The 121,896-nt window shown below is 46.7% G+C and overlaps 3 protein-coding genes across 9 annotated transcripts in view; 2 read left to right on the top strand and 1 right to left on the bottom strand.

The window, feature by feature from the left end:
- LOC123746677 (long-chain-fatty-acid--CoA ligase 1) overlaps window positions 1-58,805 on the bottom strand; it is a 100,203-nt gene extending 41,398 nt beyond the window's left edge. Inside the window, exons 1-3 of one of the 6 annotated variants that reach the window (XM_045728344.2) lie at window positions 58,612-58,794; window positions 43,777-44,145; window positions 34,380-34,519 (exon numbers count right to left, since the gene is read on the bottom strand). In XM_045728344.2, coding sequence (XP_045584300.1) covers window positions 34,380-34,519; window positions 43,777-44,098 — 462 coding nt within the window. In that variant the 5' untranslated portion in view covers window positions 44,099-44,145; window positions 58,612-58,794. Of the gene's footprint in view, window positions 1-22,000; window positions 22,383-34,379; window positions 34,520-43,776; window positions 44,146-51,090; window positions 51,168-58,611 lie in introns of those variants that run through there. The other 5 variants (XM_045728345.2, XM_069316763.1, XM_069316764.1 and 2 more) reach the window with 5 other exon arrangements.
- A 4,516-nt stretch (window positions 58,806-63,321) lies between these two features.
- On the top strand, window positions 63,322-69,820 carry LOC123746678 (uncharacterized). 2 transcript variants are annotated; one of them, XM_045728348.2, is made up of 3 exons: window positions 63,322-63,475; window positions 66,167-66,220; window positions 67,630-69,820. In XM_045728348.2, the coding sequence occupies exons 1-3, from the start codon at window positions 63,449-63,451 to the stop codon at window positions 69,199-69,201; spliced, it is 1,653 nt and encodes a 550-aa protein (XP_045584304.1). In that variant the 5' UTR covers window positions 63,322-63,448; the 3' UTR covers window positions 69,202-69,820. The 2 variants fall into 2 exon arrangements, with proteins under 2 accessions (XP_045584304.1, XP_045584305.1); XM_045728349.2 differs by having other exon boundaries at window positions 63,365-63,475; window positions 66,179-66,220.
- A 7,876-nt stretch (window positions 69,821-77,696) lies between these two features.
- Window positions 77,697-121,196, top strand: LOC123746679 (poly(A)-specific ribonuclease PARN). Its single transcript, XM_045728350.2, has 15 exons — window positions 77,697-77,832; window positions 81,476-81,608; window positions 84,656-84,742; window positions 86,447-86,568; window positions 90,549-90,643; window positions 93,718-93,999; window positions 98,374-98,576; window positions 102,846-103,033; window positions 105,166-105,229; window positions 111,097-111,152; window positions 112,632-112,718; window positions 113,606-113,697; window positions 115,622-115,773; window positions 118,553-118,629; window positions 119,724-121,196. Exons 1-15 carry the CDS (start codon window positions 77,814-77,816, stop codon window positions 119,789-119,791), a joined length of 1,725 nt encoding a protein of 574 aa, XP_045584306.1. The 5' UTR covers window positions 77,697-77,813; the 3' UTR covers window positions 119,792-121,196.
- The last annotated feature ends 700 nt before the right edge of the window (window positions 121,197-121,896 follow it).

The following is a 121,896-nucleotide window of genomic DNA, read 5'->3' on the forward strand; positions in this document are numbered from 1 at the left end:
ATCTGAAGAGACCTCAGGAGACCTGTAGCGACCTGAAGAGACCTCAGGAGACCTGTAGCGACCTGAAGAGACCTCAGGAGACCTGTAGCGACCTGAAGAGACCTCAAAAGACCTGTGGCGATCTGAAGAGACCTCAAAAGACCTGTGGCGATCTGAAGAGACCTCAGGAGACCTGTAGCGATCTGAAGAGACCTCAGGAGACCTGTAGCGATATGAAGAGACCTCAGGAGACCTGTAGCGACCTGAAGAGACCTCAGGAGACCTGTAGCGATCTGAAGAGACCTCAGGAGACCTGTAGTGGCCTAAAGAGACCTCAGGAGACCTGTGGCGATCTGAAGAGACCTCAAAAGACCTGTAGTGGCCTGAAGAGACCTGGAGAGACCTGTAGCGGTCTGAAGAGACCTCAAAAGACCTGTGGCGATCTGAAGAGACCTCAGGAGACCTGTAGCGATCTGAAGAGACCTCAGGAGACCTGTAGCGATCTGAAGAGACCTGGAGAGACCTGTAGTGGCATGAAGAGACCTCAGGAGACCTGTAGCGACCTGAAGAGACTTCAAAAGACCTGTAGCGATATGAAGAGACCTCAGGAGACCTGTAGCGATCTGAAGAGACCTCAGGAGACCTGTAGCGATCTGAAGAGACCTCAAAAGACCTGTGGCGATCTGAAGAGACCTCAGGAGACCTGTAGCGATCTGAAGAGACCTCAGGAGACCTGTAGCGATCTGAAGAGACCTCAAAAGACCTGTGGCGATCTGAAGAGACCTCAAAAGACCTGTAGTGGCATGAAGAGACCTCAGGAGACCTGTAGCGATCTGAAGAGACCTCAGGAGACCTGTAGCGATCTGAAGAGACCTCAGGAGACCTGTAGCGATCTGAAGAGACCTCAGGAGACCTGTAGCGATCTGAAGAGACCTCAGGAGACCTGTAGCGATCTGAAGAGACCTCAGGAGACCTGTAGCGATCTGAAGAGACCTCAGGAGACCTGTAGCGATCTGAAGAGACCTCAGGAGACCTGTAGCGATCTGAAGAGACCTCAGGAGACCTGTAGCGACCTGAAGAGACCTCAAAAGACCTGTGGCGATCTGAAGAGACTTCAAGAGACCTGTAGCGATCTGAAGAGACCTCAGGAGACCTGTAGCGATCTGAAGAGACCTCAGGAGACCTGTAGCGATCTGAAGAGACCTCAAAAGACCTGTGGCGATCTGAAGAGACCTCAAAAGACCTGTAGTGACATGAAGAGACCTGGAGAGACCTGTAGCGACCTGAAGAGACCTCAGGAGACCTGTAGCGACCTGAAGAGACCTCAGGAGACCTGTAGCGATCTGAAGAGACCTCAAGAGACCTGTAGCGATCTGAAGAGACCTCAAAAGACCTGTAGTGGCCTGAAGAGACCTGGAGAGACCTGTAGCGGCCTGAAGAGACCTCAGGAGACCTGTAGCGACCTGAAGAGACCTCAGGAGACCTGTAGCGACCTGAAGAGACCTCAGGAGACCTGTAGCGACCTGAAGAGACCTCAGGAGACCTGTAGCGATCTGAAGAGACCTCAGGAGACCTGTAGCGATATGAAGAGACCTCAGGAGACCTGTAGCGACCTGAAGAGACCTCAGGAGACCTGTAGCGATCTGAAGAGACCTCAAAAGACCTGTGGCGATCTGAAGAGACCTCAAAAGACCTGTAGTGGCATGAAGAGACCTGGAGAGACCTGTAGCGGCCTGAAGAGACCTGGCGAGAGCTATGGGCCAACGGGCAATTCCGTAAGTCGCCAACCTGGGCAAGGTGGCGAGTTGTGTGTTAGTAAATGTCAAAGTGCCAAAGATTGAGAAAAGATATACATGTGCCTAAGGACCTCGTCTATAAACTCACAACTATTTACCAATCAGTATATACCTAATTATATTCAGTCTATGCTTATATATTTAATGTTGTGTTTGTGTTAATATATTAAGCAATCTACTGCATACGTCAGGCATGCCCCCTTTACTCTCAACATTCCTTTAGGATATAAATATATCTTAATCAATTCATAATCATACTGTCTGGGACTAACTTTATCATTCTTCTCTGCACATTTTCTATAAAATTTATGTTAATTCTATATTACGGCGGCCAAAACTGAACTGCATTATCTAACGAGGGCAAGATAAAGGTGCTTAATGGCATTACATGTCTAATTACTCAATCGTCTAAAAGAACCCTGGTATCTCATTTGTCTTATTTCCAACACTTATACTTTGATTTGTAACGTTTATATTCCTTGTGATCATAATGCTGAGATCTCATAGCATAACGGCACTCAGGGGCCTGACAGCTGAGTGGACAGAGGTCGGGATTCCTAGTCCTCAGGTTCCGGGTTCGATTCCCGGTGGAGGCGGAAACAAATGGGCAAGGTTTCTTTCACCCTGATGCACCTGTTCACCCTAGCAGTAAATAGATACCTGGGAGTTAGACGCTGTTCTTCAACCATCCCCCCACCACACCTCCCCCCCATGTCAGGCAACACTCCCCCCTGGGAGGGTGTACACGTGCTGCCTGAGCCAAGCAACACTCCCTGGGAGGGTGTACACGTGCTGCCTGAGCCAGGCAACACCCCCTGGGAGGGTGTACACGTGCTGCCTGAGCCAAGCAACACCCCTGGGAGGGTGTACAGGTGCTGCCTGAGCCACGCAACACCCCCAGGGAGGGTGTACATGTGATGCCTGAGCCAAGCAACACTCCTGGGAGGGTGTACATGTGCTGCCTGAGCCAAGCAACACTCCTGGGAGGGTGTACATGTGATGCCTGAGCCAAGCAACACTCCTGGGAGGGTGTACATGTGCTGCCTGAGCCAAGCAACACTCCTGGGAGGGTGTACACGTGTTGCCTGAGCCAAGCAACACTCCTGGGAGGGTGCACATGTGCTGCCTGAGCCAAGCAACACCCCTGGGAGGGTGTACACGTGCTGCCTGAGCCAGGCAACACCCCTGGGAGGGTGCACATGTGCTGCCTGAGCCAAGCAACACCCCTGGGAGGGTGCACATGTGCTGCCTGAGCCAAGCAACACCCCTGAGAGGGTGTACAGGTGCTGCCTGAGCCACGCAACACGAGCCTCAACACACTGTTGCTCGAGACCTTGAGGGTGACAAAAGGGTGACATCTTAACACCCTTCACAGCTCTTAAGATGATGTCGCAGCCTCCGGCTCTTTGTCTGCTCCCATCTGAATTAGACCGTTTATTTCCGGGAGGGTGCGGACAGGCGCAGGTGTGGGCGTAGGTGTGGGGAAGGGGGGACAGGTGTGGGGCAGGGGGGGGGGGGGAGAAGGTGTGCCTGTGGGGACACGCCTTCACTCACACACACCCTCCCTGTGGCACCCACACCCTCCCTGTGGCACCCACACCCTCCCTGTGGCACCCACACCCTCCCTGTGGCACCCACACCCTCCCTGTGGCACCCACACCCTCCCTGTGGCTCCCACACCCTCCCTGTGGCTCCCACACCCTCCCTGAGCCTCCCACACCCTCCCAGTGGCTCCCACACCCTCCCTGTGGCACCCACACCCTCCCTGTGGCTCCCACACCCTCCCTGTGGCTCCCACACCCTCCCTGTGGCTCCCACACCCTCCCTGTGGCTCCCACACCCTCCCTGAGCCTCCCACACCCTCCCTGTGGCTCCCACACCCTCCCTGAGCCTCCCACACACTCCCTGTGGCTCCCACACCCTCCCTGTGGCTCCCACACCCTCCCTGTGGCACCCACACCCTCCCTGTGGCTCCCACACCCTCCCTGTGGCACCCACACCCTCCCTGTGGCTCCCACACCCTCCCTGTGGCTCCCACACCCACCCTGTGGCACCCACACCCTCCCTGTGGCTCCCACACCCTCCCTGAGCCTCCCACACCCTCCCTGTGGCTCCCACACCCTCCCTGAGCCTCCCACACACTCCCTGTGGCTCCCACACCCTCCCTGTGGCTCCCACACCCTCCCTGTGGCACCCACACCCTCCCTGTGGCTCCCACACCCTCCCTGTGGCTCCCACACCCTCCCTGTGGCACCCACACCCTCCCTGTGGCACCCACACCCTCCCTGTGGCTCCCACACCCTCCCTGTGGCACCCACACCCTCCCTGTGGCACCCACACCCACCCTGTGGCACCCACACCCTCCCTGTGGCACCCACACCCTCCCTGTGGCACCCACACCCACCCTGTGGCACCCACACCCTCCCTGTGGCTCCCACACCCTCCCTGAGCCTCCCACACACTCCCTGTGGCTCCCACACCCTCCCTGTGGCTCCCACACCCTCCCTGTGGCACCCACACCCTCCCTGTGGCTCCCACACCCTCCCTGTGGCACCCACACCCTCCCTGTGGCACCCACACCCTCCCTGTGGCTCCCACACCCTCCCTGTGGCACCCACACCCTCCCTGTGGCACCCACACCCTCCCTGTGGCTCCCACACCCTCCCTGTGGCTCCCACACCCTCCCTGTGGCTCCCACACCCTCCCTGTGGCTCCCACACCCTCCCTGTGGCTCCCACACCCTCCCTGAGCCTCCCACACCCTCCCTGTGGCTCCCACACCCTCCCTGTGGCACCCACACCCTCCCTGTGGCACCCACACCCTCCCTGTGGCACCCACACCCTCCTTATGGCTCCCACACCCTCCCTGTGGCTCCCACACCCTCCCTGAGCCTCCCACACCCTCCCTGTGGCTCCCACACCCTCCCTGTGGCTCCCACACCCTCCCTGAGCCTCCCACACCCTCCCTGAGCCTCCCACACCCTCCCTGAGCCTCCCACACCCTTCCTGTGGCTCCCACACCCTCCCTGAGCCTCCCACACCCTCCCTGAGCCTCCCACACTCTCCCTGAGCCTCCCACTCCCTCCCTGAGCCTCCCACACCCTCCCTGAGCCTCCCACACTCTCCCTGAGCCTCCCACACTCTCCCTGAGCCTCCCACACCCTCCCTGAGCCTCCCACACCCTCCCTGTGGCTCCCACACCCTCCCTGAGCCTCCCACACCCTCCCTGAGCCTCCCACACTCTCCCTGAGCCTCCCACACCCTCCCTGAGCCTCCCACACTCTCCCTGAGCCTCCCACACTCTCCCTGAGCCTCCCACACCCTCCCTGAGCCTCCCACACCCTCCCTGAGCCTCCCACACCCTCCCTGTGGCTCCCACACCCTCCCTGAGCCTCCCACACTCTCCCTGAGCCTCCCACACCCTCCCTGAGCCTCCCACACCCTCCCTGAGCCTCCCACACCCTCCCTGAGCCTCCCACACCCTCCCTGAGCCTCACACACCCTCCCTGAGCCTCCCACACCCTCCCTGAGCCTCCCACAACCTCCCTGTGGCTCCCACACCCTCCCTGAGCCTCCCACACCCTCCCTGAGCCTCCCACACCCTCCCTGAGCCTCCCACACCCTCCCTGAGCCTCCCACACCCTCCCTAGGGAGAGGACAGCAGCGGGTCTACACTCAAAACAGCTTACATAAATCCGGTGGCGGCCGTCAGAGTTGGCGCCAAATTATGAAGTTGATTCTGGCGGCACCTTACTCCCCGCCACAGTACTGAACGACGCCCCCCCCCCCCACGCTCTCTGTATTTATACACCCTTGTTGGCGTCTACTGCACCGCACGCACTCCTGCACGCACTCCTGCACGCACGCCTGCACGCAAGTAAGGTCCTTCCTTCGATAGGATTTCTTTTTCCTCTCTGTCCCTCCTTATCTCCCAGCCCGTCCAACCACTTGGGCTGGACGGTAGAGCGACGGTCTCGCTTCATGCAGGTCGGCGTTCAATCCCCGATCGTCCACAAGTGGTTGGGCACTATTCCTTTCCCCCGTCCCATCCCAAATCCTTATCCTGACCCCTTCCAGGTGCTAAATAGTCGTAATGGCTTGGCGCTTTCCCCTTCCCTTCCCTATCGCCCTCTCCGTCTCTCTCACACACACACACACACACACACACACACACACACACACACACACACACACACACACACACACACACACACAACTACAGGCCAGTGTCCCTAACTTGCATACCACGCGAAGAGATGGAAAAAGATTGTGTGCAAAAAACTAGTGGAACATCTGGAGTGAAGGAACTTTTTAACAGCATCAACATGGGTTCAGGGATGGCAAGTCCTGCCTCACAGGATTAATTGAATTCTACGACCAGGCAAAAAAGAGAGGGGCGTGCAGACTGCATACTTTTGGATTGCCAGAAAGCCTTTGACACAGTGCCACACCAGAGACTAGTGCAAAAGCTGGAGATGCAGGCAGGAATGAAAGGGAAGGTACTTCATTGGATAAGGGAGTACCTAAGTAACAGAAGACAGTGAGTCACTGTGAGGGGTGAGGTCTCTGAGTGGCGAGGCGTCACCAGTGGAGTCCCGCAGGGGTCAGTCCTTTGACCTATACTGCTTCTGATATATGTAAACAATCTTCCAGATGGAATAGACTCGTTCCTCTCAATGTTTAATGATGATGCAAAAATTATGAGGATTAAGCGCGGGGAAGATAGTTTAAAGCTACAAGATGATCTAGATAAACTGAAGGAATGGTCCAACAAATGGCTACTAAAGTTCAACCGAAGTAAATGTAAGGTAATGAAACTAGGCAGAGGAAACAGAAGGCCAGACACAGGATATCGAATGGGAGATGAAGCCCTTCATGAAACGGACAGAGAGAAAGATCTAGGAGTTGATATCACACCAAACCTGTCTCCTGAAGCCTACATCAAAAGAACATTATCAGCGGCGTAAGCAAGGCTAGCTTAGAAGGAAGTTCTGAAGGAGGTTTAGAGGTATACCACTAGACTAGTCCCAGAACTAAGTAGTATGAGTTATGAAGAAAGGAATTGCTTTGCAACTCGCGTCGCTAGAAAACAGAAGAGTTCCGAGAGACATGATCACCACATACAAAATTCTTAGGGGAAACTGACAGGGTAGAAAGGGGCAGATTATTTAGCACGGGTGGTACTCGAACAAGGGGAACACAGGTGGAAAATGAGTACCCAAATGCTCTGATATACGTGCTTCAATCCCTTCCCTTCACTGACCTACGTGCTTCAATCCCTTCCCTTCACTGACCTACGTGTATCAATCCCTTCCCTTCACTGACCTACGTGCTTCAATCCCTTCCCTTCACTGACCTACGTGCTTCAATCCCTTCCCTTCACTGACCTACGTGCATCAATCCCTTCCCTTCACTGACCTACGTGCTTCAATCCCTTCCCTTCACTGACCTACGTGTATCAATCCCTTCCCTTCACTGACCTACGTGCATCAATCCCTTCCCTTCACTGACCTACGTGCATCAATCCCTTCCCTTCACTGACCTACGTGCTTCAATCCCTTCCCTTCACCGACCTACGTGCTTCAATCCCTTCCCTTCACCGACCTACGTGCTTCAATCCCTTCCCTTCACTGACCTACGTGCTTCAATCCCTTCCCTTCACTGACCTACGTGCTTCAATCCCTTCCCTTCACACTTACCTTCCCTTCCCTTCCCTCCCTCCCACCCCATTATGATTCACATTCACGACTATTCCTTATTATTCATTTTTAAACGCCTGAGTCAATTTTGGTCAGGTTATTAATAGCCGTCTCCCCTCGAACCTCTCACACTGATGATGAAAGCTGTAGTGGTTAGCATGGCGTATCCTCCCCCTCTCCCCCCCCCTCTCACCTGGGGAATGCACGGAACGTAGGTGAGGAGATGAGTTGCCAAACTTCCGCATAACCCCCCCCTCCCCCCCCACACACACACACTTCAACTGTCAAGCGGGCAACCCACGCCCACCCCTGCCAAGCGGCCGCCCACGCCCACCCTCGCCCCGTCTCGAGAGGCCAAACGTCAAATCATAAGTTTTGGCGGGTATAAAATTAACCTGGCCGAGGGGGCCGAGCCGGGCACCGCAAAAACACCCACTCCAGGAGACCTTATGGGTATACATACCCACTTTCCCCGTGGGTATACATGCCCACTTCTCCGTGGGTATGTATACCCTCTTCCCCCGTGGGTATACATGCCCACTTCTCCGTGGGTATACATGCCCACTTCTCCGTGGGTATGTATACCCTCTTCCCCCGTGGGTATACATGCCCACTTCTCCGTGGGTATGGATACCCTCTTCCCCCGTGGGTATACATGCCCACTTCTCCGTGGGTATGGATACCCTCTTCCCCCGTGGGTATGGATACCCTCTTCCCCCGTGGGTATACATGCCCACTTCTCCGTGGGTATGTATACCCACTTGTATGTGGGTATGTATACCCACTTGTATGTGGGTATGTATACCCACTTGTATGTGGGTATGTATACCCACTTGTATGTGGGTATGTATACCCACAAGAGAAGCCCTGACCCGTTTAACAGAAGCCCTGACCCGTCCAAACAGAAACCCTTCCCCCGTCGAAACAGAAGCCCTGTCCCGTCCAAACAGAAGCCCTGACCCGTTCAACAGAAGCCCTGACCCGTTCAACAGAAGCCCTGACCCGTTCAACAGAAACCTTGACCCGTCCAACAGAAACCCTGACCCGTCCAAACAGAAGCCCTGACCCGTTTAACAGAAACCTTGACCCGTCCAAACAGAAGCCCTGACCCGTTCAACAGAAGCCCTGACCCGTCCAAACAGAAGCCCTGACCCGTCCAAACAGAAGCCCCGACCCGTCCAACAGAAGCCCCGACCCGTCCAAACAGAAGCCCCGACCCGTCCAACAGAAGCCCCGACCCGTCCAACAGAAACTCTGACCCATCCAACAGAAACTCTGACCCATCCAACAGAAGCCCTGACCCGTTTATCAGAAACCCTTCCCCCGTCCAAACAGAAACCCTTCCCCCGTCCAAACAGAAACCCTTCCCCCGTCCAAACAGAAACCCTTCCCCCGTCCAAACAGAAACCCTTCCCCCGTCCAAACAGAAACCCTTCCCCCGTCCAAACAGAAACCCTTCCCCCGTCCAAACAGAAACCCTTCCCCCGTCCAAACAGAAACCCTTCCCCCGTCCAAACAGAAACCCTTCCCCCGTCCAAACAGAAACCCTTCCCCCGTCCAAACAGAAACCCTTCCCCCGTCCAAACAGAAACCCTTCCCCCGTCCAAACAGAAACCCTTCCCCCGTCCAAACAGAAACCCTTCCCCCGTCCAAACAGAAACCCTTCCCCCGTCCAAACAGAAACCTCAGCTCACCACAAACCAACCATTCTATTTACAAAATATTTACTCATATGTGTAAATGCTTCACGTAAATGTAAATCTCAAATGCCTCAGATATTTACAAAAAGCAAAGCCACAATTTTAGCTTCAAGGTTAATGAGCTGCTTGAGGCGCCGCTGTGGACAGAGACTGCCTGCCTGGAGGCACACCTGGTTATGACAGGTGTGTGGGGGCATACCTGTGGCGTGTGACAGGTGTGGGGGGAGTACCTGTGGCGTGTGATAGATGTGGAGGGCGTACATGTGGTGTATGACAGGTGTGGGGGCGTACCTGTGCCGTATGACAGGTGTGGGGGCGTACCTGTGGCGTATGACAGGTGTGGGGGCGTACCTGTGGCGTATAACAGGTGTGGGGGCGTACCTGTGGCGTATGACCGGTGTGGGGGGCGTACATGTGGTGTATGACAGGTGTGGAGGGCATACCTGTGGCGTATGACCGGTGTGGGGGGCGTACATGTGGTGTATGACAGGTGTGGAGGGCATACCTGTGGCGTGTGACAGGTGTGGGGGGCGTACATGTGGTGTATGACAGGTGTGGAGGGCATACCTGTGGCGTGTGACAGGTGTGGGGGGCGTACCTGTGGTGTATGACAGGTGTGGGGGGCGTACCTGTGGCGTATGACAGGTGTGGGGGCGTACCTGTGCCGTATGACAGGTGTGGGGGGAGTACCTGTGGTGTATGACAGGTGTGGGGGGCGTACCTGTGGCGTATGACAGGTGTGGGGGCGTACCTGTGCCGTATGACAGGTGTGGGGGGCGTACCTGTGGTGTATGACAGGTGTGGGGGGCATACCTGTCGCGTATGACATAAACAGGCGGGTTTGTTATAAAATTTGCAACCCATCCTCCAAACAATGACCATTCCATCCACCCGCCAACCCCCCAAACTGTTTATGACTGAAAAACGGTTTACACACGACTCACCAACCCGTCCTCGACTCAAGTCCATTACATTCAGCGGTCGACCCCACAGACGCATTCATAAATTTTAACATGCTGTTCATTCAAAACGGGAATTTTCTCAAGTATAAATTAATATTATAATATATTAGCATATTGTGCATATATAGGCATAGGTTAGGTTAGGTGTTTAGGTTCTGTTGGCGATTATTTGTATTTGTAGTACATGGGTGAAGCATTTACAACGTTGTGGTTCGAACACCAGTCGTCAGTGAAGCACTTGTTCCGGAAGTGTTCGAACGTCAGCAGTTGTGAGTCGTGTGTAAACCGCTTTTCATTCATACACAGGGGGTTTGGCGGGTGCATGGAATCACTTTTGGATCTTTGTTTGGAGGACGGGCTGACGACTCACAACTGCTGACGTTCGAACACTTCCGGAAGAAGTGCTTCACTGACGACTGGTGTTCGAACCACAACGCTGTAAATGCTTCACCCACGTACTACAAATACTCGCCAACAGAACCTAAACACCTAACCTAACCTAACCTAACTATACATAGAATTGTTATGTATAATAATATTCATTTATATACGAGAACAAACCAATTGTTAATACACAGTATGTTAAAATTGATGAATGCGTCGGGGGAAGACGGCCGCTGCTTTAACGAGCCTAGTATGAGGACGAGTTGAGAGAGGGGCAGAATTTCGGAACGATGCCCAACTACTTGCACCATCTGGAATCGAACGCCGATCAGCAAGCAGCGAGTCTGCCGCTATACCGAGCAGGCCAGATACCCGGACTATCCACCCAAGTGGGCGGCCGAGTATAAATAGGCCTAGCCTCCCCATGGGCCAATAGTGTACAGGTTGACTTTACTGTGGGAGGGATGAGTATGGGGGTCCACCACCGCCCACGGGATGGGTATGGGGGTCCACTACCGCCCACGGGATGGGTATGGGGGTCCACCACCGCCCACGGGATGGGTATGGGGTCCACCACCACCCACGCGATGGGTATGGTGTCCACCACCACCCACGGGATGGGTATGGGGTCCACCACCGCCCACGGGATGGGTATGGGGGTCCACTATCGCCCACGGGATGGGTATGGGGGTCCACCACCGCCCACGGGATGGGTATGGGGTCCACCACCACCCACGCGATGGGTATGGGGTCCACCACCACCCACGGGATGGGTATGGGGTCCACCACCGCCCACGGGATGGGTATGGGGGTCCACTATCGCCCACGGGATGGGTATGGGGGTCCACCACCGCCCACGGGATGGGTATGGGGTCCACCACCACCCACGCGATGGGTATGGTGTCCACCACCACCCACGGGATGGGTATGGGGTCCACCACCGCCCACGGGATGGGTATGGGGGTCCACTATCGCCCACGGGATGGGTATGGGGGTCCACCACCGCCCACGGGATGGGTATGGGGTCCACCACCACCCACGCGATGGGTATGGGGTCCACCACCACCCACGGGATGGGTATGGGGTCCACCACCGCCCACGGGATGGGTATGGGGGTCCACTATCGCCCACGGGATGGGTATGGGGGTCCACCACCGCCCACGGGATGGGTATGGGGTCCACTACCGCCCACGGGATGGGTATGGGGGTCCACTACCGCCCACGGGATGGGTATGGTGTCTTAATACCCCTTAATAAGGTATGGGGAACCTTAATACTTAACCTAACCTATGCCTATATATGCACAATATGCCAATGTTGACATGTGGGAGGGAAATATTACAGCCAAACGGAGCCCATGTTGATGCCATGAGGCGATAAAACGAGTCTATAACCTAGTTTACGGCCTCCAGGAGAGCGGGAGGTGACAAGCCTAGTCTGACTCTTGACAAGAATTCTGGCGTTGGCAGCCAGGAGTGTGGTGGCTGTGTGGGTGTGTCCGGGTGTGTCCGGGTGTGTCCGGGTGTGCCCGGGTGTGCCCGGGTGTGCCCGGGTGTGCCCGGGTGTGCCCGGGTGTGTCCGGGTGTGCCCGGGTGTGCCCGGGTGTGTCCGGGTGTGTCCGGGTGTGTCCGGGTGTGCCCGGGTGTGCCCGGGTGTGTCCGGGTGTGTCCGGGTGTGCCCGGGTGTGCCCGGGTGTGTCCGGGTGTGTCCGCCGCAGCCTTACACCTCCATACCACTAACATTGGTGAAGATGAAGCCACCCAAAAGGTGGCACGGGCATGAATAGCCCGTAAGCGGTGGACCTTTTGAGCCATTACCAGTATCAAGAGATGGTACTGGAGATCTGTGGAGGTGCGACTGCACCCTGCGTGACGGGAGATGTCTCCCGGACCAAGTGGTGACCAAATGATTCCACTATGTTATAGATTAAGCTACTCTGAACAAGTTCCAAGTAGCACAGGCTATGGTGAGCCCATAACTTACCTGGCACAGGAGCGGGGCAAGTAGCACGGGCTATGGTGAGCCCATAACTTACCTGGCACAGGAGCGGGGCAAGTAGCACGGGCTATGGTGAGCCCGTAGTGGACTTACCTGGCACAGGAGCGGGGCAAGTAGCACGGGCTATGGTGAGTCCGTAGTGGACTTACCTGGCACAGGAGCGGGGCAAGTAGCACGGGCTATGGTGAGTCCGTAGTGGACTTACCTGGCACAGGAGCGGGGCAAGTAGCACGGGCTATGGTGAGTCCGTAGTGGACTTACCTGGCACAGGAGCGGGGCAAGTAGCACGGGCTATGGTGAGTCCGTAGTGGACTTACCTGGCACAGGAGCGGGGCAAGTAGCACGGGCTATGGTGAGCCCGTAGTGGACTTACCTGGCACAGGAGCGATGCTGAATCGAGGCATTCCACTAACTCTGGTGTGTGTATATATAGCCTCATGATACACCCATACATGTTACGGGATATTCATGCCCGTGCCATTTCTTGGCTGGCTTAATCTTCACCACTCAACCATACATGACTCGGTGTATGGCAGTGTTATCTTGAGATTATCTTGAGATGATTTCGGGGTTTTAGTGTCCCCGCGGCCCGGTCCTCGACCAGGCCTCCACCCCCAGGAAGCAGCCCGTGACAGCTGACTAACTCCCAGGTACCTATTTACTGCTAGGTAACAGGGGCATTTAGGACTCCAGCATAAGGGACTTGCGTCCCTTATAGTGGAGAGATTTTTAATGACGTGATTCTGGCTCAGCTTCCACCCGTGTCATCTGGTCCTAATGTATCTCATGTTTAACATTGTCTTCGTCCATTCTCTCAATTTTCTTTTGTACATATAAGATGTTATCATATCTTCCCTGGATCAATTTCCCCCATTCATTATATTCCTTTATTAAGTACCCCATACCCATCCTGAGAGCAGTGGTGGACCCCATACCCATCCTGAGGGCGGTGGTGGACCCCATACCCATCCTGAGGGCGGTGGTGGACCCCATACCCATCCTGAGGGCGGTGGTGGACCCCATACCCATCCTGAGGGCGGTGGTGGACGCCATACCCATCCCGTGGGCGGTGGTGGACGCCATACCCATCCCGTGGGTGGTGGTAGACCCCATACCCATCCCGTGGGAGGTGGTGGACCCCATACCCATCCCGTGGGAGGTGGTGGACCCCATACCCATCCCGTGGGAGGTGGTGGACCCCATACCCATCCCGTGGGAGGTGGTGGACCCCATACCCATCCCGTGGGAGGTGGTGGACCCCATACCCATCCCGTGGGCGGTGGTGGACCCCATACCCATCCCGTGGGAGGTGGTGGACCCCATACCCATCCCGTGGGTGGTGGTGGACCCCATACCCATCCCGTGGGAGGTGGTGGACCCCATACCCATCCCGTGGGCGGTAGTGGACCCCATACCCATCCCGTGGGCGGTGGTGGACCCCATACCCATCCCGTGGGTGGTGGTGGACCCCATACCCATCCCGGGGGAGGTGGTGGACCCCATACCCATCCTGTGGGAGGTGGTGGACCCCATACCCATCCCGTGGGTGGTGGTGGACCCTTTACCCATCCCGTGGGCGGTAGTGGACCCCATACCCATCCCGTGGGCGGTGGTGGACCCCATACCCATCCCGTGGGAGGTGGTGGACCCCATACCCATCCCGTGGGTGGTGGTGGACCCCATACCCATCCCGTGGGCGGTGGTGGACCCCATACCCATCCCGTGGGAGGTGGTGGACCCCATACCCATCCCGTGGGTGGTGGTGGACCCCATACCCATCCCGTGGGAGGTGGTGGACCCCATACCCATCCCGTGGGCGGTAGTGGACCCCATACCCATCCCGTGGGCGGTAGTGGACCCCATACCCATTCCGTGGACGGTGGTGGACCCCATACCCATCCCGTGGGCGGTGGTGGACCCCATACCCATCCCGTGGGCGGTAGTGGACCCCATACCCATCCCGTGGGCGGTAGTGGACCCCATACCCATCCCGTGGGTGGTGGTGGACCCCATACCCATCCCGTGGGCGGTAGTGGACCCCATACCCATCCCGTGGGCGGTGGTGGACCCCATACCCACCCCGTGGGCGGTGGTGGACCCCATACCCATCCCGTGGATGGTGGTGGACCCCATACCCATCCCGTGGACGGTGGTGGACCCCATACCCATCCCGTGGGCGGTGGTGGACCCCATACCCACCCCGTGGGCGGTGGTGGACCCCATACCCATCCCGTGGGCGGTGGTGGACGCCATACCCATCCCGTGGGCGGTGGTGGACCCCATACCCATCCCGTGGACGGTGGTGGACCCCATACCCATCCCGTGGATGGTGGTGGACCCCATACCCATCCCGTGGACGGTGGTGGACCCCATACCCATCCCGTGGGCGGTGGTGGACCCCATACCCATCCCGTGGGCGGTGGTGGACCCCATACCCATCCCGTGGGCGGTGGTGGATCCCATACCCATCCCGTGGACGGTGGTGGACCCCATACCCATCCCGTGGGCGGTGGTGGACCCCATACCCATCCCGTGGACGGTGGTGGACCCCATACCCATCCCGTGGGCGGTGGTGGACCCCATACCCATCCCGTGGGCGGTGGTGGACCCCATACCCATCCCGTGGGCGGTGGTGGACCCCATACCCATCCCGTGGACGGTGGTGGACCCCATACCCATCCCGTGGGCGGTGGTGGACCCCATACCCATCCCGTGGACGGTGGTGGACCCCATACCCATCCCGTGGGCGGTGGTGGACCCCATACCCATCCCGTGGACGGTGGTGGACCCCATACCCATCCCGTGGGCGGTGGTGGACCCCATACCCATCCCGTGGGCGGTGGTGGACCCCATACCCACCCCGTGGGCGGTGGTGGACCCCGTACCCATCCCGTGGGCGGTGGTGGACCCCATACCCATCCCGTGGGCGGTGGTGGACCCCGTACCCATCCCGTGGGCGGTGGTGGACCCCATACCCATCCCGTGGGCGGTGGTGGACCAGTTCTTTCACTTTCTGTTTCTTGAAATGAATCTCTTTCAGTCCGTACTGCCCCCCCCCTTCTCGACCCCCCCCCCCCTCACCTAGTCTCCTTACATTGCATTTGTCAGTGTTAAAGTTCAACAACCATCAGTCCGACCACGACTGGAGTGCATCTGTACCTCCAGCTTCCCACAGTCACCTCTGTCTCAAGGTCTGCCGAGTAATGTGGCATCATCAGATAATATGGAAAGATTGCAGATTACCTTTTCCTGTTAAGTCCTCTCTCACACACACACACACACACACACACACACACACACACACACACACACACACACACACACACACAAGGGGCCTCGTAGCCTGGTGGATAGCGCGCAGGACTCGTAATTCTGTGGCGCGGGTTCGATTCCCGCACGAGGCAGAAACAAATGGGCAAAGTTTCTTTCACCCTAAGTGCCCCTGTTACCTAGCAGTAAATAGGTACCTGGGAGTTAGTCAGCTGTCACGGGCTGCTTCCTGGGGTGTGTGTGTGTGGTGTGGAAAAAAAAAAATTAGTAGTTAGTAAACAGTTGATTGACAGTTGAGAGGCGGGCCGAAAGAGCAAAGCTCAACCCCCGTAAAAACACAACTAGTAAACACACACACACACACACACACACACAAAGAACTTTTTTAGTGTCAGAGTGGTTGACAAATGGAATGCATTAGGCAGTGATGTGGTGGAGGCTGACTCCATACACAGTTTTAAGTGTACATATGATAGAGCCCAATAGGCTCAGGAACCTGTACACCAGTTGATTGACGGTTGAGAGGCGGGCCCAAAGAGCCAGAGCTCAACCCCCGCAAACACAAATAGGTGAGCGATGAGTCACAATAACGTGGCTAAAGTATGTTGACCAGACCACACACTAGAAGGTGATGGGACGACGACGTATCGGTCCGTCCTGGACCATTCTCAAGTCGATTGTGACACAAGCGAATTGAGAATGGTCCAGAACGATTGTGACAATAAATAGGTGAGTACACACACACACACACACACACACACACACACACACACACACACACACACACACACACACACACACACACACAGGGCGAGGGTAGCCCCTGGCTCCCAGAGAGCCATAGACCCTCTACCCGATGACACAAAATGCCATCTGCTATTTTGTTTTTATCGGTGAGCTGTCATGGTGTGAGAGGGGGGGGGAGTGTGCCACACTCCAGGTGCGGGAGCGTGTCTTGGCACTCCAGCAGTGGTAAGAATAAGCAAGGGGAGTGCCGGCCACCTTTGAGACATGCATTTCCCATTGAACCAAGTCGATAAACCCCAATGGCATCTTGGCACTATAAAGTGCCAACCCTCACAGGTATTGACTCAAGATTTCATCAAGATATTTGACATGTCGAAGCTTTTATACAAGCTTAAGCGGCAAGGAGGAAATGAAGGTTGGTCTAACCATTTATATCCGTCAAATTTGAAGTGGTTTTGCTAACCAAGACGCGGCCTAACCTTACGCAGTTTTTAATTACGCGAAACCAAATCTGTTATTACTTTGGTGTCAAAGGTGTCAATGTTTTGGTGTAATAATTGAAAGACAGTCAATTACCGCACTTTCTTACAGTCAATATCGACTTATTAAATACGTGCATATGTGACATACTTAACATACTAGTTTACCTTGAAAAGCTTCATAGAAAACACCGACCTTACCTAACCTTCTTAGTATGTTAAGATAAGCATCTTATTGCTTCGTAATTACAATTATTACTTAACCTATACCTATAATAGGTTAAGCAATAATTGTAATTACGAAGCAATAAGATGCTTATCTTAACATACTAAGAAGGTTAGGTAAGGTCGGTGTTTTCTATGAAGCTTTTCAAGGTAAACTAGTATGTTTAGTATGTCACATATGCACGTACTTAATAAGTCAATATTGACTATACGAAAGTGCGAGAACGGTTGAATTATTACACCACAATATATTGTGGTGTAAGATGATCTTGAGATGATTTCGGGGCTTTAGTGTCCCCGCGGCCCGGTCCTCGACCAGGCCTCCACCCCCAGGAAGCAGCCCGTGACAGCTGACTAACACCCAGGTACCTATTTACTGCTAGGTAACAGGGGCATAGGGTGAAAGAAACTCTGCCCATTGTTTCTCGCCGGCGCCCGGGATCGAACCCGGGACCACAGGATCACAGTCCAGCGTGCTGTCCGCTCGGCCGACCAGCTCCCTGGTATTAGTATTTTGTAAATAATGTAATAGTATTTTGTGAATACAGTAGAGTGTTTTGCACAATATAGTATTTTTTGCTATATGGGCTCAATAAATAGCTATAGCTCAATATAGCTATAGCTTTATATAGCTCAATAGTATTTTGTAAATATGTGAAAATGACGGCACACCTGGAGGAGGCGGAGTGTTGAGTCTGACAGGTGTTAGACAGGTGTTGAGTCTGACAGGTGTTAGACAGGTGTTGAGTCTGACAGGTGTTAGACAGGTGTTGAGTCTGACAGGTGTTAGGTGTTGAGTCTGACAGGTGTTAGAAGGTGTTGAGTCTGACAGGTGTTAGAAGGTGTTGAGTCTGACAGGTGTTGAGTCTGACAGGTGTTAGAAGGTGTTGATTCTGACAGGTGTTAGGTGTTGAGTCTGACAGGTGTTAGAAGGTGTTGAGTCTGACAGGTGTTAGAAGGTGTTGAGTCTGACAGGTGTTAGACAGGTGTTGAGTCTGACAGGTGTTAGACAGGTGTTGAGTCTGACAGGTGTTAGACAGGTGTTGAGTCTGACAGGTATTAGACAGGTGTTGAGTCTGACAGGTATTAGACAGGTGTTGAGTCTGACAGGTATTAGACAGGTGTTGAGTCTGACAGGTATTAGACAGGTGTTGAGTCTGACAGGTGTTAGACAGGTGTTGAGTCTGACAGGTATTAGACAGGTGTTGAGTCTGACAGGTGTTAGACAGGTGTTGAGTCTGACAGGTGTTAGACAGGTGTTCATGCCCTTCAAGACAGAAGTATGATCAAATAATTACATGTAGAAGAAATGGATATAGGTGGGGGGGGGGTATACTCCAATACATGTGATTTACTTCTACCTTGTCCCCAACCACTTGGGCAGGACGGTAGAGCTTCATGCAGGTCGGTGTTCAATCCCCGACCGTCCACAAGTGGTTGGGCACCATTCCTTCCCCCCGTCCCATCCCAAATCCTTATCCTGGCCCCTTCCAAGTGCTATATAGTCGTAATGGCTTGGTGCTTTCCCCCTGACAATTCCTTTCCCTTCCTACCTCGTCATGGTTCCGGGAATCAATGTCCCCGCGGCCCGGTCTCTGACCAGGCCTTCTGTTTGGCGACTTGTTCAGCCAGGCTCAAGAACTTGTTCATGGTCAAAGGAAGAATGTTGAACAGTCTCGGGCCTCTGATGTTGATAGTACTCTCTTGAACACTGTGAGGGGTCGGCCAGTTATGTCCCTTATGTGTAGTGGAAGCGTGTTGAACAGTCTCGGGCCTCTGATGTTGATAGTTCTCTCTTGAACACTGTGAGGGGTCGGCCAGTTATGTCCCTTATGTGTAGTGGAAGCGTGTTGAACAGTCTCGGGCCTCTGATGTTGATAGTTCTCTCTTGAACACTGTGAGGGGTCGGCCAGTTATGTCCCTTATGTGTAGTGGAAGCGTGTTGAACAGTCTCGGGCCTCTGATGTTGATAGTTCTCTCTTGAACACTGTGAGGGGTCTGCCAGTTATGTCCCTTATGTGTAGTGGAAGCGTGTTGAACAGTCTCGGGCCTCTGATGTTGATAGTTCTCTCTTGAACACTGTGAGGGGTCTGCCAGTTATGTCCCTTATGTGTAGTGGAAGCGTGTTGAACAGTCTCGGACCTCTGATGTTGATAGTTCTCTCTTGAACACTGTGAGGGGTCGGCCAGTTATGTCCCTTATGTGTAGTGGAAGCGTGTTGAACAGTCTCGGGCCTCTGATGTTGATAGTTCTCTCTTGAACACTGTGAGGGGTCGGCCAGTTATGTCCCTTATGTGTAGTGGAAGCGTGTTGAACAGTCTCGGGCCTCTGATGTTGATAGTTCTCTCTTGAACACTGTGAGGGGTCTGCCAGTTATGTCCCTTATGTGTAGTGGAAGCGTGTTGAACAGTCTCGGGCCTCTGATGTTGATAGTTCTCTCTTGAACACTGTGAGGGGTCTGCCAGTTATGTCCCTTATGTGTAGTGGAAGCGTGTTGAACAGTCTCGGACCTCTGATGTTGATAGTTCTCTCTTGAACACTGTGAGGGGTCGGCCAGTTATGTCCCTTATGTGTAGTGGAAGCGTGTTGAACAGTCTCGGGCCTCTGATGTTGATAGTTCTCTCTCAGAGTACCTGTTGCACCTCTGCTCTTCAACGGGGGTATTCTGCACATCCTGCCATGCCTCCTGGTCTCATGTGATGTTATTTCTGTGTGCAGGTTTGGGACCAGCCCCTCTAATATTTTCCACGTGTAAATTACTGTGCATCTCTCTCGCCTGCGCTTTAGAGAACACAGTTTGAGACTTTTTAAATGTTCCCAATGACTTAGATGGTTTGTTGAACGTATTCCTGCTTGATGGGGTTCTGGGAGTTCTTCTACTCCCCAAGCCCGGCCCGAGGCCAGGCTTGACTTGTGAGAGTTTGGTCCACCAGGCTGTTGCTTGGAGCGGCCCGCAGGCCAGGCTTGACTTGTGAGAGTTTGGTCCACCAGGCTGTTGCTTGGAGCGGCCCGAGGCCAGGCTTGACTTGTGAGAGTTTGGTCCACCAGGCTGTTACTTGGAGCGGCCCGAGGCCAGGCTTGACTTGTGAGAGTTTGGTCCACCAGGCTGTTGCTTGGAGCGGCCCGAGGCCAGGCTTGACTTGTGAGAGTTTGGTCCACCAGGCTGTTGCTTGGAGCGGCCCAAGGCCAGGCTTGACTTGTGAGAGTTTGGTCCACCAGGCTGTTGCTTGGAGCGGCCCGCAGGCCAGGCTTGACTTGTGAGAGTTTGGTCCACCAGGCTGTTGCTTGGAGCGGCCCGAGGCCAGGCTTGACTTGTGAGAGTTTGGTCCACCAGGCTGTTGCTTGGAGCGGCCCGAGGCCAGGCTTGACTTGTGAGAGTTTGGTCCACCAGGCTGTTGCTTGGAGCGGCCCAAGGCCAGGCTTGACTTGTGAGAGTTTGGTACACCAGGCTGTTGCTTGGAGCGGCCCGAGGCCAGGCTTGACTTGTGAGAGTTTGGTCCACCAGGCTGTTGCTTGGAGCGGCCCGAGGCCAGGCTTGACTTGTGAGAGTTTGGTCCACCAGGCTGTTGCTTGGAGCGGCCCGAGGCCAGGCTTGACTTGTGAGAGTTTGGTCCACCAGGCTGTTGCTTGGAGCGGCCCGCAGGCCAGGCTTGACTTGTGAGAGTTTGGTCCACCAGGCTGTTGCTTGGAGCGGCCCAAGGCCAGGCTTGACTTGTGAGAGTTTGGTCCACCAGGCTGTTGCTTGGAGCGGCCCGCAGGCCCACATACCCACCACACCCCGGTTGGTCCGGCACTTCTCTTAGAAAACAGTCCAGTTTCCTCTTGAAGATGTCCACGGTTGTTCCGGCAATATTTCTTATAGTCGCTGGGAGGACGTTGAACAACCGCGGACCTCTGATGTTTATAGTGGTGCTCGAGAGAGCAGAAAGAACACAATCTCGTTCTAATTTGCAACCACTTGGGCTGGATGGTAGAGCGACGGTCTCGCTTCATGCAGGTCGGTGTTCAATCCCCGACCGTCCACAAGTGGTTGGGCACCATTCCTCCCCCCTGTCCCATCCCAAATCCTTATCCTGACCCCTTCCCAGTGCTATATAGTCGTAATGGCTTGGCGCTTTCCACTAATAATTCCCTTCCCTCTCAATTAACGACTGTGTTTGGAGAACATGGCGAGGATCGAACCAGGGAAGAACAGGGTAATATAACCCAGAACATGAATAACCAATTCCTAAGCAATCTTTCACGCCTCGTGAGAGCCTACATTATTCTTAAGAATCCCTAAGACCATCTAAGAAAGGAAAGAGAAGATGGCGATGTATTCGTTTGCCTTGTTCGGGTAGATGGTAGACACAGTAGTCGCTTCTGAATATATTTATTGACTGAGATATCAAGGTATATACCCGACGAACACACACCGAAACTACGACGTTGGTACAACGTTCGAACAAGTTTTAACACCTCCTAACCAGTTATAACAACCAATATATCAAGTTGTAACAACGTTCTAATACGTCATAAACACGTTAAGCCAAGATGTAACAACTTAATTACAAGTTGTAACAAGCGGAAAATAGAGACAGTTTCGGTTTGTGTTTCCAGGGTATCTGCCTAGCCGAGGTCCTTCTACTCTGAGTCTGTGAGGATAACTGAGGCTGCTGGGAGCATGCCTGATGCACCTCTGTCTGGCATGACGTCAGAGGCCTACTCGCCTGTGATTGGTTACATTTCAACTGACAGAATTTGAGTATAACAGATGACTTACTTTGACAATATCAGACTGATTGTCCAATTCTATCACAAGTCGTACAGGATTGTAGCAGATCTTGCTGGGATGGTCAGGGATGACCTCTCCGTTCTTCCGACCCATCCTTGACCTTTGACCTCAACACCACCTGACCCCAGGAAACGCTTGACAGTCAGGCGGAAAGATTCCTCCAGTCAACAGTCACTAAGAGACCTCAAGTCTTCACATGAGTGGTATTACCACCGCCCACAGCAACTTTTGCATATATTGTGTGGGGGGGGTGACTGTGTGGGGGTCAGAGTGTGGGGGGTGGATGGGTGAGGGGAACCCGAGCCAGAACACGACCCTTAGGGCCTCAGAGGCACTCCACTGGCGGCACTGGCACTGGCTAGGACCACACTGAGCCGTGTTGGCACTGAATCTAGTCGCCTCTACTCACTCCACTTTCACACCCCCCTCTCTCTACCCCCACTCTCGCACCCCCCCCCCTCTCTCTAGGTCCACAATAGTCACCCTACGAGGGCCACAATGGTCACCCTAGAAGGGTCACAATGGTCACCCTAGAAGGGTCACAATGGTCACCCTACAAGGGCCACAATGGTCACCCTATAAGGGCCACAATGGTCACCCTACAAGGGTCACAATGGTCACCCTAGAAGGACCACAATGGTCACCCTACAAGGGTCACAATGGTCACCCTAGAAGGACCACAATGGTCACCCTACAAGGGTCACAATGGTCACCCTACAAGGACCACAATGGTCACCCTACAAGGGTCACAATGGTCACCCTGGAAGGACCACAATGGTCACCCTACAAGGGTCACAATGGTCACCCTAGAAGGACCACAATGGTCACCCTACAAGGGCCACAATGGTCACCCTACAAGGGTCACAATGGTCACCCTACAAGGGTCACAATGGTCACCCTACAAGGAACACAATGGTCACCCTACAAGGACCACAATGGTCACCCTACAAGGGCCACAATGGTCACCCTACAAGGGCCACAATAGTCACCCTACGAGGGCCACAATGGTCACCCTACGAGGGCCACAATGGTCACCCTACAAGGGCCACAATAGTCACCCTACGAGGGCCACAATGGTCACCCTACAAGGGCCACAATGGTCACCCTACAAGGACCACAATGGTCACCCTACAAGGACCACAATGGTCACCCTACAAGGGCCACAATGGTCACCCTACAAGGACCACAATGGTCACCCTACAAGGACCACAATGGTCACCCTACAAGGACCACAATGGTCACCCTACAAGGACCACAATGGTCACCCTACGAGGGCCACAATGGTCACCCTACAAGGAACACAATGGTCACCCTACAAGGACCACAATGGTCACCCTACAAGGACCACAATGGTCACCCTACAAGGACCACAATGGTCACCCTACGAGGGCCACAATGGTCACCCTACGAGGGCCACAATGGTCACCCTACAAGGACCACAATGGTCACCCTACAAGGGTCACAATGGTCACCCTACAAGGGCCACAATGGTCACCCTACAAGGGGCCACAATGGTCACCCTACAAGGACCACTTTACACCCACTTTCACATAATAAAAAGTTTCTTTAACTAAGTTGGCATTACTTAAGACGAGTATGGCACCTCTTGCACCATCCCTTCACGAGGGCCAGCCAAGAGGGGCCAGCCAAGAGGGGCCAGCCAAGAGGGCCCAGCCAAGAGGGACCAGCCAAGAGGGCCCAGCCAAGAGGGACCAGCCAAGAGGGGCCAGCCAAGAGGGGCCAGCCAAGAGGGGCCAGCCAAGAGGGGCCAGCCAAGATGGGCCAGCCAAGAGGGGCCAGCCAAGAGGGGCCAGCCAAGAGGGGCCTGCCAAGAGGGGCCAGCCAAGAGGGCCCAGCCAAGAGGGACCAGCCAAGAGGGGCCAGCCAAGAGGGGCCAGCCAAGAGGGCCCAGCCAAGAGGGACCAGCCAAGAGGGGCCAGCCAAGAGGGGCCAGCCAAGAGGGGCCAGCCAAGAGGGGCCAGCCAAGAGGGGCCAGCCAAGAGGGGCCTGCCAAGAGGGGCCAGCCAAGAGGGCCCAGCCAAGAGGGACCAGCCAAGAGGGGCCAGCCAAGAGGGGCCAGCCAAGAGGGGCTAGCCAAGAGGGGCTAGCCAAGAGGGGCCAGCCAAGAGGGGCCAGCCAAGAGGGGATAGCCAAGGGATAGCCAAGAGGGGATAGCCAAGAGGGCCAGCCAAGAGGACCAGCTACGAGGGGCCAGCCAAGAGGGGCCAGCCAAGAGGGGCCAGCCAAGAGGGGCCAGCCAAGAGGGCCCAGCCAAGAGGGCCCAGCCAAGACGGCCAACCGAGTGTCTCACCTTTCCAAGAGTCCCATCAAGCATGTGACAGATCTACACTTCTCAAGATGTCATCCCGTGACACGTGATGCCACCATCTTGAAGTTATCTTGAGATGATTTCGGGGCTTTGCGTCCCCGCGGCCCGGTCCTCGACCAGGCCTCCTTTTTGTTACCCCCCCCCCTCTCCCCAGGAAGCAACCCGTAGCAGCTGTCTATCTCCCAGGTACCTAATTACGCCGACCTGCAAGAAGCGAAGCCGTCGCTCTACCGTCCAGTCCAAGTGGACGAACAGAAAGCTACTGTTAAGTTTTGCCAGAGATTAAATGTCAAGAACGAAGGCCTTGCGCTAGGAAAGTTAACGACTGTAAATCTACTAATCCGTGAAAGTAGATATTTAAGAAGTATTCCAAAGATACTAATAAGAGAAGACATATAAGTAATGCTACAAAAGCTCCAGTATCTTTTTTTCTTATCTTCATATCGGACATAGATAAGGACACAATCAATAGCACTGTATCATCCCAACCCGTTCTCGCACTTTCGTATTGTCAATAAGATGCTTATCTTAACATACTAAGATACTTAACATACTAAGATACTTAACATACTAACAATAACATACTTATTGCTAAGATAAGCAATAAGATGCTTATCTTAACATACTAAGAAGATTAGGTAAGGTCGGTGTTTTCTATGAAGATTTTCAAGGTAAACTAGTATGTTTAGTATGTCACATATGCACGTATTTAATAAGTCAATATTGACTGTAAGAAAGTGCGAGAACGGGTTGATCATCCTTAGCAGATGACACTAGGATTTTAATGAGAGGACATAGAGGACACGGCAAACCTCCAATCAGATATCAATCAGATCTTTCTATGGTCATTTAACATGCAAGAACATTTAAAATACAAAGGACCAATCATTAAGATACGATTCCAATCACTAAAACATAGATGAACTGTTAGACTATTAACAAAATATAATATTAAAAGAAACTAATTCATATAGATACACAAAATAGCATTATATAAGCAATTTATAACTTAAAATAGCAATATACTTTACTATGTTAATATTAGTATTTAAATATAAGTTTTAAACAGGGAATAAAACCCTGAAGTAGATACAAATTAATGTAGATATAGATAAGTGTACCGGGACACTGGAGCGGGGGGCTGTGTCATGGCTCTGTGTCATGGCTCTGTGCCACAGGCAGTAACTGTGTCATAGCTGACAGCATCAGCTCATTTGTACACGACAATAACCAGAGCAGGATAATATTAAGCTGCATCAATTACACACCTTCGGCAGCTTTGCTGGCGAGTGCAAGTATGAGTGGCACTCAGCTTACTCTCTCAAGCTGCCTCACACACAGCTATGTACACAGGTCACTCACACAGGTGAGTACACACAGTGTGAGTGGTACTCTGAGTACCAGTAAGTACTGTGGCCGTACACAGGCCAGAGTACCCTCCAGGGGGCGTCTGACAACGCCCAACCTCTCTCAGTCAAAAAGTGTAGCAGTTTTGCCTAGCTAAAAAGCGCCAGAAACTAGGCAACCAATCAATCCTTCTGCAATACTGAAGCATCAATATTGCCGCCATTTGAATAACTCTAAGCCATCACAATTTCCACGCGGGGGTCGACGGCGTCAAATATGTAGCGTTGAGCGAGATTAGAACCGAAGGCCTCTGGGCGCTGAGAGATACTTGCGGGAGTCGAACTCTGCTCTTTCGGCAGAACTGGAGGCCCAAGTTCCTGCATTGTATACATTGCTGCGCCATCATGATGAGTGCCTCCAGACAGTCCACAAGAGACAGTGATGAGTAGAGCAGCTTCCTGACAGCGGGGGTCAGCTTGACACACAGTCAGGGCAGCTGTGTCAGCACACAACGAAGCTCTTAAGAGAAGAGTGAGGCAAGGGAGACAACAGTATAGCTTCCCTTTGTCTGCTCGCCACATTCATCTGTGCGTCAACCTTTCTTGATTCATAACTAACAATAATAACAGCATTAAGAATTGTGCAGCCGTAAGACAGTAATTACTGAGCCCCCCCCCCACCCCACGCTATCTTGGCTTGTCACAGGCTCTTGGTGAAGCGTAGGCTCTTGGCTAGTCAAAGGCTCTTGGCTAATCAAAGGCTCTTGGCGAGGTGTAGGCTCTTGGCTGGTCACAGGCCCTTGGCGAAGCTTAGGCTCTTAGCGAAGCTTAGGCTCTTGGCTAGTCAAAGGCCCTTCGCGAAGCTTAGGCTTTTGGCGAAGCGTAGGCTCTTGGCTAGTCAAAGGCTCTTGACGAAGCTTAGACTCTTGGCTAGTCACAGGCCCTTGGCGAGGCGTAGGCTCTTGGCGAAGCTTAGGCCCTTGGGTAGTCACAGGCCCTTGGCGAAGCTTAGACTCTTGGCTAGTCAAAGGCTCCTGGCGAGGTGTAGGCTCTTGGCTAGTCACAGGCTCTTGGCGAGGCAGTGGTTTATGTGCGCATGTGAGGTGTCACACGCTGGCTAGTCACTGCTCCGGAGACACGAGGCGGATGTCACCAAACTTTATTATTACAGAAGCGGCCAGAGGGCGCACAGTGCCGCGCGCTGGCAAGTCTTCAACCCGGGGCCCCGGCACACTACACGTGTGTCTTCAGTATACAGAAGTTACTCAGGTGAGATGCCATATGTTCAGACCCTGCAGCATAGCTTCACAAATCACTCGCATGACTTGTGTGAAAGGTTCTTGTTATCCTGTCATTTTTCTTGCAGTTGTGGCAGCTATGTGGCTGAGAAGTATCGGAGCAAGCACAGTACCCTGGGGAAGCACCGAGTTTTTCACTGTGGATAATCTGGATATTTACTTACATGTTACACTCTGGATTATGTCCGTTAACTGAAGAACCATCTCTCTACTTCAGCAATTCCTTTTGTTTGCATTTTGTGTTTAATAACACCATGGTCACAATGGGTTCCGAACCCGTGTTGTCTGGGGTTATGTCGACTCTGATTCCACCTGTTTTGTTATTACAAAGACTTTTATGATGTTTGATGTTGGAGCTATTGGATGTGTTGTTTGTGGAGTGGCTCGAACCCTCGCTGTTTTGTGTATGTTGAGGACAACACCAGTATCTTCACTCTCGTCTCCTGAAGATGTTTAAAGGATGTGATAGTGGCTTGTGCAATTTGTTATCAATATAGAATTCCCGTAGTCTCGTGCAGAGTGCAGAGGCATGCTGTCTATGGCTGCTTTAAGGTGGCTCCATGTTGGTGTGTCCAACCACTTGGGGCCTGGGGCCAGATTCACGAAAGCACTTACGAACGTTTACATCTTTTCCTTATCTTTGGCGGCTTTGTTTACAATTATTAAACAGTTAATGAGCTCCGAAGCACCAGGAGGCTGTTTATAACAATAACAACAGTTGATTGGCAAGTTTTCATGCTTGTAAACTGTTTAATAAATGTAACCAAAGCCGTCAAAGATTGAGGAAAGATGTACACGTTCGTAAGTGCTTTCGTGAATCTAGCCCCTGGACGGTAGAGCGACGATCTCGTTTCATGCAGGTCGGCGTTCAATTCCCCGACCGTCCACAAGTGGTTGGGGCACCATTCCTTCCCCCCGTCCCATCACAAATCCTTATCCTGACCCCCTTCCCAGTGCTATATAGTTGTGATGGCTTGGCGCTTTCCCCCTGATAGTTTCCTTCCATGTTAGTGTCATATTCACGAAGAATTCATTTGGGAGCCGGTCGGCCGAGCGGACAGCACGCTGGACTTGTGATCCTGTGGTCCTGGGTTCGATCGCAGGCGCCGACGAGAAACAATGGGCAGAGTTTCTTTCAATCTATGCCCCTGATACCTAGCAATAAATAGGTACCTGGGTGTTAGTCAGCTGTCACGGGCTGCTTCCTGGGGGTGGAGACCTGGTCGAGGACCGGGCCGCGGGGACACTAAAGCCCCGAAATCATCTCAAGATAACCTCAAGAAGATCATATTTCTAACTAGTTCATCACTGAAAATAAGGTCGAGGAAGGTTCCCTTTCTAGTTGGTTCTACTAGTTATTGCTTTGAGGTAAATCTGTCACGCATCTACAACAGGTCATTTGTGTGTGTATGACTCTTCCCTTAAGGCTGCTTCCAAGGACTCTCTCTTGTATGACTGTGTGTGCGTTGTGTGTGTGTGTTGTGTGTGTGTGTGTGTGTTGTGTGTGTGTGTGTGTGTGTGAGTGTGTGTGAGTGTGTTGTGTGTGTGTGTTGTGTGTGTGTGTGTGTGAGTGTGTTGTGTGAGGAGTGGTGTGTAGATGTGGCAGCGGGCCGCACCGCCGCTAAATTAGACACACACACATGGGGTGTAGTCACAAGGTGTTGGGTGTAGTGAGTCCCGGCACCCGTCCACTGGCGAAGACACATACAGGGCCGCAAGCCAAGTCTTCGGCCTCCACCACCTACCATCACCTACCAACCACCACCTACCATCACCTACCAACCACCACCTGCCACCTACCAACCACCACCTGCCAACCACCACCTGCTGCCACCACCACCTACCACCACCTACCAACCACCACCTGCCACCTACCAACCACCACCTGCTGCCACCACCACCTACCACCACCTACCAACCACCACCTACCACCACCTACCAACCACCACCTGCCACCTACCATCACCTACCAACCACCACCTGCCACCTACCATCACCTGCCAACCACCACCTGCCAACCACCACCTGCCACCACATAATACTAAGGGGAAATACGCACGGTACACATTGATATCCATTTCCAAATGATAGAAAATAGGCTGAAAGAACACGGGAGGAAATTGGAAGTGTATCTGAGAATTGTGCAGTAATGAATACGGTCAACACGTGGGCAGAATGTGAGAGGAAACTGAGGCAGCCACCTCCATGAACAGCGTCAGGCGCAAATGCTATAACGAACTGCACTGTCTAGATATTTACAACCGTACCAGGTACAGACAGCTAGGATACGAGGAGGGGGTATGGGGCTAGACCTTCCCCCCTCCCTCCCTCCTCGTAGGGTCGCTCACAGTTGGGTCTTATGGGTAAACGATTTCTGGCCTCCACTACCACCACCATCTGCCATATCAACCCCTATGGGGTGAGAATAGCTTGAGCTACCTCATCCCTTTGTGTGTATTTTACCTCAATAAACTTATTTCAATACCAACCCCTGCTGCTGCCACCACCACCTGTCCTCCACTCCTGCCTCACAGGGTTACTTGAATTCTACGACTAGGCAACAAGTATAAGGCATGAAAGAGAAGGGTGGGCAGACTGCATATTTTTGGATTGTCAGAAAGCCTTTGGTACAGTGCCACACAAGAGACTAGTGAAAAAGCTGCAGATGCAGGCTGGAGTGAAAGGGAAGGTACTCCATTGGATACAAGAGTACCTAAGCAACAGGAGACAACGAGTCTATGTGAGGGGTGAGGTCTCAGATTGGCGAGACGTCACAAGTGGAGTCCCGCAGGGGTCAGTCCTTGGACCTATACTGTTTCTGATATATGTAAATGATCTCTCAGAGGGTATAGACTCGTTTCTCTCAATGTTTGCTGATGATGCAAAAATTATGAGGATTGAAACAGAGGATGATAGTAAGAGGCTACAAGATGACCTAGACAGACTGAATGAATGGTCCAACAAATAGCTGCTAAAGTTCAACCCGAGTAAATGCAAAGTAATGAAACTAGGCGGTGGAATCAGGAGGCTAGATACAGGATACAGAATAGGAGATGAAGTACTTAATGAAACATACAGAGAGAAAGATCTAGGAGTTGATATCACACCAAACATGTCTCCTGAAGCCCACATAAAGAGAATAACGCCTGCAGCATATGCGAGGCTGGCTAACATCAGAACAGCCTTCAGGAACCTGTGTAAGGAATCATTCAGAATCTTGTATACCACATATGTAAGACCAATCCTGGAGTATGAGGCCCCAGCATGGAGCCCGTATCTTGTCAAGCACAGGACGAAGCTGGAAAAAGTTCAGAGGTATGCCACTAGACTAGTCCCAGAACTAAGAGGCATGAGTTACGAAGAAAGGTTGCGGGAAATGCACCTTACGACCCTGGAAGACAGAAGAGTAAGGGGAGACATGATCACAACCTACAAAATCCTCAGGGGAATCGACAGGGTAGACAAGGATAAACTATTCAACACTGGTAGTACGCGAACAAGGGGACACAGATGGAAACTGAGTACCCACATGAGCCACAGGGACGTTAGAAAGAACTTTTTCAGTGTCAAAAGTAGTTAACAGGTGGAATGCATTGGGCAGTGATGTGGTGGAGGCTGACTCCATACACAGTTTTAAATGTAGATATGATAGAGCCCAGTAGGCTCAGGAATCTGTACACCAGTTGATTGACAGTTGAGAGGCGGGACCAAAGAGCCAGAGCTCAACGTACAAATAGGTGAGTACCCCTATTGCCACCACCACCACCTACCATGCAAGGACTGGGGGGGATACACAGAGATAGGAAGCCATTATCGCCTCGAAGTGGTCTCTATACCCGGGACAAAGCTCACCCATCCAGTTACTGACCCAGGCCAATACCATATAACTATACAAATATCGCAATGCATCACACTGGATCGAAACGACCAATACAACAGATAAGTTGGCCCTTATAAAGTACGTTTTCTGTTAAAGTATGTTTGTAGAAAACTAAACATGCTGGGCTAACTAATATATAATGGTTGCACACTTGATAACGTCTCAGCTATGTATATTACCCTGAGGTTTATGTCATCAGATAATCTTCAGCGAAGACAAGGATGACAAACGCGGTGTGCGCGCTCAATTATTACTCCGGATCAATGGGAGCCGGTCGGCCGAGCGGACAGCACGCTGGACTTGTGATCCTGTGGTCCCGGGTTCGATCCCGGGCGCCGGTGAGAAACAATGGGCAGAGTTTCTTTCACCCTATGCCCCTGTTACCTAGCAGTAAAATAGGTACCTGGGTGTTAGTCAGCTGTCACGGGCTGCTTCCTGGGGGTGGAGGCCTGGTCGAGGACCGGGCCGCGGGGACACTAAAGCCCCGAAATCATCTCAAGATAACCGGAAATCTCATCAATTAATTTGCCCCGGCTTCCTGTTCCCATGGAGGACACTTAGATTTCAGACATGTAAACCTGCTTGATATCTTACGTAGGTAGTAACTAAGTGATTGTAACCTATCCACCGCTGCCCACTGGATGGGGGGCGGTTATCTTGAGATGATTTCGGGGCTTTAGTGTCCCCGCGGCCCGGTCCTCGACCAGGCCTCCACCCCCAGGAAGCAGCCCGTGACAGCTGACTAACTCCCAGGTACCTATTTACTGCTAGGTAACAGGGGCATTCAGGGTGAAAGAAACTTTGCCCATTTGTTTCTGCCTCGTGCGGGAATCGAACCCGCGCCACAGAATTACGAGTCCTGCGCGCTATCCACCAGGCTACGAGGCCCCCTCGTAGCCTGGTATGGAGGCGGTGTGCAGGACAAACATATCAATTGTGACACTATAGCTCTCCACATATGTCAGTTGCTTAATTTAGAAACTGAACTTGTGGTCGATCTCGAACCCATTGTTGATGTGACGACTTATATTGAATTTTGTAACTAGCTCATCAAGATTGTAATTGGCTTAGCTAAATGAATTGTGGGGTTCAGTCCCTGAGCCCATTATGTGCCTCTGTAACCCTTTCCACTACCGCCCACAAGATGGGTATGGGGTGCATGATAAATGAGCTAAACTAACTATCTTACGATAAGCAGGTTACCAAATTGAAATACATGTGAAGTGTATTTACACTTAGTGAAGTGGCTACTGATCTGTAGCACAGGGGCCAGATTCACGAAAGCACCTACGCAGCACTTACGAACCTGGGGCCAGATTCACGAAAGCACCTACGCAAGCACTTACGAACCTGTACACCTTTTCTCAATCTTTGGCGGCTTTGTTTACAATTATTAAACAGTTAATGAGCTCGGAAGCACCAGGAGGCTGTTTATAACAATAACAACAGTTGATTGGCAAGTTTTCATGCTTGTAAACTGTTTAATAAATGTAACCAAAGCCGTCAAAGATTGAGGGAAGATGTACACGTTCGTAAGTACTTTCGTGAATCTGGCCCCAGGTACTAATTTACTGCTGGGTGAACAGAGGCTGCAGTTAAGGATTGGAGCCCCGTCAATCCTCCCTGGTATAGAAACGAACCCAAGTCAAAGCGTTCGTCAAGCGCCGGGCTTTACCACTACGCCATGGGGGACTGCTAGGGGTTTCCTTTCCCCCTGATGTCTCTTCACCTAGCAGTAAACAGGAGCCGGGACGTTAGCCAGCAGTTGTGGGTTGTATCCTAAGGAAGGTAATTACACATAGGTAATTACACCCTAAGTGTAGTTACAGGATGAGAGCTACGCTCGTGGTGTCCCGTCTTCCCAGCACTCTTTGTCATATAACGCTTTGCAATTACTGACGGTCTTGGCCTCCACCACCTTCTCCCCTAACTTGTTCCAACCGTCTACCACTCTGTTTACAAAAGTGAATTTTCGTATATTTCTCCGGCAGCTTTGTTTCGTGAGTTTAAATCTATGACCGCTTGTTCTTGAAGTTCCGGGTCTCAGGAATTCTTCCCTATCAATTTTATCGAATCCCGTTACTATTTTGAACGTAGTGATCATATCGCGTCTTTTTCTTCTATCCTTCTGTCCTCCTCAAGGTGAGGAGGAGAACTTTGTAAGGTCTATATATATCGGGAAGCCGGTCGGCCGAGCGGACAGCACACTGGACTTGTGATCCTGTGGTCCTGGGTTCGATCCCAGGCGCCGGCGAGAAACAATGGGCAGAGTTTCTTTCACCCTATGCCCCTGTTACCTAGCAGTAAAATAGGTACCTGGGTGTTAGTCAGCTGTCACGGGCTGCTTCCTGGGGGTGGAGGCCTGGTCGAGGACCGGGCCGCGGGGACACTAAAGCCCCGAAATCATCTCAAGATAACCTCAAGATAGGTTAAGTCTACGTCAAAATGCGACGTTCTATTAGACGACAGGTTGCAGCGAGCATGACAACTCTGTTGATATTATACATTACAGGTTACAGTGTGGCGGACGACCAAGAAATACAGCCCGTCCTCCAAGCAAAGGCCAAAGTCCATTCCGTTCACCCGCCAACCCCCTTTTTATGACTGAAAAACGGTTTACACACGACTCACAACTGCTGACGTTCGAACACTTCCGGAACAAGTGCTTCACTGACGAGTTGTGTTCGAACCACAATGCTGTAAATGCTTCACCCACGTACTACAAATAATCGCCAACAGAACCTAAACACCTAACCTAACCTATGCCTATATATGCACAATACGCTAAAAAATATTAATATTAATTTATATTTGAGAAAATTCCCTTTTTGAATGAACAGCATACTAAAGTTTATGAATGCGTCTGTGGGGTCGACCGCTGGATGTAATGGACTTGAGGCGAGGACGGGTTGGTGCTGACATATGCTGAAACTCTAGATATTAACTAATGAATATTTTGGATCCTATACCCTTGTTGTGAGCGGCGACGGAGATGGGTCTAAACATTATTAGTTCTCTTATATTAAGAACAAAGATTTTAATAAGCGTCACAGCCTAGATGTCCACTGTGCCGCTCGACAGACTTGTTGGGTCATGAGTCAGCCAATCAGAAGAGTGAATTCATATAATGGGCTGTGAACTAACCAATCAGAGCAGTGCTCAACACTTAGTGGGCCAGCCAGAGACTTAGGGCCCGCGCAGGAATATCCCTTCAAAAAAAAAAAAAAATGTATAGCAGACTCTGCATAGAAATTTTATTAATGTTATTCATTTCCTCCAAGCAACAAGACTTAAAAAAGGGCCTCTTTTAGACAAGTTCTTGCAAGAAGTGCGGGACCAACCAGGCTGTAGTGGATATGTGGGCCAGAGGGCCACTCCAAGCAACAGCCTGTTGGATCAAGTTATCACAAGTAGTAGAACAACTCCCAGAACCCTCTCCAGGTATATGTGTTGCCTGAGGCGCCGCGCAGCACACAAAATATGGAACTGCGACAGTTGAATATGGACGACTTACCTCTTTAATTATATGACACTGTTCGTCCAGGTCGACCAGTGGTTGGACGGAGGGTGGTCGGGTGAGGTAGTAGGTTGCTGCCACCACGGCCGCCGCCGCCACCACCCCGCCCATCAGCGGGGCGTACTCCTCCATCATGCCTGTAGGAGCAGGGAACACATTAGTGTAGGAGCAGGGAACACATTAGTCTCCCATCGCCACCCCACACTCCCTCACAACACCTTAACTCACAATACTCTTGACACAGTTTTGTCAGGGGTTGTACCTACCTGGGTACAAATGGGCAAAGTTTCTTTCACCCTAAGTGCCCCTGTTACCTAGCAGTAAATAGGTACCTGGGTGTTAGTCAGCTGTCACGGGCTGCTTCCTGGGGGTGGAGGCCTGGTCGAGGACCGGGCCGCGGGGACACTAAAGCCCCGAAATCATCTCAAGATAACATCAAGATAACCTGTCAGGTGTGACACGCTTCTGTTTGAAGTCCTCATGTGTCTACCTGTCTGTCTGTATATCTGAGTGACCTGGGTCAGTGTAGATAGCAGCATCTACGACACACTACTTCCCCTAACCTATGGTGCTCGACACTCATTAACTCCAAGATCAACAGCCTTGTTCGTACTTATTCACTGTTTTCACTCGTACAGAGTAATTACTCCATGGGTAACAATGCACACTAGATGAGTTATTATATGGAAGATGAATGTATTTTGGACACGAGTTAGTTTATCTACTGTCTGTTACGATTAGTGTGGGAGTCGAACGGCTCCGCAGGCCGCAACATCACCACCACCACCCGCCACAACACCACCACACCAACACCACCACAACCAACCCGTTCTCGCAAATTCGTATAGTCAATATTGACTTATTAACTACGTGCATAGGTGATATACTAAACATAATAGATACCCTTAAAAAGCTTCATAGAAAACACCGACCTTACCTAACCTTGTGAGTATGTTAAGATAAGCATCTTATTGCTTCGTAATTACAATTATTACTTAACCTATACCTATAATAAGTTAAGTAACAATTTTAATTACGAAGCTATAAGATGCTTATCTTAACATACTAACAAGGTTAGGTAAGGTCGGTGTTTTCTATGAAGCTTTTTAAGGGTATCTATTATGTTTAGTATGTCACCTATGCACTTATTTAATAAGTCAATATTGACTATACGAATTTGCGAGAACGGGTTGCCACAACAACACCACCCGCCACACCAACACCACCACACCAACACCACCCGCCACACCAACACCACCACACCAACACCACCCGCCACACCAACACCACCACACCAACACCACCCGCCACACCAACACCACCACACCAACACCACCCGCCACACCAACACCACCCGCCACACCAACACCACCCACCACCACACCACCACACCAACACCACCACAACAACACCACCCTCACCACCCACCACAACACCACCACAACAACACCACCACCCACCACAACACCACCCACCACCACAACACCACCCACCACAACACCACCCACCACCACAACACCACCCACCACCACACCACCACACCAACACCACCACAACAACACCACCCTCACCACCCACCACAACACCACCACAACAACACCACCACCCGCCACAACACCACCCACCACCACAACACCACCCACCACAACACCACCCACCACCACAACACCACCCACCACCACACCACCACACCAACACCACCACAACAACACCACCCTCACCACCCACCACAACACCACCACAACAACACCACCACCCACCACAACACCACCCACCACCACACCACCACCTGCCACAACACCACAACACCACCACACCAACACCACCACCCACCACCACCACCCTCACCACCCACCACAACACCACCACCACCCGCCACCACACTACCAGCCCACACACACACAATAATCAACAAAATCCTATTGTGAATCAGGCTTATAATCACTCTCGCCCTCCGGCCGGATAGACATCACTTGAACAATCGCTATCCGGCAGTTTCCAGAGGTGACCTTCGCCGCGCCCTGTGGTAATGTAAAATGCAACTGGGCATACCACTGCCCTGTGGTATGCCACTGTGTATGTGTATATACACAGTGGTATGTATATACATATGCACTCTCTCCCAAGACATGGAGAAGCAATTGGGTTATCTTGAGATGATTTCGGGGCTTAGCGTCCTCGCGGCCCGGTCCTCGACCAGGCCTCCTTTCTGTTACACACCCCAGGAAGCAGCCCGTAGCAGCTGTCTAACTCCCAGGTACCTATTTACTGCTAGGTGAGCAGGCGCATCAGGGGTGAAAGAAACTATACCCATTTGTTTCCACCGGGGATCGAACCCGGAGCCTCAGGACTACGATTCCCGAGTGCTGTCTACTCAGCTGTCAGGCCCCTGCTTGAGGGGCCGTCCTCACTTGTGAGGTTCGGCCTCCTACTCCTGGGGTCCGTGGTTCGAGTCTGCTAGAGCCCAGGTGACTGGAGAGTTAGACGACTGTTTGACAGCGCTAAAGCACTACACATCAAACACTCTGATCCACCTTGGAGGTAGGTGGAACTAGCCAAGATGCCCTGAAGCCCCAGTTTCCCCCGACACCGTTCCCCTCTCCCCAGGACCAGTACCCACACCCCTCCCATCCCCCAGTACCTCCCCAGGAACAGTCACTACCCCCCCATCCCCCAGTATCACCTGCAGAAGATGAAGGTCGCAGGTGGGGAAGCCTTACGCCTCCAGGTCAAATCGCCAATACTTACTTACCTTGGCTGCTGCTGCTGTTCCTGCTGCTGCTGCTGTTCCTGCTGCTGCTGTTCCTGCTGCTGCTCCTGCCAGTGTTCCGGTAGGAGCAGCACCTCCTTACACCATCACCTTCCCCCCCCCCACACAAAAGGTAAGCAAAACCTTGGATTGGAGGCAAATTTGCTAATAACTAATGTGAGCAACTCACGCTAACATTAGCACTAATACAGCGTAGTTTAATTCCACTTTTTCAGACGATTGTGAATGTCAGGAATGACTTTGCTGCTTCGTTGTTCAGTAGGCCTACTGCCTTCTTCCTAATGGGTGGCATGTCTACATGATCTTGGGTCGACTCACACTGAATTACCCACACCAGGGGTCAGGGGGCATGACACTGCTGTACCCACACCAGGGGTCAGAGGGGGAGGACACTGCTGTACCCACACCAGGGGTCAGGGGGCAGGACACTGCTGTACCCACACCAGGGGTCAGAGGGGAGGACACTGCTGTACCCACACCAGGGGTCAGAGGGGGAGGACACTGCTGTACCCACACCAGGGGTCAGAGGGGGAGGACACTGATGTACCCACACCAGGAGTCAGGGGGGAGGACACTGCTGTACCCACACCAGGGGGGAGGACACTTCTGTACCCACACCAGGAGTCAGGGGGCTGGACACTGCTGTACCCACACCAGGGGTCAGAGGGGGAGGACACTGCTGTACCCACACCAGGAGTCAGGGGGCTGGACACTGCTGTACCCACACCAGGAGTCAGGGGGGAGGACACTGCTGTACCCACACCAGGAGTCAGGGGGCTGGACACTGCTGTACCCACACCAGGGGTCAGAGGGGGAGGACACTGCTGTACCCACACCAGGGGTCAGAGGGGGAGGACACTGCTGTACCCACACCAGGGGTCAGAGGGGGAGGACACTGCTGTACCCACACCAGGAGTCAGGGGGCAGGACACTGCTGTACCCACACCAGGGGTCAGGGGGCAGGACACTGCTGTACCCACACCAGGAGTCAGGGGGCTGGACACTGCTGTACCCACACCAGGGGTCAGAGGGGGAGGACACTGCTGTACCCACACCAGGAGTCAGGGGGCAGGACACTGCTGTACCCACACCAGGGGTCAGAGGGGGAGGACACTGCTGTACCCACACCAGGGGTCAGAGGGGGAGGACACTGCTGTACCCACACCAGGAGTCAGGGGGCAGGACACTGCTGTACCCACACCAGGGGTCAGAGGGGGAGGACACTGCTGTACCCACACCAGGAGTCAGGGGGCAGGACACTGCTGTACCCACACTAGGGGTCAGAGGGGGAGGACACTGCTGTACCCACACCAGGAGTCAGGGGGCTGGACACTGCTGTACCCACACCAGGAGTCAGGGGGCAGGACACTGCTGTACCCACACCAGGGGTCAGAGGGGGAGGACACTGCTGTACCCACACCAGGAGTCAGGGGGCAGGACACTGCTGTACCCACACCAGGGGTCAGAGGGGGAGGACACTGCTGTACCCACACCAGGAGTCAGGGGGCTGGACACTGCTGTACCCACACCAGGAGTCAGGGGGCAGGACACTGCTGTACCCACACCAGGGGTCAGAGGGGGAGGACACTGCTGTACCCACACCAGGAGTCAGGGGGGAGGACACTGCTGTACCCACACCAGGGGTCAGGGGGCAGGACACTGCTGTACCCACACCAGGGGGTAGGACACTGCTGTACCCACACCAGGGGTCAGGGAGGAGGACACTGCTGTACCCACACCAGGGGGTAGGACACTGCTGTACCCACACCAGGGGTCAGGGAGGAGGACACTGCTGTACCCACACCAGGGGGCTGGACACTGCTGTACCCACACCAGGGGTCAGGGAGGAGGACACTGCTGTACCCACACCAGGGGGCAGGACACTGCTGTACCCACACCAGGAGTCAGGGGGGAAGGACACTGCTGTACCCACACCAGGGGGCAGGGGGCAGGACACTGCTGTACCCACACCAGGAGGCAGGGGGCAGAACACTGCTGTACCCACACCAGGAGTCAGGGGGGAGGACACTGCTGTACCCACACCAGGGGGCAGGGGGCAGGACACTGCTGTACCCACACCAGGGGGCAGGGGGGCCAGGACATGGCTGAGAGCACCAGAAGACAGGAGACAGCCATACCCAGAGAGGATATCAACAATGAATGTGAGTTGACCCTAAATCAGTACAATGATACGTTAATATCCGGATTAGGGGGCCACTCCACAGTCACTACCAAGGGCGAATGGACAGACTGACGCGCCTCCTGTCAGATATCTTGGACAGTCTGGGGTATATCTTAGTTTGGGATATGTTATTCTGTGTTTCAGAGGAAGGAAAAGATAGCGGACAATGGTAAATATTTATTGTAGAGATTTATGATTGGGCGATTGGATATCATCCAATCAAAATGATATGCCTGTGTAATGTTTTGTATCCCTTACCCCATGTGAAGCGGTCGTTGACGGCTGGCCTCTAGTTCTCCAGCATTGTGGATAACCCAGCGGTGTTTCAGTGACCAATGTCAGTGTGTTCAGACCATATCTAGCCACCAGGCGGTGAAGCTTAGTTCCATGGATGTCTTCGCGGATTTTCTTAGCCGTTGATGGCGCACCTTCACGTTGCCAGGTGATTGATTGATGAAGATTAAGCCACCCAAAAGGTGGCACGGGCATGAATAGCCCGTAAGTGGTGGCCCTTTTGAGCCATTACCAGTATCAATAGATGATACTGGAGATCTGTGGAGGTGCGACTGCACCCTGCGTGACGGGAGATGTCTCTCGTGTGTTGCCAGGGATGCTGGGACTGTCGCCGTATCAGATCGTAGCGGAACGTCGCATGAGTGTCCATGGTTATCTTGAGGTTATCTTGAGATGATTTCGAGGCTTTAGTGTCCCCGCGGCCCGGTCCTCGACCAGGCCTCCACCCCCAGGAAGCAGCCCGTGACAGCTGACTAACACCCAGGTACCCATTTTACTGCTAGGTAACAGGGGCATAGGGTGAAAGAAACTCTGCCCATTGTTTCTCGCCGGCGCCTGGGATCGAACCCGGGACCACAGGATCACAAGCCCAGCGTGCTGTCCGCTCGGCCGACCGGCTCCCTTTGTGCGCCCTTTGAATTTCCCGACGATCTGTTGCTGCGTCACTTAGGGAAGTTTGGGCGTGTGTTACACGTTGGCAAGAATGTGATTTCATCTGGCCAGCTGAAGGGCGTACCGAATGAGACGAGGACGTTGACTATGCGACTTACGGATGCCATCATCTTCGGTGATGCTGATGGGATTCGACATCCACGTACCTGGTTTCAGGTGTCGCTTGTCGAAGCACCTGGCTGCAGTGTGCCATGCAGGCCTCGTGGAACGTGTCAGTCTCTTCAAGGAGGAGAATTTCCTCCCTCTGGGGGACCTGGAGGGTCCTGTGCATGCAGCTGTAGGGGGTGGGTGCTCTCCCTGAGGGCTTTGAGGCTGGGGATCCTACTCCGCGCCCTCCTGCGGGTGTTGGGCCGCCGGGTGGTGGTTGCTCCGGTTGCTCTGGATTCCCATGCTCCCGGTGGGGCGAGTGTGGTGGAGGTGGATAGTTCGGATGACCTGCGTCCTAATCGGAAGTGTACGAGGAGGTCTCTCAGTTGGCCTCCCATGGTGGTGTCGCCTGGGCGGACGTGAGAGAATATGGGGCTTCAGTGTCTTGCGAGGAAGATGTTGATGGAGTGCCCGGGGCTCCTGTGGTGGATGTGCCTGTGGCGGTGCGGGATCCTGGTGTGGGGGGCCTCGATGCCTGCTCCTGCCTTCCCCCGCCACCTCTGGGCTCTCCCCCGCCACCCCGGGCTCTCCCCCGCCACCCCGGGCTCTCCCCAGCCACCCCGGGCTCTCCCCCGCCACCCCGGGCTCTCCCCCGCCACCCCGGGCTCTCCCCCGCCACCCCGGGCTCTCCCCCGCCACCCCTGGCTCTCTTTTTCCCCCGCCACCCCGGGCTCTCCCCCGCCACCCCGGGCTCTCCCCCGCCACCCCGGGCTCTCCCCCGCCACCCCGGGCTCTCCCCCGCCACCCCGGGCTCTCCCCCGCCACCCCGGGCTCTCCCCCGCCACCCCTGGCTCTCCCCCAACCACCCCGGGCTCTCCCCCGCCACCCCTGGCTCCCCCGCCACCCCGGGCTCTCTTTTTCCCCCCGCCACCCCGGGCTCTCCCCAGCCACCCCGGGCTCTCCCCAGCCACCCCGGGCTCTCCCCCGCCACCCCTGGCTCTCTTTTTCCCCCGCCACCCCGGGCTCTCCCCCGCCACCCCGGGCTCTCCCCCGCCACCCCGGGCTCTCCCCCGCCACCCCGGGCTCTCCCCCGCCACCCCGGGCTCTCCCCCGCCACCCCTGGCTCTCTCCCGCCACCCCTGGCTCTCCCCCGCCACCCCTGGCTCTCCCCCGCCACCCCTGGCTCTCCCCCAACCACCCCGGGCTCTCCCCCAACCACCCCGGGCTCTCCCCCAGCCACCCCTGGCTCCCCCGCCACCCCGGGCTCTCTTTTTCCCCCCGCCACCCCGGGCTCTCCCCAGCCACCCCTGGCTCTCTTTTTCCCCCGCCACCCCGGGCTCTCCGCCGCCACCCCTGGCTCTTTTTCCCCCGCCACCCCGGGCTCTCCCCCGCCACCCCGGGCTCTCCCCCGCCACCCCTGGCTCTCTTTTTCCCCCGCCACCCCTGGCTCTCCCCCGCCACCCGGGCTCTCCCCCGCCACCCCTGGCTCTCCCCCGCCACCCCGCCACCCCGGGCTCTCCCCCGCCACCCCGGGCTCTCCCCCGCCACCCCGGGCTCTTTTTCCCCCGCCACCCCTGGCTCTTTTTCCCCCGCCACCCCGGGCTCTCCCCCGCCACCCCGGGCTCTCCCCCGCCACCCCGGGCTCTCCCCCGCCACCCCGGGCTCTCCCCCGCCACCCCGGGCTCTCCCCCGCCACCCCTGGCTCTCTTTTTCCCCCGCCACCCCTGGCTCTCCCCCGCCACCCGGGCTCTCCCCCGCCACCCCGCCACCCCTGGCTCTCCCCCGCCACCCCGGGCTCTCCCCCGCCACCCCGGGCTCTCCCCCGCCACCCCTGGCTCTTTTTCCCCCGCCACCCCGGGCTCTCCCCCGCCACCCCGGGCTCTCCCCCGCCACCCCGGGCTACAGACTAGACACAAGGACCATACTGAACACGACGCCCGTGACCCATCAGGTGTACGCTTTTATCTTACGTGAGGCGTGCAGGTTGGTGTTGGCGTGCGTGGGTGCGAGGGCGTGCTTGGATGCTAAGGCGTGCGTGGGTGCGAGGGCGTGCTTGGATGCTAAGGCGTGCGTGGGTGTGAGGGCGTGCGTGGGTGGGTGTGAGGGCGTGCTTGGATGCTAAGGCATGCGTGGCTTAAGGGCATGCATGAATGTGAGGGCGCGCGTGGGTGGGTGTGAGGAAGGGCGTGGGCGGGTGTGAGGAAGGGCGTGGGCGCGCGCGAGGGCGTGAGGGAGCGCGCGCGAGCATGCAAGGGAGCGCGCGAGGGCGCGAGAGCGAGAGGGAGCGCGCGCGAGGGCGAGAGGGAGCGCGCGCGAGGGCGAGAGGGAGCGCGCGCGAGGGCGAGAGGGAGCGCGCGCGAGGGCGAGAGGGAGCGCGCGCGAGGGCGTGAGGGAGCGCGCGAGGGCGTGAGGGAGCGTGCGAGGGCGTGAGGGAGCGCGCGAGGGCGTGAGGGAGCGCGCGAGGGAGCGAGGGAGCGCGCGAGGGCGCGCGTGAGGGAGCGCGCGAGGGCGTGAGGGAGCGCGCGAGGGCGTGAGGGAGCGCGCGAGGGCGTGAGGGAGCGCGCGAGGGCGTGAGGGAGCGCGCGAGGGCGTGAGGGAGCGCGCGAGGGCATGAGGGAGGGCGCGAGGGAGCGCGCGAGGGCATGAGGGAGGGCGGGAGGGTGTGGACAAAGGTATCGGTGTGTACTGTTACGGAGAATCGTCATGAAATCCAAGACCCACATGCTATTTCATGCTCCACGTAAGTAGGAAGGCACCATGCAGGGTTTATCATGCTTCCTAGTCCGACGCACATACACAGATTGACTGTTTAGAGACGGAACCAAAGAGCCGAAGCTCAACCCTCGCAAACACAACTAGGTGAGTATACACACACACACTGGGATTCAACAACTAGTGGACCCACAAGCCCTCACACTCCACGGATGTTATAACATTACACAAACATCGTCCAGCACTAGGCTAGCCCGGACCTTATTAACATTACACAAACATCGTCCAGCACTAGGCTAGCCCGGACCTTATTAACATTACACAAACATCGTCCAGCACTAGGCTAGCCCGGACCTTATTAACACTACACAAACATCGTCCAGCACTAGGCTAGCCCGGACCTTATTAACATTACACAAACATCGTCCAGCACTAGGCTAGCCCGGACCTTATTAACACTACACAAACATCGTCCAGCACTAGGCTAGCCCGGACCTTATTAACACTACACAAACATCGTCCAGCACTAGGCTAGCCCGGACCTAAACTAAGATGGTCCCGTCACTGAAGCAGCAAGGCGCCCAAAGGATCAGGCAAGTAATACCTAGAGCTGCGTAGCAAGGAAGTCCACCACCGTGTATAATAACATTACTTGCTCAACCTCGAGTCTCTCTTACTTTTAGGTTTCACTTGGGCAAGTGGAGGCAGGTGTTTGAGGGCGTAGCCAGCCTGCTGGAGTGTCATCCCCGCCCCCTCTAGTGCATTGCCGGCTATCTCGGCCGCTTCCCTGGCTGGCTTCGATGACGCTGCCTTCCTCGCCACGCCCACTGCATCCCCCGTAGCTGCACGTAATGCACTCTCTGCACTACTAAGCACAGCAGCCGTGAATTGTCCTACGGCGCCTGTTGCTGCTGCTGCTGCACCCAGAGCGTCGTCTACCCCGTGTGGAGCAGCGGCTGCCAGCTTCACCCGGGAGACACTTTCCACAATACAGCTCATGATTAGCACACTTTAACCAGTTCACTAGGCACTTTGTTCTCTCAGCCCTGAAAATTGAAAACATTGTTAAGTGCTTCCGAGGACCATCCGGTCGAGAAGACATCACATTAACACCCTGCAAGTGTTGAAAACGTGCGTACGAGTCCATTAGCGAGTCAACACTCGGTGCTCCTATAAAATGTATACCAAACACAGCGTGTGATACAACACCAGTACACACATCCCTGTATATACAGCACGTATCTGTCCCAGTACATACCTAGGTACCCATTTGTTTCGGCCCACACCTACAGTACCTACGTTGAGCGTTACCTCATAGCTGGCGGAGGAGAGCTCAGACAGGATGGGGGGTGGGGGCAAGTCATGGGAGGAAGCATTGGGGTGTGGTGGAGGAAGAGGGTAGAGGCAGGGGGTGGAGAAGGGCCTCTGGGTGGATAGTGGGTGGATAGACATGATTCCAGGAAGAGTTTGGCATGAAGCTGGTGGCTTAGGAGAGCAGAAGGATGGAGGTGGCAGGGGATGGACGAGGCAGGGGGTGGACGAGGCAGGGGGTGGACGAGGCAGGGGGTGGACGAGGCAGGGGGTGGACGAGGCAGGGGGTGGACGAGGCAGGGTACATTCGACAAAGCTTGTTTTTTCATTGTCAAAACCATACATATGGTTAGGTTAGGGCGTATTAGTGTAGGTTAGACTGCTAATCTCCTTTGGGGGCTGTGACAAATCTGTTGGGTTAGATTTGGTTAGTTCGGGTAAGGTTAGGAAGGTTTTAAAATACCTTAGCGAACCGTCTTGTGTGTGATGTGGGATCCATCCATCCATCTATCTCCTCCTCCGCCCTTTCTCTCAGAAAATATATTAATAAGTACGAGTCTAACAAAAAACAATTATTCACTTATAACAATAAAAATCTCCAAGTTAATCACACGCCATATGTTATATTAGACCCCCATGAAAAAGACCTAGAGGGTGTTCATAATTGCTAATATTTTTTAATAGCATTTAACGTAGGCCTACCTAAACCAGACTAATGCATACCTGCCCCTTACCCCAGACTTCTATAGTATAGATGCGTTTTGGCTGTGAACACGAAGGTTGGGGGGGAGTCGGTGGGGGGTTTGATTGTGGGAGGGAGTATGATTGTGGGTGGGAAGGGTGGGGGTTTGATTGTGGGTGGGGAGTATGATTGTGGGTGGGGAGTATGATTGTGGGTGGGGAGTATGATTGTGGGTGGGAGGGGTGGGGGTATGATTGTGTGTGGGAGGGGTGGGGGTATGATTGTAGGAGTGAGAGGTGGGGGTTGTAATTGAAACAAGTTTATTGGGGTATAAATTTTATTAACATCTTTACTGACAAAGGGACGAGGTAACTCAAGCTATTCTCACCCCGTTGGAGGGGTGGAGTGTCCTGCTGGGTATGGAAGGTATTGTGTGTGTGTGAATGGGTGATGGGGCGTCATGGTGGGGTGTCCAGTGTTGGGGAGAATGGGTGTCCAGGTGGGAAAATGGGCGGAGGGTAGACCTCTGCATGGCGGTGTCGGGTTTTCTTTGGGGGTCACTCAACTTTAAATGGCAAAATTGGTCACGATCTCTATTTCCGCTGCAAGTGTTCTTGCGGCTTCTGTGATGGTTATATGGAATGATGGTAGGGGTGAGGGAGGGGTGTTGGTGGGTGGGGGGGTTGAAGGTGGGGAGGGTGGGTATTCGTTGGAGGTGGTGAATGCGGGGGTGGGGGTGTTGTTATGGGGTTGTGGTGAAGGCAGCAGGGTTGTGGTGAAGGCAGCAGGGGTGTGGTGAAGGCAGCAGGGTTGTGGTGAAGGCAGCAGGGTTGTGGTGAAGGCAGCAGGGGTGTGGTGAAGGCAGCAGGGTTGTGGTGAAGGCAGCAGGGTTGTGGTGAAGGCAGCAGGGTTGTGGTGAAGGCAGCAGGGTTGTGGTGAAGGCAGCAGGGGTGTGGTGAAGGCAGCAGGGTTGTGGTGAGGCAGCAGGGTTGTGGTGAAGGCAGCAGGGTTGTGGTGAAGGCAGCAGGGTTGTGGTGAAGGCAGCAGGGGTGTGGTGAAGGCAGCAGGGTTGTGGTGAGGCAGCAGGGTTGTGGTGAGGCAGCAGGGTTGTGGTGAAGGCAACAGGGTTGTGGTGAGGCAGCAGGGTTGTGGTGAAGGCAGCAGGGGTGTGGTGAAGGCAGCAGGGTTGTGGTGAAGGCAGCAGGGGTGTGGCGATGAGAAGGGAATTGTTTCCTACTTGTCAAAAGCCCCAGTTCAATATCTAATACTTTTTGACAGGCTAGAAAAATGCAATTTTTGACTAGTGTCATATTTTGGTGATCTTGTCACTAAATATTGTCAAGTTTGCCGAGCATGACTTTTCCATATTAAAAGCATGTTATTTATTCCAAATTGTATCCATCCCAGGCACTCCATTCTTCACTTCCAGGAAGTGAATACTTTCAAAGTACTTTATCAGTACTTTGGAAGGAATACACCTTAGTAACACGGTCAATAATATCATACTTCGAAGCCTTGAATAGCCAGATTGCATTTGCCACTATGCAACCCGTTCTCGCACTTGCTTATAGTCAATATTGGCTTATTTAATAAGTGCATATGTGACATACTAATTGATTGTGAATATTTTAGTTTACCTTGAAAAGCTTCATAGAAAATACCGACCTGCTTATCATACTAAGAAGGTTAGGTGAGGTCGGTGTTTTCTATGAAGCTTTACAAGGTAAACTAAAATATTTACAATCAATTAGTATGTCACAAATGCACTTATTAAATAAGCCAATATTGACTAAAGCAAGTGTGAGAACGGGTTGCACTATACACACTTCTCAAAGGTCTCTGGTCAGTCTCTAGTGTTTTATTAAAAATCTGTGTTAGTGGATGACGGCTGAGTGGACAACGCTTGGGATTTGTTGTCCTAAAGTTCCGGGTTCGATCTCCGGGCCCTAGGATTACGAGTACCGGGCGTTGTCTACTCAGCCACCCAGCCCCTTAAAACTTGCTCCCTTGTCGCCTCAGCCTCATTATATCATCTCTTAAAGTTGCTTTCCTCCATATGTGGCTAAGTAACAGCTTTGGGCAGTCATTTATGATTATTTTATCTTTAAATTACAACTCTGCTGCTAACTAATTCTGATGTACTCATTTCAAAGTTCTCTTCTTTTTTCATGCCTTTTTAATCCTGGACGTCTGTTCCCTGCATTATCTAGTGAAACAAGGGGTAGCTTTGAACAAAATATATACTGTATAGCCCACTATATATATATATTATATATATATAAAGTTTCCAACGCTACCTTTCTTACTTACCCACTAAAAACAACTTTTGCCCTGAGTGGGGTCCATTGTTCTCTAACACCTTCACTAGATACATATTTAATCGTAATACTTGTCACTTCCCCGTCTAATTCTTTATACGGCTGTCCTTGTGGCACTCATGCCTGCAGAAATGACTCATGAAAGTTGCTTTATAACTATCTATAGTCGTGAATAGATAATCGTGGAAAAGACCAGTTGGTAACTCACGCATTGATATTCGGACTTTCCCGCCCGAGGAAGGAGGAGCATTCAGATGACCTGGAGACCGGAGTGAGGCAACACGCTGCCCTTTCCTCTCTCTCTCTCCCACCCTCCCCATGTAAACTGTTGTATGTAACAGTATAACCTACGCATGGTCAGTGTGCTGGTGTAAGCACAGTATTTGGCCCGTGTTTGTTTGCTTCAAACTTGCATTGTTGTTTAATTTTCGCTATTTGGAACAGGGGCCAGATTCACGAAAGGACTTACGCAAGCACTTACGAACGTTTACATCTTTCCTCAATCTTTGACGGCTTTGGTTACATTTATTAAACAGTTTACAAGCATGAAAACGTCTCATTTAACTGTTATTGTTATAAACAGCCTCCTGGTGCTTCGGAGCTCATTAACTTTAATAATTGTAAACAAAGCCGCCAAAGATTGAGAAAAGATGTACAGGTTCGTAAGTGCTAGTAGGATCTCGGCAGTACAGTTGGGTTCGGTCTTGATTCACAATCGAGAATTTCGTGATGAAATCACCGGAGGGACAGGAACAGTTTGGCATGTTTCCTTGCACCTAACACCTCTGTTCACCTAGCAGTAAATAGGTACCCGGAAGTTGAGTTATCTGAAGTTGGGTTGCATCCTGGGAAGGGTCAGTAATTCTTGAGGTTATCTTGAGATGATTTCGGGGCTTTAGTGTCTCCGCGGCCCGGTCCTCGACCAGGCCTCCACCCCCAGGAAGCAGCCCGTGACAGCTGACTAACTCCCAGGTACCTATTTACTGCTAGGTAACAGGGGCATTCAGGGTGAAAGAAACTTTTGCCCATTTGTTTCTGCCTCGTGCGGGAATCGAACCCGCGCCACAGAATTACGAGTCCTGCGCGCTATCCACCAGGCTACGAGGCTCCCACTTCGTACCTAGAGATGTGTGATTTCTTGCTTGTGAAGTGTAGACTTAATGTGTTGTGGTAAAATCCATGTGTCACTACAAGGATTTAAATTCCTATCTACAATTTAACAAGGATTAGCCTAACCAGAAACTTGCAAACCTAAGCAACCCACCTAACCTACCGAGTTATAGAAAACACGAAGGAGCCGTTACTCTTCATAGTACTTTGTAATTTATACGTTGGGGACCATTAAAAATGAGATGTACTAGTCGAGAGGACGAGTTAGTGTGTATGTGTTGCACCACACAACCACCCCCCAACCTGCAACATATGCGTTTATGGAAGGTTCGCTTGCACAACCACATTATGGTTGCACAACCATATGCACAACCATTATGCACAGTTGCATTATGCACAACCACATTATATGGCAGATACAATAGTATCTGCCCGAAACGCTTTGCGTAATAGTGGCTTTAGGCATTGTATGTACTAGCTCTATCTATAAAGCCAACAAACTTTGTAAAATCTCTTTATGTATGTACCTTTACCTAAATAAATATTATTATTATTATTTATATAGCTATTCACTCTACTAGTTTAACTGATTTATATATTCATCAAAACGTTCACAAAAGCCTGATGTACCTTAATAAATATCTATGAGTGGCTGACACTGGGCTGACTTTACTAGACTAAACATTTTCACTCAGACCGCATCTGCCTAGCCTTTGTGAATAACCCCTATTATCTATATATAATTTGTTCAACACTGTAAACAGCTATTTGTGCTCCTCGTGTATAACGATAATTGACCTAGTGGTTAACCTACTGAAGATCTTGGCAGTTGGAGATCTTTTATAGGCTAACTTTCTCATTCTTTCAAGTCATCTTTCAGAAAAGACAGAGGAACTACTCTGAGTAGCAAACCTTTGGAATAATTTGCTCCTTTAAGACGTCTATAAACAAGTTTTAAAATACATCTGAAAAGTCCTTCACAAGCCGGCTACGCTAGGCTAGGCGCGTTTTGCTTTGATGTGCAAATGGTTTCGAAAGGATAGATCTATCCTTTCGAAACCATTTGCACATCGAAGGAGGGACGGGGAGGTGAAATTCTGGAAGAGGATGAGGCTAGGCTCGCTACCCCAGCTTGAAATATCACTTTCTCTGTAACTAGCTGACGTTGTAACTATAAGGTGCGAATGATAGATGAAATTGTTTATGTAATAATCTAAGACGAGGTCTGATAAAGACCTTCTGTGCCCTCTGTAATGCTTTTTGCGCTACCGCTCAAAGGATGAGTATGGGGTGCACAATAAACAAAAATTGCTACCCAAGCTTGACCACTAGCCTAGTCAACGTCCGCTCCAGGACAAGCCTTAATTACCATGCTTTCTGGATACGGTGGCCGCCCAGTTGAATGGTTAAATACCACATTCCGGCCCCTGCCACTCCGTGTGGCAAACTTTATCTTAGTAATGTCTCCCGATTGTCCTGCTCTCTCCAGGATTATACTGTTTGGGTCAGCCTGGCGGTTTTCTTAGCCTTTAGATATATTAAAGCTGCAGTATTAATATAACATACATCCTATACACAAAATAGTTTAAATAAAGCTGTGCAATAAAGGAAAAATAAAGGTAGTGAAGCACTATATAAATAAAGACAGCCTCATAAAGAATGGTGGCAATTTTCTCCCATTAAGGGGGCAATAGTTTCTCATTAACAGGGCAAGAATTCCTTTAATATTCGACACCATAACAAAACTAGTTGCCAAACACGCTTCTCCTTGTCAGGCTTCCCCCACAGAAACAAAAGCCATGGCAAAGATGCGAACTTCATTGCCATGGTAAACGTGACAACTAAAAAAAATCCCGTCGTTATTTAAATATTGATAAACCTTTATCTAATATTCCACCAGATATCGTACGGCTGGCAGCGGAGCAGCAGCACACTGGCAGCGCCCCCGTGACTGTCAAACCAAGGAAGCTCTGCTATTCTCAGCACATGCAAACTGCCTTCTACCGTGTTCCTGGCACGCCCTATACCTGTGCTGGCTAGTCCTAGCCACTTTAAATACAAGATATAATCATTTGATAACACTATTCACTTCTAGTTTCATCAAGCAATTGCCAATTGGAGAACGTTTTGCCTGATTAAACCTCAAATTGCATTAATAAGGTGTGGGCGACTTATTGTGATCGCGTTTCAAGTTATTGAGTCAATATAGAAACACGTGCTTGTATCTAGGCTATGAATGTAGATTAACAAGTTTGTTTAGTTTTCTGAAGATCAAGTAATGTCTAGCGACATAATTCGCCGCAAAGGCTGACGAGAAGCGGATATTCACACGTCATCATAGAGTTATCTGGAGGGTTCCTGTCTGTGCTGACGAGGGCAGAGACCTCCATAGTGGCCACACGCACAGCTTTGCCTCTAGCTAGCTCTCTCTCTCATGTATTATCACCAGGACTCAAGCCTCGGTGCCTGACGATACGATATTCACCATTTATCATAGCACAACACTTGCCGAAGAGCAAAACGTAACTCCCACCCCTGAATAAGGCTAGCACTAGACATGTTCATCGTACACACGACCAATATATAGCAGGCGTGTCAAGCACGGGTGGACCGGCCCCGCGGCGAGCTACAGTGATGCAAGAACAGTGACTGCAGCAGCAGCACTCCCACCACCGGTCTTGCCTGCTGCTGCTGCTGCTGCCGACCCGGCAACCGCGTGGTACACATGAAGCAGCAGAAAAGGGAAACCAGAGTTTCAGCAGAAATCAGAAGCAGCAGCTTTTGTCCCCATACTGCACCTCACACTGCTGTAATGACAGCTTAGCTTTTACACAGTGAAGTATGAACATCCCAGCGTTCATACTATTGGGGGTATTGCTCCGATTTGCAATTAGGGCAAGATTAATTTTCTTTTCCCTAATTAGTAACTTACAGGACAATCGTAATGTTGACATAATATTATCGTGCATATCCCGGCTGGGAAGTTTAGGAACGGAAGTCGAAGATTGCCAAGGTCAGGAGACCAGCAGTGGTCTCCTCTTGCCTAGCTCGCTCACTCGCCTAGCGCAGCGCTTCCCTAGCTCGCTCACTCGCCTAGCGCAGCACTTCCCTAGCTCGCTCACTCGCCTAGCGCAGCGCTTCCCTAGCTCGCTCACTCGCCTAGCGCAGCACTTCCCTAGCTCGCTCACTCGCCTAGCGCAGCACTTCCCTAGCTCACTCACTCGCCTAGCGCAGCACTTCCCTAGCTCGCTCACTCGCCTAGCGCAGCACTTCCCTAGCTCGCTCACTCGCCTAGCGCAGCGCTTCCCTAGCTCGCTCACTCGCCTAGCGCAGCGCTTCCCTAGCTCGCTCACTCGCCTAGCGCAGCACTTCCCTAGCTCGCTCACTCGCCTAGCGCAGCACTTCCCTAGCTCGCTCACTCGCCTAGCGCAGCGCTTCCCTAGCTCGCTCACTCGCCTAGCGCAGCGCTTCCCTAGCTCACTTGTCCAGCTCTGGTTGATCAAGTTTTGGCATCACTGGACGTGGAAAGGTTAGAGGGACACCCGATACCCACCCAGCAAGCAGTGTAGAAAGTGTTACCGGAGCACCTCGTGCCCTGTAAAAGTGGAATTTTTACAAAGGCCCCTTATATCAATCCTGTGGGTGGGGGCGGCCGCGTTAAAAAGGCACTTCCTGTAAGTCCTGTGGTTGACAGTGGAAGTGCCACTTCGGAATCTCACAATCCTCCTGTGAACACTAGGCTATTGTAAAATTTATAGAGTATTCTCCATAGCCATCACTTGGGCGGTCGTGCAGTGAATGGCTTGCGACTTCATACCCATACAGCTGGCAACAGCTGTAGGAATACAGGAACACCCCATACAACCCCATTCCTGTAGGCGGAAACATTTGGAGCCCATAGCATAATGGATTAATGGGTTCAAAAAAACTGTACCGTAATACTATCTTTAAGCAAGTTACAGTGGTAATGATTTATTTACATGTAGGGATGGGCTATTTTTTTAAATTATCGTACATACGGTAGCTGTGGAACGAATGTAAACAATATGATTTGTTCTATATTCCCACCCAACACAATCATGTTTTGTATTGATTTCTTGATTGCTATCATTGTGAGGTATATTGTGCGCCGGTCAATGCCCCACAGTGAGGTATATTGTGTCGGTCAATGCCCCACAGTGAGGTATATTGTGTCGGTCAATGCCCCACAGTGAGGTATATTGTGTCGGTCAATGCCCCACAGTGAGGTATATTGTGTCGGTCAATGCCCCACAGTGAGGTATATTGTGGCGGTCAATGCCCCACAGTGAGGTATATTGTGTCGGTCAATGCCCCACAGTGAGGTATATTGTGTCGGTCAATGCCCCCCAGTGAGGTATATTGAGGCGGTCAATGCCCCACAGTGAGGTATATTGTGCGCCGGTCAATGCCCCACAGTGAGGTATATTGTGTCGGTCAATGCCCCACAGTGAGGTATATTGTGCCGGTCAATGCCCCACAGTGAGGTATATTGTGGCGGTCAATGCCCCACAGTGAGGTATATTGCGTCGGTCAATGCCCCACAGTGAGGTATATTGTGCGCCGGTCAATGCCCCCCAGTGAGGTATATTGCGCTGGTCAATGCCCCCCAGTGAGGTATATTGTTCAGGTCAATGCCCCACAGTGAGGTATATTGTGGCGGTCAATGCCCCACAGTGAGGTATATTGTGGCGGTCAATGCCCCCCAGTGAGGTATATTGTGCCGGTCAATGCCCCCGTGAGGTATATTGTGCGCCGGTCAATGCCCCACAGTGAGGTATATTGTGCTTATAACTCCCACAATAAGGTAGTAAATGCCGCGTCTTTAACCGAGTCTTAATATGTAATTCACCTGTTATATTATATTTACTATTATTTCAAGAAATATTTCAAGAAATATTTACATCTGCTCGGTGAACGTAGTTCTATTCTCGGAGCGCCCTATTTACTAGTGAGCTGAAGATACCTTTATTTATGCATTTAGCTACAGCTTTTAAAAGCCATCAACATTCACACTTCATAACATTGACTAGACTGTCAGGGAATGGAATCGGCTTGGGACTATGATCTACGGATTGCTTTGGATGACAGTCGGTACAGCGAGGAGTCTTATTTCTTGCAGGCCGGCGTTCGATCCCCCGATGGTCTAAGTGGTTAGGCAAGAGGCCCGAGACTGTTCAACACGCTTCCACAACACATAAGGGACTGGCCGACCCCTCAACAGTGTTCAAGAGAGAACTTGATAAACACCTCCAAATGCTACCTGATCAACCAGGCTGTGAGCAGTCGCGTCGAACATCCTGGTTGACCAGTCCAGCAACCGGGCCGCGGGGACGTTGAGCCCCGAAATCAACGCAAGATAACCGGTTCCTTCAGTTAACCTTCCTATCCCAGCTCTCATGTCTTCATATACCTCCCAAGTGTTATCTGATTCTTGGCCAAATGTCACTCACTTTAGCTTAAAATTAAAAGAAAGATTGCCGGCTAGTATCCTAGTGAGTGTCGGAGACGGGTTTGAGTACAACCTGTTCTCCCACTGAAAGCAACGCAATTATGAAACACTGGACTGCCTGTGTTGCATGGGAGCTGGTGAAGCACCAGGCTCGTGTTGCATGGGAGCTGGTGAAGCACCAGGCTGGTTGTGGTGCATGGGAGCTGGTGAAGCACCAGGCTGGTTGTGTTGCATGGGAGCTGGTGAAGCACCAGGCTGGTTGTGTTGCATGGGAGCTGGTGAAGCACCAGGCTGGTTGTGTTGCATGGGAGCTGGTGAAGCACCAGGCTGGTTGTGGTGCATGGGAGCTGGTGAAGCACCAGGCTGGTTGTGGTGCATGGGAGAAGGTGAAGCACCAGGCTGGTTGTGGTGCATGGGAGCTGGTGAAGCACCAGGCTGGTTGTGGTGCATGGGAGCTAGTGAAGCACCAGGCTGGTTGTGGTGCATGGGACCTGGTGAAGCACCAGGCTGGTTGTGGTGCATGGGAGCTGGTGAAGCACCAGGCTGGTTGTGGTGCATGGGAGCTGGTGAAGCACCAGGTTGGTTGTGTTGCATGGGACCTGGTGAAGCACCAGGCTGGTTGTGGTGCATGGGAGCTGGTGAAGCACCAGGCTGGTTGTGGTGCATGGGAGCTGGTGAAGCACCAGGCTGGTTGTGGTGCATGGGAGCTGGTGAAGCACCAGGTTGGTTGTGTTGCATGGGAGCTGGTGAAGCACCAGGTTGGTTGTGTTGCATGGGAGCTGGTGAAGCACCAGGCTGGTTGTGGTGCATGGGACCTGGTAAAGCACTAAATAAAGCTGCCACAAAATGCTTTTAGTTACATTAGGTAATGACCTAGTTCAAACAACCCATCTTGTTACGATAGCCGTACCTAGCCTATCCTTGGCCTAATGTACGAAATATTATACTTTAGTACATGTGCTATATTAGGCCTAGGGGAAGGTTAGGGTTGTTTTTTACAATATCAATGATAGACAACGTGACTTTTAATTTCAAAAGCCCGTGTATTGTACATTATCACTTTTGTGGTTTTAAGAGGTATTTAGTTCGGTTTAATTGGCCTATTCATGAACGTACCAACTTATAGGTGACTTAAATTAAATTTGTTTAAATTTTGCCCCGAGGGGCGAGTTTATTGGGCAGCACCACTCATCTTGTGAGTGGACACACCCATAGAAGCATGTACAACACTCCCCAATAGGAAGAAAACCCGCTGGGTTGTTCATCCTGTCACTTGTACCCAGACACAGCTGGGACTTGCTTAACTGTCTCAAGTGTAATCTCTATCAATTTTGAACATGTCTCGATCATTTTTTTTAAGAAAATGTGGCATTGGGGCCACGTACTGCATGACCCTGGCACTGCGCTCAGCCTATACACCCCCACACCCACACACACCCCACCCACACACCCACTAACTCCCCACCCACACACCCACACCATTCGCTAGGATTTAAACAAATAATAATATGCCAACCTACATTTGTCATTTGGCCTTAATAATAATAATGAATAAATGTTGAAACTTTTTACACAACTATCAAAAAAGTTTTCAGTTTTGTACGAATTTTTGTACCTCCAAAAATCTTGTATTTCTGTATTATGAATGATTTAAGGTGCAGGATGTGAGGGGTGGTGTGAGGGAGGGATGAGGGGAGAGTACCTAGCCTAACTAGCCTAACTAGCCTAACCATTCCTCTCTGGTCATTGTACCAGGTTGTGAGAGGACTATCAAACTACCTGTACTGGGTCGATGGTCGCTTCGTGGTGAGAGCGAAACTGTGTGAATACACCTTTTTCCCGCTCTCACACGCCCTGAGAGGCCTTACTGACGTCAATTCATAAACACAAATGCAGGAATATATATATTGTTACCTAATGAATGTTATATATTACATCACCTATGCATGTAATACGAGTTTTAAGCTTTACGTTGATGTAACGTCTGAGTGAAACAAAGTGAGAGAGCGGAGAACGGTTGTGAGAAAAGCCGGCGCGCTGTGATTGGTCGGGCCGTGGGAGGGTAACATCGCCTGATCCGCGAGGACCAATCGCAGCGAGGCTTCCACATCGATCCAGACGACATCCTGCGGTTGCCGAAGAGTGTTCCATATTTCAGTCAAATTTGGATTTGTATTGGTTTCCCTGTCTACATGTAGTGTTAAATAAGTGCACAATTGCTCCGCAAAATGTCAAAACTGTGTTATTAAGCGTTTACGAGACTGAGCAAGCAGCTGGCAAGGATCGCATGCTTGCCAACCGTCTTGGAAGCACAATAACGGGGTCACTATTATTTTCAATGCACTGCAACTTATGGATTTCCAGGTGACAACTTGGGTTCATTCTTGCTATATAAATATGCAAAAAAATAAAAAAATAAATAAAAATCACAGTTTGTGACAAACTTTTTAACAAAAGTGAAATCCATCCACATTAATGCATTGTTTCTACTTTATCTTACATTAGTTCAAAGTAAAATAATCATAATTGTAAATGCAGAGTCCATCTGTACTGGACACAGGTATAAACAAATCCAAGCAGATGTAGCCCACTAGGCTACGCCACCCCCCCCCCCCCCGCCTTTTATCTCAAATGTCCATAAACATCTTTTTGGTCTAGTGTATATTAGTGTTTAGGCCTGGTGAAATGTTTATTATATAAAATTTGGATAGACAAGAAGGCTGATAATAATATTATCTTTGGTATCACAATGGTGTGACCCACACTAATAGTGCTTTAAATGGATGTTGAGGTTGTGGTGGGGGGTATGGGGGTTGTGGGGAATGTGGTGGGGGGGTTGTGGTGAATGTGGTGGGGGGGTTGTGGTGAATGTTGGGGGGGGTATAGGGTTGTGGTGAATGTGGTGGGGTATGGGGGTTGTGGTGAATGTTGGGGGGGGGGGGTATGGGGGTTGTGGTGAATGTTGGGGGTATGGGGTTGTGGTGAATGTGGTGGGGGGTATGGGGGTTGTGGTGAATGTGGGTGGGGGTATGGGGGTTGTGGTGAATGTGGGTGGGGGTATGGGGGTTGTGGTGAATGTTTGGGGTGGTATGGGGGTTGTGGTGAATGTGGTGGGGGGTATGGGGGTTGTGGTGAATGTGGTGGGGGGTATGGGGGTTGTGGTGAATGTTGGGGGGGGGGTTATGGGGGTTGTGGCGAATGTGGTGGGGGTATGGGGGTTGTGGTGAATGTGGTGGGGGTATGGGATTGTGGTGAATGTTGGGGGGGTATGGGGGTTGTGGTGAATGTGGTGGGGGGGTATGGGATTGTGGCGAATGTGGTGGGGGTGGAGGTTGGTGTGCTGCTGCTGGTGTGGAGGAAGGGTGTGTGCTGCTGCTGGTGTGGAGGGTGTGTGGTGCTGCTGGTGTGGAGGAGGGGTGTGTGGTGCTGCTGGTGTGGAGGAGGGGTGTGTGGTGCTGCTGGTGTGGAGGAGGGGTGTGTGGTGCTGCTGGTGTGGAGGAGGGGTGTGTGGTGCTGCTGGTGTGGAGGAGGGGTGTGTGGTGCTGCTGGTGTGGAGGAAGGGTGTATGCTGCTGGTGTGGAGGAAGGGTGTGTGCTGCTGCTGGTGTGGAGGAGGGGTGTGTGGTGCTGCTGGTGTGGAGGAGGGGTGTGTGGTGCTGCTGGTGTGGAGGAGGGTGTGTGGTGCTGCTGGTGTGGAGGAAGGGTGTGTGCTGCTGCTGGTGTGGAGGAAGGGTGTGTGGTGCTGCTGGTGTGGAGGAGGGTGTGTGGTGCTGCTGGTGTGGAGGAGGGTGTGTGGTGCTGCTGGTGTGGAGGAGGGGTGTGTGGTGCTGCTGGTGTGGAGGAGGGTGTGTGGTGCTGCTGGTGTGGAGGAGGGTGGGTGCTGCTGCTGGTGTGGAGGAGGGTGGGTGCTGCTGCTGGTGTGGAGGAGGGTGTGTGGTGCTGCTGGTGTGGAGGAGGGTGTGTGGTGCTGCTGGTGTGGAGGAGGGGTGTGTGGTGCTGCTGGTGTGGAGGAGGGTGTGTGGTGCTGCTGGTGTGGAGGAGGGTGGGTGCTGCTGCTGGTGTGGAGGAGGGTGTGTGCTGCTGCTAGTGTGGAGGAGGGTGTGTGCTGCTGGTGTGGAGGAGGGTGTGTGCTGCTGCTGGTGTGGAGGAGGGTGTGTGCTGCTGCTGGTGTGGAGGAGGGTGTGTGCTGCTGGTGTGGAGGAAGGGTGTGTGCTGCTGGTGTGGAGGAAGGGTGTATGCTGCTGCTGGTATGGAGCAGGGTGTGCTGCTGGTGTGGAGGAGGCTGTGGTGGTGCTGCTGGTGTGGAGGAAGGGTGTATGCTGCTGGTGTGGAGGAAGGGTGTGTGCTGCAGGTGTGGAGGAGCAGGGTGTGCTGCTGGTATGGAGGAAGGGTGTATGCTGCTGGTGTGGAGGAAGGGTGTGTGCTGCTGCTGGTGTGGAGGAGGGGTGTGTGCTGCTGGTATGGAGGAGGGTGTGGTGCAGGTGTGGAAGCAGGTATTGTGCCGAGAGTGTAGAGATGAACATGCACACGACCCATGTGGAGATTCCGAAGAATGACTTACCCTCAAGAAAAGGAAACTATTTCTTTATATTACCCCATATAAACCCCATATGAATACTTACCGGCATCCACCTCACTCATCCTCTTCCCCGTGAGCTGAGAAGGATCTCAAGACACGACTGTTTACACTGCACAAGGATCAAGGAGCCGCGTATTCACCTACAGCCACTGACACGAGTTTACAGCAGGGGAGCGAGGCACGGAACACCTCCACAGCAAGTCACACACCATGTGTTACTGGAGGTAGCATGGAGCAGGAGGAGGCGGCGCTGAACCCCTCCTCACATGCGCAACCTCCGCGCTACCAAACTTTTTTTTAATAACCATATTTTTCCCATTAAATACAAGCCAGTAGAAGGGAATACGCGTTTGATTTTCAGTGTGTGATCATTGTGGTGGTTTATATGTGTCTTCGGTGTTAAGGTTATGTGGGATAGAGGGGGTGAAACATGGGTGGAAAAAATGGGGATGCGTGTTATGGTAACTGAGAAGTGGAGGGAGGGGGGAGGCGGGACAACGTGCTGGGAAGACTGCTCGTGGAGGCAGCTCAGGCGTCATGGGTCACTGTCATGGGTCCCTCTACACTCACATGGGTCCCTCTACAGTCACATGGGTCCCTCTACAGTCACATGGGCCCCTCTACAGTCACATGGGCCCCTCTACAGTCACATGGGTCCCTCTACAGCCACATGGGTTCCTCTACAGTCACATGGGTTCCTCTACAGTCACATGGGTTCCTCTACAGTCACATGGGTTCCTCTACAGTCACATGGGTTCCTCTACAGTCACATGGGCCCCTCTACAGTCACATGGGTCCCTCTACAGTCACATGGGTTCCTCTACAGTCACATGGGTTCCTCTACAGTCACATGGGTTCCTCTACAGTCACATGGGTTCCTCTACAGCCACATGGGTTCCTCTACAGTCACATGGGTTCCTCTACAGTCACATGGGTTCCTCTACAGTCACATGGGTTCCTCTACAGTCACATGGGTTCCTCTACAGTCACATGGGTTCCTCTACAGTCACATGGGTCCCTCTACAGTCACATGGGTCCCTCTACAGTCACATGGGTCCCTCTACAGTCACATGGGTTCCTCTACAGTCACATGGGTCCCTCTACAGTCACATGGGTCCCTCTACAGTCACATGGGTTCCTCTACAGTCACATGGGTCCCTCTACAGTCACATGGGTCCCTCTACAGTCACATGGGTTCCTCTACAGTCACATGGGTTCCTCTACAGTCACATGGGTCCCTCTACAGTCACATGGGTTCCTCTACAGTCACATGGGTCCCTCTACAGTCACATGGGTCCCTCTACAGTCACATGGGTTCCTCTACAGTCACATGGGTCCCTCTACAGTCACATGGGTCCCTCTACAGTCACATGGGTTCCTCTACAGTCACATGGGTTCCTCTACAGTCACATGGGTCCCTCTACACTCACATGGGTCCCTCTACACTCACATGGGTTCCTCTACAGTCACATGGGCCCCTCTACAGCCACATGGGTCCCTCTACAGTCACATGGGTCCCTCTACAGTCACATGGGCCCCTCTACAGTCACATGGGTCCCTCTACAGTCACATGGGCCCCTCTACAGTCACATGGGCCCCTCTACAGTCACATGGGCCCCTCTACAGTCACATGGGCCCCTCTACAGTCACATGGGTCCCTCTACAGTCACATGGGTCCCCCCTCTCTCTCTCTACACTCACATGGGTCCCCCCTCTCTCTCTCTACACTCACATGGGTCCCCCCCCTCTCTCTCTACACTCACATGGGTCCCCCCCTCTCTCTCTACACTCACATGGGTCCCCCCCTCTCTCTCTACACTCACATGGGTCCCCCCTCTCTCTCTACACTCACATGGGTCCCCCCTCTCTCTCTACACTCACATGGGTCCCCCCCCCTCTCTCTCTACACTCACATGGGTCCCCCCTCTCTCTCTACACTCACATGGGTCCCCCCCTCTCTCTCTACACTCACATGGGTCCCCTCCTCTCTCTACACTCACATGGGTCCCCCCTCTCTCTACACTCACATGGGTCCCCCCCTCTCTCTACACTCACATGGGTCCCCCCCTCTCTCTACACTCACATGGGTCCCCCCTCTCTCTCTACACTCACATGGGTCCCCCCTCTCTCTCTACACTCACATGGGTCCCCCCCTCTCTCTCTACACTCACATGGGTCCCCCCTCTCTCTCTACACTCACATGGGTCCCCCCCTCTCTCTCTACACTCACATGGGTCCCCCCCTCTCTCTACACTCACATGGGTCCCCCCCTCTCTCTACACTCACATGGGTCCCCCCTCTCTCTACACTCACATGGGTCCCCCCTCTCTCTACACTCACATGGGTCCCCCCCTCTCTCTCTACACTCACATGGGTCCCCCCCTCTCTCTCTACACTCACATGGGTCCCCCCCTCTCTCTCTCTCTACACTCACATGGGTCCCCCCCCCTCTCTCTCTCTCTACACTCACATGGGTCCCCCCCTCTCTCTCTACACTCACATGGGTCCCCCCCCTCTCTCTCTCTACACTCACATGGGTCCCCCCCTCTCTCTCTACACTCACATGGGTCCCCCCCTCTCTCTCTCTCTACACTCACATGGGTCCCCCCCTCTCTCTCTCTCTACACTCACATGGGTCCCCCCCTCTCTCTCTCTCTACACTCACATGGGTCCCCCCTCTCTCTCTACACTCACATGGGTCCCCCCCCCTCTCTCTCTACACTCACATGGGTCCCCCCCTCTCTCTCTACACTCACATGGGTCCCCCCCTCTCTCTCTACACTCACATGGGTCCCCCCCTCTCTCTCTACACTCACATGGGTCCCCCCCTCTCTCTCTACACTCACATGGGTCCCCCCCTCTCTCTCTACACTCACATGGGTCCCCCCCTCTCTCTCTACACTCACATGGGTCCCCCCCTCTCTCTCTACACTCACATGGGTCCCCCCCTCTCTCTCTACACTCACATGGGTCCCCCCCTCTCTCTCTACACTCACATGGGTCCCCCCCTCTCTCTCTACACTCACATGGGTCCCCCCCTCTCTCTCTACACTCACATGGGTCCCCCTCTACACTCACATGGGTCCCCCTCTACACTCACACCATCAACACTCACATTACACTCGTCTTTAATAAGAGCAACTAGGACAGGAATCGCTCAAGCGCTAGTCATTCAAGGCGCGAAAGAGAAGGAATCTGTTCAGCTGGTGTTTCTGACCCTGTGATATTCTGCTGGGAACATGAAGATACTCTATTATTATAAATAATAATAATATATTCTTTTGCATATATAATGTATATAGCGCCCGGGTCTGTGTCTCAGCCTATCCCTCCCCACCTCATCATATTCTGATCTCCCTTCTATCCCCTACTCTTTGCTTATTTACATCCCTCTATGTTAATCTTCCCCCCATTTCACCCCTGTTATCCACCTTCCCCCGTCTCCCTACCCCCCTCTCCTTTCTCTCCTCCTTTTCACCCCTCTCCTTCCTCTCACATTCTCTGCCTTCCTCTCACATTCTCTGCCTTTCTCTCACATTCTCTGCCTTTCTCTCACATTCTCTGCCTTTCTCTCACATTCTCTGCCTTTCTCTCACATTCTCTGCCTTTCTCTCACATTCTCTGCCTTTCTCTCACATTCTCTGCCTTTCTCTCACATTCTCTGCCTTTCTCTCACATTCTCTGCCTTTCTCTCACATTCTCTGCCTTCCTCTCACATTCTCTGCCTTCCTCTCACATTCTCTGCCTTCCTCTCACATTCTCTGCCTTCCTCTCACATTCTCTGCCTTCCTCTCACATTCTCTGCCTTCCTCTCACATTCTCTGCCTTCCTCTCACATTCTCTGCCTTCCTCTCACATTCTCTGCCTTCCTCTCACATTCTCTCACCCTCCCCCTTCTCACACACAATTCCCACGCCTTGGTAGCCCCTCTTTAGATAATTATCTTACCCATTTTACCCTGCCTAAACACTTGGGGTGGACGGTAGAGCGACGGTCTCGCTTCATGCAGGTCGGCGTTCAATCCCCGACTGTCCAAGTGGCAGCCCGTCCTCCAAACGTAGACAAAAAAGTCATTCCATCCACCCGCCAACCCCCCAGGTGTTTATGAATGAAAAACGGTTTACACACGACTCACAACTGCTGACGTTCGAACACTTCCGGAACAAGTGCTTCACTGACGACTGGTGTTCGAACCACAACGCTGTAAATGCTTCACCCACGTACTACAAATAATCGTCCTAACCCAAACACCTAAGCTAACCAAACAATTGCCTAAATATGTACAATATAGTAATATGCAATAATATTAATTTATAATTGAGAAAATTCCTGTTTGGAATGAACAACATGTTAAAATTTATGAATGCCTCTTTGGGGTCGATCGCTGGATGGGATAGACCTTTTCGTATGGTCTGAGGACCAACATGCCACTGGAACATTATCTAACACAGTGCAGAGTTGCAAACCAAATCAGATTTCAACTAAGATTCAACAGAGAGCAGAAAAAGTTATTAAACACATTGTGGATAATGTTACAGAAGCGAACAGACGAGTCACAAATACTCATACACCGCTTAAGTTACAGTTAAGTCAAGTTACAGAAACGAGTAGCACTTTAGGGCCAGCCAGAGGCTTAAGGGCCCACGCGGGAATATACCTGAGAAAAAAAGTTGTCAATATGTATATATTTTCCTATGTATCAGACCGAGCGCTGATGAATGGTTTGTAACCGCACAACTACCATGTTAACTAGTCTCCAGGCAAGGGGTAAACAGATGACTGGATCAGGCGAGCTGTGACAGCAGTCAACCAGTACCTCACAGACAGGTCGGGAGGAGTCACCACGCTCCAGTTGTCCTGTCTTCGTCAAAGAGAACACAATGGGTACTTTCCTATGCCGAGCTCTGGTAAGACATGCGGTAGATCATATATTTAAGCCTCAAGAATGTAAGACTTATTAATGGCGCGTATTTTAATAATAATATCACTTTGAGAATGTAAAGTTTTTCCTTCGATGTGCGTATGGTCATATGGATGCCAGGTGCTTCATTGCTTTGCGTGTTTAAATGGATGTAAGTTTCTTTAGAGTTGAAAATACATGTGCGTTTCCATGGCTTGTTAGCTATAGTAGTAGAATTGTTATACATTAACGTGAATAACTTGTGGTTTGGATTGCATGACTGGACTCAATTTGTGTGCTAAGCTGTTTGTACTAATGAGTTTGTGTTTGCTTTCGATGAGAATAAGTTGATGGCCCTTCTGTAAAGGCGTAGTGATATTTTAGTTTATAATCTTACCTTAGGGGTCTGAGACTTTCCACCGATGGCGTCCAAGCCATCGGCTTCAAAATTTAATGTGACCCCTGTTACCTAGCAGTAAAATAGGTACCTGGGTGTTAATCAGCTGTCACGGGCTGCTTCCTGGGGGTGGAGGCCTGGTCGAGGACCGGGCCGCGGGGACACTAAAGCCCCGAAATCATCTCAAGATAGGTAGAAATTTGGCTCCTCGGTCTGACTGGGAAAAACTGAATAGTTTTTTTTCCTGCAAAGCTTTATCACCGTAAAATATTGCCCTTAAACAGCCTCTGATAAGCCTAGCATGCACTCTCCCCTGGAATTCACATGAAAATTGGAATTAATTGTAATACCCCAACTGGCCCCGTATATTGACTAATCGTGGTTCAAAAGGTTGTCTCTTAGTATTCTACTTGGTGGGACTGATGCTTCACCCTGCTTTTCAGAGAGCCACTTATGAGTCGAACAGCCAATTAAAAAGCAGTTTTAGTGTTTAAATTGGGGGGGGGGGGGCAGTGTAGAAGACTTGTACGGTTTGATTATACAAAGACGTGCTTAATAGAACTCGTCCTAATAGAACGTCGCATTTTGACGTATATTCACGTTAAAAAAAATTATTGAAAATGGTAGAGGCTAGAGAAATTGACATTCCCGTTTTCTATTTTTTTTTGGGGGGGGGTGCGGGGAGGGGGTGCCTCTGGTCGGTTAGGATACGGGAATTTCGGTAAAATTTCTTAACGTTGGGGAATCTTAGGACGGACTCCATTAAAGCAGGGGGTTTATAACATTAAAATACGGCTCCCTAATGTATTGCTTAATATTTTCCTCTAACCCCTTTTGCCAGATTAGACATTACCACTGTCATTCCTAAATTTTTTTTTTTTTTTTGAGATATATACAAGAGTTGTTACATTCTTGTAGAGCCACTAGTACGCGTAGCGTTTCGGGCAAGTCCTTAATCCTATGGTCCCTGGAATACGATCCCCTGCCGCGAAGAATCGTTTTTTCATCCAAGTACACATTTTACTGTTGCGTTAAACAGAGGCTACAGTTAAGGAATTGCGCCCAGTAAATTCTCCCCGGCCAGGATACGAACTCCTGTGTATAGTTAAATGTGTATAGATAGCTTGGTTTGACACTTCGTATAGATGGGAACAGAATGCATGGAACAAATTACTTGAGGTTTATATCCTATAAAGGAAATCTGCACATTTACAAACTATAGCAATGGAATCAGCTATAATATACCTACTAATTTCTCATTTTTTTTTCTTGCAATGTGTTTTTATTAATTTTGCTAGAATTTACCTACTTAAAATTGTTAGATTAAGGACCTGTCCGAAACGCTGCGCGTACTAGTGGCTTTACAATATTGTAAATATTGTAAATATGTATTCTCACAAACCCAATGTACCTTGTTTATAAATAAATACCTAATGATTTTTGTGGTTTGTGCAAAGGTACCGTTGACCTTGGACAAACTGCATAAGGTACATATGTCCGTATACACATGGACAGTTACCGTGAACAGGCGGTTCTAAGGAATTTTTTTTCAGATAGTACCATACCCCGCCTTTCCCAGGGACAATTACGGGGGGGGGGGAGGAGGAGGTTAGTAGTAAAGGAAATCTTGCTATTTACAAATTTAAGTAGATTAGTCTAGAGCTTATTGCAGGAATTTTAATTTGTTGCAAATGGTGAAAAAAAAATACCTGTAGCACTGCCATAAGCAAAATATGGAAAAAAAAAATTAAATGGGTGTAGCACAAAGCGCAAAAGTAGAACGCCTTATTACACTGTAATATTCAATATTGCTAATTGTTATTAAGACCACTTTTTAAATTGTATTGCAATGCATAGCAATTGCAGTAAAGATAACGTTTTGTTACTAGGTATCGGTTAATAAATTTTGTATGCACCTTAATTACATTTAAAACTAAAGTTAGTCATCGCGGTTATCTTGAGATGATTTCGGGGCTTTAGTGTCCCCGCGGCCCGGTCCTCGACCAGGCCTCCACCCCCAGGAAACAGCCCGTGACAACTGACTAACTCCCAGGTACCTATTTACTGCTAGGTAACAGGGGCATTCAGGGTGAAAGAAACTTTGCCCATTTGTTTCTGCCTCGTGCGGGAATCGAACCCGCGCCACAGAATTAAGAGTCCTGCGCGCTATCCACCAGGCTACGAGGCCCCTAGCCTGATTAATACCTTTTAAGGTAGGAAATGATTAGATTCCCCCCCCCCCTAACAATTTGAGAAGTTCTGTGCCGTAGTGTTCTTGTAATTACTTACTTTCTTCTACAGTTTTTCTTGCAGATTTGGCAGTATGTGGCCGTGCAAGGGATGTTCTTAGACCAGGTGAGATGTTGGTCTGTTTTACTAGAATGTTAAATCATTTTAAACTAGTTTTCCACCTGTCACCCAGGTCTTGTACTTCCAAATGTACCGCAATTGGTTAAAGCAATGGCTAATGCATGTATATACAGGCTGTATACCGTCTATTCAAAAAATAAAAAGCTTCAATAAAGTAATTAAGTTTTCCAGACAAAGCTGCACCATACTAGACTAGCACAATCCACTTTTGGTTAAGAAAATTTATATTTTCATGCAAATTACAACGGAATTTTTAATTTATTATTGTGTAAGTTTCATAGATTTCTTTTAGATCGTGGCGTAAACTTCTCGCAATACAATTTATTTAATACTTTAATTCAAAAGTAGGAGACGTGGATTTTTCTCTATTTGCAAGCAGCTCTTGGGGCATGCTCGTCCATCTAGCTGGAGACCAAAGATGTATTTATAAATTTTAACGTAGAACATCGTGCACTCAAAATCTGTGTTCTCCAAATGTAAGCCATAATATAATTTATCGTATAGTTTTGCTTAGATTAGGCTAGTTAGTTGAACTTTGTTGGCAATTATTTGTTTTCTGTAGATAGGTAGTTTTAAGATTTGCTACTTGGAACAAAAAGTTCAAAGTAGCACGGGCTATGGTGAGCCCGTAGGGGTAGTCTAGGTAGATCAGTACCAGCGTAAACTGTTCTTACCGACAGACTACTGGGACATTATACAGTACAACACAGTGCACAGTTACAAACCCATTAAGGTTTCAACTAAGATTCAACAGAGCAGAAGTTGTTAAACACATATGGCAAAATCTTACTGAAGCGACCATAAGTCACAAATACTCATACTCCGCCAAAGTCAAACAGAAACAAGCAACACTTAATGGGCCATGCACATGCGTGTGTAGATTTAACACTTGTAAATACGTGCGAAACTATACTTGACAGGAGAAACAAATGCGCAATTTAAAATAATTTATTCATTATTGGGTAATGTGTAAAATATTGCCAGTTTTTTCTTTTTACGAACGTCCACCACTAGGCTTCTGTACATAGAGTAATGGGACATAGTCTCCGTCGATCGCGGAGTTATACAGCGCGTTTTCTAGCTTCATAATCTAGAAAGTTTAATGACTACTTGTGATAGTCTCTAAACCTTCCACACTCTTCATATTGACTATTTGCTATCAAATTCAAGCTCTTGAATTCTGACGGTAGCCTCAAGTGCAAGGCTTAGTTTTCTTTGCGGCTGGGGACAGATGGCGTAGTAGGAATGAGAGAACAGTTACTTCATTATTTGTACAATGAGTCTGTAAGCTACAGTTGCGATAGTTTGTTGATGGCTCGCCACTTGTGCTTGTACTCACTCACTCCGGACAGTTAGTATGTTATTGCATGTCTTGACACTTAAATTTGTTTCAGTTTCTACGGATAGACATCTTCAAGATCTTCGGAGCGAGAAGCGTCCCTAACCACTGCTTCGCTAGCCTGAATGTTTGCAAGTTAGACTGTGACGAATGCAGCGTCTGCTATAACAATTACATTGACTGCTCCTTTCGTGGAGGATTGGCGCCACCACCACCTCAAAAGACATCCCCTGCAGAAAAACTTGTTCAGCCATTAAAAACCCCTCCTATAACCGTTGGCACTCCTCCCTTAACCCAAGCATCTAGTATTGTGCAGTCTGGAAAGTCTAACACTACAAACAGTACTTTTAAATTATCTGGATCGGCAAGTCAACAAGTCTTCTCTATACCACATGCTAGTCTCGGTTCTGCTGGAATAGCAGGTACTCCAACTGGAAAAGAGGCCCATGCTCTACCAGGAAGTTCTGTTGCTTCGTTACATGTGACGGTACCCAATGTACTGCCTAGCTCGGTGGCGGGCTTCGAAAAACCTTTGCACGTCCTGCCTAGCTCGGTGGCGGGCTTCGGAAAACCTCTGCACGTCCTGCCTAGCTCGGTGGCGGGCTTCGAAAAACCTCTGCACGGGCTGCCTGGCTCGGTGGCGGGCTTCGAAAAACCTCTGCACGGGCTGCCTGGCTCGGTGGCGGGCTTCGAAAAACCTCTGCACGTGCTGCCTGGCTCGGTGGCGGGCTTCGAAAAACCTCTGCACGTGCTGCCTAGCTCGGTGGCGGGCTTCGAAAAACCTCTGCACGTGCTGCCTGGCTCGGTGGCGGGCTTCGAAAAACCTCTGCACGTGCTGCCTAGCTCGGTGGCGGGCTTCGAAAAACCTCTGCACGGGCTGCCTAGCTCGGTGGCGGGCTTCGAAAAACCTCTGCACGTGCTGCCTGGCTCGGTGGCGGGCTTCGAAAAACCTCTGCACGGGCTGCCTGGCTCGGTAGCGGGCTTCGAAAAACCTCTGCACGTGCTGCCTGGCTCAGTAGCGGGCTTCGAAAAACCTCCGCACGTATCACCCATGATTGGCAGTTTGAAAACGCACCTTCCTGGTCCTGCAGTTTTTGGAAGCATTTCCTCTGGTCCAGGTAGCCTGATCAATTGGGAAAATTTCTTCACCCGAAGTGGTCGGGACGCTGAAAGTACCCCGGTGAACTCCGTGGAATCTACCTCTTTGCTTGCGAGCACCACCACCGGCTCCGTGGACCCTACCTCTGTGCTTGGGAGCACCACCACCGGCTCCGTGGACCCTACCTCTGTGCTTGCGAGCACCACCACCGGCTCCGTGAACCCTACCTCTGTGATTGCGAGCAGCAGCACAGGTTCGGTGCACTCTACCTCTGAGCTTGCAAGCAACACCACCGGCTCCGTGCACTCTACCTCTGTGCTTGCGAACAGTACCACCGGCTCCGTGCAGTCTACCTCTGTGCTTGCAAACAGCACCACCGGCTCAGTGTACTCTACCTCTGTGCTTGCAAGCAACATCACCGGCACAGTGGGAAATACGACTGGAGGCACAGAGACTAACGGTACAGCAGCACAGCCGGGTGACGGTTCAAGAGCTTCAAGTCAAGTAGGATCCTACCTGGTTTTATAGTTAAATGTGGATTTAAGTTTTTGTAAAGTTTAATCTAAAAATCATACTTGTATTTAAAATGAAACTGCCATGTAACTGGAAATGTCTGTTCAATTTCTCCTTACTGGAAGATGAGATTATTAATTCTATAGGAATGTTTTGGCCTAGAGTATTGGCAGTTGCTTGAGCCTGGATACTAGGAACTGTTTGAAACTTACATCTTTGTATTTTTAATAAAGCAATTTTTGCCCTTGGAAAAAGTTCTTGGCCAACTGCCCAGTGTAAACTGTGATAAACCAAATAACTGTTGAAATGAGGCTATCAGGGAGGTGTTTGTGGAGATTTGAATAGCTATAATGGGAATGGTGATTGGCTAGGCTACCAGGGAGGTGTTCGCGGAGACTTGAATAGCTGTAATGGGGATGGTGATTGGCTAGGCTACCAGGGAGGTGTTCGCGGAGACTTGAATAGCTGTAATGGGGATGGTGATTGACTAAGGGTACTCTTGCGAACACTTAAGTAATGCATCTTGTGATGCAATTACTAGTCCCATGCAACTTGCTAAATAAACTTGCTTTTGGAGAGAGAAGTATGCAACAAATGTCTTTCAAATGTGTTTAAATTAAATATTTTAAATAACCCGAAGTGTTGCTCTCTGCCAAAAACCTAAAGTTTTAGACTTCTGTACACATGCTTGGTCCAACCATTATTGTAATTATGAACTATAACTACTTGTTTTAATAAATTTTTGTGACTATAATTATCAAAAGGCGCCAAGCTTCGGAGACTATGCAGCAAGTGTGATTGTAAATTAACAGTCGAGACAACTTTAGCACAATATAAACTATTAATCTTAATTAATATATATTAATTAATATATAACTTGTATATATCAAGATAGTTAATATATTAACCCCCCCCCCCCCCCAACCGTTAGTGTTTAGAGAGTTTGTGGTGAATTTAACTGTCTGTAAATGGCAACTACGATATGATACATTTCTTTATCGGTCAAAAGTGGCTTATATAAACTGCAGCTAAACTCTGGTTTCTCTGCCAGGAGAGACAACGGCACTCATCATGCCCCTTACAAAATTAATTTGCCTCCCTTCCCCCACACATCTTCACTTTCCACCCTATTGTCTTATCCTGCAGAAGTATTTACTGTTACCAAATTATTATTTGTTTATCTCCACTTCTTTCTGGCTATTCCTATAGACTTGATTCCGTTGTTGAATATTCATTCCATTGTATTTGGTGTTGACGCCGGGAGAGTTGAGAAGGCGCACTCCTATAAAACACTGCTGGTACCTGACGTGGCTGAGTGAGGGTGGGGGCTTGTCACATCCTATCTTCGTTGACAGCCCGATCTCTACGGACTGACATTCTTAAGGTGACGATTGCGCGGTGTATATTCAACCCCTGGGAGGCTGAGTTGTCTCGTTCCCTATCTCCTAATTGAGGCGTCATGGTCGGGGGGGGGGGGGGGGGGGGGGCGTAATCGTTGGATTAAATTTTATCCTTGTTCATTCTACGCAAACATCTGACCCTCTCGTCACTTTAGTGGAACCGTGATTGAAGGACGGGCTCTAGTCCCGCTACGTTGGGCCCAAACCGAGCTGCTGCTGTCAGTCGCTCAGCTCTGCTTCCCTCCCACCTCGGTGGCAGGGCCGAGCCCCCAAGGGTGACAGTCACCCGGAATGGCTCCATCTCGCGTTATGACAACTGCACCATTGTTACTGGGAATGCTCTGCGCCGTCAACCCCGCGCACTAACCAGGCATGATTCCTTCCCCAATCTACTACATTCCAGGATAGTAAGCCTCTACGTATTGAGTTCCTGCCAGCTTGACTTCCGTTCCCAAAAGATTACCAATGATGCCATTATTAGTCTGCTTGATATAATTTACAAAACCCTTGACACAAATTAGTTTCTCAATTGGCCTCTTCATTGACCTAAGAAAGGCCTTTGATACTCTTCATTGACCTAAGAAAAGCCTTTGATACTGCAAACCATAGCTATCTCTTCCTTAAATTTTTTTTTTTTTTTTTTTTGAGATATATACACAAGAGTTGTTACATTCTTGTAGAGCCACTAGTACGCGTAGCGTTTCGGGCAGGTCCTTAATCCTATGGTCCCTGGAATACGATCCCCTGCCGCGAAGAATCGTTTTTTCATCCAAGTACACATTTTACTGTTGCGTTAAACAGAGGCTACAGTTAAGGAATTGCGCCCAGTAAATCCTCCCCGGCCAGGATACGAACCCATGACATAGCGCTCGCGGAACGCCAGGCGAGTGTCTTACCACTACACCACGGAGACTGAGATTTCACCACAATGGTATCAGAGGCCTTGTTATGAGCTGTATTCGTTTGTATCTCGGTGACACCAACATGTAGCCATCAATAACATAACCTCTCCCCCTCAACCATTAACTGTAGGAGTGCCACAAGGGCAGCATCTTGGGACCTCTTTCTTTTTCTTGTATATATCAATGATTTGCCAAATGTTTCTAACATTCTTAACCCTATACTGTGTGCTGAAGATAATATTTTCATCTATTCTGACTCCAACTCTCGCATACTAAATTTTGTAAATAATTAATTAAAGTCTACTAATGAATGTCAACCAACAAACTCGCACTAAATATAGAAAAGACCTACTACATTTTATTTGGTAGTAAATCAAGTCAAATTCAACTTCAGATAGACAATATTAACATTAGCAATAAAAAGGAGGAAAAGTTCCTTGGCCTATACATAGACATGAACTTCAGCACCCACATGTAACAGCCATAAAAGTCTGAAAAACGGTTGGTATACCCAAAAATCAGATAGGTTCCTCACACCGCCCACGGGATGGGTATGGGGTGCATAATAAAGAAATTGAATCTGCTCTTTCATTATACTACACGCTAATACATCCTTATTTTACATACGGTATCTGTGCATGGTGTTCATTCACTACAAATTACCTCAAGCCCATCAGTTTAGTTCATTTATTATGCACCCCATACCCATCTTGTGAGCGATAGTGGAAAGGGTTAGACTTATAATGGGCTCAGGGACTGAACCCCACAATTCATTTAGCTAAGCTAGTTACAATCTTGATGAGCTATAGTTACAAAATTCAATACAAGTCGTCACTGTATATGATTTGAGAGAGAGAATGCTCTGTGGACAGAGCATCACTATGGCTTAAGGTGTTGAGTTTTGCCTCAAGACGAAGCTTAGGCTGTTCTCTAATTTGCTTTTTGGGTTGACAGGGAGGGATTAAAATTAGAAAGGGTATAATCTCCCACGGTGAAGTGCCGTTCTTGTCTCTATAATAATAATAATAATAATAATAATAATTTTTATTTAGGCAAAGGTACATACACAAAGAGATTTTACTCTTTGCTCTCTTGGTACAAATTATAAATCTGAAACATTTTGAGTTCATTTCCAATTTTAGCTATCCATTTGGAACAATGCTGACCTTCAATAAAGAAATTCTGGAGGGCTTCTGTGCAAAGGTTAGGATGAGTTAGCCTAAGCATTTTTATACCAATTTGACAGTTAATTTCAGTAACACGATCAACAACGCTCGGAATATTAATTAAGTTCCTTTCTCACGATAAGTATCTTTGTGGTACGAGGGCACCCAAAGATTATCCTCAAGGCTTCGTTCTGTAAATTTGTAAGCCCTCCAAGCTCTCTTTCAGGCATCAAAGCAAGCAGAGGTGCAGCATAATCCACAATGCAATGTATTACACACGTCTCATGTGTAATATCTCCTCCTTTGGGGTTTTCCTTTCATGTTTACAGTGAGTTGTTACTGCTGGTAACCTAAATTTTACACTTTCTAGGTTATTATGGGACAGAAGTTTTTCTGCTTTTCATGTAGTTTATTATTTAACGATTTACAGCCATTGAGATTAAATAGGGAATTGGAGTTAAGAGGACATGCTGGAGGGAGTAGTGATACGTCCACTCTCGATGGAGGTCAAGGGGCGACTGAGGAGTGAGGAGCGGAGGGGTTCAAGTATGTTTATTGAGACAGGAAAGAAATACATCTCAAAGGGATAGAGTAGCTTAGGCTATTTCTATCCCCCCCTCGGAGGCCTCCCAGCGTCGCGGCGCGGAGGAAGGTCCCAGGACATGTCAAGACATGTCTCCAGCTTGGACTCGTCCAGGATGGGGGAATACCCACCACAGTTAGACGGTGCTTAGAGAGAACTGGACAGGCACCTCCAAAGGATACCTGATCAACCAGGCTGTGACTCATACGTCAGGCTGCGAGCAGCCGCGTCCAACAGCCTGGTTGATCAGTCCGGCAACCAGGAGGCCTGGTCGACGACCGGACCGCGGGGACGCTAAGCCCCGGAAGCACCTCAAGGTAACCTCAAGGTAAGGTGCGGTGCGGCATCGGAGGGCGAGATGTAATGCTAGGAAATAGGTTCATTACTTACGTTTTGTTAGGAAAATATGTTTAGTGGCAGGGTAATGGAATTGCAACTTTGTCTGGGAAGAAGATAATGGAGGAACTTCGAGGTTGGAGAAGTTAATGGAGGAACTTCGAGGTTGGAGAAGAAGTTAATGGAGGAACTTCGAGGTTGGAGAAGTTAATGGAGGAACTTCGAGACCGGAGAAGTTAATGGAGGAACTTCGAGGTTGGAGAAGAAGTTAATGGAGGAACTTCGAGGTTGGAGAAGTTAATGGAGGAACTTCGAGGTTGGAGAAGAAGTTAATGGAGGAACTTCGAGGTTGGAGAAGAAGTTAATGGAGGAACTTCGAGGTTGGAGAAGTTAATGGAGGAACTTCGAGGTTGGAGAAGTTAATGGAGGAACTTCGAGGTTGGAGAAGTTAATGGAGGAACTTCGAGGTTGGAGAAGTTAATGGAGGAACTTCGAGGTTGGAGAAGTTAATGGAGGAACTTCGAGGTTGGAGAAGAAGTTAATGAAGGAACTTCGAGACCGGAGAAGATAATGGAGGAATTTCGAGGCTGGAGAAGAAGTTAATGAAGGAACTTCGAGACCGGAGAAGATAATGGAGGAACTTCGAGGCTGGAGAAGAAGTTAATGGAGGAACTTCGAGCAGTGTAGGGGAGCTACACGTTTCTTCGTGGAACCAGTGGAGAAACGTCACTGATGTTGGAGCAGGACTTCGCTGTGCAGATAATCTCAAGATAATCTCAAGCAGCAGATTTGGGAGAATTGCAGAAGTGTCTTTCCTGATTTTGGAGAACCCAGAAATATGCATTGGTAATGAGCCTCTAGGAGCAGAACAGAGAATCATTTTGGAAACATTATTGTATCAGGGAAGCGCTTGAGTGCTTATTGGCATGTAAGACGCCGTATAAGGTGAGAGATTGATTTCTTCTTTTGTTGGGGGATGCTTATGTAGATGCTCCAGGTATTTCCTGGAGACCTTAACCACTCGACCATCAGTGACCATACAAAAGATGATGGTAGCCGAGGCTATTTGCCCATCATCCCAACGGCACTTTGATGGTAATCTTGGGCATAGTTATTTTTATAGAATCACCTCACTTTGTGGGGCCACGTGAGCAACACAAATGCGAATAAGCCTGAATGGTCCCCAGGCATATATGCAACTGAAAACTCCACACCCCAGAAGTGAACCCATACTGCCAGGAGCACTATGCAACTAGTGTACAGGAGACCTTACACAACAGGAGATTTCAGATTATATGAGATTTCAACAAATCACAATGTAGGACAGAAAACAGGAGATGCTTTTTCACCCATAGGGGTTGTAAACCCGTGGAACCGCCTACCCGCCGAAGCCGGAAAACGCCAAAATTTTGCTGGGTTTTAAAATACAGCTGGAAAAGATCATCAGAGCAAATGGGGGGGGGATCTTTGACAAGCTGCCGGCTTCTTGTCCTCATCAAGACCATTAGTATTAGTGGCCCCTCAGGTAAATACTCTCCAGGAGGGTACAAATAGCCTAAGCTACTCTATCCCTTTGAGATGTTTTTCTTTCTTGTCTCAATAAACATACTTGAACTTGAACTTGAATACTCTCCAACACTATCTGTGATTGCCCTGTTATCAATGATTTCAGGCCAAATGGTACGAAGACCAGTCTCCGTGGTGTAGTGGTAAGACACTCGCCTGGCGTTCCGCGAGCGCTTTGTCATGGGTTCGTATCCTGGCCAGGATACGGGAGGATTTACTGGGCGCAAATCCTTAACTGTAGCCTCTGTTTAACGCAACAGTAAAATGTGTACTTAGTTGTAACAACGATTCTTCGCGGCGGGGATCGTATTCCAGGGACCTACTCGAAACGCTACGCGTACTAGTGGCTCTACAAGAATGTAACAACTCTTGTACATATTCTCAAAAAAAAAAATCCTTTGAGCTCTGGAACTACTTCATACACTCACGAGTATTGGAAGATATTCTTGTGTTGTACCAGAGTGCTGGTACAGCCTCGCATCAGCCTGGCTGATGCAGCCTCGCATTTCATGTTCTCTCCTGATTCTATGTATGACAAACCATCCAGTGAGATGAGGATATTAGATGAACTTAAAGCTAGTTTTTGATCTACATTATAATCTTAAATATATAAATCGGGTAGCATTCCATTGCTATGTAATCTTGAGGTTATCTTGAAATGATTTCGAGGCTTAGCGTCCTCGCGGCCCGGTCCTCGACCAGGCCTCATTCATTTTTTTTACACACCGCCAGGAAGCAGCCCGTAGCAGCTGTCTAACTCCCAGGTACCTATTTACTGCTAGGTAAACACGGGCATCAGAGTGAAAAAACTGGCCATTTGTTTCCGCCTCCACCGGGGATCGAACCCGGAACCTCAGGATTACGAATCCCGAGCGCTGTCCGCTTAGCTGTCAGGCGCCTATTCAAGGGGTTTTGGATACCTAAACTTCTTAATAATAATAATAAGACAAGGCGAGACACATGTATCTGATTTTTTAATAAATGCCAACTGGTTTTTTTTTTTTGCTACACTGTATTTAGTTAGCAACAAAATTCAACTTGTTATGAATGAGAAGGTAAGTAAGTTGTTACTAATTTGGATATTGTTAGTTCTTAGGTTAATTTGATCTGTGAATTTATTACCAAACAAAATATAGAAGGATCAGTGTTAAGTTTTTTTTTTTGTTCAGTATTCACTGTCATTGGAGAAAATGAAGATTATATCATTAGCAAATAGAATTGGCTTCAGATGTGCTTGACCAAATATCCCCAGTTTGCTAACTGTAGGTAGTAACTGAGTGATTGTAACCTATCCACCGCTGCCCACTGGATGGGGGGCGGTGTGCAGGACAAATATATCAATTGTGACACTAGGCTCTCCACATATGTCAGTTGCTTAATTTAGAAACTGTACTTGTGGTCGATCCTGAACCCATTGTTGATGTGACGACTTATATTGAATTTTGTAACTAGCTCATCAAGATTGTAACATGCTTAGCTAAATGAATTGTGGGGTTCAGTCCCTGAGCCCATTATGTGCCTCTGTAACCCTTTCCACTGCCGCCCACAAGAGGGGTATGGGGTGCATGATAAATTAACTACACTAAACTGTTGTGTGGAACATTTGGAAGGTCATTTATATAAATGAGACAAATGAGATGACTAAGTATACTGCACAATGGAACGCCAATGTTAATTGGTAGGCCTGGAGAACTAGCATCGCTCACAAATCGTATCTGAAAAGCTTAAAAAATTCGATGTATAGAGGTTATCTTGAGATGATTTCGGGGCTTTTAGTGTCCCCGCGGCCCGGTCCTCGACCACGCCTCCACCCCCAGGAAGCAGCCCGTGACAGCTGACTAACTCCCAGGTACCTATTTTACTGCTCGGTAACAGCCCACTAGAGAGTTGAATTTAGGCGTGAATTGTGTTTAGGAGTAAAGTACACTTGCTGGTTAATGGGAAAGGTGGTGTAGTGGTTTGTAATAACCGTCCCAAAATTAAAAACCATTAAGCGTGTAGCACGGGCTATGGTGAGCCCGTAACTTACCTGGCACAGGAGCGGGACAAGTAGCACGGGCTATGGTGAGCCCGTAGTTGACTTACCCTGCCAGCACAAGGCATGGAGTGACAGGATATACCGTGGACGGCACGGGTCCCACCGTCCCCTCCCCAGGGGCCACATGGGAGACAGACTCATGCTGGTAAAACACAGGTAAACAACTCCTGTCTACGTTTAGTTCATTGATTACTACTCTATACCCTTCATTTGTCTTATATTTTATATTTGTGTAAACAAATTTTTGAATTTAAAGGAACAGAAGACATGTGCTTTCGTTGTTAGCTTAACAAATTAATAGTTCTAAATAATAGCGCTATAACTAGCAATATTTTTCGTTATCAAAGAGAACATTGAAAATATATAATTCGTTATATCTTCAACTAAAATAAATTTGGTTGAGTCTACTCTCATGGACCGATATTAATCTAAATATATTTTAAACCAATAAACCTTCATGTAATGAAAAAGAAGCAATTAGCGCTATTATTGAGCGTAAAGACGCTGATCAAGCGCGCGAGGCTCCGGCAAGAGCGTCTCTGTATCAAAACACAAGATCCAAAAGTGATAGTTGAGAGGCAGTGATTGTGGTGGTGCTGGTGCTATTTACTCCAGATCCCGGGACACCCAGCCACCATGGATGTCACAAAGGAAAGTAAGTATGTGGGGGAAGATCGTGTGTATGGCCGGTGGCCAGAGAAGCTAAGAAACCGGAGTAATTCAGCCAAGAAGTTGAGATCTTGGGCTAATTACCCCCTATCTTGATTGCCTTCCATGTAAAAAAAATGCGACAGGATATTAACTAAATGCGCATGTGTTAGGGTTTCACAGTGGTAGAAGTATTTGTTATTTTAGGTGATTATTATTATTGAAGATTTTTATTCTGAAATTTCATGTGAATGGAAATCGACAATTAATCGTGGCTAATTATACTGCTACCGAGACGGTAATCTTACAACTCAGTGCTTTATCTACAATTGTAATGTACGCATCAGAAATCTTTACTGTTGCCTTTTTATGAACATTTATGCATTGATTTTTTGGTTTAAATTCTTAATCATTACTCCCAGATTCCTTTAGAAATCCGACTTCGCAATCTCAACTCTATTTAGCTCTTCTCTTGTAACATTATTGTCATTACCTAGCCTTAAAATCTTAAATTTGTTAGCATTAAACTGCATCTGCCAATCTTTTGACCATTTCAAAACTCTATTTAGATCGTCTTGAAGTGATAGAGAATCTTTTTCCGTATTTATTACCCTCCCGAGTTTTGTATCGATGGCAAATTTGCAAATATTGCTGCTCAAACCTGAATCTAAATCATTTATATATATAATGAATAACAGAGGTCCCAGGACAGAGCCTTGAGGCATTCCACTTACATTATTTTCCTGTATCAAAACACTATATCAAAAGCTTTGCTAAAGTCAAGATACACAACATCACAAACCTTACCACTATCAACTGCCTCAACTATGCTGGAATAAAATGATAGCAAATTTGTTAAACATGAATGATGTTTAACCACTAAACTGTGCAAAATGTCATATGAAGTTCGATTGAATTCGAACTCAATGTCACATTGAGTTCGATTTTTTAAATTTTCTGAAACTCTTTCAAATGTTTTGTGCATAATCTACTAGGCAAATGCTCCAATTTTTTGTAAATGATACCAGCATAATTTGAAAAACAAGAAAATAAAAAATAATTATGAAATTGAATATTGAAAACTTCAGATTTTGAAATCAGCTGCAAAAATATAAAATATCACCAATAGTTCATTTGGTGTTATTATGCTCTCAGAATAGCATATGATCTTCATTTTCATATATTTAGATTATAGGTTTTCAGTATAGCTTACAGTAAAAAAAAAATTGTCACGATGGCATTTGAAATATGCGCAAATTTAGACAACAAAAAGTTATAATGCCAAACGTTTCGAGTTTATGAAAAATCAATTCTATAGAGATTGTAGAACAGACAGCTGTGCACATTATATGTAAAAATGATGAGAATCTGTCAGAAACTAGATTTTTGGATACTGAAGTAAGTTCAAATTCTAGTTATAGATATAATTGAAGTTGAAGTTATTGACAATGAATAAGGCAGGTCTAATTCATGAATTTACTTATATGTTTTAACAAATATTGTTTGGCATTCGTACTCGAATATGTGAAAGTTGTAGGTCAATATGTGTTGAAATGAGTTCAAGAAAAAATAACCCCCCAAAGAACAAACTATTGGGATAATTATAATAATTATAATGATTTAGGGGATATATTTAGGGTATACTTTATATAAGTAAAAAATCTGGTCCCTAATCATCAAAACAACCTAAAGAAACAAGGAAAATAGAGTTTGAAATCTGTGAAAAAATCAGTCAAAACATTCAAAGTCCCAAGTTCTGAGAGTTGTCTGATTTATTTGTTGACGAGTTTAATTCTGTCTTCACATAGGGACGGGTATGCACTCTCCAGGATGTAAAGGTTACAACAAATTCAAATAATAAACAAAGGAGGAAAAAACTAAAAACCTAAAAAAAAAATTCCCTTGAAATTTTTTTGGGGATATTGTTGAAAGTAACTGATAATAACACTGGCCAGTATATTTATATGATATATAAAAAAAATAGAGCATAATAACATACTTTACTCATTATTATTTGTGTTATAATGTATTACTCACCAATGCTATAAAGGCACCAGCTGCATATCCACTATGTGGACACTTCTTACTACTATTCTTCTTCTTTGTGTGTCGGACAGATGCTTGCATCTCTTTATTATTGCATTATCCATCAGTTCCAGTTAATAGGAACTGTTCTTATCAACAAAACCTTTTTTTTTTTAAATATTCGTCTAAAATCAATTTCTGAAAATATTTTGATGAACGTTTCACGACGCTGAAGCCAATAAGTTGGAGATTTGTTTAACATTTTTAAGTAATTTTGACATAATTTGAATATTTTTCACTTCCCTGGCCCCTTATGCTGAACAGTTTAAGGGTTAACAATATCCCCCCCCCCCCCCTCCCCAGGAAGCAGCCCATAACAGTTGTCTAACTAACTTATTTACTGCTAGGTAACAGGGGCATCAGGGTGAACAAAACTCTGCCCATTTGTTTCTGCCATCACCGGGGATTAATCCCGGGCGATAGGATTACAAGTCCCGAGCGCTGTCCACTCGGCCACCAGGTCCCTACGTGTGTAATTACAGTACAGTACTTAAGTAATTACCTAAGTGTAGTTAGAGGATGAGAGCTACACTCATGGTGTCCCGTCTTCCCAGCACTCTTTGTCATATAACGTTTTGAAACTTCTGACGGTCTTGGCCTCTACCATCTTCTCACCTAACTTGTTCCAACCATCTACCACTCTGTTTGCGAAAGTGAATTTTCTTATATTTCTTCGCCAGCTTTGTTTAGTTAGTTTAAATCTCTGACCTCTTGTTCTTGAAGTTCCAGGTCTCGGGAATTCTTCTCTATCAATTTTATTGATTCCTGTTTCTATTTTGTATGTAGTGATCATATTGCCTCTTTTTCTTTTATCTTCTAGTTTTGGCATTTTTAATGCCTCTAACCTCTCCTCGTAGCTCTTGTCCTTCAGTTCTGAGAACCACTTAGTGGCATGTCTTTGCATTTTTTCCAGTTTGTTGATGTGCTTCTTAAGATATGGGCACCATACAACCGCTGCATATTCTAGCTTTAGTCTACCAAAAAACGCAAAAAATTTCTTTAGTATTTCTCCATCCTATACAGATCTATAATTTAGGGGGTCTTCCCTGCTGCCACTTTTGTGGATTGGAACTATGTTAGCCTTTTTCCACACATCTGCTAGGACTCCTGTACACAGGGATGCCTGAAATATCAGTTGAAGTGGAATGCTGAGCTCAGGTGCACATTCTCTTAGAACCCATAGTCAAACTCCATCTGGGCTGTGTGTGTGTGTGCACGCATAGTTGTGGTGTTTTATTAGCTAAAGTTAGGCGAGGTTCAGCCGAGCTGGATTGACAGTTTATACTAATCTAGTTTATCAAATACTGTACTAATTTATAAAATATGTTGAGTGAAGGTTAAATTATTGTTTAAGCTGCACTATCATTTCTGGAATTGCTTGGTCAAATTCTCAAAAATGCAATAAAGGTTAGACCAACTTTTTATTTTCAAAGCTAAAATGCACTCCCATACATTCTTACAGGGCTGTATATATTTAACATTTACATTGTTATGCAGAATAGTGTATACTTGTTCTGTACTAAGAAAACTCTTAAAGTTTTTGCCCTCTCTTTTTTTGTTTACAGATTTTAAAGCAGTCCTCCCAAGTATTCTTCGAGTAATTGGCAAGGCAGATTTTGTGGCCATTGATGCCGAATTCACTGGGTTGCGTCACAATGAAACCTCGAGATACTGTGAACTCGATACTCCAGAGGAGAGGTTTGAATACTGGGACTGTATGCACTGATGACCAGACCACACACTAGAATGTGAAGGGACGACGACGTTTCGGTCTGTCCTGGATCATTCTCAAGTCGATCGACTTGAGAATGGTCCACGACGGACCGAAACGTCGTTGTCCCTTCACATTCTAGTGTGTGGTCTGGTCATCATACTTTAGCCACGTTATTGTGACTCATCGCCTGTATGCACTGTTTGTCTGCATGTATGCTAGCTAATTATTTGAAGCTGGGTGCTGGGTTATCATCATTGCTTTTGTGTAACTTGGTTTGGATGCATTTACCTTTTTACCCATCACTTGTGTGTATACTGTAGTCTTAGTATTTAAAAAGTCTTTTATGAACAGATGTGCCAATGTGAAAGGAATGCAAGTATTATTCAAAGAAAATCCATTAAGTTTTGTGGATTTATGGTTTTATACAATTTGTATTGTACACTTGTATTAATCTTACTTTTTACATCTTCAAATGAGCCGTACCATTCAATATATGGTTTACATTGAAGTATGTAAATCATTCAAGAGAATGTTTTACATTTACTATCTAAATAAATATTTTATTTGAATATCAAAATATTAATACGTATAGTTGACCAGACCACACACTAGAAGGTGGAGGGACGACGACGTTTCGGTCCGTCCTGGACCATTCTCAAATCGATTGTGAGGATTGTGAGAACACAATCAACTTGAGAATGATCCAGGACAGACCGAAACGTCGTCGTCCCTTCACCTTCTAGTGTGTGGTCTGGTCAACTTACTTTAGCCATGTTATTGTGACTCATCGCCTGCATATTAATATGTTTATGTAATATTAATATATATATATATATAAAAATCCATAAGAGATTTACTGTTACAATTAAATAAAAGGTAGGGGTACCAGAATTTACATGAAATTTTAATGTGGTTGGTAGTAGCACTTATATACTTTAAAAATTGTGATAAATTTTTTTCATGCTGTAGCAAATATTATTGTATAGCACTCTACTCAATAAATGGTTTAGTTCAGTCCATCCTCCTGTTTTGGTTGTACTTATAGTAAGGAAGAGGACCATAGTATACATAATGACATACAACAAAATTAGAAAGTAGAAATTGGCACTATTGAGTTGGACAAACTGGAAATTTTTTTTTTACTTATGATGCAAAGACAAACTAACCTAACCTAACCTCCCTAGGCCTAATACACAATATCTGAAGCCTATTATAGTACATATGTGTGCTATACTAGGCCTAGGAATATTTAAGTTTGTTTTTTAGGTTCAATTTTTTCCGACTATAAAGTGAATAGTACAAAGTTCTACTATCTAAGATGACCAGACCACACACTAGAAATTGAAGAGACGACGACGTTTCGGTCCGTCCTGGACCATTCTCAAGTCGATCAAATTTCTACTATCTAATTGCTTAGAACGGCAATCTTTGTACTGTGGTGCACATAGTTACAAAAACTACTATTTAAACAGGAGAATGGGTTGTTTAGTTTTATATATTATTTACTTTATTGTACTAAAAATGTAAAGAGTAGAATGAAGACATAGTTCAGTAATTATGGACTGATATAGCCTTCCCAGCCATATGATTTGATCTCTCTATTCTTTGTACAGAATATGTCACTGTGTGACATATATAAGGGGCCTGGTGAGTGGACAGTGCTCGGGATTCGTAGCCCTTTGGTTCCGGATTCGATCCCCAGTGGAGGCAGAAACAAATGGGCAGAGTTTCTTTCACCTTAATGCACCTGTTTACCTAGCAATAAATAGGGTCTTGGGAGTTAGACAGCTGCTACGGGCTGTTTCCTGGGGATGTGTAATAAAAAGGAAACCTGGTCGAGAACCGGGCCGAGGGGATGCTAAGCCCCGAAATCATCTCAAGATAACCTCAAGCTGTGTGGGTAGAACTAAGCACAAGAGACCATGAAGGGTTGAGGGGCACCCCTGGACCCACCTCAGGTCACTCCACAACCCTTGAGGGCCCACCAACTTGTACAGAATATCCCAGGGAAAAACCAGGGTCTTGTCAGACGCATGAGAAGACCAACAGGCGTACCCTAACAGAAGCTGGGCTGAAAGTATCAACCAAATAAAAATACATTGGATCCCTGATTAGGGAACTCTGATTAAACTGCCTCCACCTCTGGCAAGAAAAATCTAATTAACCCGATAAGTTAAGAACAAAAGGGCACCAAACATTTTCCTTGTACAGTATATGTATACTCAAGTCAAAAGTGAAGGTTAAAAGTATTAAAGTATTACATATTTACTTGGTTAGGCAAGGTAGTTGCATGGAGTATATATGGGGGAGGCTTATTGCAAGTGAAATTTGCTTATGCTTTGCAGCATTCACACCAGTGCAGTCTTTACTGGACAAGAATCCATTACAAATAGTCATTATTAGAGGAACAAAATATGGAACAGTTTTAAATTGTTGTAATTACTAATTTTTTCTTTAATGCAATGTACACTACCCATTACCGCACATTATTTTCATATCCATTCATATTTTGGGATTTAGGGCGTTGTGATGCATGTTATGTTGACTAAAATTGTAACCAGCACTAGATTTTGTTCTTCTGTAGTCCTAGTACAGTACTACTGTGTTAATTGTTGATGGCTGGAATGTTTTAGTAAGAAGTAAGGATTACCATGTATGATATTGTTGATAAGATTTCCTAATATTAGGATAATAGGTGCTTTTGCAGGATATTTGTGTTTTTCCACAACAGCACAGTAATTAATTTGAACATGGTTTATATTTTAAAGTGCAGTATCTCATATATAAAAGTACATTATGTTGAATTACTGTAAGAATATAAGAATAAAAGAAAGAAAAAAAAGCACAAGGCCTGTTGGCCCCAAATAAGGAAGCTCCTATTTATATCCACCTGAAGTTCTTCATATACTGTACTGACTATGAATTTGTTTTATAAATCAACAACCCTGTTTCCAAACCAGTATTTAGATTTATTATCTATAAATTTAAGTATATATACAGTATATATTATACTGTTTCTTTTTTTCTTCAGATATGCTAAGACCAGAGATGCTGCACAGAGTTTTGGAATGATTCAATTTGGAGTAACAACATTTCGGTATATAAGAGAGATGTCAGCGTGAGTATAAGTTATTACAAAATAATTAAGTTTTGTATTCAGCATAAACATTTAACATTTAGGCTAGTATTATGGCACCAGGCATTGTGTATATTTACTGATTATGGCCAAAATATAAATACTTTATCATGTGTTGACTGTAGACTGTGCTTGTATAATTGGACATGGGACTAGAATGAGAGTTTTAAGGCTGTTCCCGCCAAACACACACCGAAACTACGACGTTGGTATAACGTTCGAACAAGATTTAACACCTCCTAACCAGTTATAACAACCAATATAGCAAGTTGTAACGTTCTAATATGTCATAAACACGTTAAGCCAAGATGTAACAACTTTATTACAAGTTGTAACAAGCGGAAAATAGAGACAGTTTCGGTTTGTGTTTCCAGGGTTAGCACAATTGTATGTTGGTAAGTGAGGGGGGACCCACTGTATACCAGGAGTCCATCTCTTAACTTATTAGTTCTCTAATTTCCCTCCATTTATCCTTCTCTGTTCTATGCATCTTCTTCACCAACTTAACAAAACATAATAATGCTTGATAGAAAATAACCAATTTTGGTTGCAGGATAACATTGCTTGCTGCAAGAGAGTCTGGAGTGAATGTCAGTTTGAGAGGGAAAGTACACTGTCCTGGAATCATTCCATAATGTTATGTTTTCAGATTTGCATTGACAATATTTTGATTGCCTTTTGGTCAGTGTCAATATTTGCGTTACTGAATTACAGTACTTTGCAATTTCTGTTGTAAAGATAGCCATATATATATTTTCAATCTTACAGCCATATGGTGACAATTTACATAAATACCTGTACAAAAATACCTGTTATGGGGGCCTCGTAGCCTGGTGGATAGCGCGCAGGACTCGTAATTCTGTGGCGCGGGTTCGATTCCCGCACGAGGCAGAAACAAATGGGCAAAGTTTCTTTCACCCTGAATGCCCCTGTTACCTAGCAGTAAATAGGTACCTGGGAGTTAGTCAGCTGTCACGGGCTGCTTCCTGGGGGTGGAGGCCTGGTCTAGGACCGGGCCGCGGGGACACTAAAGCCCCGAAATCATCTCAGGATAACCTCAAGATAACCTACACACACACACACACACACACACACACACATTATGTAGTAGATGATTAGTGAGACCTGACAATTCCTTACACCAACAGTTACACTGGGATGTAATCTCTACCTTCCTGTCCCTCCTCTTCCATCCCTCTGCTCCCATCCCACTCTTTTTGAATACTGTACCACCTTATGCATATCAGAAAGTGAGTCTGCTCACTTTCTTAGATGTTTTGAAAGCATTCTGTATGCTTAGATTACATGTACTGTATTGTGCCGGTCGGAGTCGATCAGAGTACTGTATAGGGAGCCGGTCGGCCGAGCGGACAGCACGCTGGACTTGTGGTCCTGGGTTCGATCCCAGGTGCCGGCGAGAAACAGTGGGCAGAGTTTCTTTCACCCTATGCCCCTGATACCTAGCAGTAAAATAGGTACCTGGGTGTTAGTCAGCTGTCACGGGCTGCTTCCTGGGGGGGGGGGAGGCGGCCTGGTCGAGGACCGGGCCGCGGGGACACTAAAAAAAAAAAAAAAAAAAAAAAAAAAAAAAAAAAAAAAAAAAAAAAAAAAAAGCCCCTAAATCATCTCAAGATCTAAAGATTGTATCCGCTTCTCCTGCAACATACTAATGGTGACTGATTTCAGGTATTCCCATGCGACGTTCTGCTTCTACCTTCTTGGGAAAACTGGAGAAATTCTCTACTATGACAATAGTAGTCTCAAATTCTTGGCTGACAATGGATTTAATTTCAATAAACTTTATAAAAGTAGGTATTTGAAGTGCAGTTGACTCTTTTTCTTTCTGTTAATCCTCAGAATGTGACTCATTATCAAAATTTTTACCTCTCCTGTGTGCAGAATATATTTAATAGCATAGGATGATATATTTGTACGCAAATACAAAGAAAAATAAGTCTTGTAATTTCATGAGCTAGAGGAGGAATTCAAGTGGGAATAGGGGGGGGGGGGAGGTACTATCAATTGAAATTGCACACAAATTGCCGATACATTAGTTTCATATGAGAGGAAAAAATGTTAAACTTTAATGGCTTTTGTGTTTACTGCTTCACTTATTCATGCAAACGCTACACTTTTCAAACTTTATGACTTGATTTGTGTACGTTACACATAATGGACAAAAAGAACGAGTACTGTACATAGGCCTAAAATGTAATGCAATGTGTACACCTAAATTGCTTGTAAACTTGTTCCTGGTACAGCTCGAAGGAGGTGTCTTGCATCCCACTTTTATGCCGTTATTCTGGCTGTGTGTGTCGTCCAGGCATGGATTCATATACAGTATTGGCATTAAACACGAAATCGTATTTGATGAAAACCAGAGGCCCCTAGTAGAGTACATGATAACCTCGTCACAAAGTAAGCAATTACAAATCGAATGCAAAATGTGTTTATATCTTGGTTAAATCCATTGCATCAATAAAAATGAAATACAGTGTTACAATGTTGACATTGATATAAAAACTGAGCAAAAATAACGAAAATTAGCAAATGATAACTGCAGTGGCCTAGGAGATAAAAAAATGATGACTACATTTCGAGAGTTAAATGGATTATTTTTAACTCTATTAATCACATAATTTGTAATCACATATTTGAGTTTAAAGCTATACTGGTACTGCATACAGTGTATCCATTACAGAGAATAGACAGCTGGAGAAATTGGCCTTGGATTTAGTTGTTGAGCAAGCTTAGCAAGTACAGTTATAGATGAAATAAGCTTATTTGAAGCTCTATAGTGAGTACAGTACTGTATGAAAAATACATTCTCAAAAGTGTACCAAAATTATTGAGTATTCAGAATGTTTTGCGTATATTAGCCTGTCTAAATAATTGACGAGGTACATTTCTGTAGGCATTTTGAGTCTCAGACCATATTGTGTAAGTGAAAAACTTTTAATATAAATATACAAGGATTTTACCAAGAGTAAATGTGGACAAAGAATTAAACAGCATATGGAATAGGAGAAACTGGAGAATTTCTAGAATTTTTCAGTCGGTTTAAATTGCCTGGCCTCTGTAACTGACAAGAGGAATTTGTTTAGAATTTGAGACAGCGTAAATCAGTATGAATTAATGTGTGGCTGGAGTCGTGCAGGTTAGTGGCCAACAGCCTCGGCTCATACTCAAAGGATCCAGGTTCAGTTCATGGGCAGGACAGAGAAGGTTGGGCACATTTGCTGCCACCTAATGCCTCCGTTCACTTAGCAGTAAATAAGTACCCTGGGAGTTTAGGCAACTGTTGTGGGTTGCACCCAGGAGGTTGTCAGTAGTTGGCCTAGGGGTAGGGGGAACCTCAATAAGCCTAATTACAGGCATCCTGTTCTTGGATATGAGAGATTTACTATTTCTGTGGATGATAGGTGCTGGTGTGACTAATAGTAGTAGGCAGCCACCAGTCTCGGGAGACTATGGAGTTGCACTCTGGTTGTCGGTCTGGAGTGGCCTCACCAGGGCGCAAAGCCATGGTAGGTTGATACGGCAGGAGAAGCTGTCACCCTGGTGTGACTAGGGCATTAACATAAGTTAGTGTAGTAGAATTGGACAATCTGAGATGCATTTCTGGTGTTAAGAGGATAAAGTAAGGATTGATGAATTCCTAGCAAGATGTGCAGTGGTAGAAGTCAGTAAATCATAAGATTGAGAAAAGCTTGAGGTTGTTTGGTCATGTTGAAGAAATGAATGGTAATAAAGTGGTGAAGATTTTAAAGTTTATGGTAGAAAATGAATACCATGCTAGGCAGATATGATGTAAGCCATCCTCCAAAAGTTACTGTTGTACATGTGATGACTGAGTGGCATACTGGTATATACACAAATTAAACATGGTGAGTTGTATGTAGATAAATTCACTTCTTACTTTTAAAATTGAAACAAAGTAAATCAGTGAAAAATACAGTCTTCTGTCCTAGTCTTTGTTCATGCATCCAAGGCCTTACCTAAAATATCCTAGAATGAATGTAGTCCATATAAACACATTATTTGGCATAAAATATGTTCAGTTATTCTCTGGGCAGGTTAAGTTTTTGAATTAATAGAGATTTTTGATGATTGCATTTAGACAATGTCACAATAACATGGCTGAAAATTAGACACCCAATCGACAGGTCTAACAACATAAAAATTGATGATGATTTGGTCTTTCCTGAATGATTACAAGACTTGATAATGGTCCAGGACGGATCGAAACTTCGCCAATTCTTTTATGGTCCAGGTCCAGGACGGTCCAATGGTCCAGGACGGATCGAAACTTCGCCAATTCTTTTATTTTCAGATTTGTGGGTGGGTGTCTAATGGTTACTTTTGGTTTTCATTTTTCAATATTAATAAGCATAGGCACTTGCTTATGGGCAAAAGTTCACATTTTTAATCCCAATATAGTTTGTTTCTATCACTTTATGTACGAGTACTAAGAGTTTGTGCGGTGGAATGGCGAGTGTGGAAGCAGAGATTTAGAGTGGATAATGCACAAAAAGTGTTAGGGAAATGGTTAATTGGAATCAGTCTGTTTAAATGAGCGACTAAATGTTTTACTTATTTTTAATAACTGGTGGGACAAAAAAAAAGATGTTGTTGATGTAGTTATGTGATACATTGGGGCAGTGGTGTGGACGTTTTGCTGGATTGTGATGGTGATGGTGATGCATGGTGATACATGGTGATGCAGTGTATAATGTGGAAGATATAGTGAGTAGATTAGCTCTCCTGGGGAGAGCTGGGGAGCCGGTCGGTCGAGCGGACAGCACGCTGGACTTGTGATGCTGTGGTCCTAGGTTCGATCCCAGGCGCCGGCGAGAAACAATGGGCAGAGTTTCTTTCACCCTATGCCCCTGTTACCTACCAGTAAAATAGGTACCTGGGTGTTAGTCAGTTGTCACGGGCTGCTTCCTGGGGGTGGAGGCCTGGTCGAGGACCGGGCCGCGGGGACACTAAAGCCCCGAAATCATCTCAAGATAACCTCCTGAGTGCTGTAGCTTTAAATTGTTTTTGTTTTTTTATTTTTGTTGTATTATACAATATGCCTCTTCTATTTCATCTGGGCTGATACCTCCCAACCATATGCAAGGGAGAAATGGGTTAATAATGGTTATCAAATATGTAAATGTTTCTTTGTTTACTGCGTTATAGGAATAATTTCTTTATGTTCATGTGCATATTCTATGAATAATCTTGAATAACATTAAAATTTGTATATAGTAATATAGTATAAAGTATATAATGTATGCGGAAAAAACCACATTGAAAAATAAAAGAATGCTGAACATGTTTTTGACCATCAGGTCTTTATCAGGGCTAGAGGTTATCTAGAGGTTATCTAGAGATGATTTTGGGGCTTTAGTGTCCCCGTGGCCTGGTCCTTGACCAGGCCTCCACCCCCAGGAAGCAGCCTGTGACAGCTGACTAACACCCAGGTACCTATTTTACTGCTAGGTAACAGGGGCATAGGGTGAAAGAAACTCTGCCCATTGTTTCTCGCTGGCGCCCGGGATCGAACCCGGGACCACAGGATCACAAGTCCAGCGTGCTGTCCGCTCGGCCGACCGGCTCCCGTCTAGGGCTAGACAAAAATCTAGAGCTAGAATTTTTGTCTAGTGCTGATGAAGACCTGTAAGTCGAAAACACATTTAGCATTTTTTATTTTTCAGTGTGGTTTTTCTGCATACTTTGATTATTGTTTTCATGATCGTTGTTGTATAATGTAGTATATAAAATACATTTTTTTTTACAGGTGGTCTTTCCTACTTGTCTCTGGTTGATGAAGCTAATAAGAGACTAGACTATGCAAACCAGTCCTTAGAACCACAGGCACCGTCTCCAATTAAGGTAAGCATGCAGGTGAAGTTTGTTTTAATTGTATTATTTAATCACAAATTAATGAGAGGTTCAACACACTATTGCTGTTTGGTAATGTGTTACTATTTGTGTTGCTCTATTAGGGAGGGGCTATCTTGAGGTTATCTTGAGGTTATCTTGAGGTTATCTTGAGGTTATCTTGAGATGATTTCGGGGCTTTTTAGTGTCCCCGCGGCCCGGTCCTCGATCAGGCCTCCACCCCCAGGAAGCAGCCTGTGACAGCTGACTAACACCCAGGTACCTGTTTTACTGCTAGGTAACAGGGGCATAGGGTGAAAGAAACTCTGCCCATTGTTTCTCGCCGGCGCCTGGGATCGAACCCAGGACCACAGGATCACAAGTCCAGGAGCGACCGGGGGGTGAAAACTTTGTACCAATGCTATCTAGTAATTAAATTGTTGTTATTGTATTAATGATTGTTTAGCTTTTAGTGCACTATTTTTGCATAATGATCTATTTGTTATTTAACTGGAGGAATTTTTAAGTTCTATGAAAAATCAATTCAATATAATCTTAGTTGTGGATTTTGGATAAAATGTCAACTAGCTCCAGATTGACATTTCACAATCGGTGGAAGACTGATCTTACTGTCACTTGGTCACCATGTTGCGGGACAGTGATGGTCAGCTGTAATTACCTAAGTGTAGTTACAGCATGAGAGCTGTGCTTGTGGTGTCCCGTCTTCCCAGTACTCTTTGTCATATAACACTTTGCAACTACTGACGGTTTTGGCCTCCACCACCACCTCGCCTAACTTGTTTCAACCGTCTACCACTGTTTGTGAAAGTTAATTTTCATATATTTCTTTGGCAGCTTTGTTTAGTTAATTTAAATCTATGACTCTGGTTCTTGAAGTTCCAGATCTCAGGAATTTCTCCGTATCAATTTTATCAATTTCTGTTATTATTTTGTATGTAGTGACCATATCACCAATGAATTCTGAAGCATCCACATGTGTTGTAAGCAGTGATAATCAGCTGTGATGTATTCTGAAAGCTTCCACATGTGTTGTAAATATCAAATATTTGACAATTTTAACACAGGAGAGGCAAAGCTTTTTAGATAATTACAAATACTTTATAACCAGTTGGTTAATATATATAAACAATGGAATGATTAATTGGATAAAATACTTTCATAAGAAGAAGATAAGAAAGAAAACTGCAGCAGCCTATTAGCCCGTGTGAGACGGCTCCCGATTCACACGGGCTCACCCAACTAAACTCATTCATACACTGTGTATGCATGTTTCAACCTACGATAGTAACAATCCAGTGATTCCACGATTATGTTACTCAGAAATTTGTTCCATAAATCAACAAGTCTATTTCCAAACTAATACCTGTCCATGTCTTTTCTGAATCTGAAATTTTCCAATTTATATCCATTGTTTAGTGTTGTATTTTGTGTTGACATTCTTAATGCCTTACTAACATCCCCTTTATTTTACCCTTTCATATATTTGATTATAATACTGTACTTCAGTCATGTTATCCCATACTCTTCGCCTTTCTAGAGAATGTAAAATTATGCTTTCTAATCTGTTCATTTATGTGGTTTCTAATATCTGGGATTAACGTTGTCATCCTTTTCTCTACACGTTCAAGGGAATTAATATTGGTTTTAAGGTACCAGTACTGTGACAAAAACTGCATACTAGTACCAGATGCTCTAATTGCAGCCTAACAAGGCCAAGATAAAGCTGAAGAATAACATTAGATATCTTGAGCTACACAATGAAATCATATTAACGTGATACATACCAATGAGAAAATCAAATGGAGCTCTGATGTGACTCGAACCTGTAACCAATGTACTCCCAGCCACTCACATTACCACTGTACCACCCTGACTTGATGAAAGTTATACAACCAAGATTCTACCAATTTTGGTTGTGGATTCGAGTCACCTCAGAGCTCCAGTTAATTTTCATTGTGTATATGAAGTTGGGCTTACGGTGAATGAACTAGTTTACCGACTCCCAAGTGCTTGGAAGGTTATACATAAAACTTGGGTTGGCTTCAGTAGAAGCCTCCAGACTTCCAGAGGTTTCGGTGGAATCCTGGTTGTAGAACTTTGTAACAAGTCAGGGTGGTACAGTGGTAAGGTGAGGGGCTGGGAGTGCCTTGGTTGTGGGTTCGAGTCACCTCAGAGCTCCAGTTGATTTTCTCATTAGATATCTTGACATGAACCCCAGTATCCTATTTGCCATATTCCACACATTTACATATTAATTTTTTGCCTTTTTTTTTTTTACATATTGACTTTTTCACGACCCCCCTCCTTTTTTTTTTTTTTTTAGATTTGGAATTGTCATCATTGTTGAGGTAATATCTGCCAACTGTCATTACTTGACCACTTGACCATCAGTGACCGTACAAAAGACGATTTCCCCACCGCTCCAAACTGGGGTGTGGAGTTTTCATTCGCATATATGCTTGGGGACCATTCAAGCTTGTTCGCATTTGTGTTGCTCACGTGGCCCCACAAAGTGAGGTGATTTGATGAAATAACTATGCCCAAGATTACTATCAAAGTGCCCTCGGGGCGGTGGGGAAATAGCCTCGGCTACCGTCGTCTTTTGTACGGTCACTGATGGTCAAGTGGTTGAGGTACCATGTACACCAGTTGCATTGTGCTCCTGGCGGTCTGGGTTTGAGTCACTTTTATATATATAAATATAAATGGAAGGTAAATTGCAGAGGTACTAGGAACTTGTTCACAATGGTTTCCTTTTTTTGGAGTTCTATTTATCCTAACCCTAAATATCCTAACAGAATCCTAACAGTAAATATACTTGGAAGTAACTATGCCCTTATCAAAGTTAAAAACCCATATTTAAACATTTAAACTGAATTCAAGACTTTCGAGACATTTCATAAAGTTTACAATTCTCTTAAGCTTAAGAGAGAGAAAGAAATTCATGCTATATTTATTTTATATATGGCATTAAAATTGAGGAGTGAAATATTTGTGATGAAACTGATGGTATTTTTTCTGTATGCATGTTCCTATTAGTTAATTTTTCTGTTGGTTCTTCTCAGGTAACAGAAGAAAGTGCAAAAAAGTTCTTGGAAGAGACCGAAGCATTAATGGAAGAGTTCATGGCGGACAAGACACGGGATGTTCTCGTACTGCCTGGAACCAATATTTCTCCATTTTTTCGCAAGATTTTATATAACAATATTGCAGCGAAGTTCAAAAATATTCTTGTTCGCATTGTACCAACAGATGGTGAAAGAAATGTGGAGATAAGGAAATTTGATTCGAAGGAATCTCGAATCAAGTTTCTTGAAGATGAACGAGAGCAGATATTAGATGAAAAGGTTAGTTTACTTACAAACAATATTTTATAATTGGCTTTTATGAAATAATACAATTCTATATACTTTTTTTTTTTTTAAACCTAAAAGGGGTACCACCACTGGTGCAAGTGTAGGGACCCATAGCCTCGGAGAAGAAAATATAGCGGTTATAATGTCCCCGTACAGTATTCTATATACTGTACTCTAATTTTCATTATCTTCTAATGGAAATAATGCCCTTTCCAATGTATGGACATTAATAAAGTATTGCACAATAATTTCATAATAATAATTTTGAGACAATCATTAGGAGCCATGAAGAGGCTTTGGACCTATGTGCTGGGTGCCTGACAGCTGAGTGGACAGCGCTTCAGATTCGTAGTCCTGAGGTTCTGGGTTCGATTCCCGGTGGAGGCGGAGACAAATGGGCAAAATGTTTCTTTCACCCTGATGCTCCTGTTACCTAGCAGTAAATAGGTACAGTACCTGGGAGTTAGACAGCTGCTATGGGCTGCTGCCTTGGGGTGTGTAACAAAAAGGAGGCCTGGTTGAGGACCAGGTCGAGGGGACGCTAAATCCCGAAATCATCTCAAGATAACCTAAATTCCAGATAACCTGGGTACTCCCAGGCACGCCCTAGACCACTACACTACGACATGGTCAAGCGTTGCAACCTGGGATTCGAATGTGTTTAGAGCAGGCTTGGGAGTAATCCAGCACCTAGGTTCCAATTCTCCTCATGGCTCATACTGATTTATCCCATTAATGTAATTTCTTTGTGTAATAATAATTTTGTAATGTTAATTATATATGAAATAAAGTACTGTACTCTCTTTAATATCTAGGGATTCACTTTGATTAACATGGAAGTTGGTGTTGATATTGTCGGAACAACTGTGGACATCCGAGAAAGCTAGATAGTTTTCTTCAAGAAGTGCTGAACTAACCGAGCTGTGGTGGATATGTGGGCCTGCGGGCCGCTCCAAGCAACAGCTTGGTGGACCAAGCTCTCACAAGTCAAGCCTGGCCTCGGGCCTGGTTTCGGGAGTAGAACAACTCCCAGAACCCCATCCCGACATACTGTGTACACATACTGTACACAGTACTGTGTGCCTTAAGGAACAGACGCAACCACTGATTCTGGGCAGCCGGGTGAGCACTGGCCATGAAACCCCAACCTAGAGCAGAGGCTTCTGTGAACACACACAATAATAGGGTAGGATGACCCCATGGAACCCAACCCTGAAAAGCCTGAAGAGTAAATCGGCAAAGTAAGACTCGACAAAGAACTGACAGGGACTGAACCTGCCAGTCTTGGGAGGGGCAAAATACGCAGAAACTGGGAAACTGGAACATTGCCTGGAGCCAAATCGTGCTTAGTGGGTAAAACACACAGGCAAAGTTCAGGTCCCCGCACAACCTCATGAGCAACCGATGAATCACCTGGGGTTAATTCAACGCTTGATGGCTACAAAGCTGTAGGCAGAGCAAAGCTGCTGGAAGCAGGAACAGAGATACTGATCAAAAGTCCAAAACTAGGCCCAGCCAATTCCAACTCTGGGACAGAACCAACTGGAACTTCTGCCTGTTCCCCTGGACCCCAAACCCAGCAAGCTGGGAAAGAATCAGATCCCTGGTCATCGGACATGTTTATCAACTGGGAGTCCAAACCAGCCAGTTGTTGAGGTAGGCCTGCACACGAACCCCCAAGAGATGGAGCAGTTCCAATGACCCATGCTAACCTGGTAAACACACAGAGCAAGAGTCAAACTGAAGGACAGAACCCTGAAGCAGTAAGCCTGAAGCCCCACAACAAAACCCAACCAGTCCCTGAACCCTGGATGGGTCAGGATATGTAAGTATGCATCCTTGAACTGAGGTTCAAGGACAGAATCCAAGTATCCACCTGTAATACCAATTGAACAAAGGCTAAGGTAGTCATCCAGAAAGTCAGGAAAGGAAGGTAGCAATTACAAAGGTTGAGGATGTACATGTCAACCCAATCCTGCTTCAGAACCAGGACACTCACCGAAAGAATGAGGTCAACTCATACATACCCAAGTCCAGCCAACCCGCAAAGCTGAGGAGGAAATTTGAACTGGAAGACCCGACCCCACCACAGGCTGAAGGAAACTACCTGAAAAGCTCCCAAATCATGAGATCAGGAGCTAGCAAAATGTCCCAAATTTACCTTACAGTCGCGCCAAATGGGAAAATTGTGAAAGGGCAAGTGTGAACCATGAACAGAACCAACCCAACGCTTATGCGTAGTTATGATATCAAGCTGAAAATTAACTCGAAAGGAAGCGTAACAGCCCGAGAATCTGGTTCCCCCGAGGGCCTAACTCGATCTCCCCAGCAGGCGAGACCCAAACCTTTTCAGACAGCGTCCGAACAGCATAGGTAGAATCCTGAAGATACAAAAAGCAGCAACAGGCAAAATCTGGGACACTTCATCCTCAAGAAAGAGCCGAGGCAAAAAAAAGAAGACACAGACAAAAGGATTAATACTTTAGTCCGCTAGGCGAGCGAGTGCCTCACCACCCCAAGGTGCGCCTGGCATTCTACAGAAGCGTGCGGTAATACTGAAAAGTGTATATTCTTTTCAACTTTGTCATCTCAATTCTCGTCCTAGGGTTTTCCGTTTGGTATCAATGTGTTCGTAATAGAATTCTCTACAGTACTAAATGCATATAAAGTCCAAAAGCCCAGCGTACCACTCGCACCAAACAGAGAACGTGAGAGCGCGTTACCCGGGGCGTCCAAGAGCAATAAAATGTGTTCACTCTTTTCACTTTGGTCACCTCAATTCTCGTCATGGGTCTTTCATTTTGGTATCAATGTGAGCGCAATTCCCTACAGGAGAATATGCATATAATATAAAAAATGCAATAGAATTCCCTACAGGAGTATATACATATACTGTAATATAAAAAAACACTGCACTCCACCCGCAGACAAGACGAAAGCATGCCATGTGTTGCCATGCGGCACGTCCTACTCACAGCCAAGCCAAAAGCAGGCCAAATTTTTTAATTTTTGACGCCATACTGCGTCATTACTGGACATTCGTCTACTAAATTTTTTATGCCATACTGCGTCATTACCATGTTAAAGTGTTAAGGATCAAGTTGAACCTAAAGACTTGGCGAACACAACCTGTCGACATGCAAAGTGGGCCAAGTCGAACATCTCTACCACCTGAAGGATAGAATCGAGCATCTTTGGCAAAGCTGCCACTGTCGGAACTACAAGCCACAAGGCCTCCACACCCGAGGGAAAACTAAGTGAAGTCGCATCTTTGTGGCACTAGCCAGAAAGCCCCTCCATGAGGAACCAGACCCATAAGACTGCCACTAATAGAGTACGCACGTTGTGGTCTTCCACAATAAAAGCCCTGGTCAACACAGGCAGCTGCATATGAAGCTGCCACTTGCCCACATCCTTGTGGAGTGCCAGAGCAAACACAGTCCCCCCAAAGTGAAGAGTACAGTGCCCCTCCTAAGAACACCTAAAAGACAGAGCTCACTTCCTGCCAATAAAGCATGCAGATTAGACAGAACCCCTGCCAAGCCCCTAAAGAAATGAGAGGGTTGTCAGCCAGCCAAGATGAACCTGGAACCTCACACCATGACCAATAAGTTGAAACAGACTCAAATTAAAAAAAAAGAAAGAGTCCATCAATGAAAAAGTTCACATTGTGCAGTAGGTACCAAAACAAGTCCACACAAGCCAGTGAAGGCGAAGTGCATGAAGATGGGAACCTCTGGCAATACAACCATTCTGAGAAATTTAATGGGACCCTGAACCGAGCTTGCAGGAGAGGAGCTGAGTGATCATAATCATGCATAGAAGGGGGATATAAACAATTGTTCCCCATTAAGCAAAAGACCCTCTATAGAGGGAAGTTGGTTGTGTAACTTCTGAGCATATGGTCCATTAGAAGATGTGCATCTGGGGTGACCCAAGATGCCGATTCGATCCCACTGTCCTGCTCCAAAGATTTTCTCTGAGAGATATATTTAAAATGCATACTTTATAGGCAAAGATTGTATGTACTCTATTCTGAATTATGAAAATGGTAACAGACAGTAACAAATGAGTAGAAAATCGGCCACAATCTATCCCTCTGTCAGTGTTGCCTCCTAAACGCCTTTGAATGAGTGGGTAGACACATCAGAAAATATTACAAATAGTTCTGTGTAAACACACTGAAGCTAGGTCTATTCTCTATATACCATCCTGGAATCTGAACTGCATTTCCTTCTTTGCAGTCCCATTTTTACATATTTATTGTACATGAGCATAGCCTAAATGCATTTTTTAGTCATTTTGTCTCGCTAGTCATATTATAAACCTATATGGTATTTTTCTATTGCAACAAATCCCTTTCAGATCGGTTTTACCCATGTGGTACGCAAGATTTTAGAAGTTGGAAAACCAATTGTGGGTCACAATTTGGTTTTAGACCTATTGCATATGATGGAAAAGATGGTTCAGCCTCTGCCCGAGAAACTGGAGCAGTTCAAGTCTCTTGTCAAGTGCAATATTCCCACTGTATATGATACCAAACTTCTAGCAAAGGATCCTCCTTTCTGGTATGTTATTTTTGGGGGCTCTGTTTTAGGTTCTTAAATTATTATCTCTTAATTTTAATATAATTATCTCTTCATAGAAATCCTAAATGATTGAAAAAGACACTTTTATATTGTAATTCTGGGTAAAGGCAACAGTTTGTTGTTTACTGATCTCAAATGCAATATATTTCAGAAAATGTATTAAAATATATAATCAAATCAAGATTAATTTGAAAATTTAACATCTTACTATAAATGGTTAAATTTTTCACATACTGTATTGGGCCTTGTATGTGGAAACTAACATTGATGGAAAAATAGTCATTGACCTACACTCTGACTGGCAGATTTGAACAGATGGACTATTTGATTTTTGTCCAACCTCTGTCACAGTGGTGAGAGGCCTAGCTTCCCTGACCAGCTGCCTCAAACTCCACATAGCTGCTCTGATTCAGCTTCTACCGACTCTCAATAATGTAGCTGTGTTCTCGTATGGGATTATTCTAGATCTCACGCGGTTCATCTTCGAGACGGACAACTTCTGTATCTATATCTATAAGAGAGAATGTCTGTCTTGTTCGTCTGTTCGATGTTGGAGGCCAGACCCCTAGGGGGTAACCTCATTAAACTTTACAGGGCTAATGATTTTTATTGGGAGTGTCATAAGGGGGGTTGGCATGCATGGCCCTAATGCTCCTCCATGAAGTCTGTGGATGTGAAATGTTTAGCCTCGAGTCCATTGTCATTAGCATTAGTGTAAATGATAGTGAATTCAGATATTGACTTTCAAAACATATGTTCAGATTATAGATTTGCATTCTGGTTGCAACTTTTTAGTTACATTGATGGGGAAGGGGGTGTGTGTGGGCAGGGAGGGAGGGAGAAGGGGTAAGGGCACCTGAGGGCAGAGAGGGAGAAGACAGGGCATGTGTGGGCAGGGAGGGAGGAGACGAGGGACAGGGCATGTGTGGGCAGGGAGGGAGGCGACAGGGTACGTGTGGGCAGGGAGGGAGGGAGGAGACAGAGGACAGGGCATGTGTAAGCAAGGAGGGAGAAGAGGCAAAGTGTATGTGGGAGGAAATAGGTAGGGTTTGTCGGGGAATATAGAGAGGGTGTGTGGGGGAAAAATGAGTGGGTGTGTGTGGGTGGAAGATAGAGAAGGTGTGAAGGGAAGGCCAGGGGGTCAGATTCACAAAGCAGTTACGCAAGTACTTACGAACGTGTACACCTTTCCTCAATCTTTGACGGCTTTGGTTACATTTATTAAACAGTTTACAAGCATGAAAACTTGCCTATCAACTGTTGTTATTGTTATAAACAGCCTCCTGGTGCTTCAGAGCTAATTAATGGTTTAATAATTGTAAACAAAGCCGCCAAAGATTGAGAAAAGATGTACACATTCGTAAGTGCTTGTGTAACTGCTTCGTGAATCTGGCCCCTGGGCACTGGATCAACTCGGGCACTTCCGGGTACCCCATCTAGTATATAAGATTGATTAAATATTATTAACCCTTGATATTTTTTCACTAGTTTATATAAACATGTTCTCAAGAGTAATGTTCGCTCATGGTTTAACCTATAGACAGTTATCATCAATAGTTGAGTCGCAGGGTAGTGCGGTTATCATCATATGAAGATTTGACAAACTATTGTCTGGGTTTTACATGTATGATGCAAATATGGATATAATAGGTCCATGTGGCTGTAGTGGAGTTTACCTTGACTCCATGGACAATAAATTGCTACTATATCATGGTACAAATGTGGTTATTTATCGTCATGAATGTTACTGGGGAAATGCGGTCATCATTATATGATGATTTAAAAAATTTTTGTCTGGGTTTTACATGTATGATGCACATATGGATATAATAGCTCTGTGGATATAAATAAAAAAATAAGTGATAAAACAATTAGTGAAACATCGGAGGATAAAACAGGAAGCTTCACAGTCGAGCACCAGGCCTTGACAAGTGCCAGACGTAGCCTTGCAGTGCGCCTCCACCCAGTGAAACTATAGATATTCTCTTATTTTTGTATTTTTCTTACATTCTGCATACAAATCAATAATTCTATAATGAAAAACTATTTATTAGAATTTTTAAATTTATTGTGAATAGGCAGGTATGACCATTTCTCCATAGCCGCTGTCTAAGGGTTAATTTTAATATTTTTCCATACTAATGGAACATATACAGGGTTACTGTATATGTAGATCTCAAGATCTCTCAAGATCTCAAGATCTCTCAAGATCTCAAGATGTAAGAAACAAGATAAACCTGTTTATTCATAGTTAGTCAATAAGGTCTTATTTCCTAATGAAATATTTATATCGCTGGAGTACCCAGAAAAGAAGTTAGGCAAAGTCTCTAGTTACCAAAAGGTGGATAAAATGACTGGTTGTTTCCCAGCTGTTCCCTGGTTCTTTCCTGTCTTCCGTTAGGTAAAGTTCCTGGTCACCAAAAGGTAGATGAAATGACTGGTTGTTTCCCAGCTGTTCCCTGGGTCTTCCCTGTCTTCCGTTAGGTAAAGTTCCTGGTCACCAAAAGGTGGATGAAATGACTGGTTGTTTCCCAGCTGTTCCCTGGGTCTTCCCTGTCTTCCGTTAGGTAAAGTTCCTGGTCACCAAAAGGTGGATGAAATGACTGGTTGTTTCCCAGCTGTTCCCTGGGTCTTCCCTGTCTTCCGTTAGGTAAAGTTCCTGGTCACCAAAAGGTGGATGAAATGACTAGGGTTGTTTCCTAGCTGTTCATTTGGTCTTCCCTGTCTAACCCCCGATTCCCTAGAGTTGCTAATGCTAAATTGTTTTGTGAGTTGCAGTCTTCAGGTACTGTAACTTCAAGACATCTTTCCTAAGGTGTCTTAGCCAAAGGTTAAAGCAAAATTTGAGGGGAATAATAGCCATTTTCTGTACTTTGGCCAATTAATAAGTAATCAGAAAACAACACTTAATACCAAGGAACAAAAATTGTGTTAATAGGACATTTGTTATACAATTTAAAGCAGGCAAAGAACAGAGCTTGTGGTAATGTGTAAATATTGTAGGGTTACATATAATGAAATTTCCCTATCTGGGAGCCCCTTTGTGGCTCCCAGATATTATTCTTTGGTACCCTCATATATTGGCATCTCATGACGCATTGGTAAGTGATGAGATGCCAATAACATCTCATGATGCATTGGTAAGTGATGAGATGCCAATAATATCTCATGATGCATTGGTAAGTGATGAGATGCCAATAATATCTCATGACGCATTGGTAAGTGATGAGATGCCAATAATATCTCATGATGCATTGGTAAGTGATGAGATGCCAATAATATCTCATGATGCATTGTAAGTGATGAGATGCCAATAACATCTCATGATGCATTGGTAAGTGATGCGATGCCAATAACATCTCATGATGCATTTCATGAGCTTCCTGGAGGAGGGATCAGAATCCTGGTCACGCGTACAGGGACGGGAGCTGCTGGTCTCGTATGACACCACACATACTGAAGAAACCTTTCATAGAGGGTAAAAGAGTGGTCACTAATAGTAATGTGGTAACTCTAGTGGAAAACATATAATATATTGCAAATAAAAATGTATTTAGATCAGTATGCTTAATAAGATTGGGGAAATGATGCATATATGACAGTGTATTGCTCACTTCTGTAAATACACATTAGATATTAGTAAAATAATTAATTCTGTAATATCTAAAATTTTTTAAGTTTATTTGATGTATGTACCATTAATTTCCAGTAATGAGAAAATATTGGACCATAGAGTGAGATAGAACTCTCATTCCTTGACTCCCCAGGTACAAGTAATACTAACGGTCGGGAGTGCATGTGTGCCTGGAGAGTTCAGGGGCCAGATTCACGAAAGCACTTACGCAAGCACTTACGAACGTGTACATCTTTCCTCAGTCTTTGATGGTTTTGGTTACATTTATTAAACAGTTTACAAGCATGAAAATCTCCCAATCAACTGTTGTTATTCTTATAAACAGCCTCCTGGTGCTTTGGAGCTCATTAACTGTTTAATAATTGGAAACAAAGCCGCCAAAGATTAAGAAAAGATGTACAAGTTCGTAAGTACTTGTGTAAGTGCTTTCATGAATCTGGTCCCAGGAATGTGTTCGATCGCATCGTAAGGCCTCAATGTTTTCTTGAAGATGCATCAGATTCTTGTGATTTCATCGTACATTACCAGTAATATGTGTTATATTCAGATAGCATGAGTGTTTAAATGTGTTTGATTTCAAATTGTGTAGTTATGTCTGATGTTGCTTTTTTCAGTGTAGATATTCCAGTGACATCTTTAGGAGCTGTGTATAGTGATGTGTGTAGCAAGTTCAACCCCCCACACCTTGTGATTGAAGAGGGTTATGAGAGTTATGAAACTGGAAGCAACAGCAAGGCTCATGACGCAGGTTTCGATGCCTTCATGACTGGTGTTTGTTTCGTTACCATGGTGAAGAAGCTGGGTAAGTGGTGCACTCGACTGTTACTTCATAAATGTGTTTTCACTAGTGAAAAGGTTTACACTTGTGCAGGCGATGAGTCACAATATCTTGAGGTTATCTTGAGATGATTTCGGGGCTTTTTTAGTGTCCCCGCGGCCCGGTCCTCGACCAGGCCTCCACCCCCAGGAAGCAGCCCGTGACAGCTGATTAACACCCAGGTACCTATTTTACTGCTAGGTAACAGGGGGCATAGGGTGAAAGAAACTCTGCCCATTGTTTCTCGCCGGCGCCTGGGATCGAACGCGGGACCACAGGATCACAAGCCCAGTGTGCTGTCCGCTCGGCCGATCGGCTCCCACAATAACGTGGCTTAAATTTGTTGGCCAGACCACACACTAGAAGGTGAAGGGACGACAATTACGACAATTTCTTGTCATCCCTTCACCTTCTAGTGTGTGGTCCGGTTTACACTTGTGACTGTAAATGTATTTACAAGTCACATATGCTCTTAGATTGCTTCACATAAGTTGTGTTTGGGTATTTCTGAGTAACCACCTTTGGTTACTGTGTAAGGCAGTGGTTGCCAAAGGGTGCTGCGGTGAGTGTGGTGAGAAGATTCAAGAAAAATCAGGCATATTGTGAATAGGGATTTTCACTTCTTGACAAATATCAAAGATCAGAAGAGAGAGGCATTTTTGTGTTGATGAGATGCGAGTGAGTTTGTCTCAAATTAGACCTAATATAGATAAGATTACCTGACAAGACCCATCTCACACATCTTGTCAAGCGTGTATATTTTTGGTTACTCACATGTAAGTTGCTGATCTATAAGTATACTTTGGGAATGAATTGGATTTTTATGTAGCTTAATTTTTTTTTTATGCTTTCTGGAATGTCCAACAAAATTGTTACTTGCTTAGCTAAATGAAATATGTTCCTGGACCCATTATGTGCCTCTGTAACCCTTTCCACCACCACCCTAAAGATGGGTATGGGGCGCATAATAAATGACTAAACTAACTAAGCGATCATATCGAGGATGCAGCGCATCTAAACTTAAGGGCCAACCTTATTTGCAAGTGCTTACATATTTTAGCCAATTTAAGCAACCCGTTCTCGCAAATTTAATAAGTCAATATTGACTTATTAAATATGTGCATAGGTGACATACTTAACATAATAGTTTCCCTTGAAAAGCTTCATAGAAAACACCGACCTTACCTAACCTACTTAGTATGTTAAGATAAGCATCTTATTGCTTCGTAATTACAATTATTACCTAACCTATACCTATAATAGTTTAAGTAACAATTGTAATTACGAAGCTATAAGATGCTTATTTTAACATACTAAGTAGGTTAGGTAGGGCCGGTGTTTTCTATGAAGCTTTTCAAGGGAAACTATTATGTTTAGTATGTCACCTATGCACGCAACTAATAAGTCAATATTGACTTATTAAATTTGCGAGAACGGGTTGATTTAAGAAATGCTGTATTGACCTGGTGAAATAAAATTGTCTTTTATTGTAGAATTTTTTGTTTTAAGTTCATTATTTAAAGGTTTACATTTAGTGTAGCTAGTAAAAAAAACCTGGTTTGGGCTTCGGTTGGGAGCCTCACGAACTATAGTGAATTCAGTAGAATCCCAGGTTGCACTGCTTTTACTGTGTCGTGGTGTAGTGGTCTAGGGTGCTAGCTTGGGAGTACCAAGTGAGTAGGGTCAAATCCTCCACACGGCTCCTAGTGATGTTCTCATGATACATCATGTTAATGATTTTTTATTGTGCACCAGGGGCCAGATTCACAAAGCAGTTACGCAAGCACTTACGAACCTGTACATCTTTCCTCAATCTTTAGCAGCTTTGTTTACAATTATTAAACAGTTAATGAGCTCCGAAGCACCAGGAGACTGTTTATAACAACAACAGTTGATTGGCAAGTTTTCATGCTTGTAAAATGTTTAATAAATGTATCCAAAGCTGTCAAAGATTGAAGAAAGATATACACATTCGTAAGTACTTGCGTAACTGCTTCGTGAATCTGGCCCCTGTAGTCCAGGTAGCCTTTTCTTGGAATGTTAGAAATTTTGTTTGTGTGACAGAAAATTGTCATTATTTAATGATTTGTAATGTTTTTATGCATTTTTCTATTCAGATGGATCTAATTGGAAAAACAAGTCTGTAGTGAAGTCAAAACACCTGGACATGTATGCAAACAGGTAAGATAAGTGTTTTGTGAGTACTGTATTGTTTGTGAGTGGTTTCATGAGCTGCAAGTACAGCACAGCAGTCAGTCACATGCAGTTGGGAGGCATCAACTTGGTGCAGATAGGAAGGCAATAAAGAAATACACAGTCTCCGTGGTGTAGTGGTAAGACACTCGCCTGGCGTTCCGCGAGCGCTATGTCATGGGTTCGTATCCTGGCCGGGGAGGATTTACTGGGCACAAATCCTTAACTGTAGCCTCTGTTTAACGCAACAGTAAAATGTGTACTTGGATGAAAAAACGATTCTTCGCGGCAGGGGATCGTATTCCAGGGACCATAGGATTAAGGACTTGCCCGAAACGCTACGCGTACTAGTGGCTCTACAAGAATGTAACAACTCTTGTATATATCTCAAATAATTGGGTAAAAAGAAAATTCAAAAAATAATATCCCTCCATTTGTTTTATACAAGAGCCACAATAGCTGAGGCTCTGAAAGTTTTCAAAAACAGTGTTTTATGCGAGAAGTTTTGTGAGAATAAGGTGAAAGGAAGTGAGACTAAAGAGTTCAAAGGAGTAAAAAATAGGAGCAGGAATTGGAGAACCAATTTTAGAATACAATCTATATAAAAATAGAATTCAATGGTACTGTACCTGTAGATAGGTGATGGTTAGTGTTGAAGGTTGTGAGAAGTGAAATTGATTACAATCTTGAGGTTATCTTGATGATATCGGGGCTTAGCGTCCCCGCGGCCCAGTCCTCGACCAGGCCTCCTTTTTGTTACACCCCTCCAGGAAGCAGCCCATAGCAGCTGTCTAACTCTCAGGTACATATTTACTGCTAGGTGAACAGGAGCGTCAAGGTTAAAGAAACTTTTTGCCCATTTGTCTTCGCCTCCACTGGGGATCAAACCTGGAACCTTAAGATTACAAATTTTAAGTGCTGTCCACTCAGCTGTCAGGCGCTTGTCCCTTTACAATGACTGTAGTGAAGATGTGGCTGCCATCACCTAACACAGGTTATTGGTGCATTTCTAATTAAAATATCATTACAGGTATTTTTAGCACAGGGGACTTCAAATAAATGACAAAATTAGAACTGATTGTCCAAAAAATTATGACATGATGTTTTCTTCAATTATCTAGATGTTCAGTTTTTCGGTCACCCAGAAGTGCCATCCGGTTGCCCAGAGGTGCCATCCGGTTGCCCAGAGGTGCCATCCGGTTACCCAGAGGTGCCATCCGGTTGCCCAGAGGTGCCATCCGGTTGCCCAGAGGTGCCATCCGGTTGCCCAGAGGTGCCATCCGGTTGCCCAGAGGTGCCATCCGGTTGCCCAGAGGTGCCATCCGGTTGCCCAGAGGTACCATCCGGTTGCCCAGAGGTACCATCCGGTCACCCACAGGTACCATCCGGTCGCCCACAGGTACCATCCGGTCGCCCACAGGTATTGTACCATCCGGTCGCCCACAGGTACCATCCGGTCGCCCACAGGTACCATCCGGTCGCCCACAGGTACCATCCGGTCGCCCAGAGATACCATCCGGTCGCCCAGAGATACCAGCTGGTTGCCCACAGGTACCATCCGGTTGCCCAGAGATACCAGCTGGTTGCCCACAGGTACCATCCGGTTGCCCAGAGATACCAGCTGGTTGCCCAAAGGTACCATCCTGTCGCCCAGAGATACCAGCTGGTTGCCCAAGGGTACCATCCGGTCGCCCAGAGATACCAGCTGGTTACACTATATCGTTAAATGAATGAAGAATGGCTTGGAACAATGAATGGCTTCTTATTTCACAGTTCAAAGTTAAAATGAATTAATGAACTATTATGGTTCATATGTGAGACACGTACTGTACAGCATCAAGAAGTTACAAAATAATTGTAATTACCTAAGTGTAATTACCTAAGTGTAGTTACAGGATGAGAGCTACGCTCGTGGTGTCCCGTCTTTCCAGCACTCTTTGTCATATAACGCTTTGAAACTACTGACGGTCTTGGCCTCCACCACCACCTTCTCCCCTAACTTGTTCCAACCGTCTACCACTATGTTTGCGAAACTGTGATTGTGATTGTGTTTTGTGATTGAACATTTGAATGAATAATTAGGGGTAGATCTTTTGATTGATGTGATATACGGTATATGCAGTAGGTCTTCATTCCAACAAACCTCATTATCGAATGCCTGATGGAAATTAATTTTGGCACCAAATTGTGTGCCTATAAATCTGTCATATGCACTAGTCAAAATATAAAACGCATAATGAATTTGTAATTTCTATTTAGAGATTGGCTGTCTCTGTGTGTGTAGATCTTGATAAATCTGTCGTCATTCTGTCTGCGGACACTTTTCATTACAGCTAAACCAGTCGTGTCTTTCATCACTTCACCCCATCAGACTGTGTGTTATTTTGCCGTTTACTTCTAATTTCAGCTTCACTACTTAACATTCTCCCATGTTTATGTGAATTTGTAAGAGGTAGCAACTTTTTGGGCTTGCCAGCAATATCAGCTAGTTTTATTTTTGTTGTTTGCCACATTATTCACAGCTGTTGTCACTGGTACTTAAAATTTTTGCAGATGGTAATGAGAATATGTTACGTACATCTAACATGGGACATTTGGGCTTAACATGGACTTAAAAGCTTCCTAGAAGGTTGTAACAGATCCCATGATCACCACACCAGAAACAAATACCTATTTGATATTCCAAGAGTACGACTTAGTCAAACTAGAAATGCTTTACAAATCAAGGGACCTCGAATGTGGAATGACCTTCCCAATCACGTTAAAGACTGTACCTCTCCCAACCAGTTTAAGATAAAAACTAAACACTACCTAATTAACTCCATGTAACCTACCTTACCCCTAAATGTCAACCCATGTGTACGATTTTAAACAATGCTGTTTGTTGACCAAATTGTATTTTTGCTTTTTTTTCTGCCATGGTCCCCCCCCCCATTTTCTTTTCCAATTTTTTCTGATTTTTTCTCGACACAATTTATACTTTAATCTAATTTAGTATTAAGTTTTAGTCTTAGTGTTTTTCCTGCCCTAAACGCTTTGCGTAATAGTGGCTTTAGGCATTGTATGTACTAGCTCTATCTATGAATCTATCAACTTTTGTATTTCACCTTGTATGTATGTACTTTACCTGAATAAATATTTGTATTTGTTTGTATTTTGTATTTGTATTTTGCTCTGATGTTTATGGCAAGCAGCAAGAATACAGTTGAATCATCTGTCTTAATATTTGAATGAAATTTTCATAATTTGTGTGAAATGTGTTATCCAAGGTGTTTAGTGGAGAGAGTAGTATACAATACAATTACAATACAATACAATTTTATTTAGGTAAGGTACATACATACAATAAATATTTACAAGGATTGTTTGACTTATAGGTAGAGCTAGTACATACAATGCCTAAAGCCACTATTACGCAAAGCGTTTCAAGCATCAAACACAAGTAATCAAACACAAGGTTACAAGGATGGATACTTTGAATGTTTAGGTGCTGCATTAGAGCCGATTCAACAAGACAGCGTCTGTGTAGAGTAGAGTAGAGGCAGGAAAGATTATGACAGAAATATGAAAGATTATGAAAGAAAATGACAGACTTAAAGAACACAAGAGAAGTGTTAAGTCTGCAGACACTAACAATGCTCTCTTCTGTTATGTGAGGGATTCTAATCATGCCTTTAGGTGCTGTAGTTTATAGGAAACATTTACAATCAATTGATCTAAATATGTAAATTAAATACTGTGCCTGTATTTCTGATCTTACACCATTTGGTAAGTGCCTTAGGCTGTGTGTAACTCTCACTAGAATATGGATAACTACCACAATAAGGAGAACAACCTTCATGCCCACAGTGTTCAAGCATTCTTTGTCAGGTTTTTCATAGAGGAAGGGAAAATGGAGAATTCTCAGTCCAGCCCAGAATGACTCGGAAGCCTCATTTAATTATGCTCAAAATACCTGTTCGAAGCAAAACTTGGATTCAAAGAATTACACACACACAGAAATAAATGGCGTGATGCATCAAATGAACAAAACCATGTTTGACCATGTCGTAGCTCAGTCGATTAAGACAGCGTCTGGGATGCTCTCGGACGCAGGTTCGAATCCTCGTCGCGGCCCTTGTGGATTTGTTTCAAAGAATCAGTTAAGCATTGATCTATTTGATACCTGCTTGATGGGGTTCTGGGAGTTCTACTTCTTCCCAAGCCTGGCTTGAGGCCAGGCTTGACTTGTGAGAGCTTGGTCCACCAGGCTGTTGCTTGGAGTGGCCCGAGGCCAGGCTTGACTTGTGAGAGTTTAGTCCAACAGGCTGCTGCATGGAGCGGCCCGCAGGCCCACATATCCACTCTGCTTAGCACTTCATCTCAAATCATCTACACATACCTGACCGTAAATGTTCCAGGCATTTCAAGATCCCACTCGTCAACTTCTTTAATGTTTATATATTTTTGTTCTTGTTAGTTTTTAGGTGATAACTCAATGGTGTTGAGTTAGGCACATCAAACGATTAAGCCTCAGTCTTTTTGGGTGGCTGACAGCACTGTGTGTGCTGTACTCTGCTCACCAGTACCTTTTATTCTCATTGAAATCTGCACTCGGTGAGAGTTACCTTTGGAATTTTGCCCCTTGGGCTGGGCCTCTCCCTACTTGGGTATGGGCACAGCGATGACTATTTGCATCTGGTATTTTACACACATTTGTAACCTGTTCTCCTTGGGTGTTTTCTTGAAGACTTTACCCCAGGGTTTGAACTTCCCTGTCTTATACCTGTCACTCTGGATTTAAACATCCACCTATTTACATTTGGTTATGGCCCTTGGGACTGTAGTCTAAGGAAGCAACTGAGGGGTAATAGCTTGAATATTAGATTTACACTTTTCTGAGGACGCCACACGATCGTTATTGTGACCTTCCAGTCTCTCCCAACCTACCATCTGCCTTTCCATTCACCTGGGCTCTTGGAGACTCGAACCGTGGACCCCATGTGTGTGGGGCCGAAGCTCTATCAACCGAGCTATTGAGTAGTCTTAATAAGGAAAGTCTCCTTATTAAGACTACTCAATAAGGATACTTTTCTTATTGAGTAGTCTTAATAAGAAGACTTAACTTATTAAGACTACTCAATAAGGAAGGTATCCTTATTAAGACTACTCAGTAACTCGGACAATAGAGCTTCGGCCTCACACGCGTGGGGTCGGTTCGAGTCTCCAAGAGCCCAAATGAACGAAATGTTTATTTCCACGGAAGTGTGGATGACAATTTATACGATCTGCCTTTATTTAATTGAGTTGAAATGAATTGAAATCGATTTCCATGGTGTCCCTGTTAATGATGAGGGGTAGAGACACTTGTGGTCTATTAGGAGTACCTAATAAGAAGGTAGCTAGCAGATCTTGGTGGTATTTTTGAAGCCAGTACAGTATAGTAGCTGAATGAGTCACGAGTCTTCAGACGGTCATTCTGGGCTACATTGAGAATTATTCAGTAAGCGATCTTCACCCTTTCTCATGAATAATCAAGCGAGGGTTACCTTACCTTACCTTGAGGTGCTTACGGGGCTTAGCGTCCCCGCGGCCCGGTCGTCGACCAGGCCTCCTGATTGCCGGACTAATCAACTAGGCTGTTGGACGCGGCTGCTCGCAGCCTGACGTATGAGTCACAGCTTGGTTGTGATTTGAAATTGGGTGATTTAAAGGGTGATTTAAAAAGACTCCTCATTGCATCTGGGACAGGAAAAATGCTCTGGCCATGCTGGATTTTAGTTACATCCTGGGAGAGTTGAACATGGCTAAAGAACTGCACAAATGCCTTGCTCAGAAAAGAACTTTTCACTGACACTCTTGTTTTGTCTCCCCAGAGTGAACAACATGAGTTCCCATGACATTCCATTCCTCAACTTGGTGGGACCTGACGGTATGTGGATTGAGTACTGCATGTGATATAGGCACAAGGAAGCTTATGATGTTTGTGTTTGGTTTAATAGAATAATTGAAAGAAAAACATTTGAAAGGGTTAGGCAGGGACTTATTAGTCCAATATGACTAGTACTGGTATGTCAATTAACAGTTTTGATCAGGTTAAGACAGGATGTATATAGAATGATAAAATATGTTGTAAATATGGTATTTTGTATTGGAATGTTATTTTCTTGAAAGGTACGGGAAAAATTTTGTATGTAGAAAAATATTTTAATATCAACATTATTCAAAAGCTAAATGAAATTTGCTTATTTGGAAAGATTTGAGTAAAAATTTGTTATTCAATGAATTTGAAGCTTATTATTTTTATGAAATTATTTTTATGAAATTATTTTTATGAAATTATTTTTATGAAATTTCAAGTCATATTTAATTTAAGAGTTCTTGTCAATATTTTTAGTAATAAACCTTGATTAACTTATTTGTGAACGGGTTTAACGTATTAGCAAGAATGCAAGTTATTTGCCAGCATTTATTTTACTTACACACTGCAACAGAGAAGTCATGAGCTTTGAGATCAAAATTAATCAAGTATCAAGAATTTGTTTTTAGCCAAATGAGAGTGGGCACAAGGGGCCGGGCGAGGGGTGGGCACAAGGGGCCGGGCGAGGGGTGGGCACAAGGGGCCGGGCGAGGGGTGGGCACAAGGGGCCGGGCGAGGGGTGGGGCACAAGGGGCCGGGCGAGGGGTGGGGCACAAGGGGCCGGGCGAGGGGTGGGCACAAGGGGCCGGGCGAGGGGTGGGGCACAAGGGGCCGGGCGAGGGTGGGGCACAAGGGGCCGGGCGAGGGGGGGGCACAAGGGGCCGGGCGAGGGGGGGGCACAAGGGGCCGGGCGAGGGGTGGGCACAAGGGGCCGGGCGAGGGGTGGGCACAAGGGGCCGGGCGAGGGTGGGGCACAAGGGGCCGGGCGAGGGTGGGGCACAAGGGGGGCCAAGTTAGGGAAGGCACAAGGTGTTTGAGTTAACTTTAATGTTGGACCCACCAGTGTGTGCAGCTGGCGTGCACACCTGTCCTAGCAGGTGTGCAAGCCACTCACAGTAGTTATCAACAGCGTAAAATGCTTAGAGCAACAGCACAAGATCTTAAGATAATAGGTTGTGTCTGATCTCTACCTAGAGGAGGCTGCCTGGGCCAACTAGAAGTTAATGAATGCACTTTATAGTGGTCAACTGTAATGCCAAGGAGGGCATTACAGTTGAGGCTAGATTTAATATTCTCTTTTGCCTCGCTTGCATTGGTATGACCTGTAGGGGGGCAGTTCATGTAACACCTTTGCGCAAATATCAACTATATTATATTATTCATAATCCTATCCAGTGACCCCAGAAGGAGCTTAGTTTAGAAAGCAACCAAGTGTTCCTCTCAGAAAGAAATTCTTAATTGTTATTCAAAGCCTTTATTTTTGTTTTTCAGTTCAGCCTGACAGGAGCAAAATATTTTGTGTGGAGTGTCCATCCTCATGGACTACAATGCATGTCCATGGACTCTTTCATATGATTAGTGAGTAAACTTTTGTTGTGGTTCAGCCTGACAGAAACAAAATATGTTGTGTGACGTGTTCTTCCACAAAGACAACAATGCATGTTCATATGTTCTTTATTATGATTAGTAATCTTGAGGTTATCTTGAGATGATTTCGGGGCTTTAGTGTCCCCGCGGCCCGGTCCTCGACCAGGCCTCCACCCCCAGGAAGCAGCCCGTGACAGCTGACTAACACCCAGGTACCTATTTACTGCTAGGTAACAGGGGCATTCGAGGTGAAAGAAACTTTGCCCATTTATTTCTGCCTCGTGCGGGAATCGAACCCGCGCAACAGAATTATGAGTCCTGTGCGCTATCCACCAGGCTACGAGGGCCCCCAGTAAGTGTATGTGTCCTTGTTTGAGAAGTAGTTATCATTGCTAACATTTCCAAGCTGTTATTTATATTCCAGTCTATATATAAACAAAGGTTTTCCTAGTCTCATTTCATCCATCACCTCTTAATCACCTTGTTTTGTTTTTGTCTCCCTTCTTGGTTTCCCCTCTTCTTCTCCTCCCAATTTATTAGCATTACCTTCTCTTTCAATCTTTTTCCATATATTTATAGCCCCAATTTCCCATAATTTGTGTTCTCTCTCTCTCTATTCTAAAGCAGAATAAAGAATAAAATTGTCCCTATTGGAGTGAGTTTAGAACAATAATATTTTATGATGGCCTATTATTACTATTGAAAGAATAAGAGGTCTGTGCAAGTATTAAAAAAAATCTATGCAGGGATTTAGAGACATATATATGTATCTCAGATGTATAATGTGAGACATGTACATGTGTATCTCACGTGTATAATATTATACATGTATAATATACACGTATCTCACATACAGTATATTCTTTTGATGTCATCAGAACCTTTGAAGATAGTGTGGGTGAGCAGCACTTTCCTCTACGTCATTCCCTTGGAGGACATGGACAAGAAGGCCTGTAGGCAACATCTGAAGGTGAGTCAAGCAGTCTTTTGCATTTCCCATATGTTCTATATTCCTGTTGTGTCTTGTAAGGCAGGAGACGTCTCTTCGTGAAGTAATACACGGTCGATGGTGTGTTTAAGCTGTTAATATGCTAATTTTATTTTTTTGTTTTTGTGAAAAATATACCGGTATTCAGTATTAAAGTCCTTCAGTTAGAGTGTGTATTGGGCTACATTTTTCTATTGTAAAATACAGCATTCCAGTCTGAAAGTGATCAAGTTGGCTTTATACTCTACCAAAGTATGTTAAAATTTGTTAGGGCGGTGGTGGATGCTGGTGAGAGATGCCGTCATAAGAGTCCTAAACTCTCAAGATGTTCCCCTCTTGCCTGATGTTGCATAAATGGCATTCCCTGCAACCTCCTCACTGCATCTGTCAATAACCTGGTTGCATGACCTAGTTCAATGAAGATGATGTAAGAACTATGGATTACTCGGATCTCCACATAAAACTTTAAAAGTGGTTTGCCATATATGATCTTAATTAGTGATAATGGTCTCTGTGCAGAACATATATTTAAGCATGTTGGAGTTGATTTACAAGTTTGTAAAGAGTGCACCTTGTTTTCTTCTGATAAATGTTTTCTTGCTAAATACTAATTTACTCTTTTGAGCCCTATAATGTTAATTGTGAATAAGAAAAGAGCATGCGGCACTTTTCACAGTGGATGGTCCAGATTTTACTTTGTTGATCATTACAGTCTGGGCTCTTTGTTGGGAAATTAAAGATCTATCACTAAAATGAGTCATCTATCCCAACATATTTACTCGTACATACATACATACATAATATTTATATATTTGAGTACAGTGTAGGCATAACTTAACGCTGAACCATCCAGAGGTCACCTCGGCCAGCTACCTATCACTCAAGACGATAATTGCTGTGTTTGAGTATTTTCACTGTGTTGCCAATTACCTGTCAGAAAAGTATGAATGATATGTTTGTTTTCTGTTTTACAACAATATAGACCAATCATGGGTGCACATTTTCATATTTTTATGTTTAATTATGTTGACAAATAAATGAATAATTTTTAAGGGTTCATAAACATTCAGTTACTCAGCACTGTCACACACAATCTATTATTGAAACACATTTTCTTTTGCACCAATATTCTAGCAAATTCATTTACAAAGATTTTGAAACCTAATTTGTAATTTTAACACAAAAACAGAGAAAACGTATAAAGAGTACTGTATAGGCAGTTTAGGTGACGCTGAGCGAGGCCTCGAGAGACCAGGAATGTTTACGGTTGGGTATGCGCTGATGGGTCTGATTGTTAAAGTATTAACCCCTGCACTGTGCAAAGCGCCTTTAGGTGCTCTGAGAGTTGTGCTATTTTTTTTAATTAGGCTATATTTTAATGTTTTTTAATGTTTTCATTACTCTTTGTGTTTTTAAATGAAAATAGTTGAGTTTGAAAACATTTTGACATAAATTTACCTGAATATTTATAAAAACAACAAGAATATGTCCTTGACAATTGCCCCAAGAAGTTTTTGCCGAAACCAGGTGCGCAGTGCAGGGGTTAAGATACATACACAAACCATATATTGACATTTCCTGATCATAATAATGCATATACATAGTATATGTATACAATATATGTATGTTATGTGGCTTACTAACCCATAATGTACCCATAACACTGATAGAGTAGTCAATGTGGCTTGGCATGAAATATACAACCCTGATGCTACTAAATAAATTCAACTTAATTTTTGAGGAACTTGATAATTTTTGTGAAGATTCACTATTATATTATACATGGATTTTGATCAATAGTAAAAGCTCCAGCCACTCTCAAAGTTGTCATCAATTTAAAATTACTTGTTTTAAGCATCAGGACTTTTTGTTATTAGTTTGACTGAATTGCTGAATTTGCTTACAGAATGTTAATGCTAGCTGTCCTCCATTGGTTCGAGTAAGATTGTATGGGGACACAATTAGCTCTAAGAGAAAATCTGCAACAGATGAGGAGGTTTCACCAATTCAGATACGAGCAAGCCGCATACACGAGTTCAAAAGACTGAAAAGTGTTGGGTAAGTATTGCTTCAGCTGTGCATAACTAAGCTGACTAAATATTACCTGTAGAGTTTAAGCTAGATACTTAAGATAGTGATACTTCAGAAACATTGATGGTCTTGAAAGAATTTGTCACAAACAAATTCTGAGCATCTGAAATAGGGGCCAGATTCACGAAGCAGTTACGCAAGTACTTACGAACGTATACATTTTTCCTCAGTCTTTGACGGCTTTGGTTACATTTATTAAACAGTTTACAAGCATGAGAACTTGCCAATCAACTGTTGTTATTGTTATAAACAGCCTTCTGGTGCTTCTGAGCTTACTAACTTTTTAATACATAATTGTAAACAAGGCCACCAAAGATTGAGAAAAGATGTACAGGTTCGTAAGTACTTGCATAACTGATTCTTGAATCTGGCCCCAGGACACCTGGCACAAAAGATGTACAGGTTCGTAAGTACTTGCGTAACTGATTCTTGAATCTGGCCCCAGGACACCTGGCACAAAAGATGTACAGGTTCGTAAGTACTTGCGTTACTGATTCTTGAATCTGGCCCCAGGACACCTGGCACAAAAGATGTACAGGTTCGTAAGTACTTGCGTTACTGATTCTTGAATCTGGCTCCAGGACACCTGGCTTGAATGACCAAATTCATTTCAACTGATTGGAGTGACTTGGTGTAGAAATGACAAATCATATTTATATTTTGAAATTTTTTTTATTATTCTTATGCCTTTAATAATAAATAGTATTTGAGAAATACAGGTTTATCAGTTTTTGTAATTGTATTTTATTAAAAATGATACAATACTTTTTGTAAAGCGATATATTTGCCTTTCTGTCTATGGATGCCAGAGTACTGATGAAGTTAGACACATACTTGCCATTACAAATTTTCTTGTGTAATGCAGTATAATCTCTTCTTACCCAAGGATTTTTATTAATTTTCTGTGATTATTTTATTATTTGTGAGGGAAAATGTCACTCAGTAGTGAGTAGTGAAACTTGACTAGGAGGAGGGGAGAGATATCTTGAAGAATTAAGACTAAATTGATTAAGAAGTGAACAAGACTGAGAAGTTAGGAGTCTTGAAGAGGAATTTGGCACTGTTTGAAAATCTTCTTTAAAGTACAGCATCTATATTACACTCATTCTAGACATATAGTCTAAATAAGAAATATATATATTTATATATTCAAAATGCAATTTTTTTTTGTATATGCAAGTGCAAAAATATGCAATATATGGCATTATTTGTGGTAAGAAAATATCCAATATCTTGCAGTACTGTACAGTGTACCTCAAAGATTTAGCTACTGTATCTGGATCAAAATTTTGAAGTTTGAAATTGGGACCTAAAATACTCACCAACTGTATTTTATATTTTTACTATACAGTACTTTTGCCTTTATAACAGTACAGTATTGCTATTTTTTTTTAAATTGTTTACATTTCTTAAATTGTGTTAAATGATAAAATAGGTGATAGAATGTTGGGGGAGCTGGTCGGCCGAGCAGACAGCACGCTGGACTTGTGATCCTGTGGTCCCGGGTTCGATCCCGGTCGCCGGCGGGAAACAATGGGCAGAGTTTTCACCCTATGCCCCTGTTACCTAGCAGTAAAATAGGTACCTGGGTGTTAGTCAGCTGTCACGGGCTGCTTCCTGGGGATGGAGGCCTGGTTGAGGACCGGGCCACGGGGACACTAAAGCCCCGAAATCATCTCAAGATAACCTCAAGATAATGTGACTTTTCTGTGTAGCAGAGCTGTGCCAGTGTGGAGCTGCCGTGGCTACGTGCATGTTCCTTGTGCTGGTGTGGCTCATCCCCTGTTAGTGGATTTTCATTAATATTCCTTTATATACTGACTGACTGGTGAATAGAAGAGATTTGCCAGTAAGAGTAATTTAGCTAGATTAGACAAGAGGAAGAAATGCATCTTGATATCAACACACATTGAGAAGGTGGTGGAGGCCAAAACTGTCTGTAATTTCAAAGCGTTATATGACAAAGAATGCTGGGAAGACGGGACACCACGAGCGTAGCTCTCATCCTGTAACTACACTTAGGTAATTACACATGCTGAATTGACGTAAAAAGTGACCAAGACTTGGGAGTGGGGAGGGTCACATTAGGAGTGTCCTGTTGAAACTTAGCTCACTCTGAAATAAAAGGAAAATAGAAAGTAAAGACTTGAAGTGTCCATTGTCAGGAGAGTGTTCTGGTTGAGAAAAAATTGAGAGAAGAATGTTATGTGGCTCAAATTTTGATGAGGAAGCTCCGGCATTTTATGAGGGTAGTTTGGTCTTCTAAAACACAAGAACAAGGTTAAGCTTTTATTATACATTTTATATTTTAACAAAATACAAATATTTGCTTATATATTTGAGCGTGTAAAAATTAAAAAAATAAGTATTGTCATATTCTGTAAAGGAAACCCCACCAAAATTGTCACCACAAATAAACTAAACAAATTTGTTTGAAATCTACAAAACGTCAGAATAATTAGATTTTTGAGGTCACACTGGACATTGTGTAGAGTAGAACATACTGTGCAATTAGTTACAACTTTTTAAAATTTAACAATGCAAGTTTTAATGATATGTGAGCATTGCTAGGAAACATTGTGCATTTTTATACATCATAGTTCATCATTTTAATTCTCTCCATTCTAGATATTATTCATATATTTGAAAATTTCACTTCTTAGAGAATAACAAGGTTGCATAAATATTGTCCCAAAAGGGTTAAAAATGTTGTTGTGTTCATTAAACTTCCTATGGGTTACAACAGATCAGATCAACTATCAAAGATGACCTTGGAGTCTCCAAGTGCAGAAGAACCTCCTTCCGTAATTAGTGGAGATAATGGTAAGGTGAAAGTTTGTCTTCCAATAAAGTAGTTACAGTGATATTCTTTATTTTCTTAATTTATAAATTCCCATATAGTATAGTTGTATTTTTTATTCAGCTGATGATTACCACTCTACACACTCAGATGCATATAAATTTTAAAGGTCATTTGAATAAGCACTTGGATTATTTACCAAGAAATTCTGTTTGTCTGTTTATGTATGGTATAACATTATTACAATAACTGTCATGCTTACATTGAGAAAACAAAATGTGTGGACAGAATGAGACTTGTCTCAGTAAGTATATTGAAGTGAAAAAGTAAAGCTATATGCAGACGATGAGTCACAATAACGTGGCTGAAGTATGTTCACCAGACCACACACTAGAAGGTGAAGGGACGACGACGTTTCGGTCCGTCCTGGACAATCGACTTGAGAATGGTCCAGGACGGACCGAAACGTCGTCATCCCTTCACCTTCTAGTATGTGGTCTAGTCAAAGTAAAGCTATGTAAACATGTTTAGAAATACTTGTGGTTAAAACTGTAGATACCCCAAGCTCTCCCCTCTCTCCTCTGTGTCACTGTGTCATACCCCTCTCTCTCTGTGTCACTGCTGTTAGAAGACCAGTCTCAACATGTTAGACTGTAAGTGCACAGTACATACGTGCTCCACACCGGCCTTCCATTTCCCACACAGCAACTTTAGGCCTTTTCCTCGTGTGTGTACTTCCTCTCTCTTGGCCTATTATCCTCACACTTGTTCCTCTTGCCTAACTCCCATATACATGTATTTTCCTCCTTATTTATATCATTTCTAAGCTGTTTTGAGCATTCCTTAATTTTAACCATTTGAATATTGATTCCATCATTTCTCATGTGTAACAATTTTGTACAATGCTTATGTTACCTATTATACAATAGGTGACAATCACCTACACCACAAAAGTGACGAATTTCAGTCGTCTGTTTCCTAGGAATTTGCATAATGTCCTGTTAACTTCTCTTTGGAATACATTTAGTTTTGACACAACATGTTATTTCACTTAGCTTTCCTTTAAGTTTTACATTTAATCTTTAATAATTTTGAACTAATTCTAAATTTTTCCCAGGCAAGAAAGCTGCATCAAAACAAGGCAAAGCAACTGAGGATGTATTTTCTATACCTGATGAGTGGTAGTACTGATGTAGTTGTCTTTGTTGTTGAGTTCCCAGCATTGGGTCAGATTTTATGATCTTTTTTTTTTTTTTTTTTTTTTGCTGGATGTTTTATGATTCATTGTCGTCTATTTAAGATGTGACAGGAAATCTGATGGAGGAAACACATCGGTTTCCTGTTATTTTGCTCATGTAATAAGTATGTATGTGTGAGTATTTGTATACAGTATACATGTATCTAGTTTCCACCTGTATCACTCAATCTCTCTCTCTCTCTCTCTCTCTCTCTCTAGGTCATTCTAGTTATAGGGAGAGAGCAGGGGTGGAAACTGGAAAAACGAGTGAGCCACAGGGATGTATGGAAGCAGTGCTTACTTATTAGTGACTATAGTGGAGCGAGATCTAGCTCTGTATGCCCCGACCCTTAACCATTTATACCTGTTGCATTAATTGCCCCTCTCAACATTAGCATGTTCATCACATTCTTAAAGCTATGGATGGAAGTGGCTTCAACAACCTCTTCCTTCAAGTCCACTTGCCACCACCCATATAGGAAGTGAGAACATCCACACATCTCTTGGACTCAATTGCATGTCCAGCTTCCACTGATGTTCTCTTGTCCTATCTTTCTTTAATTTAAATAGGTTTCCTTTGCCCATTTTGTCTTTCTCATCAGGATCTTGTAAGTAGTGATCATATCACCACATACAATATATGGTGGATATGAATTGGAGCTGCCTCGTATGGGCCAATAGGCCTTATGCAGTTGCCTTGATTCTTATGTTCTTATTCCTTCTGTTTCTTCTAAGGTTGTGAGGGGTGGGTCCTCTCAACCTGTCCTCATACCCGAGGCTTCCTAATTCTAGTACTAATCTAGCTGCAAACCTCTGAACTTTCTCGAGTTCCCTATTTTGTGCTTCACAAGGTGTGGGCTCCATACTGGTGCTGCATACTCACGTAATGGTCTCACATAGGCAGTGTGTTAGAACTTGAACCCCCTCTTTGTTTAGATTCTTAAATTATGTTCTTATGCTTGCTTATTTTCCATATGCTGCTGCTGTTGTCCTGTTCACATGAGCTTCTAATGTTAGTGTTGGAATTATGTCTACATCCAGGTCTTTTTCTCTTATTGTTTCTTGTAGTTGCTCTTCCTTATGGTGTAGTTAAATATACAGGTCTCCTATCTCCCTTACCCATTTTCACTACTTTACATTGACATGTATAAGCTCACTGTACAGTAAAGTAAAATAAGCAATGGTCCTAGGACAGAGCCTTGTAGAACACCACTCTCCACTACTCTCCAGCCTGACATCTCTCTCGGACAGTGTTTTGACTACCACGTTTGTCAATGATACCAGTTTTAAATTATGAGGGGTCCTCCCTCCTATCATTTTTGTAGATTGGAATTACTGTATGTTTGCCTTTTTCCATGCATCTCCTAACATTCCTATACATAAAAATGCCTGAAAAAAATCAGTTGAAGTACATTCAACTGATTTCAGCTTAGATGTGTATTCTCTCAAAACTCAAGGTGAAATTCCATCTAAACCAAATGCTTTGTTTCGACCTTATTCCCTGAAGATTTTTTTTCCCACTTTCGTCCTGAGACACCCATGTACTCTGTTTTTCTCTGAAATGCGTATTGTACCCTGGTTCTCTGCAAACTCATTTTGCACAAATACAGTTTGGAATGTTCATTCAGGGCTACACACATTTCCTTTTCTCAGAATCTGTTCTCCATTTTCAATCTCTGCAGTTTATCCTTTACCTGCAATTTGCTTTTAAGAATTTTATAGAACAGGACTGGTTCTGTTTCACATTTGTCAACTCTCTCGGACTTACTTTCTGCCTCTCCTTTCACTACCTACCTTGAGGTGCTTCCGGGGCTTAGTGTCCCCGCGGCCCGGTCGTCGACCAGGCCTCCTGGTTGCTGGACTGATCAACCAGGCAACTGACCAACCAGGTGATGAATGATGACCTGACCAACCAGGCAACTACCTTGTAGTTGTTTCTTGTTTGTATTGTTGGTATGTTTGTAGGTTTGGTCTCTCCCTATATTGATTTAATATTTTTGTCTTTTGTCCTCAGGCTCTCTCACTTTCTGTTGAATCAGTTCTGTTTTCTAGT

This window comes from Procambarus clarkii, chromosome 85 (assembly GCF_040958095.1).
Source record: "Procambarus clarkii isolate CNS0578487 chromosome 85, FALCON_Pclarkii_2.0, whole genome shotgun sequence".
Classification (NCBI taxonomy): Eukaryota; Metazoa; Arthropoda; class Malacostraca; order Decapoda; family Cambaridae; genus Procambarus; species Procambarus clarkii.

What these genes read in the sequence shown, in the direction of transcription:
- LOC123746678 (XM_045728348.2), top strand. Translation starts at nt 63,449, where the DNA reads ATGGGTACTTTCCTATGCCGAGCTCTG. An exon ending in CTTTCCTATGCCGAGCTCTG is followed by an intron (nt 63,476 to 66,166) that starts GTAAGACATGCG and finishes TTTCTTCTACAG; the next exon opens with TTTTTCTTGCAGATTTGGCA. An exon ending in AAGGGATGTTCTTAGACCAG is followed by an intron (nt 66,221 to 67,629) that starts GTGAGATGTTGG and finishes AATTTGTTTCAG; the next exon opens with TTTCTACGGATAGACATCTT.
- LOC123746679 (XM_045728350.2), top strand. An exon ending in AGCAGATATTAGATGAAAAG is followed by an intron (nt 94,000 to 98,373) that starts GTTAGTTTACTT and finishes AATCCCTTTCAG; the next exon opens with ATCGGTTTTACCCATGTGGT. An exon ending in CGTAATTAGTGGAGATAATG is followed by an intron (nt 118,630 to 119,723) that starts GTAAGGTGAAAG and finishes AATTTTTCCCAG; the next exon opens with GCAAGAAAGCTGCATCAAAA.